At 45.3% G+C, this 125,115-nt stretch overlaps 1 protein-coding gene and 1 pseudogene across 3 annotated transcripts; one reads left to right on the top strand and one right to left on the bottom strand.

Annotated features, from left to right (window-relative positions):
* The first annotated feature begins 4,220 nt into the window (after positions 1–4,220).
* Positions 4,221–103,397, top strand: ARMC3 (armadillo repeat containing 3). 3 transcript variants are annotated; one of them, XM_058297854.1, is made up of 20 exons: positions 4,221–4,303; positions 7,732–7,780; positions 22,445–22,480; positions 22,808–22,925; positions 33,140–33,265; positions 39,327–39,395; positions 39,670–39,845; positions 41,964–42,158; positions 48,223–48,406; positions 56,955–57,107; positions 57,199–57,304; positions 68,843–69,092; positions 70,128–70,264; positions 70,894–71,062; positions 72,123–72,223; positions 72,627–72,728; positions 73,046–73,141; positions 97,334–97,534; positions 99,401–99,563; positions 103,087–103,397. In XM_058297854.1, exons 2-20 carry the CDS (start codon positions 7,733–7,735, stop codon positions 103,294–103,296), a joined length of 2,640 nt encoding a protein of 879 aa, XP_058153837.1. In that variant the 5' UTR covers positions 4,221–4,303; position 7,732; the 3' UTR covers positions 103,297–103,397. The 3 variants fall into 3 exon arrangements, with proteins under 3 accessions (XP_058153837.1, XP_058153838.1, XP_071071596.1); XM_058297855.1 differs by lacking the exon at positions 22,445–22,480; XM_071215495.1 differs by lacking the exon at positions 33,140–33,265.
* LOC111766046 (U6 spliceosomal RNA) lies at positions 38,175–38,287 on the bottom strand (annotated as a pseudogene).
* Positions 103,398–125,115: the final 21,718 nt, after the last annotated feature.

The following is a 125,115-nucleotide window of genomic DNA, read 5'->3' as shown; positions in this document are numbered from 1 at the left end:
TTGTACTATTAATCAAAGTCCATGGTTAAACTTAGTGCTTACCATGCAGTGTAGTTCCATGGATTTAAAAAAAAAATTTTATTGTTACCATATATACACTCTCACATTCCCCCTTTTAATCATATTCAGGTATATATTTCAGAGCTGTTAATTGTGTCCAGTCATTGTGGTTTTAATGTGCACTTTCCTGAAGACTATTGACGTTGGGCAGCTTTTCATGTGCTAATTGACCATTTGTATATCTTCCTTGGAAAAATGTCTATTCAAGTCCTTGGCCCATTTTTTAAATTGGATTGTCTTTATCTTATTGCACTGTAGCAGTACTTTATATATTCAGGGTATCAACCCTATTCAGACGTATTATTTATAATTATTTTCTCATTCTGTAAATTTTTTCACATTCTTGAAAATGTATTTTGATGCTCGAGAAATTTCAAATTTTGATGAAATTCATTTTACCTCTTTTTTCCTTTTGTTGCTCATGCTTTTGGTATATGTAAGGATCCATTGCCTAACAAAAGAGCATGAAGGTTTTCTACTATGTTTTCTTCTGAAAGTTTTAGGGTTTTGGCTCTTCTGTTTAGCTCCTTGATCCATTTAGAGTTGATTTTTGCATATAGCATAAGGAAGGGGTCCAGCTTCGTTCTTTCGCAGGTGGATATACAGTTATCCTATCACTATTTATTGAAGAGACTATTCTTTCCCCATTTAATGTCCTCAGTGCTCTTGTTGACAGTCAGTTGGCCATAGAACATAGTCAATTTAATACAAAGAATTGCTAGATATGTGTAAAGTGTTTACTAGGCGTTTTAGTTTACTAGACTGCTCAAGCAAATACCATGAAATGGTTCAGCTTAAACAATGGGAATTAATTTGCTCATGGTTTTGAGGCTGGGAAAATGTGCAAATCAAGGTATCATCAAGGCAGCACTTTCTCCCAAAGAGTATGGCCTGCTGGGACTGGCTGCCAGTGAGTGGCTCCTCTGTCACAGCAAGGCATGCTGCGGTACCTCCTGGTCTCTTCCTTCCCACCAGGGTTCCATGTCAGCATCTTGCTTCCTGTGAATTTCTCTCTGTGTGTCTGAATTTCACTCCACTTATAAAGGATTCCATTAATAGGATTAAGACTCATCCTGATGGGAAGTGGATGTGGCTCAATGGATAGGGCATCTGCCTACCACATGGGAGGTCCAGTGTTCAAACCCAGGGCCTCCTTGACCTGTGTGGACCTGGCCCACATGCAGTGCTGATGCACACAAGGGGTGCCATGCCACACAGGGGTCTCCCCTGCATAGGGCAGCCCCACGTGCCAGGAGTGTGCCCAGTAAGGAGAGCCACCCAGTGTGAAAGAAAGTGCAGCCTCCCCAGGAATGGTGCCGCACACACGGAGAGCTGACACAACAAGATGACGCAACAAAAAGAGACACAGATTCCTGGTACTGCTGACAAAAAATGCAAGGGGATACAGAAGAACACATAGCGAATGGACACAGAGAGCAGACAATGGGGTGGGGGGAGAGAAATAAATAAAAAATAAATCTTTAAAAAAAAAAAAGGAAGATTCATTGATGGAACTGAAGTAACCTCATAAAAGGCCCTACTTACAATGGGTTAACATGCATAGTAAACAATGTTTTACTTAAAATATGTTTTTCTGGGGTACATATAGTTTCAAAACATCATACCATGTAATTTAAAAGGCAAGAAGAGGAAAAAAATGTAAATGAGGGGAACTAATGTGGCTCAAGCAGTTGAGTGCCTGCTTCCCACACGGGAGTTCCCAGGTTCAGTTCCCGGTGCCTCTTAAAAACAAAAAAACAAGCAAACAAATGAAAAAAAAAGATGAGCGGACACTGCCGTTTGCGCCAAGTGCCTGATGGTCCACAACTGAAGCTCGGAGAGAAGCCATCTTTGATGATGCCTTGATTTGGACACTTTCATGGCCTCAGAACTGTACGCTTTTTTTTTTTTTTAATTTATTTTATTTCTCCCCTTCCCTGCCCTGCTCCCCCCATTGCCTGCTCTCTGTGTCCATTCACTGTGTGTTCGCCTGTGTCTGCTTGTATTCTTATCAGGTGGCTCTGGAACTGATCCTGAGGCCTTCTGGAGTGGAAAGGGGTGATTACTCTCTCGTGCCACCTCAACTCCCTGTTCTGCTACATCTTCTTATTTTCTCTCCTCTGTGTCTCTTGTGTCATCTTGCTGCACCAGCTCTCCATGTCGGCCGGCACTCCTGTGCGGGGCGGCTTTCCCGCAGTGGGTAGCATTCCCATGCAGCGGGGAACTCCCGCATGGGGCAGCATTCCAGTGTGGGCTGGCACTCTGCATGGGCCAGCCTGCCCTCACCAGGAGACCGTTGGCATCAAACCCTGGACCTCCTTTCCTATATGGTAGACGGGAGCCCAGTTGGTGGAGCCACATCTGTTTCCCCAGAACTGTATGCTTTTAACCTCATAAATCCCTGTTGTAAAAGCCAGCCCATTTCTGGTATATTGCTCCCAGCAGCTTTTTAGCAAATTAAAACAGGGAGTTCATGCTTAACTGGTACAGTTTCTGTTTGGGGAAATAGAAAAGTTTTGGTAATGGGTGGTGGTGACAGAAGCACAGCAAAGTAATCACCACCACCGACTTGTACTATGAATGTGGTTTAAAGGGGGAAACTTTAGGTTTTATATATGTTACCAGGATAAAAAAATTTGAAAACATAGAATTGTAAAACCCAACCATGAAACCTAATGTAAACTGTGGACTATAGTTAAAATAATACTGTTTCATCAGTTGTAAATTAGTTACCATGCTAATGCAAAGTGTTAATAAGGAAAACTGCATGTGTGTGTGTGTGTGCAAGATATTGGAACTTTGTACTTTTCTGTATGATTTTTTCTGTAAACCGTCTCTAATAGAGAGAGAGAGGTGTCTATCACTGTTAGGGCTGGGGGAGCAACAGGGCCAGGAAAGAGAGTTCCCAAATGCAGGGGAATTGAAGAGAGAGAAACTGTTTGCTGAAAAGAATCAGAGGTGGGTTTTTGTTTGTTTCTTTGTTGTTTACTGAAGATGGCATTTTATTTGGTTTTAATTAAGTATAGATGAAAGAATATTCTGGGACTTGCATAAGGCCTGGCAAATTGGCTGACATTAAGTATTTAATAAACAGATGAAATGTTGAAGGAACTGAGTGTGCAAAGAACTAGAAGAGAAAAGCCTGAAAACTCTTTAGGGAACAGTAAGTAGTCCACTGTAGCTGGGGCTTGGGTGGTGGAAGTGATGAGTAAAAAGGCTGCAAAGAGAGATTAGGGATGGAACAGGCAGCCTTGAACTTTAGGCTACGTGACTGAGGCTTTATCTTAGGAAGCCACAAAATTTTTTTGAGTAGGGAAGTGACGAGACCTGAGCTGTGACTTCTGGAAAGTTAACTTGTCTGTGGTATGCAGAAAGACGGTTAGGAGAGATAAACTGAATAAACTGAAGTCATCATCAGCTAGAAAGCCAAAAATGGGGACTGGGATTGGGCTGACAGCAAGATACAAGAAAGGCTATAGGTGGGGGCAAAATGTAGAGGCCCAACTGCTGACTAAAGAGAGGATGGGCATTAGGGAGAGTGGGAGAAGTAGGGAAACAGGTTCTTTCTGCATCCAGGCGATTGGGAAGAATGGCAGAGAGGAAAAAAGATGGAAGCAGAGGCTTTGGGGGGGCATGGGTTCTGTGGGGACTGGAGGGCGTTGGCTAAACAGGACCCCCCAGTGCACGCCAAGTGAGGAATGCCGGGCTGCAGCGGGAGGCGTCGGGGCAGGATCCGGCGATGTGGGGTCACTGGCACCGAGATACCGGCGGAGGTTGGAGGGCGGACCAGTGGCCTCTTTAAGGATCTGAATTCATCACGGTTCCTGGTCAGAAGCCGAGGCTGTCCCGTGACCTGGCCCCAACAACTGGGAATTGGAGGACTCCGGGGTCCTAGTCTGTCCCAAACCACCGGACTCAGGCAACTCCGGACGCACGTGGCTCCTCCGACCCTGACCCACCAAGTAGAGCAGGCGCTGAGGGCAGCCGGGCTCGGTCCCCAGGCGCAGGCGCGCGGGCGTCTCCCAGCAACCACGGACAACAGTGGGCAGGGCGGCGGGCTCCCAGGGCGCAGGCGCGCGGGCGTCTCCTAGCAACCAGGGACAACAGTGGGCAGGCCGGCGGGCTCCCAGGGCGCAGGCGCACGGGCGTCTCCTAGTAACCAGAGACAACAGCTGGACGCGGAAGCGCGCGGCCCTGGGTTTGCCAGGGCGGAGGAGCGGTTGTTCCGTGGAGTCCCCGGCAGGTAAAGGTGGGCGGCAGCTGCTCACCTGTCCCCAGGGCAGAGGCCAGAGCAAAGCTTGGGGACGAAGAAGGAGCCGCGCCGGGGGACTGCTGAAGCTACCCAGGGAACCCCTTGTTAGGAGTTATCTGTCCCTGCCCAGTCTCCGTAGTGTTAGACAGGGGTCGGGTGGATTTCGTGAGCATCCCGGCCACCTCCCATCTAACAGGGGGCACAACTGAGATTCCAAGAGGGGATTTGAGCGCCCAAGATTCAGTCCATTGACTGTGAGCAACTCAAGAAGTTGGCCCCGAGTTGCTCGAGCCCACCCCCTCTCCTTAAAGCCGTCTGAAAACAAATCTCTAAGATCATAGGCTGAAAGTTCACAGTAAGAGAAATAGAAATGGCCAATAAACTCATGGAAGAAATGTGGGCTCCTCTCCAATAATCAAGAAAATGCAAATATAATATGGATTTTTTTTCCCCCTCCCAAATCCAATGCCGTAGAGTTTCTCCCAGGGATTTATCCTAATGAAACAGTTGAGGTTGTGGATGAAAATTTTTATATCCAAGGATGTTCATTGCACCTTTGTCCATATTTCCAGAAGCCAACAGGAGACTGGCTAGATAAATAGTGAATTTTAAAGGGTTATTTAAAATGACATGATATGCTGGTATGTTGGGGATGATTGTCTCCACGTAGGATAGACAAGACTACTGCATGAATTTGTGCATTTATTCTTTTAACAACATAGGAAGAAAATGGTCCCAGAAGGAAAGGTTGGAATAGGGGAAAGAAAGTCCAGGTAGGGTGGCAAAATCACCAGACAATGCGCACGCACGCCCATGCCTGCGCACACACAGAGAAATCTATCTCCACACACGAATAGTCCTGATTTCCCCGAGCTTATCTCTGGGTGATTTTTTATTTATTTCCCCCTTTGCTTTCTGATTCTCTATAATGAAATCTAGTGCCTTTAAAAGAAAAAAAAAATCAGTGGGCAGAGTGATGAAATAAACAAGACCATAGGTTTAATTCAAGTACTTCAAAAAGTCAGAGGGATTTTCTTAATTTGACTTCTCTGTCACATTAAAGGAACACAAATCTTTAAAGAATAAAACAGTATAAGGTAATTTAGTTATATCATGTTGGTTTTAAGTGAAATACTGAGTTTAAAAATTTTTAACCAAAAAGTCTTAGGGCCTTCTCTGAGGCTCATTATCACTGAGCCTATGTTAGACTCTTCTCTCTGCCATGAAGTGTTATACCCGGTAAGGCATTAAATGCACAAATTCTTCCTAATTCACAGTATTGCCCAGGACCAGCTTTGTAATATTGTGATGTTAAGGTTAGTCCAGGCTCTGCACTCTTCATTATGAAATTGCTCGAAAGTATTGTCCTGAAATAGGAAAGATAAGTTCCTCAGTGAAAATCAGATGAATTACAATAACTTTATGTAGAAGTAGTTGAACTGCTTCTTGAGTATTTTTCATACAGAATTCTTTTCTAAATCAAAGACTGCTCTGTCTTGGAATTGGTTACAAAGAACCATGAACACTCTTTTCCTTGCCATCTAATTCTGGGATAGATTCTCATTTGTCCAGAGTGGTTGTTGTGTGTCCGTTTGAAGCATTGCAGGCATGGAGCCTAGGGCCTGCAAACTTGTCAAGCACCTATGAAAGATTTGGGAGGAAAATTGTCTCTAAAGTATGAAAAGAAAAATTGAAAAATCAATGTTAAATATTTTTATGAATATTAAAATTCCATTGATTATAAGACAATTTTCTCATTTTGCAAGAATGTCCAGTTATGCACACTGAGTGCTGAGTGATTTCAAATGCAAATTTCAAAACTTTTAATGATGAAAATTGTATTTGATGGGGGGTGTGTGTACATTAACATTTTAATGTATTGGAAGTAATACATCACATAATAAGCCTGCCCAGCCTTCAGAGATCTTCAATAGCTAAGGACCTGGACTAGATGTCCTTCATAAGCCCCTTTGCGTTTCTATGGACGGGTGGCTTCTTAATGTGTGTGATAAATTCTGCTCAGTGTCTCTGAAGTTAAGGGTTGCTTTTGTCCCTTGACAAACCGTTTGAACCAACCTTGGAGCTGTAAATTTTTTTCCAAGGATGTTCTATCTCCCAGCTTCTCTTGAGTGTGAATATATTTTTGGGGGTTCTTCTGGTATAAACATAACCCCATAAACTCTTGTTGGACAAAACTAGAAAGATTTCTAGGGCCATTCTAACTGGAGTCAACATCTTGGGAAGCTCTCTAGCCCTGTGGCTTGTCAACTCTGCGTGCTATGTCTCTGACCCATGTCCCTCACAGCCTTGGGCTTTTGAGGGCAGGGAAAAGGATCTTGCAAAGAGTAACCCCATCTTCCATTCCCCCCACCTATACCTCTCTTTGATTCTGAATTGTTTTTTAATTGAGTCATTGATGATAGAGAAAACTTTTTGTTACCTGGGAAAATGACACAAATGTACATTCAGAGTTTGTAGGATCTTGGAAGCTGTTCACAAAATCATTACTTCCAGGAAAAATGGAGTAACAATTTCTCTAAACATTGAATGACTACTGTGCACCAGAAACCATGTTAGGTGGTGGGGGTACATCGCTGCAACAAAAGAGACAAATCCCTGCCTTTGTTGCCTTTACATTCTTACAGAGTATAGAGGAGCTTAGATTTAGGCTCTCAAGCCCTGCATAGATGAGCTGTCAGCCTGGCAAATGTTATCTTGTTAGATAAATAAAAGTTATGGGACGTGGGCTTGGCCCAATGGATAGAGCATCAGTCTACCACATGAGAGGTCCGCGGTTCAAACCCCGGGCCTCCTTGACCCGTGTGGAGCTGGCCCATGCGCAGTGCTGATGTGCACAGGGAGTGCCCTGCCACGCAGGGGTGCCCCCGCATAGGGAAGCCCCACGCGCAAGGAGTGCGCCCCGTAAGGAGAGCCGCCCAGCGCCAAAGAAAGTGCAGCCTGCCCAGGAATGGCGCTGCACACAGAGAGATGACACAACAAAGAGAGAAACACAGATTCCCGGTGCTGCTGATAAGGATAGAAGTGGTCACAGAAGAACACACAGCGAATGGACACAGAGAGCAGACAACTGGGGGGGAGGAAGGGAAGAGAAATAAATAAAAAATAAATCTTAAAAAAAAAAAGTTATGTCACTAACATGGTCACCTCCTTTCCAAGTGGAAGGCAGGACCACTTTGCAACAATCTTACAGATGTGTTCCCTTAAAACCGCAGAGTTGGAAATAGGGATATAAGTAATATATTTGTACATATGAATAATATCTATGTCTTATTCCATTTTCTTTTAGAATAGTTAAAAAATATAAGGAAGGATTTAAAGCCTTCTCCCAAGGACAGGTAACTGAGAAATTTTTGGACATATGTACAATGAAACTAACCATTGATTGCATCTTTTTCTAGAATGGGTAAAAAGATAAAGAAGGAAGTAGAACCTCCTCCTAAGGATGTGGTAAGTTTCTGATTTGAATACTAGTAGCACTTTAACAACCAGTTTTAAAATAAATTGTTAAGACAGTTTGGCATGTAGCAGTGTAAACGTGAATACATAGTGGCAGAAGTCCAAAGTCTGACTAAGGATAAGATTAGTCAGAGAAATCTAACATTATATAAACAAACATTTACAGCTTGTCATTACATAATTATTATAATTAGAGGGCAATTATTAGCTTTCCCAGTATGTGGATGGCATGTTTGTAAGCCTTGTAAATGAATAAATACCTTTTGTTTGTTCTTTTCAATACTTTACATCTGCCAGTCTCTCATTAAGGTTAATTATCTGGGTGAATTTTCAAAAATAACTAGAGCCTATGCTATAGCTATTAGCTATGTAGATAAGGTTGCCTGGAGATGAGTTTAGCTGGTTGGACATCACATCTAAGGCGAGGGGAGCCTGGGCCCGTCATCTTTTTTATATTCCAGATGCATAAGTGAGGTATCCCCCCTCTGCAGAGGCTTGTCTCGCTCTTTTAAAAGCACAATTTAATCTTCTCTCTTTAATGTTTGTGAATGACCGAGATTGTTAAAAATGGAAGGGGACCTTTGACAATTTTCAGTTTAGACACCTTTTGAAATCAGTGTTCGATGTGATTTGTCTTCAGATAAAATGTGAATAGAAAAGAAATTATAATAGTCCATATAAGCAGGATCTTAAAATTTGGAGAAACCTGGGCTGAATGAGGAAATCAGCCTTGGAGCCTGGGGTTAGGAACGCAACCAAATTTGGCCACGTTGTTTCAGTTTCTCTTTATCTCTTAAACAGGAATTTAATAGCCAACGCATTGTGGTTATTGTCTGAATTTAAGTGAAATGATGCAGGTAGAATACTCAGTGTTGGGCGCAGCGTGGCCACTCAGTAGATAAGGGCTGGTATGGGGCCCTCTGGCCCCACGTCGCTCACAGGCAACCCACATGAGCAGGGAAGTACGTGCCCACGTACAGGGAGCGAAGCAGGCGAGACGCACCGGAGGTCAATGGGCCCTGCCGGGGCCTTGCCAAGCTGGTCTCTGTGGTTTCATGATGTAGTGCTGTCATCTTGGTGGTTCTCCTTTGGACACACTCTTAAAATGTTCCAGATTCTTTTAGTTTTCTCATTGCCCCCTGGTTTGCATCGCCCTCTTTTTTGCTGCCTTATAAATTATTGGCATCTTATTAGCAGGGAGTGGACTCACTGCATACAGACAACAAGCACATTGCATTCAAACTGGAGGACTAGCATACCTTTGTCTGATATATTTCCAAACATTTTCTAATGTCTCGCCACTGGCCTTTGTACGCCAATCCTTGAGGGACAATCAAAGCCTTGAGAGATGATTCCAAACCCAGAGTTAATAAAAATAAGGCTCTTGCTTCTTCAGTTCTCAGTAACCTTGGGGGGAGATGTGTGTGTGTGGTTACCAGTGGTTCCTGCTGCTGGAGATCTTTCCAGAATCAGTGCCTTTCTCCAGGGTTTTCCATCCTTTCCCTACCACTTAACAAAACCGAGTATTACAATATTTAATTCTTTCCATAGCTTGTAAATTCTCATCCCTCCAAACAGTGTAGCACCATTCACATTGTATTAACTTGGAATCTGCTCCAGGGTATACCCCTTCAACATCCATGAAAGATTTGTTGTACAAATTAAAAACGAAGGCAGGATTTAAATGAGGGATATGTAACTACTTGATGGTCATTTGCTTCTTAAAGAATTTCTTGAAAACATCGTTTCCAAAGATTTTAGTTTTTATTCATCTTTCATCCACTGGTTAAAATGGGTGATAAGGACAGCAAAAGTGTTTAGTGGTATGGCTAAAACAAAAAATTCCCTTTGCTTTCTTAGTGTTACTGTTTGTCATAACATACATTAAATATGTGCTTTTATATTTATTGATCTCCATTCTTCCTCATAAGAGAGCGCACTAGCTAAGATGCCTAGATATTGGAAGATATATACAACAAAATTCTGCCTTCCCAAATCATTCCCAGGTCTGACTAAAAGGTTGAGATGCTTCAATAATAGGCAAACTTATTGCGGAATGATTGCATAAAAATTACTGCCGTGGACGACACCATGCGGCAACTCTCAGTAGAAGATGAGATACTCAGTGACGGCAAGGATAGGTTTTGGGAATTCTGGAATTCTGCCGCCTGGGTTTGGACCCGCATTCCTCCAGCCGCTGCCGAGGACCTCGAGCGCATTTCCTTAGCAGCAGTGAGGATGCGAGGTGCCCATTTCGAGGTGCTCCCAGCAAGGCGAGGCGCGTGCCAGAGGCTTCGACCAGCACCTGGCACCAGCTAAGAATGGGGTAGATGCTGCTGGTGATGACGACGTAGCTGAGACAGCTGCTCCTTGTTCTGTGGAGGCGAGGACGTTCACACGGACTGCCCAAGGTGACGGGACGTCAGCTCTGAGTGACTAGCAGCCCCTTAAGTTCCAGAGGCCCAATGAATGGGAGGCCACCGTGATTCGCGGTCCAGTCCTCCAGCTCGTGAGCTTGGACATTTTATTCTCTACATATTTCGAAGATGGATCAAGCTTCACTGGATAAACCCACAGTACCTAAACTCACAAGGGTCTGCGACCTGGCCCCAGAACCCCGAGGCCGCAGCGTCAAGTTCACTGGCTCTGTTTGAGTCGGATGCACCTGGCGGGCTCAGCATGGCACAAACTGAGATAGGGCGAGGCCAAGAGTGGCACGTGCTCCCTCCCCTGGGCAACCAGACCCAAATCCCTGGACGATCGGGAGGGCTCCCGGGGCCCGTGTGTGTCTGCCGGACTTTCTGCATCAGACTCAAGCTTAACCTTTGTCTCATTCTTAGACTTGTTTTAGAAATGAAGAATCATAGGGGCTTATTTCCCCAGCTTTCTCCCTCATCACAGTTAAATAAAACACCATGACTTAATAAAATCCATAAATCCATAAGTAATATATATATATAACAGTATAAACAATTGCTCTCCTTGCTCTAAAAGTTTGCTGTTTCAATTCATGTTGTAAAGTCAACTAAAACCCATTTTAGTGATTTTCATTTTAACCTTTACACTTATCAGGTTTTTACTGATACCTACATCTTCTCCACCAAAAACTCAGAGGAGATGAGCACAGTCTTTGTCCTGCTCTGGTTCGTCTCTCCTTTCCTTGTGCAGTCAGCTCCTCGGACTGGGACCGCTGACCTGGCAGACACATTCCGACAGAAATCAGATGTCAAGATCACTTACCTTCAGCTCAATTCTTTTAGCCCTGTGGTGCCTAATATAGTAGCCACTGGTCACATGTGGCTCTTTAAGTAAAATTACCACCTCCCAAGTAAAATCACATGTCCACAAAAAGTGTTATTGCATTTCTACTCATAATAACAAAAAATTGGAAACTACCTGAATACCTCTCAACAGGAGAGCAGAAAAACAAACTGTAAACTCATAGAATGGAAATACCACTCAGCAATAAAAAGGATCAAAATACAAATTTATAAAATAATATGGATGAATCTCAAAAATGTTTTGTTGCTTGAAAGGAGCCAGACAGTGCATACAGACTGTGTAACTCAATGCATATGAGGTTCAAGAACCTGAACTACAGGGCTGAAATTAGAACGATGGACGTGAGTGGTTTCATATGAGAAGGGGCACAAGACTTTTCTGGGGGGATGGCAACGTTTTATTCCTGATTGGGGTGTTGGTGACGTGGGTGACACACTTTGTATACCTAAGACCTGTACAATTTAAGTGTACATTTGTTTTCCTTGAGATGAAACTGACATAACAAAAAATTAACCATTTTAAAGTGAACATTTCAGTGGCACTTAGTACATTCACAATGTTGTGCAAGCCAAAAAAAAAATTGAATGCAATTGCCCAGTCACATTGGTTTTACTTCACGTGGTCAATGGCCGCACGTGACTTGTGGCTACTGGGCGGGACAGCACAGATTTCAGCCCATTTCCCCTGCTGCAGAAAGTTCTATCAGACAATACCATTTGAGACAGCCTTATTTCCTTAATAGAGATATAAAATATCACTAAGTCTAGGGCTTCACTAACCCTTTGGGCTTAAAAGTAAAAGCTTAGCCAAAATGCTTCCCCTTTCTTTCATTCTTTTTGTAAATAATTTTGGTTCATTATTTATTTGGTACAGAGCGTGAAATTATAATTTCACAGCAAGCTTGCTGGCGACTGTGACTTCCTCATGGGAGAGCAGATGGGATATGTAATTACAACACAGTATTATTTATTTAGTCATGTGGCATTCTGTTATAGCTATCATTTTATTCTCAGTGCCTTTTTAAATAAAAAATTACTATAATGCTGTAGGCTCTGTAGGAGAAACAAATGTGATGCCAAGTTTCTCTAGTCCTTGCCAAATGTTGGTATTTCTCCTCCTTCAACGGCTCTCCTTGTAAGCATCTAGCACCCATATCATTTTTTTCTTAATGATGAAAAAAAGACATGGTGAAATACTGTAGTGTTTTCTAAACCTTTGAAGAAAGATCAAATGGCATTTACCATAGCTGTTTAAATGTACTTTAATGTTCTCTCCTTTGAGAATTGTAATCATTCTGACATATTCATGTTCAAACATGATATATTGATTTACATGGTTCTGCAAGTCAGGTTTAAAAAAAAATTGAAATATCAGAGCACTCAGAGGTTTCCAGGATAAAAATTCTAAGGTGCTATTTTGGTGAGTCGATGGGGGTTAAATTAAGATTGGAGATGTGTGCCAGGGAGTAGGAGTGAGGAAATGGAGAAAAGTAAATTGCTCATAAGATTTTTGACTAAGGAAGAGAGAAGAGTTACCTGGAAGATGATTAATATCAAGGGAATTTGTTTTTGTTTTAATAAGAGAGTTTTAAGAAATCAGAGTTCAGGGAGACTAAGGTGGCTGAAATTTGCAGGGAAGGGGATGAGGGAGGATAGAACTACATCTTCAGAAATCTGCTTAATGGTCCTCCTGATTCGAGTTACTTATTTATGTGGTTGAAATGCCACATGGCCTGGTAAGGAACAATTCTCTGCTAAGCTAATAATTTCCAGAGCTCACACCAGTCTGGGAGACATTCAGATTTTGATCCGAAAGAATAGAGAGAGCTTGTTGAGCACTGGGGGCTGAGTAGAATCTCCAGTTCCTCTGGGACTAGTTTAGCCCTACTGCTACTGAGGCACAAGCCTTCCCTAGACCTGCCCTCACAAAGCTAAATAACACTGTTTAACTTGATCAAGTGGATCCATAAAGCAAGATAACTTCGTGCCAAAGCAATTCTCGAGATCCTTTGAGAGAAGATGACAAAAATCCAGACACTCAACAACGTAATTTTCACAATGTCTAGCATCCCCCAAAACAGTTAGGAATGCAAAGGAGGAAAATATGACGGATAACCAGGAGAAAAACCAGTTGATAAAACAACAGAGGAGATAGAATGGGGTACTACAATATTCAGTTATCCAAAAAATGGTAGGAACAAGGAAGAGAGAGGAACAAGGGAAAACATATAACAAGATGGTGGATAAAAATCCAACCATATCAACAACTACATTAACTGTAAATGATCTAATATTCCAATTAAAGATAGGATTGTCAAACTGAATTGAAAAAGCAGGAATCAACTATAAGCTGTCTGCAAGAAACCTTTAATACAGATAGGTTAAAAGTAAAAATGCGGAAAAAATATACCATGCAAGTACTAATCATAAGAATGCTAGAGTGTGTATGTTAATATCAGACAAATTAAATTTCAAGACAAAGATAATTTCCAGAGGAAAAAAATGTGTATCTTATAATGTTATTTTTTTAAAAAGTCCATTCTTTAAGAGGACAAGTGTTCTTAAATGTTGTTCACTAGGTAATAGAAGTTTGAAATACATGGAGAAAAAACATGGAGTACTTGAAAATACCAGAAACATAATTTTCCATAGTACCTAAAATAATGAAATATTCAAAATATATTAGTTATTAGTGTTCTCTTGGGATATAGAACCAATAGGAGATACCTGTAAGCAGTATGAGAATTTATAAAATTGTCTCATGCATCCATTGGGATGCCCAAGTGCAAACTCTGTAGGGCAGGTTGCAAGCCAGGGCCTCAGATGAAAGTCCTGGTTGAGCTCCCCAGGAGACGCCAGCTGTCTGAAACAGAGATGGGAATTGTCTCTCTGAATGCTGGAATCACTTCTCCTTTTAAGGCCTACACCTGATTGGGTGAGACTTCACTCATCGCTGATAGCAATCTCCTCAGTTGATTAGAGATGTAATCAGTCAAAGATGTAACCTACTCACTCGTGATTAAAGTCCATGAAATGCCCTTGTATTACAATTAGCCCAGTGCTTGCTTGACCAAACAACGGGGCACCATTATCTGGCCAAGTTGACATATTAGCCTAACCATCACACAGAGGTTTAGCAAAATAAATATAATACCTATACGCCAAAAACTGCAAAACATTACTGAGACAAATTAAGGAAAACCTAAATAAATGAAGAGATACTATGCTTAATACAGACACATTGCTGTTGGAAATGTGAAGTGGTAAAAACTACTTTAGGAAAAAAATGTCATTTTCCTGTAAAGTTAAACATATTGGCCAGACAACCCAGAAATTCTGCTTGTAGATATTTACCCAAAAGAAATGAAAACATATGTCTACAAAGAGACTTGTATGAAAATGTTCATAGCAGCTGTATTCATAAGGGTCCCAAACTGAAGTAACCTAAAGGCATCAGTAGTTATTGAATGAAGGAGGGACTTAAAATGAGAGGGTTAAAAACACAGAGCTCACATTAAGGGACTGGCCTTGGTAGGGGAAATATTTTCTCTAATGTAACGGGAAGGAAGAAAACGTGCAGAAATAGGTAGATTTCATTTCTGGAAGTTGGAGTTGATGGCATTTCCATCTCGTAACTTTATTTTATCTGAGAAGTTTGCTGGGGTGGGGCAGAGAAGAGGAACAGTGGGGGAAGGTTGGCATTTCAGGAATTGCGTTTAGTGGAGGTGGTTTGAAATACTCTTTGAGGAGGGGGAGGAATCACGTTTATAAGAGAAACGTGGTAGGTTCAGTAGGCATTACTGAGGGCCCTTTTGGAATTGTTGATCATGAATTTATAGGGAAAATAATTTTCCCTATAGTAGAACATTCTCTAAGAGTGCTTGGATGCTTGGGTGCAAATGCCAAGAAAGCAAATGGTACTGTTCGTTCACATTTGATTGAATTGATGTGATAAATAGACAAGGACATTTAAGTTTTTTGTCAGGAGTGTTATCAAAACAATGGACCATAAAACCTAAGCAGGGGGAAGTGGATGTGGCTCATGTGATAGAGCTTCTGCCTACCATATGGGAGGATCTGGATTCGATTCCTGGGGCCTCCTGGTGAAAAAAAAGGAGAGAAAGCATCCCCACATGATAAGCCAGTGCCTGCACGAGTGCCTGCATGGTGAACCAGTGCCCGCATGCGTGCCCGTGTGGTGAGCCAGTGCCCTGTGCAAATGATTCATGCAGCAAGATGATGATGCCTCAAAAGAGAGACAAAGTGAGTCAGTATGAAGCACAGCAGAAACCAGGAACTGAGGTGGCCCAATTGACAGGGAACCCCTCTCCCCCTTAGAGGTCTCCAGGATCGAATCCCAGTGAATCCTAGAGGAGAGAAAATGAGAAGACAACACAGATAGCAAAAACAGCAGGATGGGAGAGGGGTGGGGGGGAAATAAACAAATAAATAAATCTTTTTTAAAAAATCTAAGCAGGATAAGAAGTGAAGTGACAAAAGGAGAAAGCTGATAGAATGATAGAAAGTAGAGGGTGTAAATGGATTGGAGATCCCATTAAAGCTGAAGAATAGCTGGACAATTGACCTATCTTTCACCACTTGCAGGTTGGCTACTGTCCTGGTTTTTCTTTTGTGGGCTCCAGAAAATTATGTTCTAAAGCTCGCTCAGAATGTGCCTGTAAATGCAGTGTGGATGGGACCTATTGATTAGATTTAGCTGAGACCTTGATTAGGTTATTTGATTAGATCGCTTTAGGACCTTTGATTGGACTACGTCAGTGAGGTGTGACCCAGGTTGGGTCTCCGCCCTCTTGCTCTTGCTGGGTCTTTTTTTTTTTTTTTTTTTAATTAGAGAAAAGTCTTTATTTTATTTTTATTTTTTTTAAGATTTATTTATTTATTTAATTTCCCCCCCCTCCCCTGGTTGTCTGTTCTTGGTGTCTATTTGCTGCGTCTTGTTTCTTTGTCCGCTTCTGTTGTCGTCAGCGGCACGGGAAGTGTGGGCGGCGCCATTCCTCGGCAGGCTGCTCCCTCCTTCGCGCTGGGCGGCTCTCCTTATGGGTGCACTCCTTGCGCGTGGGGCTCCCCTACGCGGGGGACACCACTGTGTGGCAGGGCACTCCTTGCGCGCATCAGCACTGCGCATGGGCCAGCTCCACACGGGTCAAGGAGGCCCGGGGCTTGAACCGCGGACCTCCCATATGGTAGACGGACGCCCTAACCACTGGGCCAAAGTCCGTTTCCCTTGCTGGGTCTTATATAAACTGAGAACACACACAGAATAAGAAAGAGACACAGAGGAAAAAGAGTCACCATTTTGACCCTGCCATGAGAGAAAGGGAGAAACCTCAAGAGTCTGAGAGAGAGGGGCTGGCGGCTGGATCAGCGGAGAAGCCGAAAGAGGCCTGGGGAAGGGTGAGCTGTACTCCTGGTCACCCACAGCTGAGCTTCGGGAGATGGTGGGTCTGGAAGGGAAGGCAAGGGCCTTGGCAGAGATTGCCTGCTATCTTGCCTTGCCATGTGGCAGGACTCCAGGATCTGCCAACAGCCACCTTGGGTAAGAAAGCATCTCTGATGGCACCTTGATTTGGACATTTCACAGCCTCGGAACTGTAAGCTTTTACTGCCAGTAGACTCCCTTTATAAAAGCCAGCCCATTTCTGGTATATTGCATTGGCAGCCCTGTGAAGACAGCTACCAAGAACCCCCTCAAAGCCTGGACACTGTGAGTGCTAAAGGACGCCCTTATAAGAGTAGGCAAAGAAAATTAATGGGATACCTAGAAAAGAAGCGGAAGACAAAGCTGAATGATGGATGCTTTTGCATGACAATTAGTATAAGGGATGGAAGAGAACATAAATTAAAAAGTAATGACATTTCCATGTTTGCTTAGGATGTAGCAGGTGGAAGAGGAGCCAGCAAGGCATTTGTCCTACTACAGGTACTTGGAAACCAGATGGATTTAAACACATCATTGACAGACCAGGGAAAGCCTTGGAGGGCTGATATAAATGGGCACTCCCTCAAGAAGACACATGGAAGAGGAAAGGACTTTGTCATTTTGACCCTGCAGCCCTGGGGAGAGTGAGCCAATTGCCTGATAGCTTACTGAGACTGTTGGGAAGAGAGCCAAGACTTATAGAAAGCCCAGAAAGAAACGAGCCCTATGCCAGGAGAGAGAGGAAGCCCTGAGAGAAAAGCCCTATGCCAGCCTGCAGCTGAGGTACAGGAAGACCTGAGAGATGAGTTCTAATGAGGAGAGAAGGAGGACTGGAAGCCTGAAGGGAAAGGAGAGACCAGGCAGAGATCACCTGCCATCTTCCTTTCACACGTGGCAATGGACTTTTGTGAGAAAGCAACCTAGAACTGGAGTCTTTAGGGCTTTGTAACTGTAAGCTTTTACCCCAAATAAATACCCTTTATAAAAGCTAACAGATTTCTGGTACTTTGCACTGGTATCCTTTTGGCAAACTAACATATAACCTCAAACTAGAAATAAACCAAATTGGTATATTCATACAACAGAATACTGCATAGGCAAAACAATCTGACTTACACAAGCAACAATGAATATGAATCATAAAGACATTATGCCAAGTGAACGAGGCCAGACAGGAAAGAGAATATGTTGTATGACTCCATTTAAATGAAATTCAAGAATGGGCCAAATTAAATAATGATTTCAGAGGTCAGAACAATGGTTATCTTTTTAGGGAATATTTTTTGGGAAGGGGTGTGATGAAAACTTCAGGGGTGCCAGAAATGTCCTATGTCTTGGTCAGGAGGATCTGAATTAATGTTGTGGAAGGTCAAGTGGAACAAATATCTAAAAACACACAGAAAACATAAATTTTTATTTTAAGCTAATCTGACAACCTTAGTTAATGAGATTATTTATTTATATAAGCTATTGAGGTTTATTTTGATCATTGACATATTTGGTTTTATTCCTATAATTTTGCTCGTTTTTTCTTTGCTATTATTTTCATGCTGTATTTCTTTTGTATTTTCTTTCATTTTTCTGAACCAAGCAAATTTCCTTGGTTCCCTTTCCTTCTGGTAATTTGGAACTTTTACCAACTACTTATGGCCTCTTCAACACTGTTCCTAGACTGCTCAAAGCAAACGGATTGGGTTAAACAATGGGAGTTTATTCACTCATGGTTTGAGGCCATGGAAATGTCCACATCAAGGCATCATCAAGGTGACGCTTTCTTCCAGAAGACTGGCTGCTGGTGGCCTTGGCTTCTCTGCCAGATGGTGGTGTCTGCTGGTTTCTTCCTTCTCTTCTGGGTTTCACTGATTTCACCTTCTTGCTTCTGTGGCTTCCTTTCTCTCTGTCTGAATTTCCTTCTCTTATAAAGGACCCCAGCGCGAGGATTAAGACCCATCCTGGCTGAGGTGGGCCACAGCTTAACCGAAGCAGCCTCATCAAAACGTCCTGCTTACAATGGGGTCACACCCACAGAATGGATTAGATTTAAAAACATATTTCTCTGGGTATATACAACTTCAAACCACCACAAATATGCATATTTAAATCTGTATTTTTCTATTAATGTTAAAAAAATAATTATAACTAGGCAACATTCCTGTTCCCTTTGCCAAAACTCTCTTTACTTGGGTTTTGTTGAAAAATCTAGAATATTAATTCCAGGTCATCATTAGCTTTTTTTTTTTTTTCTTACAGTATTGTCACCATTACTTCAGGAATTCTTTTCTTAAGAATTACAGCATACATTCCCTAGTAAGGGACCATGACATTATATTGGGCTTCAAATTTCGGGGAGTTCTGGATCACAGAGTGTTTTAACAATGGCAATGGAGGGATACTGGTATGGGATACCAATGACAGGTGATATATGGCTGACAGGGAGCTGTACAGAACATATGTCCAGGGTGCATGGTAATGTATGGATATACTCATAGTGGCAACAATTAAAAACCACAGTAGGGGGGGTACTGGGTTCCTGGCCAGTGGTGCTCTGTTGTGGTCCCTAGGGGAGCAGCGACAGTCTCCCAGGTACAGTGGCAGGGACCGGGAGGGAGTGAGGGTTCAACAGTGAGCCCCTGATGCCAATGACTATGCTTGTGAGCTGATAAACCTAAAATAAGAACAAGGCCTAGAGCAACATTGTGCCTGGGAATTCCCTCCTGTCAGCCTTCATGTTACTCAAATGTGGCCAGTCTCGAAGCCAAACTCAGCATGTAAATGCAATGCCTTCCCCCCAGCGTGGGACATGACACCCGGGGATGAGCCTCCCTGGCAACGAGGGACCACTATCAACTACCAACTGATGATGCAACTGGAAAATGACCTTATACGGAAGGTTCAATGCGGAGCGGCAGAATATCCATGTCTACATAAAATACCATGACTTTAAAATGCTGTTTGACCTAAAGTAAGGGGGAAATGGAAAGGAGAAATGAGTTTATATGGCTACGAGTTTCTAAAAAAGAGTCTGGAGGCTGGCAGAAGGATTGCCCTCATGCACAACTGAGCAGAGTCAGAGAGACAGATAAAGCAGATACAACCCCCAGATATTGGTTCCTGTGAGGGCTAAAGAGACCCATGGGAGTTATGGTCATGGCCAAGGGGGTTAACTACCAGGGCAGATGGCCCCTCTTTGGAAATGGTGTTTATGTGTGATGAATCTGGACTCAGATGGGATCTCCCTTCATAAGACTTTCATGCTAATGTGCTGGAGGTGCAGTTAATGTTGGGGTTTAAGATATATTTAGGGTATTTGAATCTCTGGACTGACAATGTGATAGCCAGATCCTGAGCCTCAACAGACTCCAGCACCTACAATCTGATCTATTGGACTTACCACACTCAGCTAAGATGGAGTTGAAGAAGGACAACCACCACACCATGGAGCCTAGAGTGATTACAACTGAAAATGGGAGGATTGCATCCAGCATCCATGTGGAATCTGAGCCTCCTCTTGACATAGAGGTGCAATGGACACAACCAATCCAATGTCCACATAGAAGAGGTGGCATTGGATTGGGAAAAGTGGACATAATGGACAAAGGGTATGGGGAAAGGCAGGAAGAGATGAGAGGTGGAGGCGTCTTTGGGACATGGAGCTGCCCTGGATGGTGCTTCAGAGGTAATCACCGGACATTGTAAATCCTCACAGGGCCCACTGGATGGAGGAGGAGAGTATGGGCCATGATGTGGACCATTGACTATGAGGTGCAGAGGTACCCAAAGATGTACTTACCAAATCCAATGGATGTGTCATGATGATGGGAACGAGTGTTGTTGGGGGGGAGAGGGGGGGGGGGGGGGTGGGGCTGAATGGGACCTCACATATATATTTTTAATGTAATATTATTACAAAGTCAATAAAAAAAAAAAAAAGAATTACAGCATAATTACAACAAATGTACCACCCTAATACAATGTGTGACTAATGGGGAGGTATGTGGGAACTCTGTATTTTATGCATGATTTTTTGGGTAAATCTACAATTTCTCTAATAAAAACAGAATTATGGTATGAGTCACATCATTCTCAGCAGTCACTAAGTTTAACTATGTATTTTACTCTTACTTATGGATCACCAATATTGTGTGATATCATGTCCTCCTCAGTTTTGAACTGAAGTATTTGCCTAAGTAAGAGGTTTAAGGTATTTAAGGATTTAAATACCTTAAGGATTTCGGTTTAAGTATATGGTTGATAAACTTTTGAATGTGTGGGTGCTTGAAAATGTCTTTTGCATTTGAATGATAACTTAGCCAGATATAAACATCTAGAACTACAGTCCTTTCTCCCTGACCTTTATCGATGACCCTCAGTAGAGAGTTGGGAGAAAGAGGGCCTAGGCCATTTACTTTTCTAATTATTCAATAGCATTTCTACTTCCTGCTGTACATTTTCTATAGTCAAGTCTCTCCTTTTCAGCCACCATAAACTAAACATTCAGTTGTATATCAAGCCTTCCTTGCTTTATTTCCCCCATTTTAATATCCATCCTCCTCCTCTCTACCCATCCTAAGTTATCCTTTCTTCAGGTCACATCTGGAGTTCTACCATCTCCATGAAGCTTTCTCTTTACTCTGGTTCCAATCAATGTCCCTCCTCACCATCGTACTTATGGTCTCTGCCATATGTTTCTGCACTTCACAGAGCCTAGAATTTTCTGTCTGGAAGAGATCTCAGAGATGGTATGAACTCGAGCCTCACATGCTGCCCAGGGGACCTCAAATCCTCCTGTACTCTGGGCTACCTTTTGACTCCTCAATGAGATGGTTCTGTTTTCAGACCACTAGAAGGCCCTGACTCCAAATACTTGGAGAAGCCCTCCCTTACTGTTTTGGGGGGTTCCCAGGACCTGTGTTCTCCTGACCAGCTGGCTTCCCGGCCACTGCACTGGGCCCTGGCAGAAGCCGCCCTTGCCCCAGGCGTCCTGGACACTGACCAGTACGCCAGCTGTGTGTGGCAGACTTACTGGGGATTGGGCTTCCCCAAAAGGGCCCAGGAGGCGTGAGAGCAAACTGCATGACTTTTGTAACCCTTTTAGCTTCTAATATAGACTTAGGCGTGGGCAAACAGCAGCTTTAATTTGGAAACTGGGCAGTGCTTTCTTGAAATCCAACAGCCATTTCTCCTCAAAGAGGACTTGTTTTCCTGGCCTTGCTTCCAGGTCAGCACCTACCCCCATGCTCTCTCTTCTTTGTTCTTCCAACTGCACGAAATTCTCATCTGTTTGTTTTTGCAGAGCAAGCTGTTTTTCCATGCTCTACCTAAAACTGAACTTCAAGGTTTTTTTAATATCCCCAAACATATTAAGATGTTCATCATATAAAAAGGGCTAACACAAAGAACCAGCTGAAGCTTTGAAATTATGGAGTTTTTTTTCCCCCTTAACATCAGCACAACTATCTCCTCCGAAAGTCACTGGAAATAGAAGAAAAATAGTGTAATAATCTGTTTTCTCCCTGACAAAAGGGAGGCCCTACAGATCAGGAGCTTTGTTAGTTTTTATTTCAGCTACCCAAGAATTCCCAGGACCTCACGGCAGAGCCCAATTTTTAAAAATCTTTGAATCCTATACTTTTTCTTTATACTATATTACCACTTACCCTGTTCCAGATGTTATCCCATTTAGAATTTTGTTATGTGCTGTTTTGTATTGCTTTTAAATTGTTTCACCCACATAATTACTGTCTTTTCATAGTCGAGTAACTGGAAAGTAGCTACTGATTATCAAAACTATCAGGGCATTTAAGATATAATGGTACTCAAAGATTCTTCTGTGTTGAGTAGGAAATATAATATTATGCTATTTAATGGGCATCTATTATGTGCCAAACAATGTGCTAAATACCTTCCATAAATGATTTCTAATTCTCTCCTCAGTATGTTGAAATAAATACTACCATTCCCACGATAAAGGTAAGGAAACTAAAATTCTAGGAGATTAAGTGACCTGTTTAGTTCCACATGATTAAACTGAGAGACTAGCTCTATTAGATTACAAAATCCTTTGCTCTCCTCTCCCTACCCAGGAATTTCCAGCTCACCATGGCTGACCACTGTCTATCAGTGATTTGTTGCTTGTGTTCTGTTCTTTTAAAGCAAAGACATGACAACTTACTTAGTAGGCAGTGCCCACATGCTTTTTGTAGGATGATGTTCTTTCTAGGTTTTAAGACATTATTCATGTTAATGTGAATTTTAAGGCCCGTAAGTGCACCTGATCTTTTTCACTTTGCGTTTCAGTTTGATCCATTAACAATCGAAAGCAAAAACGCGGCAACCGTGGTGTTAATGCTTAATTCTCCAGAAGAAGAAATTTTGGCTAAAGCATGTGAAGCCATTTATAGATTTGCTTTAAAAGGTTTGGATCTTTCACTTTATCTTTCTATTCCATTCATTTTTCAGAGAATTTACTACATAATGGGCACTTTTCCCCCAGTCCTCACTTTCTGTCCAATGACATTTTTCAGACCACTAGAAGGCCATTTAATGCGTTACCTGGGTCAGGTAGCTCCCTAAGTGCCTAACTTGATCTTAAGAAATAATTTAATCACTGGTTAGAAAAGTCACTTTAAAGGCTTTGATGTAGTTTTAAACATTGTACATGTCATCAGAACCAACTGATAGAGCCCCCTATGGTCAAAACTGGAAACAGTTGCACAACAAAATAAATAACAATGTCGGCTTATACTCAAAGTAGAAAATAAATATCCATGAGTTCATACTGATATAAATTATAAATAATGATTGAAAACATTATAAATTGGAGACAAAAGACAAATCTCCCATGCAGAAGAATTTAAAATAATTTGTGCAGATACTTTGCCCTCAAGAAGGTAGAATGTAACTTCCCACTATTTAAGTGTGGCCTGTGTATACTGACTTCTTTCCAAAGAGTACCATGTTGAAATGGGGAACAAAGAGTAACTTTATAGTGGAGTCACCTGACAAACTCAACCTCAGCCAGGTGACCAAGGTCGACATAAACTGCAAGGAGACAGGTGAATAGCATGCAATGAAACTGGCACTATGTTTTTTCTCCAAAACCCCGATTTAATCATGATTTCATAAAAATAAGACAAATCCCAGTGGAGGGGTAGTCTATAAAGTACCTGACCAGTCCTCCTCGAAACTGTTTTAGCCATCAAAAACAAGGAAAGCCTGAGAAACTGTCACAGCCAAGAGGAATCTGAGACATGACGACTAAATGGGGTACCCTGGATGGGATCCTGGAACAGAAAAGGAACATTAGGGTAAACTAAGGAAATCCCACCTCAGTAAAGCAGGGACTTAAATATCTGTTCATTAGTTGTAACAAATGTACCATACTTAGGTGTGATTTAACAACAGAGGGAACTGGGTGTAGGGTGTATGGGGACTCTTTGTACCACCTACGATTTTTCTGTAGAATTAAAACTGTTGCAAAAGTAGTTTATAAAAATTTTAAGTGGCACAAGTCAGATTCTACTGAAAAGTAGATTCTTAAGATTTTTACAAAGAAGACTTTTATATTTTAGTTATAAACATATATTTAGTTAGTGATAAAATTAGACCTTTATATGATATAACATCTTAATTAAGAACTTTTTAAGAGGTTATATAAGCTGAAATTTTTAGCAAAATAATCTAATATAGGAGCAATTTACTTTTAAAGGTATGATACTTTAAACATTGTTTTGAGACTTGGATGAGATAAGACCACATAATTCAATTAGCAAATGGTACAATACTTGTGGTATTATTCTGGTTCTGGAAGGCATGATCCAGGAGTGGCTTGTATAGATCTCTGGGTCAAATTCCAGACAGACTTTGTGCTATGCACTTAGGGCAACATAAGTCCCTTTCAGCTGTAGGGATTTGCCCTTCTCACATCATCTGGCTGTCATAGGTACCTAGCTATATAAATCATCTCTTTTTATGTAACATGAAATAGAAGCTGGTATGCATTTCATGTGAAATCAAAACAAAAATAATGGGAATTGGATTTGGCCCAACGGTTAGGGTGTCCACCTACCAATTGGGAGATCCAAGGTTCAAACCCAGGGCTTCCTGATCCGTGTGACGAGCTGGCCCACACGCAGTGCTGATGCGTGAAAGAAGTGCCATGCCACATAGGGGTGACCCCCATGCAGGGGTGTCCCCCACATAGGGAAACCCCACACACAAGGAGTGCGCCCCATAGGGAGAGCTGCCCAGTGCAAGAAAAGTGCAGCGTGCCCAGGAATGGCGCCGCACACATGGAGAGCTGACGCAGCAAGATGACGCAACAAAATGAGACACAGATTCCAGGTGACACTGACAAGAATGCAAGCAGACACAGAAGATCACACAGCGAATGGACGCAGAGAGCAGACAACTGGGTGGGGGGGGAGGGGAGAGGAAAAAAATCACTGTAAACCTGGTGCTTTAAACTGGCAGTATTTTCTGAAATACTTAAATCAAGGATGGATCTTTGCCATCTTGTCAAAGTGAAGTAAAGGACAAGATTTACCCTCCTGCCTGAAGCATCAAAAAAGCAGACAAAATACATGAAATAACAGTTGGGAAGACACTGGACTTAGGGAAGGAAGGACCATGGCCACTGAGAGACAGGGAACAAAGGCTGTGAGCCCTATGATTGCCCCAGATGGTTGGTGTTAGGGAGTTCCCAGGCCACGGCACAGGAAAGGGAAACCAGGGCAGAGCTGCTGGACTCCCTGAGTTGAGAAGACAGGGAGACAAAGGCAGCTAGAGTTTGCAGGGCAGAGTAAACAGTCAAGGGAGAGCTGCACCCAGAGAGAACTCAGGGGAACTCTAAAGGGTCCTGCTCAAGTATTCAGCTGAGTATGATCAGTATGTACATGTGAGGGAACCACTTAAGGTCAGGCACAGGTCCACCTAGAAGGATTAGTTCCTGATTTTGTGCCAGCCAGACCAAAATCCTTCAAGATTCATAGGGCTTTGGGGAGAATACACATAGGGTCTAGCCTCAGCAGTGGACAATAATTATCCCTAGAACTAGCATTATTTTGGTGCCACTTAGTAAATCTTGAAAGCAAGCCTTGAAAGGATTAAAGTATTTCCAAGTAGCTGAAACATGTTGCAGAGAAAATTTAAAGAATCAAAAATTCCCACTGCACAACTCAGTGAATTTAAAATGTCAGGCACCCAATCAAAAATTACTTGGCATGAAAAGAAGCAGGAGAATTCAATCCATAATGAGGAGATAAATCAACTAATAAATCAAAATGACCCAGAACTGACATATGTTAGAATCAGCAGTCAAGGACATTGAAACAGCTATTCCATATGAGAAAGAAGTAAAGACACAGAAGATAAACAATACCTAAATAAGATTTCTAGAGGTGAAAACTCCAATCTGAGATAAAAATACATGAGCTTGGATTAATGGCAGATATCCAGAGTGAAGTATAATGAGAGAAGGGATTTTAAAAAGATAGAGCTTCTATGAGGTATGGTATAAATTCATGTAGTCCAATATATGTAAAATTGGAGTCCCTGAAAAAGGATAAGAGGGACAGAAAACACATTTGATGAAATAATGGCCAAAAATTTTCCAAATTTGATGAAAAATATAAGCCCACAGATCCAAAAAACTCAATGAAACCCATGCATAAGAAACATGAAGAAAACTTCACCAAGACACACCACAATCAAATTGCCTGAAACAGTGATAGAAAGTCTTAAAAGTAGCCAAAGGGGAAAAAAGACACATTCCTTTCAGAGGAACTTAGATAATGATGATGGATTTACTAACAGAAATGCTGCAAACAAGAAGTCAGTAAAGCAACATCTTTAAAGTACTCAAAGGAGGAAAAAATGTCAACCCTGGATTCTGTACTGTGGAAGATGGGTATGGCCTGCTGCCTTTCTCTGGGACCCAAAATTAAACCCTGTGCTCAGGACCAAATGTGTCAGCCTGGCTGCTAGGTTAGAATGACCAATATGGCTGACCCCTTCCTGGGGCATCTCAGATAGGGGTCTGCCCTTGCATGCCTTTGCCTTCTCCTTTTGCCCTGAGCGCATGTAAACATCCCCAGACTATGAGAGTTTCATGGTACCTGGGTCACCCCCACCGTAATATCTGTTCTTAGCAGGGAGGGAGTGGAGTTCTACTGTGGCACAAGCAGGTGTGCTAGATCATCGGCCTGTGTTGGCCACAGATTGAGGCCTGCTGGCCAAAGGGGACTGGTGCCCTCTAGTGAAGCTGACCTCGCTCTGTCTCTTCTCTAGGTGAGTAAACGTTTCTCCATCTAGTGCCTGTGTGAGTTGTGCTCTGCTGGTGATCCCAACAACAGCAAACCATGGAGTGGGGGGCTCCAGGACTGCTGCTCCTGGTGGCAGGCCTTGTTATACCCTCGCTACCTTCCATATGGCGAGACCCCCTCCCATGGAGGTGGTAATGAGTGTCTCCCTTTCTGAGTGACAGTTTGGCACATCGAGCAGGGTGCTGACAGTCCGATATATACCAAGCAAATTTTTTTGGCATACAAAAGCTAAAAGAGTTGATTACCAGCAGACATGCACTACTAAAACTGGTAAAGAAAGACCTCTCAGTCATAGGAAAATGACATCAGATGGAAATGTGGATATACCCAAAAGAATAAAGATAGAGCATTAGGAATGGTAACTTTAACATAGGTTATTTTTCTTGTTATTTAAACCACTTTATAAAATACTTGATTATTTACATAAAAAATAATCAGGTTTTGAGGTCTGTAACACATGTCTAATAACATGTATGATGTCAGCATCAAGGTGGCAAGGGTTAAAATGGAAGTATACTGTTGTAAGGTTTTTATACCACATGTAAAATGGTATAATACCACTTGAAAGTAGACCCAATAAGTTAAGAATATGTACTTTAACCTAGTGCAACTATCAAAATAACAAAACAAAGGCAATAAAATGAATTCATTTAAAAAATCATTTCTACAAAAAAGACAGTAAAAGAAGAAAAAGGAAACAAAGACTAGATGGGACATATAAAAAACTAAGATGATGGCAGATTTAACCCCAGGTATGCCAGTAACAAAGTTAAGTGCAAATGTTCAAAGAACCTCAGTTAACAGGGAGAAGTTGTTATTGGATAATCAGCAAGATTCAACTATCTGCTGCCTTCAGGAAGTACACTTAAAATATAAAGGCACATGCTTTAAAAGTAAAAGGATGAAAAAAGACAGCTAGTATGGCTACATCAATATCAGGCAAAGTAGACAGAGAAAAGAGGGGTACCAGAGATGAAAAGGGTAATATTATTATGACCAAGAGAGGTGGCTATAAAAATCCTAAACATTTTGTGCCTGATAAAAGAGCTTCCAAATACATGAAGCTAGAAACGCAAGGAGAAATAGACATCCACAATTATAGTTGGAGATTTTAATACCTGTCTCTCAATAAATGAAAGGGGAAAGTAGACAGGAATTCTGTAAGATATAAAAGATTTGAACAGCACTATCAATGAATTTACACTGATTGATATTTATAGAGCACTCCATTCAATAGCAGCAGAGTACACATTCTTTTCAAGTGCATTTTGAACATTTACCAAAATAGACCATATCCTGGGCCATCAAACAAGCTTTAATAAATGTAAAAGGATTCTAATCATGCAAAATATGTTCCCAGACCACAAAGGAATTAAATTAGAAATCAATAACACAACTTTGAACAATCATCAAATAGTTATAAAATAAATAGTATACTTAGGAATAACCCACAAGCCAAAGAGAAAATCAAAAGGAAAAATTAGAAAGTGTTTCGAACTAAACATAGCATAAAAAAATGTGTAGGATGCTATTAAAAGAATACTTACAGAGAGATTTATTGCACTAAATGCCTACATTCTAAAGAAGAAAGGTTTCACCAGCTTCCATATTAAGACATTAGAAAAGGAAGAGCAAATTATACCCAAAGTCATTATAAATAAGGATTTAATAGTTATCCAAGCAGAAATCAATGAAATATAAAACAGAAAAACATTAGAGAAAGCAATGAAACCAAAAGCTCATTTTCTGAAAAGGTCAATACTATTGATAAATCTCTAGTTAGATTAATCAGAAAGAGAGAGAGGAGACAAATTATCAATATGAGGAATGAGAGAAGGACTATGAAGTAGATAGAGTTACGTAACCCCGGAATAAAACTTAATCTTAGCCCTCTTTTAGTGAGTCTGAACCCACTGTAGCTAGGCCCTTTTGAAGATATTATTTTTAGCTAAGGTGTGGCAAACCGAATGAGGGCGAGTCTTAATCCCACTGTTCAAGTCCTCATGGAGAGAACGCCGTGGAGGAGGAACCAAAAGCGGAAAGTCAGCTGGAATCTGGAAGAGAAAGGGGAGGACATCACCATGTGATGGGAAAGCCGAGGAGCCCCAAGGACTGCCAGAATACTCTTGACCCAAGGAAGAAGCAAGCCTACCAGCCTCCAAAACTGCGAGACAGTAAATTCTCATTGTTAAGTCAACCTATTATGTGATACCATTAGAGCAGCTGGGAAACAGGATATCACTACAGATCCTACAGTCATTAAAGGATACTATGACTATTATGAACAATATAATGCCAATAAGCTCAACAACCTAGGTGAAAGGACAAATTCATGGCAAGACACAAACTCCCAAAACTCACTCAAAAAGAAACAGATAGCGCATAGCCCTTATATCTACTACAGAAATTGAAATTTGTAGTTAAAACTTTCTCACAAAGAAAGCGCCAGGTCCAGATGGCTTCACTGGCAAATTCTAGCAAGCCTTTAAGGAGGAAATAATGCCAGTTGTATACAAACTCTTGCAGAAAATTGAAAAGGAAGGAATACTTCCAAGTTCCTTTTATGAAGACATTATTGCCCTGGCACCTGAAAGAGACGAGGACATTATAAGAAACCTACAGCTCAGTCTGCCTCGTGAACGTAGACGTAAACATTGTAAACAAAATATTAGCGACTCAAATCCAACAATTTATAAAAGATTATCAACATATGATGAGTAAATTAGATTTATCCCTGGGTTGCAAGGTTGGTTTAACCTTTGAAAATCAATCAAGGCATTTTACCATGTGTGACAGGCAGAATAATGGCCCCCACGAGGACAACTTCCTGACCCCCAGAACCTGGGAATGTGTTGCATTACATGGCAAGGTGGAGCTAAGGTTGCTCATCAGCTGACCTTGAGCTGGGGAGATTATGCTGGATTAGCTGGGCAGCATTGATGCAACCATGAGCATCCTTCTAGGTGGAAGGAGGCAGGAAAGTGGGAGTCAGGGCAGGAGGTGGGATGACAGAAATAGAGGTCAAGAGATGTGATCACTGGCTTTGAAGGGTACGAGGCTCCAAGAGCCAAAAAATGCTTGCCGACAAAGACAGGGAAATGGGTTCCCCTCTAGAGGTTCTGGAAGCAAGGTGGCCCTTGCTGACACCTTGATTTTAGCCCACTGAGACCTCTTTTGGACTTGTGGCCTCCAAACTGTGGGACAGATACTACAGGGGTGTCGTTTTAAGCAGCCACTACAGTGGTCATTTGTTGTGCCGTCAGTAGATAATTGTATGCAATATTAGAAAAACTAAAAAAAGAAAAACGTACAATCACCTCATTAGGTGCACAACACACATGACAAAATCCAACAGCCTGTCCTCACATAATTTCTCAGCAAAGTAGGAATAGATATCGACTTCCTCCATTTAACAAAGGGCATCTATGTAAAATCCACAGCTAACTTTATGCCTCATGGTAAAAAACTGAATCCTTTCCCCTAAGATCAGGAAGAATGTCCACTCTCAGTACTTCTATTTGACATTGTCTGGGAAGTTCCAGCCAGTACAATCAAGTGAAAAAAGAAAGGAAGAAAGGAAGGGAAATAAAAGGCATCTAGTATTTAGAAAAGTAAAACTGCCTTTATATGATTTATAGAAGATGACATGGTCTTCTATACAGAAATTCCTATTGAATCTACAAAAAACTCCTAGAACAAATAAATGATCCAGATTGTGTGATACAAAATCAATATGCAAAAATTAATTGAATTTCTATATGCTAGCAATCCAAAACTGACATAAAAAGCTGTATCATTTACTGTAGTGTCAAAATGTATGAATTACCTAGGGATAAATCTGACAAAGTAGGTGAAATACCTGAACATTGAAAACTATAAATTGTTGCTGGAAGAAATTAAAGGTGTAATTGAATGGAGGTGTATACTGTGTTCAGGGAGTGGAAGACTAAATATTGTTAAGATGTCAGCTGTCCCCAACTTGACTCTATAGATTCAATGCATTCTTACCAAAATCTCAGCAGGCCTTTGTCGGAATTGACAAACTAATTCCAAAGTTTTTGAATAGACACTTCACCAAAAAAAGATATATGTATGACAAAGAAGAACAGCACATTTTGCTCAACATCTTTAGTCATTAGGGAAATGCAAATCAGGAGCACAGGGAGGCACCACATCACACTGATGAGGATGGTTATAATAAGAAAGATGAGCCATAACAAGTGTTAGCAAGGATGGGGAGAAACCGGAACCCTCATGCATCACTGGTAGGGGTGTAAAATGGCACAATCACTTTGGGAAACAGTTTGGCAGGTTTTTAAAATGTTAAACATATGCCTACCATAGGGTCCAGCCAAATTGAATATGGAATTGAAATCAGCAGTAAAGAAAAATGCACTATTGGTACATGCTATAATATGTATGAATCTCAAAATAATTAGGCAAGTGAACAAAGACAAAAATGAATACATGTGGTATGATTCTATTATAAAAAGTTCTAGGAAATACAAAAAAAAGTATCACGACAAATGCAGACCAGCGGTTCCTGGGCACGGACTGGGGGGTGGGCAGGGAATGCCAAGAGGGAGGATGACCAACTCTGGGGGTGGTTGGATATGCTCTTGGTTGCAGTGATGGCTTCACAGGAGTATACATGTCGGAATTCATCAAATTGTACCATGGGTAGTTGATTGCATGCCCATTATGCTGCAATAAAAGTGCTTGATACAATAAAACGGATATATAAAAGATGATATCCAAGTTACTAGTTTTGCAAATCCTTTTCCCCTATTCAAATTTAGAGTATATACCATCATTTAAAAATTATAAGATAGGGAGCAGATGTGGCTCAGTGGCTGAGTGCTTGTTTCCCACATACGAGGTCCTGGGTTCAGTCCCTGGCCCCAGTACCTAAAATAATAATAATAATAATAATATAAATGTGTTTTAATGAAAAAATTATTTTCTAAAAGCCCCAGAATGCAAATTTAGACGACAAAAAAATAATTGTTATAACAATTTGAGGTGTAAAATATATTTTCATTTCTTTAAACATAAGAATGCCAAAATTTATCTTAAAATACATATGACAAAATATTTGCATCTAAAATGTTATCTTTTAGAATGTCTGCATAATACAAATAACATGGCAGATTTGAGAAGGAAGTTTGTACTCTTCAACAATGCACGTTGAAATGTCTTCCCATCAGGTGATGGAGTTGACATTTGGATGCCAAGCAACTCCATAGGCTATAGTTCTGTGCTTTCCCAATAGGAACCAATCACTTTGTCTTAGTCAGCCAAAGGGGTGCTGATGCAAAATACCAGAAATGGGTTGGTTTTTATAAAGGGTATTTATTTGGGGTAGGAGCTTACAGACACCAGGCCATTTACTTCCCTCACCAGAGTCTGTTGTCTTGCGTTGGAGCATGATGGCTGCTGATGTCTGCCAGGGTTCAGGCTTCCTGGGTTCCTCTCTTCCTGGGGCTTGCTTCTCTCTGGGCTCAGGGTTCCTCTCTTCCCGGGGCTTGCTTCTCTTTCCTCACAGCCAAGCTCCTCTGAGGACTTACTTCCCAGGGCTCCAGTTCAAGACTCCAACATCAAAAACTCCAACTCTGCCCTTTGCCATCCCTTTTATCACCACCAAGGGGTGGGACTCAGCACCCTGCTGACGTGGCCCAATCAAAGCCCTAATCACGACTTAATCACACCCAGGTACAGACCAGATGACGAACATAATCCAATACCTACTTTTGGAATTTTCATAACCACATCAACCTGCCACACACTTACAATTCAAAATCTTTTTCTTGTGAGAAAACTGAGGCATAAAGAGTAAGAGTGAAAGGCTCGGGCCTTCTGTGAACGTGCAGTGTGGGGGCTTCTGGCCTCGGCTAGGGGGTCCCCATAACAGTGCCTACGCCCCCCGTAGAGCCTGCAGAGTGTGTCTCCCAGGACATAATGGGGGCCGCAACCCCACTGGGGGATAAAATGAATCCCCCCCCCCCATACCTGTTAATTCAATTATGCAAACGATTACCTGTCAGTGCTGGTCACCTGGGAGGCACTGGGGTGCCCTGAGGGAGGCCACGGGGGGCCACCCTCCTTAGCTGGTGTGAGGAGAGCAAGGCAGGATGGAGGGAAGGGCTCGGGTGGGCTGGGGGCGACGCCCCTGAGGAGGAGGGCGCCCCCGGGAAGGTTTACTCTGGAGCCTGGGAGCCAAGAGGGGCCGCGGGGGCTCCCGGGGCCCAGGGGGCTTTCCAGGAGGCAAGCCGCGGCCCGTGTGAATTTATTTTACTTGTGCTGTCAGGTGAGGAAAACAAAGCGACGCTCCTTGAGCTCGGAGCTGTGGAGCCCTTAACTAAACTGCTCACCCACGAAGACAAAATCGTGAGAAGAAACGCCACTATGATATTTGGAATCCTGGCTTCTAACAGTAAGTTACCAGCGTTCAGGAATAGTCCGATAATCCCCTGTAGGGCACTGCCCTTCTAAACTGTACCGTAAGGAATTTGTTTTCATTTTATTTAGACTGACTTTAATGTAAAAAAAAAAGTTAAATCCGTATAATTCAACAAATGTATGACTTCATACTGTAAGGGATATTTTTAAAATATAAAATTGTGTGCAAATCAACAGCCCTGCAAGAACTCCGCTCCAAACTGGTGATATAGCACATTCTGGTCTCACGGGTGGACGAACAAGCATCTTCTCTTGTCTTTGCTTTTTAGTTAGTATAATGTAATTTGCCTACCTTGATGTAATTTATGTAATTGGCACTTCCTACATATTTCATACTGAATGACGCCCAAGGTAAAGTTTTCATAAACTGATTTTTTTGTAACTGCAAACTCTATTTTGCCAAAATAAATTTTCGTGTGTATTTATGTCTTAAGCCAGTCCTAGTGCTTGCCTAGGATATGTTTAATCTAGTGCTAGAACAACATTGGTTACAATGTGCTATTTTGTCTCTGAGAACGTCAGGTTGACCACAACCACGCCAGTGAAAGCACGCTGACTTGTGGGCAGGTTGTGTTTTCCTGTCGTAAGGCATTCTCCTGTTAGAACGGAAATCGGCTTTTGAGTGAGTCCACGAAAGCCTGCAGCTCACACGAAGTCTGAAAGCCACTCCGTGGAGGCTGAGTCCTCAGGTGGACTTGGGCTGCTGGGAGCAGTGTGTACCAGGAACAGTGTGTGTGGGGCACAGTGTGTGCCGGGAACAGTGTGTGCCGGGAACAGTGTGTGCCAGGAACAGTGTGTGCCGGGAACAGTGTGTGCTGGGAAAAGTAGAGTGTGTGCTGGGAACAGTGTGTGCCGGGCACAGTGTGTGCCGGGCACAGTGTGTGCCGGGAGCTGTGTGTGCCGGGAGCAGTGTGTGCCGGGAGCAGTGTGTGCCGGGAACAGTGTGTGCCGGGAGCAGTGTGTGCCGGGAGCAGTGTGTGCCGGGAACAGTGTGTGCCGGGCGCAGTGTGTGCCAGGAGCAGTGTGTGCCGGGAGCAGTGTGTGCCGGGCGCAGTGTGTGCCGGGAACAGTGTGTGCCGGGAGCAGTGTGTGCCGGGGACAGTGTGTGCCGGGAGCAGTGTGTGCCGGGAGCAGTGTGTGCCGGGAACAGTACAGTGTGTGCCGGGGACAGTGTGTGCCGGGAGCAGTGTGTGCCGGGAGCAGTGTGTGCCGGGAACAGTGTGTGCCGGGCGCAGTGTGTGCCGGGAGCAGTGTGTGCCGGGGACAGTGTGTGCCGGGAGCAGTGTGTGCTGGGGACAGTGTGTGCCGGGAGCAGTGTGTGCCGGGAGCAGTGTGTGCCGGGAACAGTGTATGCCGGGAACAGTGTGTGCTGGGAACAGTGTGTGCTGAGAAAAGTACAGTGTGTGCTGGGAGCAGTGTGTGCCAGGAACAGTGTGTGCCGAAAGCAGTGTGTGCCGGGAGCAGTGTGTGCCGGGAACAGTGTGTGCCGGGAACAGTGTGTGCCGGGGACAGTGTGTGCCGGGAACAGTGTGTGCCGGGGACAGTGTGTGCTGGGAAAAGTAGAGTGTGTGCTGGGAACTGTGTGCCAGAAGCAGTGTGTGCTGGCAGCAGTGTGTGCCGGGAACAGTGTGTGCGGGGAACAGTGTGCTGGGGACAGTGTGTGCTGGGGACAGTGTGTGCCAGCAGCAGTGTGTGTTGGGAGCAGTGTGTGCCGGGAGCAGTGTGTGCTGGGCACAGTATGTGCGGGGAACAGTGTGCTGGGAACAGTATGTGCCGGGGACAGTGTGTGCCAGGAACAGTGTGTGCCGGGAACAGTGTGTGCCGGGAACAGTGTGTGCTGGGGACAGTGTGTGCCGGGGACAGTGTGTGCCGGGAGCAGTGTGTGCCGGGAGCAGTGTGTGCCGGGAACAGTGTGTGCCGGGAGCATTGTGTGCTGGGGACAGTGTGTGCCGGGAACAGTGTGTGCGGGGAACAGTGTGCTGGGCACAGTGTGTGCTGGGGACAGTGTGTGCCGGGAGCAGTGTGTGCCAGGAACAGTGTGTGCTGGGCACAGTGTGTGCGGGGAACAGTGTGTGCCGGGAGCAGTGTGTGCCGGGAACAGTACAGTGTGTGCTGGGAACAGTACAGTGTGTGCCAGGAGCAGTGTGTGCTAGAAACAGTACAGTGTGTGCCAGGAGCAGTGTGTGCTAGAAACAGTACAGTGTGTGCTGGGAGCAGTGTGTGCCAGGAGCAGTGCTGCAGGGCAGTGGCCCTGGGTACCTGTGGAGAAGGTGGTGGGACCTGAGTGCTGATGACGGATTAATTCATTTCCTCCTGACCAGCTCTGTTTCCCCTTTCTGGGGTACGGAGGTGTGGGGTCAGGGGGGACTCAGCTGCACTCCGTGCCCTGCCTTCATTCTCCTGGGACTGCCTGTCTGACGACACTTAGGGCCTTGTCGAATGTATTGGAAAAGAAAGAGGGAAAGTTGTTAAATTTCCTCATCTCATTTCACACCGTGGAACTGGAGAACTAAAGCCACTTTCCAGCACCTCTTGAGCAATGCCTTCCTTTTAAACATAGGAAAGACGTCCAAGGATGAGGTTCCTTGCCCGAAGCCACACGGTGACTAGTAGCGGAACTGAGATGACAACTAAAATTAGAGCTGAATGAAGCCCTGCTCTCTGCCTCACGTGGGCGGAGGCTCTCTCTCCCCACGGCGTCTGCGCCCCTTGTCGTCAGCGGCTGGCTGACTCGGGCCCTCCTCCAGGCCTCTTCTCTGAACAGCAGAGCTGTAATTTCAGGTTGACACTCAGTTTTTCTAGTTTCAATGCCTCGATCTCCATGCCTTCCCCCGCGCCTTGCCTTCTGCTCTCAATTTCTAGTACGCATTGTATTCAGTACACAGCCTTGTCCCCGGCTGAATTGCATCTCCAAAAAAGACTCGTTGAAGTCCCCACCCCACTACCTCAGGGCGCGGCTTGTTGGGACATAAGGTCTTTGCAGATGGCACCACGTGAGTTACAGTGAGGTCCTGCTGGGGCAGCTGGGCCCTAGACCCAACGTGTCTGGTGTCCCAGGACGGAAGGACAGACCCAGAACAGACCCAGAACGCGCCGGCTCGTCACCACGGAGGCAGAAGCAGAGTGGGGCGGCCGGGAGAGGCGTCGGGCTTGGGCTGGGCTTGTGGCTCCAGGCCCGAGGGCCCGTGGACCCCGGCGCTTTGCTCCAGCTGTTCCGGCGAACTAAAACCTGTGGGGCCATCTCAGCCACGTGCAGACTCCTTTGGAGCAGGTTTCTAAGGAGCCTGTGATGGAAAAAGATGAAGACTTACTGTGCCATTCAGGACCTAAATGCGTGGGGCGCCCGGGCCCCCTGTGGAAGCTCAGCGCTGGGAGGCGGCTCCAGGTGTGCGGCTGCAAAGCTGAGGCGCTGGGGAGGGCACCCCGCCCGCTTCGTGGCCGTCCAGGTCTCCACCGGGCGTGGGGAGCTCCGGAGTGATGAATGAGCTTCAGAAGCTTTGTTTGGTTCCATGAATTGGATGGAAAAAATCCAGCTAAGATGGAACCTGCCTGCTTTTCTATTTGACATACCTGATGACACATAGAAAACCCGTATCCTTAGGCTGCTTGTGAATTTCTTTTGTTCACAGGATGGACGCATTAGCGGCTAATGCTTCACTTTTCTTAGGTGCCTGAGAAAACTTGGAATAAAACAGGAGCCAAATTATTTAGAAAACTAGGCGTTTGCCCTAAGTGGAGTGATGCTTCCAGTGCGACACACACGCATGTGCCTTCCGCAGCCGCATGGTTCAACGGCCGTCGCCGGGCAGTCTTGGAATAACTGATGCTTCTTCAGGATGTGTGTGTTCACATGGTTTCCATGTGGGCAATAGGAAATAAAAGTGGAAAGGAGTTTGGAAGGCCTCGGGTGCAAGTTTAAGACTTTAGACTTGATTCTGTAGACAATGGGGAGTAATCGAAGATTTGGGAGCAGGAGAGGGTGAGTGGAGAAGTGTGAACAGTCAAGTTAGCCCAAGTGTGGGATCTAGGTTGGCTGGAAGGGAGCAAAAGGGGGGTGAGACTTTTTTTAAATGATCATTGCGGGAAGCAGATTTGGCCCAACGGATAGGGCGTCCACCTACCACATGGGAGGTCCAGGGTTCAAACCCCAGGCCTCCTGACCCATGTGGAGCTGGCCCATGCGTGCCATGCAGGGGTGTCCCCTGCGTAGGGGAGCCTCACGCACAAGGAGTGCGCCCCGTAAGGAGAGGCGCCCAGCACGAAAGGAAGTGCAGCCTGCCCAGGAATGGTGCTGCACACACGGAGAGCTGACACAACAGGACGATGCAACAAAAACATGAATACTGGTGCTGCTAACATGGTGCTGCTAACATGAATACAAGCAGACACAGAAGAACACACAGCAAATGGACACAGAAAGCAGACAACTGGGGGGTCGGGGAAGGGGAGAGAAATAAAGTTTTTTAAAACTCTCAAAAAAAAAAAAGATTGTTGACTGATACTGCCCATGGTCCACATATGATCTCATCCTAACAGTCCTGCTATTTTTTTTTAAACTGAGTTTCAAAGATCTTGAGTACCTTGACTAGATCCTATGGTTACTGAATGGCAGAGGCAAGACCTAAACTCAGGTGTGGCGATTTGAAGCTGTACATCCCCCAGAAGGACATGCTGATAAGCTTGACCCAGTCCTGTGGGCGAGGACGGCTGCAGGAGGACCTGTGGGTGAGGTATGCAGTCAGGGTGGGCCCACCTCCACCGGGATGGGCCTCGATCCTCCTACTTTATAAGCAGAATGATATCGGGGGCTGCGCCACGGCCTTCCTTTCTGCATGCATGGAGCAAGGCAATCCTTTCTCGGCGCTGTTGTTGTTTTTGGTTTTTAAAATACGGAACGCATCACGAATTTGCCCGTCGTCCCGGCGCAAGGGCTGTGCTCATCTTATCTTCTCTGTGCAGTTGCAGTGTTAGTATTCTGTGCTGCCGAAGCGAGCGCTCCCCGGGCCTGTTTCTGAGGTGCCGGGGCCAGGGATCGAACCTGGGACCTCGAATGCGGGGAGCTGGCGCTCAACCACTGAGCCACGCCGGCTCTCCTCGGGGGGTTTCTGACCGGAAGGTGATGTCTGCCAGGGCAAGAAGCCTTCCAGAAGCCGGTTCTTCTTCTCTACCTCAAGTCCGCCCACGGGACCAGCCAGGTGAAACTGCCGGGCCCCCGGTGGCCGTCTTAGACAGAGACGAGAGAGCGCGAGTTTTGACACATTGAAGGTCGGTTGAGTCCCTGAATTCCTTGGGAAAAGGCATCTGGTAAGAGCCCATCCATCCGTCAGTCACTGAGGAAGGATTCATCCAGAGCTGCTGCAAAACGGACTTTGCAAAAACTGCTGTTGTGCTCATTTTGGTCTATAGACAAAGATAATGGACCAGGAAGAGCAATTTCAGAACTAAAGGAGAAGCTGCGCCTTATTTCTCAAGGAAAGGGGGTTGAGGATAGAAGCAGAGGGCATTGACCGTCCAGCCTTAAATAGGCAAATAGAAATAAAACAGTGAATTTTTAAAAAGCCAATCTACTTATCTCTAAGCATTTTCTAGCATTTCTTGATCCTCAAAAGGCATGTAAACCAACAAGATGTATTAACTGAAACAGGCTGAGATAATTCTTTTTTGTATTTATTAAAATCAAAATTAAAACATACCCCCTCCAAAAAAACAAAGAAAGAATTTCTGTTACGCAACAAACTTGCGTACGTGTAGGGCACAGCCCCGCAACTTTACAGGTACGTTTCGTAATTTCAGGGTGACCTTTTCTGGTGAAATTGGAAGGCAGTGCCCTCGGTGGCCAGGAACCCCAGAGGCTTTGTGGGGGGCAGACCTTGGAATGCACCTGCCCCCCGCCCTCCACTCACTTCCTGGGTGGTTTTGAACCTCAACGTTCTCAGTGAAGTGGGACAATGGTACCAGTCCCACAAGGGGCCATTCGATAGACGTTGCCGTGGTTACTACTAACAGGCATCACTATTCCGTTTCTTCCTTTGTAGATGAAGTTAAAAAGCTGCTGCGGGAGTTAGACGTCATGAGTTCTGTCATCGCCCAGCTCGCTCCGGAAGGTAACCTTGGATCCTACATCCATTTTAAACATGCAACTCGTTTATTTGTTTAATTTACTTATTACATTTCATTAGACTACTTATTGAAAGTAGCTCATGAAATACGAATTGTGCACCGCCGTTAAAATATCTCAAAGCGCAGCTCAATCTTGAGTTTATGAAAAGGTGGGCTCTCCCCAAGCTCAGGTCGCGGGCCTTTGCTTTTTAAACACGACGTAAGGCAGCGCTGGACTAAGCATTTTGCACGCCCGTGTTATTTATGTCTGACATACAGAAGAAGTGGTCATCCATGAGTTTGCCAGTCTCTGCCTCGCAAACATGTCTGCAGAATACTCCAGTAAAGCGCAAATATTTGCCCAAGGCGGGCTGGAGCCACTCATTCGACTCCTGAGCAGCCCTGACCCCGATGTCAAGAAGAATTCCATTGAATGCATTTACAACCTGGCCCAGGTAAGGGGTTGGACAAAAGCGGATCATAGAATTAATTTTCTGGTTAAAAGTAAAAACACTTTTAAAGAACTCACCCATTTGGATGCATCTGTTCAACTTTGTATCATTTAGTACCTATCACTCAGAGAAAATACTGATGGTTTATTCTAGATACCTTCCAGTTTCACGGTTTTTAGTAGTTGCCTTCCTCCCCGTGAAAGGGGATTTTAGAAGCTCATTTCTATTTGAAAAGAATGGCACGACATGCAAAGTGAAGTGGGACTGTGCTAGATAAACTTAACTTCTGAAACGAAAAATCTCAGGTTGCTGTGATCGGAGGGGAGCTGTCCCCATCGCCCCCCATCCCAGCCTGTCCCCTGCACCCCCAGACGCCCCCACCAGAGGGTCCACTCCCTGGCACCTCCCAGAGCTTCTCTGCCTCATATGCACCCCACACACTGGGCAAGTCTTAGATGAGCTGAAATCCCAAAACCCCATCGTAAATAACCATCAGCACGATGCGAGGGGAAGCGAGACGCCGAAGCCCAGTGGGAGAGGAAGAGGGCGCGCGCTCTCCTGCCCAGAGGGGCCTCGGCGCGGCTGTGCCCTGGCCGTGCAAGCAGAGGCGCCCGAAGAGGGGGTCAGCTCACCCCCTTCCTTGCTGCCTGGGCCTGACCCCACTCGGCACGTCTAGGTATTCCTGTCCCTGTGTTTGTATTTTTAATCCTAAGACTCCAACGTTACCTCCCTATAATTTTTTATCAAGCAGAAAACAGTGACCTCCCCAGGGGGTCACTCCTTAACAGAAGTACAAGTTAATGACTTTCACGTCTAAAGAAACTGCAATTTTATGTTTAAAGGAAGCTGAGTATCAGGGGTCAGTTAAAGAATGGATGGGGGAAATAAGCTGTAAGCAGGGCCCATTATGCACCTTTAATCCAATTTTTTCATGTTCCAATCCCATTTACCATGTCTTGGTTTAAAACATCCCTGCTGACCTAGTTGTCAAAGCTGGAGGGTTGTTGTTTTTTTTAAGATTTTTTATTTCTCCCTCCCACCCCCACCTCATTCTCCCCATTGTCTGCTCTCTGTGTCCATTCGCTGTGTGTTCTTCTGGGTCTGCTTGCCTTCTCATTGGGCGGCTCTTGGGAACCGAAACTGGGACCTTCTGGAGTGGGAGAGAGGCGATGATTCTCTTGCACCACCTCGGCTCCCTGTTCTGCTGCGTCTTCTTATTGTCTCTCCTTCGCGTCTCTTGTTGCGTCATCTTGCTGCACCAGCTCTCAGTGTCGGCCGGCACTCCTGCGCGGGGCGGCTTCCCACGCAGGGCAGGGCGGCACTCCTGTGAGCAGCAGCCTTCCAGCGTGGGCCGGCACTCTGTGCGGGCCAGCCTGCTCTCACCAGGAGGCCCTGGGCATCGAACCCTGGATGTCCTAAAGTAGCCGGGAGCCCAGTTGGTTGAGCCACATCCGTTTCCCAAGCTGGAGGCTTTTCGTGGCTTTTTGCCTTGTCTTCCCCACTGCCTCCCCTCCACGCACACACTGCGTGAACTGACACAAGACTACAGGCGGGGTGCCAAACAACTCGCCTGGACCACAAGGACCCCTTGATGCTGCAACTGTCTTAAACAAAGCCTCCGCATCTGAATGAACCTGCTGTGATTTTGAACGCACAGCTCTACCCAGGGCCGCCTGCAGACACACATTTCAGGAACAAGACGTTTGAATTCAGAGAAGGAGGGGTTGGTGCCATCATTCCATCCTATCAAATGCTGCTTGTGACAGGGTATCCAACGGTGTGAAAAGGATTTCGCTATGCATTGATTGCATTGAAATGATATTTATAGTGACAGGAATTTGCTATATAATAAAGAAATAATAGATGCCGCCAAAGTCAGATCAAGTGCATTTCTCCTCTGTTGACAACGTCTGCACAGTTAAAATGAATGAATACTTGGCGTTGTCAATTGAGGGTTTGCATATTTGTGTTTGTGAGTTATTTTGGAAAGAAATCTTGTAGAATAAAAGATGGGAAAATTATAACTTAACAATGTTATTTGTTAGAAAATAGAAATTCTCTGTTCTCGAGACTGTATTTTGCTTAAAAGTTACTAATTTGATGGTTTGTATTTCATGGCAGGATTTTCAGTGTCGAACTACACTTCAAGAACTGAACGCAATCCCGCCCATCTTAGACCTCCTGAAGTCGGAGTTCCCCGTTATCCAGCTGCTGGCTCTCAAAACCTTAGGTGTGGTTACAAACGACAAGGAGGCCAGAGCGATGCTAAGGGACAATCAAGGCCTGGACCACCTTATTAAGATCCTAGAGACTAAGGTATTTGCAGCATCCATTCAAATCTCAATGGTATTGTTGTAAAATAGGAATTGCAGACTATTTTTTAAAAACGAAATTTCATTACATGTTAGCTTGTACTGTGTATGATGGACTAATGTGCTTATTGCTACATCAAGTTTATTAGTCTGATTAAAGCAGACTGATTGGGAGGCCATTATAAATGACAAAAAAAAGTCTTGTGTTTTTGTAGATTCCCGTAGATGGAGATTTTAAAAGCCCTGTCTAGGATCTTCCTCATGATTTGCAGAGACACCTCGAATTAGTCCTCACACCTCCATCTGCCGTGGTTTTCTCTAGGGTGAAGGAAGAGTAATTTACTTCCTAGAAGCGTTTTGGGAAATAATTGGAGTCAGGGTTCCTGAGTAGCTACTATGTTCCTTAGGAATGGATTAGACAGTTTAAGAATCAGTATGCCTTTTTCTAGGCCCCCAGTCTCAAAAATTCATCTGTTGGTTCACTGAATGCCACTTAGTTGATGACACCATTCAAAGAGGGTCCAACATCTTAATGACAGGAGGAAAAGGGAAGAAGTGGATGCTGGTATCAGACCCACCTGCCCTTAATTTAAAAGTTTTGTAAATTAAATTAATTCTGATAACAGAGATCTTCTCTTAGAGTCTCTTAGGAATTCTGGCATTTGGGGGAGTTTGAAGGCACCACTACCTCCTGAGTAAGCAGCTCTGTACTAAATTTCACTGTACCCAATCCTTACATTTTCGCCTACAAAACAGAACCTCAGATCTTGATAGTGCAGAGCTGGGAAAACAAACACGTGTGCTCTGCAGCTATGTGGACTTGTGGCCCTGGCTTCGTCACCCACCCTGTGCCAGGCCCTGTGCAGGTCTGGAACTCCAGACGTACTGTTTTAAGTGGAAACTGGCTCAGAGAGTTCACTTAATTTCCTTGGTGCCACCCAGGTAAGAAGCGATCCCCTGCAGGATGGGCTTTGCTTTGTCTGTTTGGCGGTGTTGTCACACCTGTCTGAGATCTCACCTGTCTTGTGTGACTCAGAAAAGGGGGCAGGGACATCTACTGTGTGGCAGACATTGTATGGGTGTTCTGCACATGTCATTTTAATAAATTCTCCAAAAAGTTATTTGAAGAACACGATGATAGTAATAATTTTCTCATCTGCTGAATGGGGAAATGATGGTAATATAATTATTACAGTGTTGCAAATTCCGTTTTACTGAAGAGAAGAATGAGGCTCAGAGAGATTAAGTAATTTGCCCATGGTCACAGAACTAGGAAATATAAGAGCCCGATTATTTTTACAGCTAATACACACATTCTAGCTGAAAAAAATTCAATAATAAGGAACTATAGAGCTTGAAAATTATAAGAGCTTCTCCCTATCTCTACTTGCATCTCATCTCCTTTACCCTTCTCAGAGGTACCCGTTATTACTGATTATATTCTTCTTTGCCTTTGCTTACATATATATGCTTTTCCCTCAAATAAATGGGATCATATAATGCATATTGTTCTGTAACTTGCTTTATTTTACTGATTGTCCATTGGAGAACTTTTCCATGTCAGTGTAAATGGAGCCACTTCATTGTCTTCAAAAAATGACTAAAAAGATCTTTATAATGTAAACTATATTTAAGTTAGTTCACTTCTATCCTACTGATGGACATTCACGTTGTTGTATTTTGCAGTAATAATGTTGCGTACGTTTGTACATGTATATGGGCATTTCTCTAGGATAGATACTTAAAGTTCATTTACAGAATTAAAGATTTAAATACATTTAAATGTTGGTAGATAATGCCAAGTAGTACACTAAATTAGATTTTCTAATTGATATACTTACCATAGAATTGGAGAGTGACTTCTTTCTTGCCTGCTTTCCAACAATGAATCTCATTAGAAAAACTTTTTTATAATAAAAAAAAAAGTTATAAAAAGTTTTGCCAATTCTAGGGAGAAGAGACATGATTCCTCATTTTTGTTGATATCCATTTCCCTGATAACAGTTATATTGATAGCTTTTCCTATTTTTTTGTTCATTAGGATTTTCTCTTCTATGATAAGTTTGGATATAACTATTTTCCCCATCCTTTAAAGTCATAGCATGAATTAAAATTTTTGACACTGTTATATTTGCTTACTTCTATATCTTTTAGCTCATTAATCTATTTCGGATTCTCTTTTCGTTTTGCAAATTATCTTTATTTTTGCATCTCATTTGAATGACAATTTGTCTGGATACAGTCATTTTCCCTCTGAAAATGCAAAACTTTGCTGCAATGTCTTCTTCCATGTAGTAGTGCAGTGAGAAGTCTCGTGTTAAATAGTTTCATACTTTCATTGGTTATCTGTTTTATCTTTTCTGGAAACCATGATATTTAGCTTTGACGTTCTCTGATTGTAGTCAATTTCACCTTTTATTTCAATTGTCTGAAACTATGTTGTTAGAAGCATAAGAACTCAAGACTGTTAGAACTTCCTGTTGGGTTGTAACCATTGTCATTATTAAATGTTTTTTTCTTCCCTCACACTGCCATTTTCCTTGTTGAAATCATCTGGAGTTTTAGTTCCAAGTTATTATTTATTTTTCTTACATTAAGCATAAATAATTTTTTTAGACCAATGCTTTCTTTATTCATCATTGCTTCTCACATCTTATGTTTTTCCCTTCTTTTAATTAAATTTTTTTTTTCTGAGGCTTATGCTCTGATGTTTCTTTTAGAGAGAGTCTGTGGCTCAATCACTGAGCACCTACATGTTCAAAAATAACTTCATTTTGCTTTCCTACTTGAAAACTAATTTGGCCAAGGATATAATTTCTTTCCTATTTTTCATTGGAATTATGAAAACATAGCTCTCTAGCATGTTCCCATTAGGAATTCTGATGCCAATCTGATCCTAGTTCTTTCATAAATCAATGATTTATTCCTCTCTGGGAACTTTCAAGGTTTTCTTTATATCCTTGTTGTTTTGAAATTTCATCATAATATATCAAATTGTAGATCCTATTTTTTATTCATCCTGCTTGCCTCATGCTGGGCCCTTTCAAACCAAAGGCTTTCTTCTGTTGGGGCAATATTTTGAATTATTTCTTTGATTATTCCTCTTCCTTCTTTCTAGAGTTCCTTTTAGAAGGATGCTGGGTCTTCGAAATTCATCATCCTTGGTTTTACACTTTCTCTCATACTCTCCTTTGTCCTTCGGCTTGTTCTCTTGATGAATCCTTGGACTGTGCCTCCACCTCACTATTTTATATGAAAGCTTTGTTCATTCTGCTACTCATTATTTCAATAAATTTTAATTCCTAAAATCTCTAGTTGATTCTTGGGATGGAATAGCCTCTTGAATCTCTCTAGGATGTCAGTTACACTTATTAAAGTTTGCTCTCTTTGATTTGTTAACTTTATTGGATTTACACAAATTTTTGTTGATTGTTGTCTACAGTCTTTGTGCTTGATCAGCCCTATCTGTCTACAGATATAAACTACAGGGGCAGATCTCCAGTTACTGCTGTCCCAACACAGGAGGTGCTGCGGAGGGTGGGGGTGCCAATAACTTGCCTTCTAGGATCGGGGTTCCCCTGCCTCCCGATATCACGGTGCTGAGGCCTCACTGCTCCCTTTCAGCGTGGCAGCCACCTCACTGGTTCAACCTGTGGCTAACGTCTCTGCCGTCCACTGCGGAGGGAAGGAGGAGGCAGGAAAGGCCAAGCTGCCATCTGCTCCCAGAGTGGTTCTCCAGTAACCAGTCTATGTTGGCCAGAGGGCCCCGTCCTTCTCCCTGTATCCATGGACTCTGACCTTGGAGCAGCCTCTGTCACTGCGCCTGTGTCACACTGTGTTCTCCTACACACATGGATCAGGCTGAAGCTCTTCACTTCCTGCATCTCACAAATTCTTCCAAATTCATGATTTATTGGTGGACCTTCTCCTTGTTTTCCAGGACATTTATGAATAGATTAGGGCAACACTGATATATTACCATAGAGTGGTCCAATCCACAGCCATGTTCTATCCCTCCATTTATTTAGACCTTCCTTATTTAATTTCTTTGAAAAATGCTTGGTATTTTTCAGTGTTCAGATTCTGCATGAATTTTGTAGAATTTATCTTCACATACTTCATGTTTTGGGATGGTATTGTGAATTGAATTCTATCTTTAATGCTTGTTTCAATTGTTCCTTGCTAATACATAGAAATATAATAATTTTGTATATTAAATTTTATTTTAATAGCTTTTTGGAGCTAAATCCTTAGGATTTTGGGATACATGGACATGTCATCTGCAAATAAATGCAGTTTCACTTCTTCCTTTGCGGTCTGTGTCTCTTTTCTCTCTCCCCTTGCCTTATCTGCCTGACAAGATCCTCCACTACAATGCTGAGAAAACGTGGTGAGAGCAGACATCCGTGTTTCTCCCCCATTCTTAGGAGGAAAGAATTTAGTTTTTCCATACAAAGAGTGATTGTAGCTGTAGATTTTTCTGATTGCTGAAATTTCCTTTTATTTTTAATTTGATGAAAGTTTTTATTCTGTGTAGGTGCTGATTATTTTCAAATGCTTTTTTTGAACCAATGAGGTCATCGTTTAATTTTCCTTTTATTCTATTAATGTAGTGAAATAAACTTATTTTCAAGTGTTAAACCAACTTGCATTCCTGAGATAGTCCCCACTTGCTCATGATGTATTGTCCATTTTATATATTGTTGGATTCAATTTGCTGAGATTTTATTAAGGATTTTTGTCTTTCTGTTTGTGAAGGATGTTACTCTTTAGTTTCCCATTTTTGCCATGTCTTTGTTGGTTTTAGTATCAGAGTAAAACTAGCCTCATAAAATAACTTGGGAAGTATTTGTTCTTCTATTTCCTGAAAGAGATTGTGTGAGAGTGATTTCTGGTGCATTTTAAGATTTCTTCCTTAAAATGTTTGATGGAATTCACCAGAAGCAGTCAAGATCAGGGATTTAATTTAAAGAAGGTTTTTTTTTAAGATTTATTTTTATTTATTTAATTCCACCCTCTCCCCCGGTTGTCTGTTCTCGGTGTCTATTTGCTGCGTCTTGTTTCTTTGTCCGCTTCTGTTGTCGTCAGCGGCACGGGAAGTGTGTGTGGCACCATTCCTGGGTAGGCTGCACTTTCTTTTGCGCTGGGCAGCTCTCCTTACGGGCGCACTCCTTGCGCGTGGGGCTCCCCTACGCGGGGGACACCCCTGCATGGCAGGGCACTCCTTGCGCGCATCAGCACTGCGCATGGCCAGCTCCACACGGGTCAAGGAGGCCCGGGGTTTGAACCTCGGACCTCCCATGTGGTAGACGGATGCCCTAACCACTGGGCCAAGTCCGTTTCCCTAGAGAAGGTTTTTACGTTACAAATTCTAATTTTAAAATAAGATCTAAAGATAGTCAGGTATTGTATTTCTTCTTGTGTCAGTTTTGGTTATTTGTGTCTTTCAAAGCATTTGTCCATTCCATTTGAGTTGTCTAATTCACTGGGTTACAAAGGGTCATGGCCAGCTAGTTTATACTCAGATTTTAGATTACATCTGTAGTTGGTCCTCTCACTTTTAGAATTTCCCCTTTAGATTCCTAGGTGTCCAGAAAAGGCTGCAGTTTTCCACTGCTGAGATTCCTCAGACAAGAAAGCCACAAACTCACAATCCTGTCCCTTTCCATTTGCAGAGGATAAAGAATATATTTTCCATCAGCTTCTGTCTGCATTTGCATGTTTTCCAGTACGTTCAAGTGGTTTTTTAAAAAAGTATTTTGTCCAGATTTAAAAATAAGCAGTGATAGGTTGTATGAGCAACTTCACTCCACTACCCTTGCTAGAAGTTTCCTCCCTAGCATGGTCTTTTTTTATCCACAAGGCCTCTTGGAGCAGGGAAGGTGAGGAAAGATGAGGTACATCTATGGAGCATGCTCGGACTTCGGGAAACAGAGCTCCCATTTAGCCAGGCCTCTGCCGTGCAGGCATAAACCGCATTGTGACCTGACCGATCTTAGTCCCTCTCGTTGTAAAATTTGGAAAGTACAAGTCAGCCTTTCTAAAGCTGTGTTTGCTTTTATGATTAGGAATTGAATGACCTTCACGTGGAAGCTCTTTCAGTGATAGCCAACTGCCTGGAAGATATGGATACCATGGTGTTGATTCAGCAGATGGGGGGTCTTAAGAAGCTCCTATCATTTGCAGAAAACTCTACAATTCCTGAAATCCAGAAGAATGCAGCAAAAGCAATTACTAAAGCTGCTTATGATCGTACGTCTCGTTTTGTATGAACTAAGCATATTTCTTTTAGTAGCCTTGGTTTTGATTAATATTAACCAATGAGTATTTTTGAGTTTTTAGATAACCATCTGAGAATAGTATTATAATTATTACTTAAGGCCAAAACTCATCTCAGTGCCAATGAACTGAAATAGAGATTTGTCAGGGGTATAATAAACTCAATGTATTTTAATTATTATCTCTTTTTTTGAATGACAGTCCATTCCTAAATTAAATGTTAAGTCTTTATTTCTCACGATTTTAGAATTATACAGAACATATGCATGATTTGTGATCCAGAAACCCTTGTTTAAATAAATCTACACGTGGAATATATCTCTAGTTATTTTCAAGTTTTAGTTGGAGTCCTCGTAGTGCTATGTTATATAGCTCTGAGAAGCAATATACTCACATGTATACATAATAAGATTTTCATTGTGCTGACAAGCTATGTTGACATAAATCTGCAAAATATGAGAGATTATTTACATCCCAAGCACTGAAGATGAAATTAGACTTTTAATTTATGTATATTTGGAGTATTTTATTTAATAAAAGACGTGATTTTATTTCCCCTCTTCTGCATCACTCCCCTTACAAATGACAGCTTTGACTATTTTAAGTGACTTATTTTCTAAACATACATACGCACATCTTTATATACGTCTATGTGCATATTATGGAAAACATTTCCTTTTCAACCTGTGCTGGGTTTTTTGAAGCAAATCAGGAAACAGAATTTCACTGTGACTTACACGGTGAACCTGGTGACATTCAAAATGTGAAATCTAAAGGCAGCCTGGCCCAAGTTGGTTTTTCAGGACTCTGTCAAATGGCAGAGCTGCTTTCCATTTCTCCCCATTCGTAGCTGAGACCAGGGAGCGGTCCTGGGAGGCAGGGACAGTGTCAAGCCCGAGTTCTCGCAGGCCCAGCATCCCGTAGTCCAGTGGGACTCCGTCACGCTCCGTCTGTTCCAGCCCCTCTTGGGGTCACAAGGTTCAAGTGTTCACGAGCCATCGCGTGGTGCCATGATGGGAAGGGCCCTGGACAGAGACCCCTGGTGCTGGCGCTGGTGCCAGGTCCACTTCCAGCCCAGCAGTGGTCTAGTTATGTGCCCGGAAGCGGCAGCCTCTGTAGACCCATTTGCAAAGTCATTTAATCAAGATCTGTGGAGCCTCCACTTTGTGTCTGTCAGCTCAAACAGACCAGTGGCCTGGCAAGGAGTGAGCGGTGAGGCTGTAGGAGTAAGTAAGCAGGGTTCAGGCCCTCATGGGCATGCCAAGCCCCGTTAAGGATTCTGGACTCTGTCTTGATGTCAACCAAGAGTCAGTGGAGTGACTGAGAGCGAGAAGAGGACCGTCAAGAGTGTCACTTCTGGAAAGAAAGCAGGCCCTGGGCGCAAAGTGGACGCAGGAAGGGTGCAGGCAGGGGAGGGGCAGTGCCAGCCAGAGGCCCCTGCCAGGACGACCACCTCGCACAGCCAGAGTACCTGTGGAGGGAGTTCAAGGGCGGGAGGGGACGCCCAGGGCCAGGCGGGGTTTGGGTGTGGATAGCACAGCTCTCCCAGGAGAGCCTTGGGTCAGCTGTCTGTATCAGGAAGGAATTTGACCGCTAGTCTTGAGTCCCATCTGGCATTGTGTGATTCCGTGACCCGTCCTTAGGGCAGCTATAAACCGGCTTCACTCCCATTCCAGACCCCGCCTCCCCAAAGGCTAAATCCCGGCAGGTGCCTCCACCCTCCCCGCCTGGCTGACGAAGCCTCACCTTGCTCAGTTTCCCCTGTGGCCTTGACCCCAGCGCCCGGGAAGCTCCTCTAACCTTTCCTGGGTTTTCTCCTCATACCCCCCTTGAGCTGTGGTACGATGAACAGCATTTTAGAAGCATGCACCATCATTTTAGAGAACAAAGATGAGTTATTTTATGATTGTTTCCAATTTAAGTCTCAGGAAGCAGGTCCAGCACTCAGCCCTTTGACTAGATGCGCATACTGGGCCAACCCTTTGTGGGAGAAACCTACAGTGACTCAGAGCCCCTTTCTCAGGCATGCCCCAGGGCTCAAAGTCCTTTAAATTCTAACATTTTTTTACTTGTAGTTTTAATAAAAAGCATATTTTGCTTTGGAGATATTCCTGTATTTTCTTTGAGGCCTAGCATATAATCAAGGTAGGCAAGTGTTCTATGGGATGTTGGAAAGCTTTTTCTTTAATTCTTTTCTCGAAAAGAAACCTTGCTACTTAACAAATATTTATCATTTGTATGTTATGTGCAAGGAATGTTCTAGAAGATAAGGATAAACAGGGTGAGATAACTGAATAAATATTTGCTAAATAAACAAAAGGATGCATTTCCTGTAGAATGCAGAGTCTGATATTCATCTCTTAGTTCAACTTTATAAGCGATATTGCCCAGTTCTTGCTGTCCTTCTTTATGTCTTCTTGATCGATCACAGAATTGTGGCATGTTAGAAGGTCCCCCCCATGTTATTTCTGTCAATTTTCTCTTGTGATTTTATGTTGACTAGCTTGGCTTTATTTTGATGCTCTTTTATAAACTATATGAGACTTAATATTGTTTTGTATTCACCACCAATTGCATTTTTTATCCCACTGGATGATTTATAGCCTTAAATTCTATCTTGCTATTAAGATCACCGTGTGTTATCAATCAAGAAAACAAGAGTTCTGGAAACTCCAGATGGTTTAAATAAAGTGAACTAAATGAAGGGACTAATTTCAGAGGTAGAGTTAAGGTTAAGGGAACAAATAAGGGAACAGATAGCAACTTTGGGAACCTTTCCCACCCCTGGCTCTAAAGGGCACGGAAGAACTATGGATAGATTTATTTCTACAACTATGGTATTTGACCTTATTTCTTGGACCATTTTTCATGCTTTCTGCTTCTTATTTTTCCTTGCTGTTTCCTTTGTTCCCTTTTTTTCTTTGTTATATAGATTTTACAAACTTGTTATTTATTTCACCCTTCCCCTCCTCCCACCCTGCTGTTTTCCCTGTCTGTGTTTTCTTCTCATTTTCTCTCCTCTAAGATTCACCGGGATTCGATCCTGGAGACCTCTGATAGGGAGAGAGGTTCCCTGTCAATTGCACCACCTCAGTTCCTGGTTTCTACTGTGTATTTCCTTGACTTTCCCCTTGTCTCTCTTTTGCTGTGTCATCATCTTGCTGCATGACTCACTCGCGTGGGCACTGGCTCACCGTGTGGGCACTCGTGCGGGTACTGGCTTGCCGCACGGGCATGCTTTCTCTTCTTTTTCACCAGGAGGCCCAAGGTAGACGGAAGCCTTATCATTTGAGCCACATGTGCTTCCCTTTAAAGATAAAGTTACCCTAGCTATTTAAGATATGGTATTTAGCGCTTCTGTTTTCACAGCTCTTCTTCCCCTTCCTGACATTTGTGAATTTAATGTGAGGCTATAGATTCTCTTCTCTGAAATCTATATAAACCTTTGAAGAATCGTTTTTGCCATTCGATTTTATGCATAGCTGTCATTTATTTAGTTATGTACATATTGAATGTTTCCATGTCATTGTTGATTCTCAAACATTAAGGTTTTATTTTTTCCTAATTTAAAATACTTTTTTCAGACTTTTATCTTCCTCAGGAATAGTCAGGGGTGGCATACTTTTTGAGACCTTTCAGATGAAGTCATGGTACTTTCAATCATATAAGGCAGTTATCTGGGTTTGGAATCTGGGGGCCAAAATACTTTCTCCCAAAAACTCTGTGAACCTTGCCCTTGTGGCGTGAGGCCAGCCTGACTTTCACTCTTTTGTGTATACTTTGTTTTCTCCTTACCTTTGGGAGCATCCTTTATCCCAGAAGTTCAAAAATCTCAATCGCTTGTGCGCTTTCATGTACTGTTTTCTAACTCAGGAAACTTTGTTTTTCTATTATACTTTTGATTATTATTTTTGTTTTCCTCCCCAGGAATACTTGTAACTTAAAGCCCATCTCTGCTCTCTTTCATCCATATCCTCTATGCACTCTTTGGAAAAATTTTGGCTTTTAATACTTGCTTCACCGTGGACGGAGGAGCGGCCAGCCCGGGCCTGGGTTGAGGAGCAGACGGCCTGCCGGGGGCGGGCACCACCTTCCCCGGCCCAGAGGGTGGAGGAGACGCGACGCACGTCGCTGCAGGGCTGGCGCCGTCTCCTCCCCAGCAGGTTTGCCCCACCCTAGGCTCGCTCCTTCCTTCTCCACCAGCCTTTCTGAAAGCCCTGGCGTTTCAAAGCTCTGCACCTCCTCCTCCCGCCCTTCTACCCTCCCCGGCCTGGCGAGGCGCGCCTGGTGGCCTCTGCCGCTGCCCTCCCCGAGGCTGAGGCCTTCCTTCAGGCGCGTCTTCTGTTCCGTTTTGCTTTTTCACCTGATCTCTCGGCGGCTTTCACGCTGCCCATTGACCCTTCCTCCTTGTCACCCTTTTGTCCCCTCACTGCCATCCCTCCCTGCCCCCCTGGTTATTCTCCTGACTCTCTACCTGGTGGCTTCTGAGCATATCCAACCACACTGCCCAAGGTCAACCCTCGAGGAGGCTTGAAGCTGAGAAGAGGAAGGAAATGCACAGATGCACAACCCTTTGCAGACAGTTCCTGGGAGTTTGTGGGCTGCCTGCAGCCATCTGGGCCCCTTGGGTCCGGGGACCCCTGGTGAAGAATGTGGACAAGGTGGGATAAGCTGCAGATGTCCCAGCTTGCCCCGCGACACTCTCCCGTGCCACACGATTTGAACCCATGCAGACACAGACCTTGTGCTCTGGCGCACATGACTTATACTAGACCACAATTCTGTGCATATGTGCCCTGTCTTAGGCCGTCCGTTTGAAGGTTTTGGAAATTCTGTTGTGAACCATGGGCTAGAGGGGAAAAAAATTCCAAACTGCTTGGCTTTTTGAGGAGTCAATAAAAGAACTGCTTTCTCTTCCTGCCCCTTAAGACATTTTAAAAAATGCACTTTCTCCGGCTTTCGTCCTCTCTGCTTTGGACATGCTCCCAGGTTCCTCGGGTTCCACGCGCAAGCAGCCTTCACCTCCTACCCCTCAGCTGGTAGATTAAAGCTACACCCCTCCTGGGAAGTGTGGGCATCTGCCCCGCGCTTTGGGAAGACCAGGCTGGCAGAGCACAGCACAAAAGGCAGCCTCGGCCTGCGCGGCAGGAGGCCCCGTCGCCCTGTGCCCTGCCCCACCGTCACTGGAAACACACGAGCCCCCTGGCAGCAGCCCCTCTCCCTCCTCCCTGGCATATCCTGCTTCTCAAATTGCTCCCACCACTGGGGGCTGTGCAGACACTGCTGAAGCCCTTCAGGTGACTCCTCACACCCAGCGACGCTGAGGTGGGTTGGCTTTCTTACAGCCCAGTTGGTATCCGGTCTGGTAGATTCTTGGGGCCTCTAGAAAGGTATAACTGTAAGATTCCACGAAGGCTCAGGCGTCCCTTCTGCCCACATACCCCAGCAAGCCCTCAAAGGCGAACCCCTCCTGCCTGCCAGGGCCGGGCCCTGAGGACTCCCTAGCCCGGGCTCGTCCCGAGGTGGGATTCCCCAGCAGGACCCAGCACCGGGGTGCAAGCCCTCAGCCCAGCACTGGGGCCGCCTGGCTCCCTCCTCTCTCCCCGAAGAGTCCCTCCTAGTTTTGTGGATTATTCACCTCTTGACTGCTTACCTGGCCCGGTTCACAGGGCCACCTCTCCTCCCTGCCTGGGTGCGAGGGTCAGCCTGCCCAGCAGGCCCCCCTGGGTGTCTGGCTCGGCTCCCTTCGATCTCAGCGGTGGCCGCGAGGACGTGCACCTGCCAGCCCCAGCCCCTTAGCTGGACATACATTTGACTTTAGGTTAGTCATGACGATAAACTCGAACCTCTTCTCAAGGCTTAGCCGAGTTGTTATCTGCTAATGTTTCTGGGTTGAAGGCCAACGGCCGCGAAGTTTTAAGCTAGTTTTCCACAGCTGGAAACCATTCCTCCAGCGGCTTCGTCGCACGCTGCTTGGCGGCCTGCTCCCCAGAGCGCTGTTGTCGCGACATCCCCTCCTTACTTTTTATCACCCTCAACTTCATTTCCAGAAGGTGGGCGGCGCACGTCGGCGTCCATCAGGAACACACTGCACCTCCAGGACACGTAGCCGTCACCCTTAGGGAGCATGCCCGTGTGGCCGGGGCACCAGGAGGGGGGGACTGCCCACAGGTGGACACGACGTGGCCGCAGCACCCCAGCAGGTGCGAAGATGGCACAACAGCTCCCTCCCGGAATGGGCGAAAGAAAGCGTCGTTAGATGAAGATTTATTTTCAGTTACAAGAGCTCATGCTTTTTAGTTTAGTGATGTCGAACAAATGTTACTACTAAAGGACATGACTCTCTTAGAGGCATGGCCAGCTCACAATCCTTGTTGTCTGTGTAATTTAAAACGTAAACACCGCTCGGTATAGCAGTTCAGTGGAGGTATTTGGTTACCAGGTTAACTCATCCTTCACATCTGTTTTAATGGGGCTGCAGTCAGCATTTTGGGGGTTTGGTGGACACAGCTGGATCCTGAGGCCTTTCCCAGCGTGTTTGAGAAACTAATTGCCCACAGTATTTATTTAAATGATTTTAAAAATTCTTCCCAACAGTCGAATGTATTCTGTTTTCTGAATGTGACAGTTACATCCTGTAAAGTTAGCCTTTCAGATTAATTCTTTTGGCTGATTTTCCTGGTAGAATCTATGCCAAGGGCGATCTGTTGAGGAAGGTCATTTTATAGGCATCGTGGAACTCTTAATTATTATAAATCAAAGTATTTTAGATCAGAGACTCCAGAAAAGTTTCAGGTAGTATTTATTCAGTGGACACTAATAAGCACTGCATATATTTTAAAACATTTTGGGGGCCCCATAGTTGAGATTTGTACATTAACTGCAGCTTTTTTGTGAAACACAGTTACAGGCTGCCTGAGTTCTAATTTTAAATGAAAGGTTCAAGGGATTACAGCGACAGGATTACAGGACATGGTTCGTGATTGGTTTAAGATGCATAAGCAGAAGCGTCATGATTTAGCCTGTGCCAGTCAGGTCCGATCGCTGGCGTGTATGGGCGTATCGGAGGAAAAAGGCCCAAAGTGTGTGCAAACACGGTGACATCGGTGACACTGCTTCTGTGAGAGCGGATGATATTTTGCATCAGTGGGAGAAATCATATATTGATTATTATTACTAGTATAATTAACTAGAATTATATTCACTGTAATTATTAAATATTAAATGTAAGCCTAGTTGCTCTTAAGTACTGGAAATATTTCTGGGAAAAAGCCAAGCTAATTAAAATATGTATGAGTAATGAATTGGTCCCACACATAGATATCATAATCTAAATTATTATCAGCATTTTAGATAGAGATGTTTATTCTAACAAACTAGTCTTCTCTCATATATTAACATCCTAAGAGAGCACAGGAAACTTTATTCTATTTTAATCATGTAAATTGACTTTATAAAGATTAATGAATGAATGATCAAATCTATGATATAAGTTTTTGAAGTAAATAAATTGGCAAGGAATTATTTTGTAATTTATTTCTTTAGAAACTCATCTCTGGTACTACTTTAGAGCACTAAACCTGAGTTTGCTTTAATGTATTTTTTCTAGGACATGCTTTTAAAAGATAGTAACTGATTTATTTCGAATTAAGTACAGAACACGAAACTATGGAAACCTAATTTTCTAATTTCATTTAGTACAATATTTGCTTTTGTGTAACAAGATAAAGTATGAGAAATCAAGCTAAAATGAGAAAAAAAAAACAGTGCTTAGGGGGGAAAAAAACATTAAAAGATACTTTGGTTTCCAGTTTAGTGTTTTGGAACTAGGTGAATATTATGGCATATGATAGAATCATAACCTTGTTTTCAAATAAAGAAAGCTCTGCTAATGTACTTTTAGATTATGTTTATGATAATTTATCAATGAAGACAAATATTTTAATTTCTGCTAATTTAGCATGTATTGGAACTTAGGAGAAAAGATAACTATGCTATTTTGGGAAAGAGTTATAAATTTCTTAAGACTTGAGGTCAGAGCATTCCGCTTTTAAAAATTTTCTCCTCCACCAGTCTGCTCGTGTCAGGCGTTCTTCAAATGTTGGGTTTGGGTTTAGAGTAATCATCAGATAAACAGGCTTTTTCTCCTTAGTGAGAAGACGGCAAATGTGAACACTCAATACCCTGGCAGGCGTCTTATTGGAATTAGATCAGCACCTGCGAAATTTGAGATGGTGCCTGATTCTTTTTACAGAATTTTTGTCGCCATAGTATTGACATATAAGGGAGTAGGAAAAAGAGCAATAACCATGATTCATTTTGTATAATCGTTTTGCTCTAGAGGTTACGCAGGTGTGTATTTTGCTCAGTGTAGACTCTGTGACGAAAGCTAGCAAGTTGATTGAATCCATATCGTCCTTTGGGTGTGTTAAGTAGCAATACTTGCTCATTAGTAGCTTGCTCATTGCTCCTTTTTTGCAGCAAAAGTCTGACTTTTCACTTTCTTTTCTTTTATGGAAAGCCGAAAACAGAAAACTTTTCCACGAACAAGAGGTTGAAAAATGCCTCGTCACCCTTTTGGGTTCCGAGAACGACGGAACTAAAATTGCCGCTTCCCAAGCCATTTCTGCAATGTGCGAGAATTCAGGCAGCAAAGATTTCTTCAATACTCAGGGTGAGCACGCTGGAAAGCAGCATTCTGAACCTTTAGAAACGGCTGTCCCCTCTTCCCCGAAAGCGTCTCACGCGTCTCGCCGCCCCTGCAGGCATCCCCCAGCTAATCCAGCTGCTGAAGAGCGACAACGAGGAGCTGCGGGAGGCGGCGGCGCTCGCCCTGGCCAACCTGACCACCTGCAACCCCGCCAACGCCAGGTGAGGGCGCCGCCCGCGGCGCTGCGTGCTGCTCTCATTTTCATATTTTGGCTTTCCAGGCAGTGGACCTAGTCTCTCCGATGGTCTTTCTGGGGTTATTCCTCCGAATCTCTTACTAAAGCCTGTTTTCTAGAGATTTTACCAAATCTTTGTAGGGAAGACATTCTGGCCTTTTGAATTAGACAACAGGGTCCTCAGGTGGAAGGTGCAGGATAAAGAAATGCAGATAAGGATGGACACAGAAAAGGCAACATTATATAAAATCTAGAAAAGTTTTTTGGAAGATCCATTCTTCAATGAACATACTTGTTAGATAAATCTGGAAACATTTTTAAAAGTCCATTTAAAAGAGTCACATATGGGAGAATACTATGAAGACAGGAAAGGAAGGCTTCTGTCTTCCGAGCAGTGTGATGGAGGCTCGGGCAGTTCCCCTTATTTCCTGGGCGCACACTTAAGGGAATAAATGAACTGGAAGGGAAACACAGGTCTGTGGGACTCCAAAGCTATTTTCTTTCCTCTACAGAGGATTGGATTGCTTTATAAAGCAGTAAGAATTTCTTGAAGGCAACTTTCATAAATAAAATAATGGTTTTTCCTCCCTTTATCTACTATGGTACTTTAGTTGGCAACTTTCAAATATTATTATTTTGTGGCATTGTGGCTAAATTATGCTTTTCTAGGTTGAAATAAATCCCCCCATCACATACACAGTCTATTTCCTAACCTTTCTTTCCTTTTTTTCTGCTCCCATACAAATATTTTATAAAAGCTTAATGGGAAGACAAAAAATCTACCAATGACCAGTAAAAACACAACATATAAAACACAATAAAATCTACAACAAAGCGACTAGAGCTAATGAGTTGTTCAGCAACGTAGCAGGTTTTTGAAAGACTAGCACCCCCAAATGAATAATGTTTCTGTATACATTCTTAAAGTATCTCAAAAGGAATTAGAGAAAATAATTCTACTTTCACTAGCAACTAAAATAATCAAATATAACCAAGGATGGAAAGGACTTGAACACAGAAAACTAAAAGCATTGCTAAGAGAAATCAAAGAAGACCTAAACAGAAGGCATTCTGTGTTCTTCTAAGTATTAAAATGTCACTTCCACCCAGAGTGATGGGCAGATTCAACACAATCCCAATCGAAATTTCAACAACTTTCTTTGCAGAAACAGAAAAGCCAATCATCGAATTCATATGGAAGGGTACGGGGCCCCAAATAGCTAACTCCATCTTGAAGAAGGAAGTCGGAGGACTCACACTTCCCAGATCTTAAAACTTATTACAAAGCCACAGCTCGCAAAACTGCATGGTACTGGCATAAGGACAGACTTATAGAACAATAACCTTGAACTGAGAGTTCAGAAATTAACCTGCTTTCAGTTCTTTTGGGTATATTCCTAAAAGTGGAATGGCCAGGTCATATGGTAATTCTATATCTAACTTTCTGAGGAATCACCAGTCTTTCATGGTGGCTGCACCATTTCACATTCCACCAACAACAAATGAGTCTTATTTCCCTACATCCTCTCCAACTCTTGTGATTTTCCATATTTTTTAATAATAGCCATTCTAGGGAGTATGAAATGGTACTCATTGTGGATTTGATTTCCACTTCTTTAATAGGTAATGATGTTGAGCATCTTTTCTTGTGCTTTTTGGCCATTTATATATCTCCTTTGGAGAAATGTCTATTCAAGTCTTTTGCTCATTAAAAAAAAATGGGTTGTCTTTTTGTTGTTGAGTTGCAGGATTTCTTTATATATTCTGAATATTAAACCCTTATTGGATGTACGGCTTTCAGATATTTTTTTCCATTGTGTAAAACTGTCTTTTTACTTTTATGATAAAGTCCTTTGATGTGCTCCCATTTATCTATTTTTTCTTTTGTTGCTTGTGCTTTAGGTATAAATTCTAACTAAACCTTTGCCTAACACAAGGTCTTGTAGCTGCTTCCTTATGCTTTCTCCTAGGAGTTTTATAGTTCTGGTTCTTGTATTTAGGTCTTTGAACCATTCTGAATTGATTTTTATATATGGTATGAGGTAGGGTCCACCTTCATTCTTTTGTGTGGACATCCAGTGTTCCCAGCACCATTTTTGAAGAGACTATTCTTGCCCAGCTGAGTGGATTTGGCAACCTTGTCAAAAATCAGTAGGTAAAACTATGAAAAGATGATGAATATGAATAAAAGTAACTATTTGAAGGTATAGTAAAAGAAGACAAGAACAGATTCACTTATTAGGAGTGGTAGAAGGAGAAAGAAAAGCAAAATTCTTTTAAAATTAATAAATAAGAAGTGAGAAGGCTAAAACAACCCCTGTAAAAAGAAATAAGATGAAAATGGGAACCAAGCAGTAATAATAAGTTTTACATAAAAGTATAATCAATTTAGTTGATTTGGACACTCATCTTTGCTTGGTGTTCTGTTAATGTCTTTGACAGTTCTCAACTTGTAATACTTTTTGGAAAAGAGAAAATTTCTAAGTTTTCAGATAGGAAATAAATCTTTTTCTGTTAAATTTCATGTTATATTTACCCTTGTACTCATTCCTCCAATTACTCCTATCAAAGATTTACATTATGTATGCAAATGCCAAGAAAAGTATTCTTCTATCCTGTTTTCTGAGGGGAAGATTCTACATATCATAAGAATATCTTAAAATATTAATTTATAACATCACTGCCATCTGTTGGATCTGATTAGAATTAGAGTTTTTAAGTTATCTCTTGAGGTAAAGGGACTCATTTCCCTTTTCTGGTGCTAATTTTGGCCATTGGTAAACTAGGGAAGGATCAGAAAACTAATATAGGATATTGGCTAGATATTTTTCCAGAGATAAAATTATTTTTAGGAAATAAAACTCATTGAATAAAATAATGTAAAAATTAATAATCGCAACTATTTTAATACAGATGGGCTAGTAAGAAAAAACCGGTTTGCGCTAAGTGGCAGATGAAACAATGCTATTTTCTTTTTTCTAAAGATCTATGCATTTTTCTGTAGAAAATACATAGCCAGGTCTAAGTCATACTAACTCTGATTTTTCATACTTATTTAATTTTATCTCCACGAAGAATAGTATGTTTCCCCTAAAACTCAGAGACCCTTTCATCTCCATTTCCTTGTTGGGTTTTTGTTGGGTTTTGTTTTGTTTTTGTACCCCTTCTGGACTCCTCACAGCAATAGTGACCCAAGAAACTTCTAAATGGTAGCACAGATTGTGGTTCCTTAAAAACAAACATCGCAACAATAAACAAGACACAGATTCTGTGTGCTGCTGACAAGAAAAACAAACAAAACCCCTAGCTGACTGATTTCTGGGCCACCGGTGCCCCCGCAGTGCTGGAGACAAAGTGCCCTTCTCTGGGGTGTCCTGCTCTGGGGAGGGGGACAGTGGCAGGATCACACGTGGGAGACGATGAGCCGGGAAAGGCTCTGCCCCGAAAGGTTTCTAGAAAGAGACAGAAGGCCCGCCGGGATCTGCGGGCCTTGTCCTGGTGCTCCGGGCCCCCCGTGGGACCTGCCGTTTGGCCTGACTGGTGAGAACATTTCCCTTCACTGACGTAGAAACAAAACACGGAATAATTTTAACACCTACTGCAGCTATGCACGAAGAAAGCCACGTGACTGGTAGAGAAAAGCCAGCGGCACCTGCCCCGCGCCTCCCAGGCCCTGCCCGGGGCGCAGCCCCGCCGGCCTCTGTGGATAACCCCCCCCGCGCGGCGGGAGGGCAGGGGCCGGCCCGCCCCCCGGGCCCCCCGGCAGCCAGAGCGAGGGAAGCGGAGGGCGCTGGCAGTTACCGCCGCCGGGCCCGCCCCCTGCCTTTATTCCGGAGGTTTCCACAGGGACGCGTGCCCCCGCCTTGGACCTGCCTCTGTCTGCCGAGCAGGCGCGCGGGCGGGCGGCGGGAGAGGTGTGCCGTCTGAATTTCGACCTCGCTCCCCGGGCATCCTCGAGGACTGCACCCACGGGGCCACTGACAGGAAGGACGAAGGACACTCTCTTCAAGAAGCTGGCCGCAGACCCCGCCCCCGCGCGCGGCAGGCTCCGGGCGGCTGGAAGGCTGCGCTGACCCGGCCGTGTCGCCTTTGTCGCCCACGCGGCAGGAAGGGAAGGGCGTCTTCATACTGACCCCTAGTGGCGGCCGCGGGGGGCGCGGGGGGAGGGCGCGGGGGGGGGGCCGCGGTGGGGGGGAGGCCGCGGGGGGAGGCCGCGGGGGGGGGGCGCGGGGGGGAGGCCGCGGGGGGGCCGCGGGGGGGAGGGGCGGCCAAGGTCCCCCAGGATCGCCGTTCGGGAGTGGAACGCGCACTGTGGCTAAAATAAGAAGCGAAAGATCGGCAAGTCCTGCGATCTGGAAAGCGTTTCACTGTGATGCTTTCAAAGAGGTAGTTCTCCTGCTGAGTGCGTGTTTAACGGACACCTGTGTTTGTTTTTGTTCCATTTTAAGGTGGTCTTTTTAAAAAGTGTTGACACATTCATTACACTGGTAGTTGAGTAGCTGTTGAGCTATGTAACCACAGAGGACCGAGACACTATGCTTGGAAAACATAAACTCATAAATCTTATTTTATTGTAGTTCCTCTAGAGTAGATTTTTTTTTTTTTTGCTGTTGACTTGTTTTATTAAAAAATTCACATTGTTTGGCTAGATCCTCTGAATTGCAACCCTAAAGATGAGTGTCTTGTAAGATCATTTGAGCTAGTTTTGGAGGTTTCGTTTTGTATTAAGGATGATTCAAGCCTTTGTATTAAGGATGGCATCTCAAAGAATGTCGAGTATTATGTAATACTTTAAAGGACTTCTGGAATTGATAGGTAATGGGAGGAGTCTTTGTGGAAAACTTAAGAATTATTCCTGCACTTCTGCTTTTTCTTGCAAGTTTACTGAGTAGAGGGGCTTTTTCTTTTCTAACTCTTATAGCCCATATTCCTTCCCGGCTTCATGGAATCTTATTGTAATGTTAATTGTACTGGATTGGGGAAAAATCATATTTGATTGGGAAAAATAGGATAAAGAGCTGAGTTTTGCGTTAAATGCACCAATTCCACATCTCCATTTTGGGTCAGCTCATGCCTACCCCCTTTCTTGAAAAAGAGTTTGAATTTTATTAGCTTGTAATTTTCTGATGCTAGGTGAATCCCAGGAAATGTTGGATTAGAAAATTACCCAAGCCTCTTTTATTACCCGGAGAGCAGAGGATGACGATTGCAGAACCCCATTTTAAAGCCGCTGGTCCATTTTTTTCAGGTTTAATTTCCAATGTTACCGATTGTCAGAGGAAACGGTCAGTTTGGGTCTCTTTATCCTGAACGATGTATTCTTTTCTCTCATTCCATTTGAAGCAATCCTTAAAACTTGTGCAGATTCTTCTTCACTCACCCTTGTCTTTATATAGTCACCCTTTCCAGTGATTTTTCTTCCCTCTGGAAAGGGTGTGATCTGCATTGCTCCTTGATTGCACAGAGATGGGCAGACTGGCCTGAGATTCTAGAGGAAACCGCTCCCCCCGGAGCCCTGAAGGGGTTGGAGATTTGGCCGCCCAGTTGAAGAGTTGTCTGTCGATCAAAGTTCCATACACCCACAAATCTGGAAATAAGATCCTGTTGTCCTGTGAGCCAAGGAATTGAGACAGGTTATGGCCCTCGGGGCTGCCTGAGTCATAGAGGAGGGGGCACTTGGCCTTCCTGGGGGGCTGTCAGCTAGCCCCGCAGGCCCGGCAGCAGCCCGGGAGGTGGGCTGGGCATTGTCACGCCTGCCTTGCAGGTCCAGAGGCCAGGGAGGGGCTGCCCCCCCCCCCCCCCCCGCCCCCAGCAGCCTCTGAAGGACCTCCTAGGGCTCTTGTGGGAGTTGAGGCTCTTCCTGCCCGCCCTGGGAACCTGACTCTGACCTTCTTCAGACCCCCACCCGCCCGCATCCCCCTTTGCCTCCACGGTCTCCTCCAGGTCCTCCACGCCTGCGCTCCAGCTAGCACCTTCACCTGTCTCCGCGGCTCCCTCCCCGTTATCCTCCTCTCCCCCTCCTCCTCTGCCTCCCCCCCCCCATTATTTATTATTTGAGGCAGACAATAAAAGAGACATCCCAGGCAGGTACTCTCAGAAGCGGCAACAGCACAAATGGTCCAAAATGAAGTGGCATGATGATGCCAGAGGGAGGGGAACGGCGCCGCGAGGGCGTCGGGCCTGTGCGAAACCAGGCCAGGCCTGGGAACCGCTGGGTCCTTTCCTCTGCCCCGCGGAGCCTTCAGCGGCCCAGCAGGGCACCAGCACGCCAGCTCCGATTCCATCGCGCTTGCCCCTTGTTGCGTGCAGGCATGTGAATACGACACGGTTTCCAGGCTGAACGGAAACCACGGGAGACTGCAGAGGTCACGCCGCACGACTGTGCTGACACCTTGACCGGGACTCCGATTTTCTTAGGAGACCAGCCTGCCGCCTGGAACAAAGACAGTTGTTCCCTCCCGCTGGCAGGGCCTTCCGGCTCCTGAAACAGAAGGTGGCGTGTATGGGAATGAAGTATCGTGATTGAATAGATAGGCTAATAAAGATTCCATGTCACTTGTAAGAAAATTACATTTGAATTCCCCCGACTTTGATTCACTGTCTCATAATCGGTCACAAAAATACACATGCTGTCTGTGGAAGCCCTAGCTCCTTGCCATGACGCTCTTCTCTCTTGAGAAGCCAGGATGTCGCGGCAGCTGTAGCCGAAACATATCCCAAAGACTCAAAATCATACCTACTGCATCAATATGACAGTTTGGTGTCACGTCATCTTTCTCTTTATTTCCCTGCATTTTTCTTATTTTTCACACTTTCGCTTCCATGATTGGGTTTTACTTTAATAAGTATTACTTGAAAACCCTTCATTTTAGTTATTTACCTGCAATTAATACTAATTCTTCCCCCTCACGCCAGTGAGCCTCTCTGAGTGACTTTTCTCTAGGAGGAGAGGCCCTTCGCCTTCCGGCCAGCCCTGCCCGCCCTGGACTCCCCCCGCCTGGCCGCGCGCAGGCCGGCGCCCCGCCGCTGGGGCTGCCTCAGGGCCGTGGCCATCTGGGACTCGGAGCCAACGATTTAGCGCACACGTTCCACGTCTTGGTTCTTTACGTTCTGCGACGGATGCCGGGATGCCTGCAGCCTCCTGAGCCGGGCTCTGCGCGCCCCGACCCAGGGGCATCTCGCCTGGCACCTGCCCCGCCTCACCCGCGCCTGGCCCCCACGCGTCTTCCCTGCAGCGACAGAAGCTCGCCAAGACGCAGAAACGCCCTGCGGGTGCGAGTGGCCGCGAGGGCTGTTAGGAAGAGGGTCCCGTTGCTGCCGGGGGCTCGCCCGGCCGGCGCGGGGCTCTGTCTGTGGAACGGGCTTCCGGGCCGCCCGAGGCCGCCCGCGACTGCTGAAACCAGCCTCTGCAGATCGGCGGGTGGGACCCTCCCAGTGGCAGCGCAGACCAAGTCCCGGGCTGTGGCAGGGCCGTGGAGGATGGCTGCAAAGACGCAACGGGGACCCCTGGCCAGATTCCCAAGCCGTGATCTAAAGCGCAAGCTTCATTTCTTCAACTCCACCTGACAGTCGCGTCCCTGTGCAATCGGGGACACACGGGGGGGGGGGTGGGGGGGGGGGAGGCAGGACAGGAACTGATTGCAAGAGCGGCTGTGAGTGACAAAGCTGAGGCCCATTTGGCCGAGTGCCCCCTGCCTGCTCCTTCCCCCACTCTTCAACAACCACAGAGGCCTTCCTCCTCGTGCCCCTGCACTTGATTCAGCTCAGTTTCAACTTGATGTTCTCAGCACTGGGGACAGAGATGAACCCTCGGATCCTGCCTCTGAGCAGTGGGTGCGGGTCACTGTGACGGCCGAGGAGGCAGGGATGGCCGAGGAGGGCCCAGAGAGGAAGGGGCTCCGGGCAGTGGAAGAGGGCGCTGGAGTCCCTTAGGCCAAAGAGGCCGAGTGCCCAGGAAGGGCATTTGGACAAAGGGATGCAGGTCGTGGAATCGCACACACTCTTCTAGGAGCCCGGGGAGGCCCTGCCGGATGTTTCCGTCGCAGTGTCCCCAGTGTCCCTGCCGTGGACTCCCGCCCAGGGCGGGGCTTGCACGCCCTTCCATGCTGACTTCCATTGCCCTGCACTGCTGCAGAGGAGCATTGCAAGATCGTTGCACTTCTCCTCTGCTGAATGCTATCTTTTTAACAAAGCACTGCACAGGGTCAGCCAAGGAGTGCCCCCTGGGAAGGATGCTGACCTTGTGTGGAGGTCAAGGTGTGCTTGCCTGAGGAGCACTCATGCTGGACTTTGAAAGTCGCTTGGGAGCTATGGGGGAGGACTCAGAAGTGGGGACGGCGGGACTGCCCAGCAGAAAGAGCCGGCACGTGGAAGGCTGCGTGGCAGCAGAGCCGAGGAGGGGCGCTGGGGTCCTGCGGGTGAGGAGGGGGCCCCCCAGGGGCCGCACAGGCTGCCGGGTCTGGGGGCTCGGGCTCGGTTCTGAGCAATGGGAAGCGCCGACTTTTGTGGAGGGGAGTAGTTGGATGAGAGTTCTAATTCTAGAAGGTCATGAGCTGTCAGTTGGAGGACTCAGGGGGGAGAGGACAGAGCTGTTTGGGGGGTGTTTTGTATCAATCCACGGGGGGGGGTGTAGGGAAGGGAGGGGGCAGGGGAAGAGGGTGGCGGGGAAGGGGGCCTGCCCACCGCGGGGCTGCGCATGGCCCGCCACGTGACACCTGTGCCTGCACGGATCAAACCAGGGGAACAGATGCTTTTTTACACATTCCCATATTTGTTTTTTAGTTGGTTTCCCTTAAATCTCCATTTTCAACTCTTCCTTGACTAAATTCCAACTGGATGGAGACTAATGAAAGAAAATATCAGAAAATATTTTCAAATGATTGTGATGACATATGGCCTTATAATTCTGGATTTATAACAAAGCAGTTTGACTTCTGTCCCATTCATTTGGATAACACTATTCTATCTAGGAAACTGAAATGTGTTTTAAAAATATGATAGGCTTCAGCTTGTGTGCCCGCTGGAGACGGGGGAAATAAAACAGAGTGCCTCGGATTTGAAAGAAACACATTTTAATGTAATTCTCCACTCTGTTTCTATAAATGAAATTTGTATTTTTAGTAGGTAAGTGCAGGGACTCAGTATGTCCTCATCATAACGTCTTCCCAGCTACGCCGTCTACGCGTCCCGGAGCTGCACGTCTCAGCCGTGCGCGCCAGGCAGGGCGCTCCTCCGACCTGTGTCCCTCCTTCTGGGCTGGTAGTCACGTTCGGTTTAGGAAAGCGGACTCCACCGTGCTCTAGAACCTTTGTTTTTTAAAAACAGCTAGAATTTTGTAGACATCCCTTTATTGTCTCCACAAAGAGCAAAGAAAAGAGCAGAAGGGAGCGCCCCAGAAGAATCAGGCAAAAGTGCCTCTTATGGGGAAAGGTGGAAGCAGAGCGCAAGCAGGAGCTGCGCTGGGGCGCATGTGACGGGACTTGGTGCTGGTTTTCTTTTTTTACATTTATTTATTTCTCTCTCTCTTCCCACCCACCCCCAGTTGTCTGATCTCTGTGTCCATTTGCTGTGTGTTCTTCTGTGTCCACTTGTATTCTTGTTGGCATCACCAGGAATCTGTGTTTCTTTTTGTTGCATCATCTTGCTGCGTCAGCTCTCCATGTGCAGCACCATTCCTGGGCAGGCTGCTCGCTCTTTCGCGCTGGGCAGCTCTCCTTACGGGGCGCACTCCTTGTGCGTGGGGCTCCCCTACACGGAGGACACCCCTGCGTGGCACGGCACTCCTTGCGCGCATCAGCACTGCGCATGGGCCAGCTCCACATGGGTCAGGAGGCCCGGGGTTTGAACCCTGGACCTCCCCTGTGGTAGGTGGATGCTCTATCCATTGGGCCAAATCCGTTTCCCATTAGTGGTTTTCTTAAAAAGCGGAGAGGCTCAAATGGATGAGCGTGATCCTGAAGTTTTCAAAAACCCCCGATGCAAACCCAGGTCAGACATCTGAGGACCTATTAGTGCGCGCTGATCTCTATCACGGATGCGGGGAAACATGTGGTCTTTCTTGACTTCAGAAGTTAAATATTTCCAAAGGAAAAGCCACCTGGGGACAACCGAACTGCAAATACAATGTAAATATATATTATACTAAGTATACATTTAAACAGAGCAGCAAAGCCTTTGGTTTAAGGGACTGATTGCATTATCTAAAAATTACACCCAAGGGAAAAATGATTTTTAAAGAAGATTTAGGTATACATTAACTAATTAGAAAATATCCATATTTTACAATCCTTGCTGGCTGGCTTTTTTTTTTTTTTTTTGAAAGTTCCATGTTTAAGTAAAATATGAGAAGATCCTGGTACAATAATCTATTAGAGTCTTCAAATTTTCCTTTATTCATAAAACAAAATGGCCACTGTGTCAATTAATAATAGGTATTGCTGTAATGGAAAGAGAATTAAGTGAAATGAGCATCAGAGTGGCTGTTTTTCTCCCCCAGGAAAGGAAGTTCAGGCAGGCCCTGTGCTGGCTCGCCACGTCTTTACATAAGTGAATGTTGGTTACATGCCACCTAACTGAACTTTAATCTTAAGGGACACCTTCCCAGAGATTTAAATGGATTTTTTAATGTATAATTTTGGGTCTTCCTTTCATATTAAGAGGCTCAGTTTATCATATTGCTTGGACTATCTTTTATTCAAAGCAATATCCGACATTAAAGGACATAGTTTGCCTCCCATTCCTTAAACTGATCTCTTTTATTTTTACTGTTTGATGAGCTTTTGTGATTATAAAGCAAGGATTATAGACAGTACCACGTTCTTAGAAGGAGATTCGGCTTGCCAATGGTGAAAAAAATGTTATATTAATGTATCACTGTAATCTTACATTAGAAATAGGAAATTTAACAACTAAATATGCCTACATTACTAAAATCATCTATATAAAAAATCATGACTGTGATCTTTGATGTTTGATTTGTAAAAAAAACACATTCACATGCAGATTAACTTGCTGGTTTCAAAGGCATTAACCTCTACTTACAATTAACTTAATTTGAAAAGGGGGAAGATGGGCTAAAGAATTTTCATTTAAATCAAGAGTTCCCCCGTTCTCGCACTCATTCTTCCCATTTAAGACATTTTCCTACAGGTTAGGGATTTTTAAATAGAATTCCTTAGAATAGAATTTCCTGGCCTTATAAGTATCTGAATTTAAAAAAAAAAAACAATAACAACAAAAAACAGCTGAGAGCAGCTGTAGAGCTGCTTGGACTTCCGAGTAGACCTACATTTTTCTGTAACCGGAAGCTGTAGCTGGAGGAAAAGGCGTCCCTAGATTCATCCAGCCCTGGAACTGCCCCCAGACTGTTTAAATCCCGGACACCTCGATTCCGGGGTCATCCGCGGCAGCTGAATTCGTTCCTAAAATGTCACTTAGTCCCCGTGGGTTCTGTAAGCCTGGCGGCTTGCCCCAGAGGAGAGTCCCTGCCCCGAGACTGACGCCGTGGTCGCCCCCGTGTCCCCAGGGCCACCGCCGAGGCGGACGGCATCGGCCCGCTCATCAGCGCCCTGTCCAGCAAGCGCGACGGAGCGGTGGCCAACGCGGCCACGGTGCTGACCAACATGGCCACGCAGGAGCCGCTGCGCGGGAGCGTCCAGGGCCACGAGCTCCCGCGCGCCCTGCTGGCGCCGCTGCGCTCGGCCGACGCCGTGGTGCAGAGCCGCGCCGCGCTCGCCGTGGCCGCCACCGCCTGCGACGTGGGCGCCCGCGCCGAGGTGAGCCCCGGCCGCCCCGGCGGGTCCCCCCCCAGCGGGCCTCGCCCGCACAGGTGCGGACACGCCGCCAGCTGCTTTCTGGGCTGACCCTGCGGCTGGCTGGCCTCTGAGCCCAGGGGCCTCGTGACAGCAGGCCAGGAAGGCAGACACAAACCACTGTCCAACTGGTAAGAGAGCGGGGGCGGCCGTCGGGGCCTGTTTATAAAATGGGGTCTCCCGTCGGTGAAAGGCCATCAGCTGCAGCCACAGGCGTTAACACAGGTGAGCTTCGTGGGGGGACACACAGGCTACGGCTTCCACGTTCGGGACGTGCAGGGAAGGGCAGCGGTCCCAGCCAGCTGCTTGGCAGCACAGCCATGCGAGCCAAAACCATAAGGAAAAGGGCGCGCGTGGGGAGCCCCGAATTCAGGGAAGGGTTGCCTCTGGTGGGGTAGAAGGAGGGTGATCGCAAACAGCCTGCTCTTTCTTCAGCGGGGTGGTGGTAGCAGGTATATCTGAGTAGGAATCTTTACATTATACACGCGGGTTATATACACATTCATGTTGCTTATATTTTATCTTGCATTCTTTAACGTCCATCATATAAAAGCGTTTTTAGCACTTGTGCACGATCCCGTTAAATCTTCATAAACACTTACACAAACCTTTCCTCTCCCAGCTTTCTCATAGTTACTTGTCCCATGGCTCCCACCCAAATGCCCGTGGACTTGGTTTCTCTCTCCCCAGTGCAAATCATACCCGCAGCTCCCGACCATCGAGCTCTCCCTGCAGGCCGGGAGCGGTGCTAAGCCCTTTCCGGACTCCCCAGCACGTAGTCAGGCTCCTTTATCCAAGGGTTAGCGATAGATGTGGTTTTTGTCCCCTGAATTTAGTGAACAGAAATAGAGACGTGTTCTAGAGTGTCATTACTACGTAGTTAAGACCTTTCACAGTCCAAGAAGGAGATGTCCTCCAGCCCATGCCCTTGCACTCTGGATTCTCGGTGAATGGTGCGCTCTGGGCGCTCGGTGCATGCCGCGCTCTTCTCTGCCGTAGCTCAGAGCTGCGGGTGCTCTGGAGCCACTCGTGGACCTCCTGCGCTCCAGGAACGATGAAGTCAGGAGGCACGCCAGCTGGGCTGTGACCGTCTGCGCCAGTGACGAGCTGATGGCCACCGACCTCTGCAGGCTCGGGTGAGCAGGCGCCACTCCTGGTTTCCGGCACGGCGTGCCAGCTGCGCTCCTTTCTCTCCAAGGCGGCCCTCCCCCTGCCTCCGAGAGCCCCCTCCTGCCCCTGGCAAAGACCGTCTTCCACACTGCTTCCTCTTCCTCCGCTGCAGACGTGCTTCCGTTCACTCTCCTCTGCCACTGCCAAGCACAACCCTATCTGTCTCTGCACTTTCCAAGCTAAAACGGGCTCGCCATGGCGTCCATCTATTTTTCTTCCCCGCCCACGCCAAACCCTTGCACCAGAATTCTGTATTGAGCCACCCTCATCATATGAATCTGTGTCCATTTTTATTGTTCATGTGTAGTGCCTGCACTGCCGACAACAGTGGGGTCATGCTTTACATGAACAAAGTTTTATTTTTCTGAAGGTCTCTTTTATCTTTCCAACTGTTGGCATATGAATTAATCCATGACACATTATTTTCAAAATTTGTCCTCATAATTCTGCTAGGAGTAAGTTGTTGGAGAGGGTGGGGAAGGTTTTAAGCTTTCCCTCTCCACTCCCCATTCAGGCTCTCAGGTAGGCTGTAAGTGTGAGCGAGGCGTGGGGGTGCTTGTACAATGCCAATCGGCCTTTCTGGTCTTGTCAACAGGGCTTTAGATATCCTTGAAGAAATTAATCTATCAGTAAGTCGAAAAAATAAATACAGCGAGGCAGCTTACAACAAATTGCTCAACAACAATCTTTCCCTGAAATACAGCCAGACTGGCTATTTGTCATCAAGTAACATAATTACTGATGGATTCTATGACTATGGCCGGGTAAGTGGCAGCATGTATTTGTGTTTTAGTATGTATGATGGTATGTTTTTCTTTAATCATAATCCCATCCCAATTGCAATTTCATAACCACTTGACAATTTATATATTTATGGATGGAAATTTGGGAATCAGCACTTCATCCTCAACTTTGTCTATCTATACATTTTTCATTTTTCTACAGTTTTAACTAGAATCTGATTAATTGTAGTTAAATCTGCTTGCTAATGCTAACCTCCAATTTCAGATAAGATAGAAAAGAAGGACAGTTTTGGCTTTGGAGTCTATGACTTCTAAGCCTCAGTGTTAGTGATAAGGATAAAAATAGAAGTGGTTTCCATTTTATTAATTATAGTCTAATTGAATTTAGTCCACTCGTAATACTAGATTTGAAAGTTTAATGGAGAAGAATATTATTTTACTTTACTGCATTTATGATTATGATTGTTTAAACAACACAGAGTGAAATGGAGGGGTAATGTTGAAAGAAATGGGAAGATAAAAATTAAAATCTAGAGGACTCTTTGAACATAGCTGCTTAAGGCAGTATGTCCACTCCTGGAAATCATCCAAAAGCAATGAGGAATGGGGGTGAAGAGAAGAAACCCACAGATCCTATTTTAGGCAAAACTAGGAAACAGATATGATCCTCAGGCTTCAAAGAAGTCAAGGTTGTCAAGAGCCCTGGAGGGTGCAAGAGGTGCAAGAGGAAGACAAGAAAGGAAAAGCACAGGAAACGGTTTCAGTGTTACTTCCTCTTAGAGACAGTGAATTCTCTTGTGTGTCTAGATGGGTTTGCAAATTCAAACGCCCTCAGGAGCCAGGCTGAGCACCGTGGTCTGAAATGACCCTGTAGAAGCAACAGAGCCTCTGCCGGCACGTGTGGACCTTCAGCCTCCTGTTTCCAGCCTTCCCTCTGGAGTCTACATTCTCTTCTCCGTGTGTGTGTGTGTGTGTCTGTGTGTTAGACATCTCAAACGGTTGAGAGCATATTCCATTAGGGTTCGTGGGGGAAAAATGACCCATGAAGATAGTATTTTCAGTCCCTCAAATTATCTTTCAGATTAATCCTGGCACCAAACTTTTGCCTTTGAAAGAGCTCTCCTTCCAAGAACCAAGTGACCTCCGTGCAATTCTCTTAATTAACAGTAAATCTTCTGATGTGTGAGTCTTTGGGGGGAGCATGTATTTTTTTAGCTTGCCCGTCAATGTGTGAGTATGTCAATATTCCCAGTATGGTCCCTCTTCTTTCCGTTGGATGTTGTCCCGCCATGAAAATAAACATTAATCTGTAAGCTTTACTAACCTGGACATAGTGAAGACAACAGAACAACTTGTATTATGTGGTACGTTTTATACAGATATTTCCTGTTCTAGGTCATGAAAATCTTTATAGAATTCTGTCTTCTATTTACCTCTCCCTTATGCCTTTAAAGTAATATAGGACTTAAATGATAGCTTCAACAATATGACTTTCAGAAACAAAAATGGGCTTTGTGAGACAAAGCCAAGATGGAAAAATACACCGTGTTAACGTGTCCCTTTCTCGAAATGTGTACCATTTCAGTTCTCCGCCATCATCTACGGAAGATAAACCATCAGATACTACTTACGGACGAAGTATTTCTTCTTCTTCTTCCTTAAGAAGATCGAGTAAAGAAAAGACCACGTGAGAAAATTCTGATTTATCTATGCTCGAATCGTTCTCCCCTTGATTGGGGAGTGTCAGGGTTTTAGGTCTTAGAGTTGGGCCGGCTCAGCTGCCTCTTGGCTGGAGCAGGAGGCGGGGAGCCTGGCCTCGCCCTGCCTGTGGGAGTCGTGGGGTCCCCCAAGGGCGGCTCTGCTCCTTTGCTGTCAGGGCGGTGAGGTCCCTTGTCCCTGCGGCCGGCGGTGGAAGGGGTCGCGGCGACGGGGGAAGCAGAGTGCCCGAGGAGCGTGGCTGGCTGCGCTTCGTTTCGAAACGAGGCAACGTGGCTGTCGTTTCAGCACCGGCTTCGTCTCTCCCACCGAAGAGAAATCAGAGCCCACTTCCGGACGGAACACTGTTTTTGGAAAAAGTGCCGTGAAAGAAAAAGGACTGAGGTAGGGAAGCGGGTCCGGCGCGCCCCTCCTCACCCTGGCCTGTCTGCAGGGACCCAGGAGGGCAGGCGGCAGGGAGGGGCGGCCCTCAGACACGAAGGACGCGCTTCCTGCGGACTCCGGGTGCTGGACCGAGCCAGGCCCCGAGACGGCTGGCAAGGGGGCCTGCGGCCTCGCCTCTCCCTCCAGTTTCTCTGGAGGGACTTCTCCTGCCCCGGTCCTGCAGGACAGCGGCGCCAGGAGGCCAGGGAGCCGGGGCTGGGCGCCTTGAGGCCGCCCGTGTCACACCTGCGGCCCGGGTCCCACCAGCTTCCGCAGACTTCTATTCTCTCGTGAGCACACTCACCGGGCCTCAGGGACCCTCTGGCCTCTGTCCCTGACCCTGGACCACGGACGGCTGTAGTGCCTGACAGGCGCTGCCGTGTCCGACACCCCCTCTCCAGACTGGGCCAGGCCCCCAGGCTGCGAAGGCCGCCCCAGGTCAGCCGGCTGCCCCTCGGGCTGCTCGCTGTCCCTTTGTCCACCTCCGCCTTTGGCACCGCCCCTGCTGCTCGTTTACTCTCATCTCAGCGTCAATCTGTTCCTGAATTTCCTAGACTACCACCTTGTGTCCTGCCCTGTCCTCCCCTACATTGCCCTCCCCTGTCCTGCCCTCCCCTGCCTTCCCCTCTCCTGGCCACCCCTACATTGCCCTGCCCTCCCCTGCGTTCCCTTTCTTTTCCTTCCTCATTTTTCCTCTCTACTTCTCCCTACTGGACTGAGAGCTCCTTGAGGACAGAACACATTCTTATTTAAATAAATTCTCTCCTTACACACAGGGTTAGCACAGTGCTGGGCTGGCATCTGTAAGCATTTGGTGTTTCTTCAGGAGCCGAGCATTCTGAACTTTTGCAGAAAAGGTTTATTTTCTGCACACTGATAAACTGCGGGTCTTGAGCAAGTCACTTTCCCTTCTCTGCCCCGCAAGCACCTCAAGTTCACCTCCTCGTCTTCCTGGTTGTCTGTGCTGGTCAATGTCACCGTCATCCCATACGGTTGTCCAAGCCTGGGGACCATCCTAAAGCTCTCCTTCTCCCTTCTCCCAACACCGACATGGTCTCTTGGTCCTGTCCACTGTCTTAAATGTCTCTTAAATCTTTCCTTCTCTTCATCCCGCTACTTTCCCGGTTCAGCCCTTTGTACTGTATCGCAGTCACAATGACCTCTTCCCTGTAAGAGCCTCCTGCGGTTGGCAGCGTCCCCATCAGACCCCAGAGCTGCCTTTTTGGAGTGAAGAATCAGGTCATATTACCCTGCCTAAAACAAGGGCTGCTTATCTTACAGATGAAGACCAAAAGTGGACCCCACGTACCTGGCCCTTCGTGAGCTCGCCCCTCTAGCCCTTCAGCTTTTCTGCTACGTGTGCATGGAGCACACGTGCCCCCTGGGCTCCAGCCACATTTCCCAGGCATTCCAGAATGTTCTTACTCCACACCTTCACACATGCTGTTGACTCTGCCTGGAACGGCCTCCCTGTCTCGTGTGCACAGAATTGCTCTTCTCTCTTTGTTCTCTTTATATTATTGTTTTTGTGAAGCCTTCCCTGGCTGCTCCAGGTGAAACACTCTCCCTCAGTGCCCACTCCTTTGTGAATCTGATTCTATCTGTTATGTATGAACTGCCCTGATCAGCACTGATTTATTTATCTTTCTTACTAAGCATGAGCTGCTTGAGAATCTAGACTATGCCTGTTACATCTTTATAGTCATAAAACTGAGAATAGTTTCAGGCACATCAGAGACAGTAAAGAAATGTGTCTAAACATCGAGTCCTAATTGTGATGAGGCACCGATACTTTACCCCCTTACCCGTGTGCCCGGGGACCCTGTAGACTCAGGAAATTACTCCACACCATCTCCACCCTCCCTCTTGTCTCCGCATATTCCCATGTGCTGCCCACCTCCAAAGGATTGTTTCCATAGAGGAGAAACACTGTCTTTGGCTGCAGACAGAGCTCGTCCTTGGTTTCCTTCTCTGTGAGCTGGAAGTGCTGTAGGAGCAAAAGGGGAAAGACGTCTGTAGAGGGCCTTCACCGTTGCCTGCTGTGTTTAGATGCATGATGCGTGTCCATTCTCTTTTCCTTTTTCAGCCCTTGGTCCAGTGGGGATAGACTGGTCATTATTTGTTGTCCTGTGGTCTCTTGTTCTAGTATGCTAGGCTGTGGAAAGCAGATACCATAAAATGGTTGGCTTTTAACAGTGGGAATTTTTTAGTATATAAACCTGCAGTTTGAGGCTCAGAAAAATGTTCAAATCGAGGCATCATCAAGACAATGCTTTCTCCTAGACTGGCTGCTGGTGATCCTAGATGCCTCTGTCATATGGCAAGGCACATGGCAGAGTCTGGTCTCTTCCTTCTCTGCTGGGTTTCATTGCTTTCAGTTTCTTGTTTTCATGCCTTTCTCTCTCTTTGTCTAAATTTCGTTCTCCCATAAATGAATCCAGTAAGAGGATTAAGACCTTCCCTGAAGGAGGGGGTCATAGCTTAAGTTAAGATCCTACTCACCCAAAGATCCTGCTTACTAATGGGTCTACACCCACAGACTGGATTAACTTTTAAGAACATACTTCTCTGGGGTATATCCAGCTTCAAACCATTTTATCTATCTTTTGGTCAATTCTTCTTGTCTTGTGACCACCAAGATTTTGGACCCCTGGATATAGAGTTAAAAAATCTTTTTTACTCTACCTATCAGTTAATATCACAGAGAATGTTTTATGTTAACCAAAAGACAGAGAGAGAGGTACTGGAAGTGAAGGAATAATGATATATCTAGAATCATAAAGTCAGTGAATTTTGAAAGAGAGCAAAAAAGAGACAGGAAACAAACAAAAATCAATTATGCAAGTTGGGTGACCCAGTAAGGACAAGAGAAAGAGAAAGGATGGATTCTCTCCTTTATCCCGCTGAGTATTATTATCACATATGATGGAAATAAAAACCCCTGTCTCCTTAATCAAGAGGCTTCCTTTGAGCAATGAGCCATTGCCTTATTCTGGTTTTTGAAGATTTTGGTTACACTCTCCTTCCTGGCAAATCGCTCATAGGAGAGGCAATTAATTTCTTTCCTGTTTATCCAGTTACCTTCTTGGTACTTTCTTGGGCTTCCCTGACAGCAACATGCCCAACTATTCCCTCTACAGTGTCATTCTCCTTAAATAAACATTGACACACACATTATATTTGTGCATTTGAGCTCATTTTCATAAATATTTCGTTGATTGCACACAGGTTTATTATGCACACTTCAAAGTTCATTGCTTTTCTCTCTTCTATTTCACATTCCCTTTCCTGTCTCATCATCCCTGACCCTTTTTGATATTTTCAATGCATGCTTGAACATTACTGCTACAAAATTTTGAGCCCCTCACAGTGATTTCCTTCCGACATTTTTGTTTTTAAAATAATTTCCTACAAACACTAGATGTTTTTTCTCCTACCTCCAAATTTTAACTAACTAATTTCAAGTCTTACAGAAACAGGTATAGCTTTTTAACTTTTTTCCTCCCCACAAATCTTGACTAAAAAGTTTCAAAAGACTTTCTGAAATAGGTATGGTCTCTTAGTCACACTGAAATATCTATGCACCTTCTTTTTCTTGAATTTCTCCTTTCATTCAACAGATGACTATTCAACACTTTCTATGTGTCAGGAATTGTCCCAATGTTGGTGATAGAGTATTGAACAAAATTCTCTGTCCTCATAGAACTTACATTCTTGTTGGGAGACAAAGTAACTAAGCCACAAACATATATACACACATATGCACATCCACACATTCATATGCATATATATACCTGCACATATACACACATACCCTCACATACAAATGCATATATACATATGCATAGATGCACATGTATAACCACATATATGCATACACACATGCATACATGCCATCTACCCTCTGAGGTCCAGAATAAATTCTTTCTCCACTTTAACACACCGCCTTCTTACCTGTTGCCCAGCTATGCAGCTGGAATAGATTTCTCACAACAACAAACTCCTTGAGTGCCTTATCTTTATCACGCATCTGGAATTTTTCACGTGATGCTTAGTATTTTGGCTCCCCGCCCCCTCCCCCCCCTACCCATATCTCCCCATCTAAATTGTAAACCCCCAGGAGGCTGGGTTTGTGCCTTGCATATCTCTATATATGCCACCAACCTTGCCCAATAATTATATATTCCAATAGTTGGTGGTATCAAAAGGGAGAAACTGATTAGACATTGAGAATGGCAATATATACTATATTTTTGAGTGAGACCTTTATCTCTGCCTAATTAACCCACCTATGAACATAGGAAAACATACTTAGGGTTTTAGATTCACACAGTAATTCCCTGACTTCTGAGGTCATTTTGCATGAAAAGAAAAGTTGGGCTGTCTTTAATGGAAATTCCCAAGTGTTTGTTTCCATATTCATTTAGAAATGAAATGCATTTAAGAACTGAAGTCCTTATTAATGCAACTTGGCAACCTTCCTGGGAAGAAGTCCAAACGAAGCCCTTGTATTTATAGCAGCAGGAAACTACAGCTCAGGAGTTCCAGGCAGTTATTTCCTTTTACCCATTAAGGTAGCTCTCCCCTCAGGTGTTAGCCCAGAGCACTAGAAAGCATCTTTGACAGGCCAGGTGGTTTCTTCTTTGTTCAGGCTCAACACGTGATGCGAGATGGCTCTGCTCCTTCCAGGCTCTGAGAAATCCTGGGACTCAAGCACCCTGGTCTTTCAAAAGCCACCTCATAATTTTAGAAAACAGGCAAACCTATCCATGCTTCCTGCAGTTCTGATAGAACTTCCTGATGTTGGTCCCTCATTTATAAAACATTTCTGTATGTATCGATGTTAAATTTATTTTGCAAAAACAGTATGTAGGAAATAATAATTTTTGATTATAGATTTTATGATATATGACTGGGGCATTTAATGAGACATGGTCAGGCTCTCTAGCTTCATTGAATTTAATTAGAAAATAGAAAATTTCTAGTATTAGTTATGATTCATCAGGTTTTGTGCAATTCACAAACAGCAGTTGAGAGATTTCTTTTTCCATTTTTTCTCAAAACAAAGTTTTAAAACGTTCATATAGACTTTAGTCAATCCCCCCTCCCCCCAGCCTGTGCATCAAGTAAGATTTAAAGATAAATAATTTCTGCCCCTACTTTACTGCTAGAGGAATAGAATGTTCAAACCTGAATGCATGATTTAGGAGACTCCCTGCCAGGCTGGCCCAGCCCTCTTTGCTTGGCTTTCATGACCTGGTGACAAATGTGTTGTTTTAAGTTTTTTGGGCCCAATGAGTAGCAAAAGAAAAGCTTCTGTTTAGTCTTCATGTTGTAAGAATCTATTATAATAAAAAGGCATATAGGAAATCTGGCCTCTAAAAAGCCAGTGAGTGTCACCAGGGACACCATATTTAAAGAAGTACGTAGGTAAAGTAACAATTCTTTTTCATCTTAAAATGAAGTGTTTATTTACATATCACTGGCTAAACTGGAGAAACTCAAGTGCAACACTCAGGTCGTCTTGAGTGCTGGGTGAGCCGGAGTCCTTGTCGCTCCCCTTGGGGGGCCTGTCTCTGGCCATGGGTGAGCCCGGAGCCTCCACTTCAAAATGAGAGATGCATCTTCATTCTGTTTCCATTTGCTACTTAGATCCTTCAATTAAAGCTTTACTTATTAGGCTGCACCGTGATAATTATTAAGGAAAAAAGCTAATGCTGGGGGAAAAAAAAAGGTGAAATGCTCAGGCTGAGCCCTGGCCCAGCTGGCAAGTGGAAAGGCTTTGAGTCTCCAGATCCTGCATCTTCCCTTGGAAAGGATTTTCGAATCCTTGAAGAGCTGCTCTGGCAGAGGATTCATGGGTCCCGACTTCTTCTTAGAGGTGTGTTCCTAAGCTCTTCCGCCATTCCTCCTCTCAGCTAACAGTGATCGCTTGGAAGCGTCTGATACAGTGAGCCTTAGTGAGGACAGTACGGCAGAGAAGACATTACATTGACTCAGAGGCATTTTTAACAAAATAACAAGTGTTTCCTTTGGCATTTAAAATGTTCGAGTTTATGGTCAGCTGGTTAAGTTACGTGTACAGAGAAGGAAGTGGAATCTTTCTATCATCAAACCGTATGTGCACTGTGGCTTGGTTTAGCCAGAGGAAGTGGATAAAGAGCAAACCTTTTCTATCTAGAGTGGGGAAGCCTAATTTGTGTCAAAGTAAAATTGTAACTCTCATGCAAATGTAAAATGCATACAGGGGAAAGCTTATTTTATTTTTCACTACTCTACTCTTGAATTGACTTTTGGGGGCAGTTCTATGAATTTTAAAGATTTACAGATATGTGTAACTTTCATCACTACCAGAACACAGAACTGTCCCATACCTTGAGAAACCCTAATTCCTGTGTCCACCAGTCTGTCTCCATTCCTGTAGTTTAGTCTTGCTGAGAATGCCATGAAAAAGAAATCATACGTGTACAACCCGTTGAGACCAGCCCTTTTCACTCAACACAATGCCTTTGCGATTCATCCAAGTCTCCGTGTGTATCAATAGTTCATTCCTCTTTATTCCTGAGTAATATTTCACCATATGGAGGTGCCATGGTACAGCCATTCACCTGCTGAAGAACATTTGAGTTGTTTCCAGATTGGGGCATTTATGAATGGAGGGCTATAAGCATTCGTGTATAGATTTTTGTGTGAATGTAAATTTTAATTTCTCTAAGGAATGGGATTTCTGGGTCATATAGTAACTATGAGACACTGCCAAACTTGTCTGTTTTGCAGTCTCACTAGTAAATGTGAGAGTTTCAGATGCTCCTCCAGGTCCTTGCCAGCCCTTAACTTCACCTATAGTATTTTAACGTTAACCATTCTAATACATGGGTTAATTTGCATTGCAATAATGGCCAAAGATGTTGATCGTTTTTCTTGTGTTTATTTGTCATTTCTATATTGTCTTTGGTGGTGCCTGTTCAAGTCTTTTGCCCATTAAATTTTTTTCTTTAAAGAAGTTGTGTGTTTACAAAGCAATCCTGCTTAAAACACAGGATTCCCATACAGCACCCCACCACCAACACCTTGCTTTGGTGTGGGTCATTTATTGCAATTGTTGAATTGTACTGTTTTTTCCCTAACGGTAGTTAACGTTTGTTACAACTGATGAAAGATTATTAAAACAGTACTGTTAATTGTCATCCGTAGGTTACATCAGGTGTATTTTCTCCATCTACTACCCTATTATTAATGTAATGAATAAGTGTCATACATTTGTTATAATTCATAAAAGAACATTCTTATACTATTACTATTAACTACAGTTCATTGTCTACAATGGGGTTCCCTATGTTATATAGTCCTATGTTTTATCTTTTAATTTTTAGGCTAGTAACACATACAACTTAAGGATTCCCCTTTTAACCACATTCACCTATGTAAAACAGTGCTGTTTATTACACTCACAATATGGTGCCACCACCATCACCATCCATTTCCAAACCTTTACAATCAACCTAAATAGAAATTCTGTACCAATTAAGCATCAGCTCCCCATTATCTAACTCCAGTCTATCCCCTGGTAATTTATATGTTAGCTTCTACTCTATCTGAGTTTACTTATTCTAAGTATTCCCCATCAGTGAGCTCATACAATATTTATCCTTTTGAGTCTGGCTTTATTTTCCTTAGCATAGTGTCCTCACGACTTATCCATGTTGTCACATGTGTCAGCATCTCATTCCTTTTTATTGCTGAATAATATTCCACTTTATATATATAACACATTTTGTTTATCCATTCACTGGTTGATGGACACTTGGGTTGCTTCCCTCTCTTGGCAATTGTGAACAGTGCCTCTGTGAATATTGGTGTGCGAATATGTTCGAGTGCCTGCTTTCAATTCTTCTGTGTATACCCCTAATATTGGGATTGCTGGGTCATATGATAATTCTATACTTAGCTTCCTGATGAACTATAAAACTCTGCTCCACAGCAGCTGCGCCATTTTCCATTCCCACCAGCAATGCATAAGTGTCCCTATTTCTCCATATCCTCTCCAACACTTGTAGCTTTCTGTTTTGTTTTTAATAGTAGCTATTCTAGTGAGTATGAAATAGCTCATTGTGGTTTTGGTTTGCATTTCCCTAATAGCTAGTGATGCTGAGCATCTTTTCATGTGCTTTTTATCAATTTGATATTCTCTTTGGAAAAATGTCAATTCAATTATTTTGCCCATTTTTTAACTGGGTTGTTTTTATTGTTCAGTTATAGAATTTCTCTATGTATTCTGGATATTAAATCCTTATCAGATATATAGTTTCCAAAGATTTCCTCCCATTGAGTAGATTGTCTTTTCACTTTTTTAATAAAGTCCTTTGTTACACAAAAGTTTTTAATTCCAAGGAGGTCCTAATTATCTATTTTTTTCTTTTATTTCTTGTGCTTTAGTTGTAAATTCTAAGAAACCCTCGCCCAACACAAGACCCTGAAGATGTTTCCCTACATTTTCTTCTGGGAGTTTTATAGTCCTAGTTCATATATTTAGGTCATTTTAAGTTAATTTTTATATTTGGTGTGAGATAGGGGGTCCTCTTTCGTTCTTTTGCATATGAATAACCAATTCTCCCAGCAGTTGAGTGGACTTGAGAGTCTTGTCAAAAATCAATTGGTCATTGATGTGAGGGTCTATTTCTGAACTTTCAGTCCAATTCCATTGGTCAATATATCTGTCCTTGTACCAATCGATGTACCAAACAGTACATTCTGTTTTAACCAATGTGCTTTTTTAATACAATTTAAAGTCAGAAAGTATGAGTTGTCCCACTTTGTTCTTCTTTTTCAAGATGTTTGTGGCTACTTAGGGCCCCTTACCTCCAAATATTTGATAATTTCCATTTCTGAAATGTAGGCTGTTTGACTTTTTACAGGGATTGCACTGACTCTGTAAATAAATATTTATTTATTTTTAAAGATTTATTTATTTTCCCCACCCCTTGCTTCTTGCTTGCTGTCTGCTCTCTGGGTCCAGTAGCTGTGTGTTCTTCTGTGTCTGCTTGTCTCCCTTTGTTGCATCATCTTGCTGCTCCAGCTTTCCATGGCTGTGGTCCATCAGCTCTTCGTGGGCATGGGCCATCAGCTCTCTGCAGGTGCAGGCTAGCCTGTCTTCACAAGGAGACCCTGGAAAGCGAATCCAGGGCCTCCCATATGGTAAATGGGAGCCCGATCAGTTGAACCACATCTAATTCCTTTAATAATATTTAGTCTTCCAATTCATGAACACGGAATGCCCTTCAATTTATTTGTATTTGATTTCTTTTAGCAATGTTTTATAATTTTCTGTGAACAAGTCCTTTACATTCTTGGTTAAATTTAGTCCTAGATATTTGATTATTTTACAAGCTATTGTAAATGGAATTTTTTTTCTTGACTTCCTCTTCAGATTGCTCATTAGTAGTGTATAGAAACACAATTGATTTTTGCATGCTGATCTTATTTTATAGCCTTACACTTTGCTGAATTCATTTATTAGTTCTAATAGTTGTATTGTAGATTTTTTGGTGCTTTCCATATATAGGATCTTGTCATCTGCAAATAGTGCAAGTTTAGTGTCTTCCTTTACAATTTGGGTGCATTTTATTTCTTTTTCTTGCCTCGCTGCTTTAGCTGGAAATTCAAGCACAATGCTGAATAACAGTGGTGACATTGGGTATCCTTATCACGTTCCAGATCTTAGAGGGAAAGCTGTCAATCTTTCACCATTGATATTAGCTGTAGGTTTTTTCAACTTGATCATGTAGAAGAAGTTTCCTTCTATTCCTATTTTTCTAAGCATTTTTATCAAGAGAGGAACTGGTGGATTGTGGACTCAAGACTTCAGCATCACTCTTACTGGAATTTCTAGCCTCTGACCTATTGTAGGGAATTTGTATTAGCCAGCCCCCACAATCACGTGAGACAATTCCTTAAAATAAATATTTTAATATATCTAATAAGAAAGGATGTCGAATGTTGTCAATGCCTTTTCTCTATCAATGGTGATGGTCATGTTTTTTCCCTTCAGTTTGTTAATGTGGTATTTTCATAAATTTATTTTCTCATGCTGAACCATCCTCACATACCTGGGATGAAACCCACTTGATTATGGTGTATAATTCTTTTAATGTCCATTGGATCAGTTGGATAGGATGTTTGCATCTATAGCCAAGAGAGAAATTGGTCTTCAGTTTTCCTTTCTTGTAACATCTTTATCTGGCTTTGGTATTAGGGTGATGTTGGCTTCATAAAATGAATTAGATAGTTTTCCCTCTTTTTAAATTTTGTGGAAGAGTTTGAGCAGTGTTGGTACTAATTCTTCTTGGAATGATTGGTAGAATTCACCTATGAAGCCGTCTGGTCCTGGGCTTTCTTCGTTCAGAGGTTTTTGATGACTGATTCCATCTCTTTGTAATTGGTCTGTTGAGGTCTTCTGTTTCATCTAGGATCAGTGTAGGCTGTTCACATGTTTCCAGGAATTTGTCCCTTTTACCTAGACTTTCTAATTTGTTGGCATGCTGTTATCCTCTTATGATCTCTTTTATTTCTGTGGGGTCAGTAGTAATGTTCCCCACCCCCATTTCTGATTTTGTTTGTGTTTTCTCCCTTTTTTCTTTGTCAATCCATCTAAGGGTTTGTCAATTTTATTGCTCTTTTCAAAGGACCAACTTTTTGTTTCGTTAATCCTCTCTATTGTTTTTTAGTCTCTATTTCATTTATTTCTGCTCTAATTTTTGTTACTTCTTTCCTTCTGCTTGCTTTGGGATTAGTTTGCTGTTCTTTTTCTAGTTCTTCCAGGTGTGCAGTTAGGTCTTTGATTTTATCTCTCTCTTCTTTTTTAATGTAAGCATTCAGGGCTATAAATTTCCTTCTCAGCTTTCCATAAATTTTGATATGCTGTGTTCTCATTTTCATTCACCTCAAGATATTTACTGATTTCCCTGGCAATTTCTTCTTTAACCTACTGATTGTTTAAGAGTGTGTTGCTTTACTTCCATATATTTGTGGATTTCCCAGTTCTCTACCTATTATTGATCCATCTTCATACATTTATGGTCAGAAAAGATGCTTTGTATACTTTCAATCTTTTAAAATTTATTGAGACTTGGTTTTGTGATCCAGTGTGTGGTCTGTCCTGGAGAATGACCCATGTGCACTTGAGAAGAATGTATTTCCTGTGTTTTGGTGTGCAGCATTCTGTTTATGTCTGTGAGGTCTAGTTAATTTATCATATTATTCACGTTCTCTTGTTTCCTTGTTGCTTTTCTGCCTAGATGTTCTCTCTATTGTTAAGAGTGGTGCATTGAAGTCTCCAACTATAATTGTAGCAGTGTCTCTTTCTCCCTCAGTTTTGACAGTGTTTGCCTCATGTGTTTTTGGGGCACTGATGTAAGTTGCAAAAATAATTATAATTGTTATTTCTTGTTGGTGGATTGTTCTTTATATTAATATATAGTGTCCTTCTTTGTCTCTTATAACTTCTTTTGACTTAAAGTCTATTTTGTCTAATATAATTATAGCTACCTCAGCTCTTTTTTGGTTGCTATTTGCATGTAATATCTTTTCCAGCCTTTCGCTTTCAACCTATTTGTGTCTTTAGGTCTAGGGGAGTCTCTTATAAGCAACTTATAGTTGAACAATGCTTTTTATCCTTTCTTCCGTCTGTTCAGATTTACTGTGGTATACCTCTAGTGTATTTTAGATCTCTGCTATTGTGCTTTACATGCCCATGATTTCTGTTAGGTTTCTTTTTATATTTTCAAATACTTCTTTATGCTCACACAATGTCTTAATATCCTTTATCCTTTTAATGCATATTTTCCTTCATCTGCTTGAATTGATTTAAGGATGTGTTTAATCCACTATGATTAGTTCCAAATTGTGTCTCCTCTGAGATTTTAATTTGTGCCTTTGACTGAGCCATATCTTCCTGTTTCTTTGTATGGCTTATAATTTTTTGCTGATGTCTAGGCATCTGATTATCTTGATAAGTTAACTCAGAAGGTTGGTTTCTCCCTCTTGTCCAGGATTTCATTGTCGATTGGCTTTATGTTAAGGCTCTTCTTTGATGCTTGGTCTAAGTTACTCTAGACCATCAGAGTAGACTTGATTTAACCGATCAGAGTTTCTTAGCTCTTCATCATCTGATTCTTGCCCTGGATACGCAGTACAGTTTTTAAGATTGCACTCTTTGTGCAACTGTTTCACCTCCAGGAGAAAGTTTCCTTTCCTCAGTTCCTTCTCTGGAATCTTGATCCTTTCTGTTTGCTTTGTGCAGAATTTTCTCCCCAGCTCTTATGACTTGTTTAAATTCTCTCCCTCACTCAAGTCTCCATTTTCCTTATGCTTTTTGATCTGGGACCCTCCCGTCTTACAGCAGGGCAGTCTATCTCCCTCCCCCAGCCAGACCCCGCCCCTCCCCCCCCCCCCCCCCCCACATTTCTTTCTGTGTGAGGCTTTCCTGCCACTGGTTGCTTCCCTTCTTTCCATTAGTGTATCTCACCCCAGAGAGCCAGACCAGGTTGATAGAGAAAGCTGTGCCACTCCAGAAAAGTCAGTCTTGCATTTCTTTGGTCCAGCCAATAGCAATTGGATCGAGTGAGCGCACTTCTTGCCAGTTGCAGTTCTACCAGGATCGCTCTATTTCCTTTTTCCCACTGGGAGCCCTTTTGTATTCATCGCTCTTCATCGGTGTGTGTTCTGCCCTGGGGCTTCGGGGTTTGGCTTCCAGTGTGTGGACACAGGCAGGTTCTGACTTGCTTCTGAGAGAGCCTCTGCAGTCACTTTGCCCAGTGGGAGGTGGGGGGATCTGGCTGCTGCTTCTGATGACCCTCCAGCCCCTCAGGTCAAGGGGGAGGTGAGCGGACAGGCACCCCGGGATGGAAGTTTCCTACATAATATTTTTCTTTTTCTTTTTCTTTGATTCAGCCTTTGTGGAGTTCTCCACTCTCTGCCATCCTCCAGAGTTCTCAGCAATTGGCATTTGTCCTTTTATTTGAATCTCTGGGGAGGTTTTCTCAGGTGGTGTCTTATGTTGCCATGTTGATGTCACTCCGGTCCATTTTTAAATTGGATTGTTTGTTCTTAGTGTTCAGTTTTGGTAGTTCTTTCTATGTCCTGGATGTAAGTCTTTTGCTGGGTATAAGACGTGTAAACATTTTCTCTCAGTCTGTCCTTTGTCTTTTCATTATCTTAGCAGTATTTTTTGCAAAATGTTGATAAAGAACCATTTATCAATCTTTTCTTTTATGGATTCTGTTTTTGGTGTCATTTATAAGCACTCTTTGTCCAACCCCAGATCAAGATTTTCTTCCATGTTTTTCTTCTATAAATTGTATATTTTTAGGTTTTGTACTTAGGTCTGTGATCAATTTTGAGCTAACATTTGTATAAGGTGTGAGATTTAGGTTAACATTCATTTTTGCATATGGATGTGCAATTTTTCCATTAATGTTTGTTGAAAACTGTATTTTCTCCTTTGGATTATCTTTACACCCGTCAAAAACCAATTGGCAACATCTAGTCTGGACAAGACCTCATAAACCCTTTTCTCCCTGCTCCTCTCCTAAATGCAACTGTAATTCCTGGAAACGACGCAAGAGGTGACCCAGGAGGGCTCTGAAATGTGGCTCAGAAGGCAGACGGGCCTGGGACCCAGGACTGGAGGAAAGCTCCATGGCACCCCAACCTGGCAACACAAGGCAGCCCAGGTACTCCCCCTGACAGAAGGTGCGCCCCGTGCCACCAGCGAGGGGGCGTGGCCGGTAGCCCCACTGTCAGGAGGCCAGGGTTAGTGCCTTCCTCCCCCACGAGGCCGGAGGCTCCTGCCACCCTCATTCCCTCCAAGAGGCGCCAAGGCAGAGGGCAGCACTAGGAAGAGGGACCTGAGCACATGTATCCCCGTGGACCTGAGACTCCGCTCCCCCAACAGAGACCCTGGGGCAGCCAGGAGACCAGCACACCCAGCAGTCCAGCCAAGGAAGCCTCTTTGTCCCTCAAGTCTCAGCCTCCCCTGCCCTGGCCAGGGACACTGGGGCAGCTGCAAGATGCTGGCTGAGATCCCACCACGGGCACCTGGCCAGGGCCTAGAGACTCCCCTTCCCATGGGACACACCAAGGCAGATGGCAGTGATAGGGGCATCCTGCTCAACAAACACCTGGCCAGGGAAGCCTTGTCATTCCTGCAAGCCTGAGACACCCACCCCCACTGAGAAAAACTCCTTTTTCCCATCGGGCAGCACCAGCAGGATTTGTTGGAGTCCCTGCACCACCAGATAAACGAAGCAGTAAAAACAAAGTCTCTGAAAATTAATCTGTCATTGGAAACAGCCCACAAAAGTAGGCAGTATACCTGCTTGCTGAAAATAAACAGAATGGGTGCTCGTTAAAATAAGTAGGATCCAGATTCTCCTAATATTAGACAGCATGTCCAGGACATGCTCAAAAATGACCCATGATACCAAGAACCAAATATATTACAACCTGAATGAGAAAACATAATCACCTGATGCCAACATTGAAATGAATCAGATGTTGAAATTGTCTAACAAGGGTTTTTAATGCAAACAAGTACAAACTTTCTTGAAAAATCAGAAAATCAAAGCCAAAAAAAGTTAGGAAAAAAAGAACTAAGTGGGGATTATAGAAATAATTCCATAATAGAAATTAAATCTTGCTTGATGGACTGAGTAGTAGAATGAAGATGATAGAAAATAAAATCTGTGAACTTCAGCAAATAACAATAGAATTCACCCATTTTTAACAACAGAGGGAAAAATCAGCTGAAAAAATATGAACAGAGCTTTATGGACCTGTGAGACAATAATAAAAGATCCAACAATGGATGACGGAGGTCTATGTGGATAGACATTTCTGAATGGATGAAAAACATGGAGATATTTGTGTTCCATGTGGATGCTCACCAGAGGGTGACTTCAGTAGAGGGCTTTAATAATCAAGTGGATATAATGACCTCTTCTGTGGACACCAGTTGGCCTCTTTCCAAGCCATTCCTTTCATTGCCCAATAGGTGTATGAACAAAGTGGTCATGGAGATAGGGATGGAGGTTATGCATGGGCTCAGCAACATGGACTTCCCTTCTGCCAGCAGAAGAGACCCACACTCACACCCTGATATGACACCATTCCTCAAGGTGATCAGCCTGCCACCTTTGTGGCAGGTTGATTACATTGGATCACTTCATCATGGAAGGGTCAAATTGTTTTGTTCTAACTGGACTAGATACATACACTGGATATGGGTTTGCCTCCCCTTCGTGCAGTGCTTCTGCCAAAACTACCATCCGTAAATGTATAGAATGTCTTATCCACCATTATGGTATTCCAACAGCATGGTTTCTGATCAGGGAACTCACTTCACAACAAATGATGTGTGGGAATGGGCACATGCTCATGGAATCCACTCTTCCCTATCATCCTGAAATAGCTGGATTAATAGAAATGTTGAATGGCCTTTTGAAGACTCATTTACAGCATCACCTAAGGGGCAATACCTTGCAGGGCTGAGGCAATGTTCTCCAGAAAGCTGTGTATGCTAAATCAACATCCACTCTATGGTGCTGTTTCTCCCATAACTAGGACATGGGTCCAGGAATCAAGGGGTAGAGATGGGAGTAGCACCACTCACTATTACCCTAGTGATCCACTAGGAAAATTTTTGCTTCCTGTCCCTGCTGCCTTAAGCTCTGCTGATCTACAGGTCTTAGTTCCAAAAGGAGCAGTGCTTCCACCAGGAAACATAACAAAGATTCCACAGAATTAGAAGTTGTTAGGACTGCCACCCAGCCACTGGGGGTTCCTCATGCCTTTGAATCAACAGGCAAAAAAGGGGATTACTTTACTAGCTGGGGTGATTGACTCTGACTGTCTAGGAGAAACAGAACTGCTGCTATGCAATGGAGGTAAAGAAGAGTTTTCCTGGAATACAGGAGATCCCTTAAGGCATGTAAGTACTACCATGCCCTGTAATTAAAGTCAAGGAAAACTGCAATAACCCAATCCAGTCAGGCTAGGGTATATGGAATGGGTAGTGGAAGAAGGTAATTGTAAATAGGAGCTATGATCATATAACCAGTTGCAGAAATGGGGAGTAAAATGGTTATGAGTATTTATTCTTTGTTTTGTTATGAATATGTTTGCATATATACGTAAAGCAAATATCTTTGTTTTCTTCCCTTTCTTATCCCTGTAGCATATAAACTGTATTAACTTTATATCATAGTATTTAGGTTATAGTATCAAGTTTAAGAGTGAAAATTACCCAAGGACTTGCATGCTCTTCTCAGGAAAGAGTTAGTATTAATACAATTCTGGTTGTATGCATGACAATTTAATTATATTAAGTAAAAGTATGACTGCTATTGTTTTTATTTAGAGATTAAGTATGATTTAAGGATGTATGTATGGGTGCCAAGTTGACAAGGGATGGGACTGTGATGGTTAAGTTTATCTGTCACCTTGGCCAGGTTGTAGTGCCCACCTGTTTGGCCATGTAAGCCGTGGCCTGATTATTGCTTTGAGAGTATTTCAAGGACTTAAATACCCTTCAAATTTATCAGTCGGTTGATTGCATATATGGCTGATTACATCCAAAACCAACAAAAGAAACTGCCTTCAACAATGAGAGAGGTGTCATCCAATCAGTTGAAGGCTTTAAAGGGAGAACTGATGATTTTCACAGTCAGAAGAATTTCTACTGCTACTTCAACCAGCCACCTTCTACTGGGTAATTCATCAAAATCTTCATTGGAGCTCCCACCTTGTGACTGGGCCTATTGAATTTGGACTTGCTAATCCCCATGGTAACATGAGCCAATTCCTATAATAAAACTCTTAATATTTATATATATATTTACGTGTGTGGCAGAGTTGCGTATGTGTCTCCTATTGAATACATTTCCCTGGAGAACTCTGACTAATAACAATTAAAGGCTCCCAGAAGAAGAGGAGAAAGAGTGGTGCTGAACAAGAATTCAAAGAAATAATGGCTGAAAGTTTCCCAAAATTGGCAAAAAACATAAACCTTTGGATCAAGAAGTGAAGCAAACATCAAACAGGATAAATCCAAAGAAATCTATACTAAGGCACATTATAATTAAACTTCTGAAATCTAAAGGCAAATGAAAGTCTTGAGAGCATCCACAAAAAAATGATAGGATAATACCCACTCAAGTGACAGAGGATTTTTCATCTACAACCATGGAAGCCAGAAGGCAGTGGTATAGCATTTTTCAAGTGGTGAAAGAAAACTGTCAACCTCACATTCTCTGACAAAATTAGCCTTCAAGACTAAATGGGAAAATAAAGACATTCTGTACACCCAATATGCATGCCCTGGTGAACTCCCTCCCACCCATGCATCCCCCATCAATGATACTCCACACCAATGCTCCTCCCCTGCCATAGTTGAACCCCTCTGTGATCCAAAACTTCTTCAAAAATGAAACCTAATATATTGCCAAATTCAACTAATAGGAAAATGAAATAGTAATGATAGGTTTAAAGATTAGAAATAAAATACATAATAATTTAGAAAAACTAAAAGAATAAATTGGGATATTTTAAAAAATCATTAAAATTTTTTTTGTGACCTTTTGCTTTTCATCACTGTAATAGGTGTTGTCCTGTGCGCTGAGTTCCCATCCTGGGGAGCTCTGTTGCATTCCCCAATGGAACAGCAACAATCCCCCAACTGCAAGGGCAAAGACCAGTGAAGAAGGATGGTCCAATGATGGGCCCTTGATACTGATGACTATGCTTATGAGCCTGTGCACTTGAAATTTCAACTTGGCCTAGAGCTGCAGGGTGTGTAAGAGTTACCTGCTGAGAGTCTCCATGTTGCTCAAATGTGACCACTCTCTTAGCCAAATTCAGCATATAAATGCATTACCTTCCCCCCAGCATGGGACATGACTCCCAGGGATAAGCCTCCCTGGCACCAATGGATTACTACCAAGCTCCAGCTGGTGATGCAACTAGAAAAAGACCTTGAATAAAAGGGGGAAATTGTAAAGACAAATGAATTTATATAGCTAAGAGACTTCAAAATGAGTTGGGAAGTCATCAGAGGGGTTACACTTATGCACGGTCTCAGCAGGATCTCAGAGACAGCCAAAGTAGATACAACCCCAGGTAGTGGTGCTCATGAGGGCTATGGAGATGCCCAGGTTCTACAGTCATGGCAGTTGGCTCCTGAGTTCAGTGCCTTGCCAGTGAACCCTACTTTGAATCTGTGCTCCTGACTGTGATGAAATTGGACTCAGATGTGACTTCTCTACACATGCCTATTCTATTCCTTCTACTGAACCTGTGGTTGGAGCTAGGGTTAATATATGCCCATGAGACTTGAATCTCTGGGCTGTCCATGTGCCAGCTGGGTCCTGAGTCTCAGTGGTGTTGCAGCACCTACTCTCCCATTTGTTGGACTTACCCAGGCCAGATGACAGGGATGTGAGGATGGACAACCTCCACACCAAGGAACCAAGAGAGTCTACAGCTACAGGCATGAGAGTCCCATCCACCAGCCATGTGGGATCGAAGCCCCCTCTCAACTGAGAGGTGGGGTGGGCATTGCCACCCCAGGGTCCTCAGGATGGAGGAATAAAATATGGATTGAAGTGGACTTACTGGTATTCTACTATAGAATTATTGTGACTCTAGCACTGGAAGAAATATTATCATCAATGTGGAGACAGTGGCCACAAGAGTGGCTGAAGGCAGGGAGAGGGAAAAGGTGGTGTGGTATCGGGTCATTTTCGGGACTTGGAGTTGTCCTGAATGATATTGCATTGACAGATGCAGGACATTATATATCCTGCCATAACTCACTGAATGGACTGGGGGAGAGTGTAAACTACAATGTAAATTGTAGTCCATGCTGTGTAGCAGTGCTCCAAAATGTATTCATCAATTGCAATGAATATTCCACACTAAATGAAAGAAGTTGATGTGGGAAAAGTGGGGAGTGGGGCATATGGGAACCTCATATTTTTTAATGTAAAATTTTGTGTGATCTATTTATCTTCTAAAAATAAAAAAATAAATAAATAAAGACATTCTCTGATAAGAATTATTGCTAGCAGACCTACCCTTACAGACTGGTTGAAAAAATTCTTGAAACAAATGATTAAAGGAAAGAATCTGGTACCATTCAGAAGAAAAGAAGGAACAGAAAAAAAGAGTCAGGAATTCGGGTATAAAAACCATCCCTTTCCTTATAAGTTTTATAATTCATACTTGATTAAAATAAAAGTTTATAAACAACATCTGATACTCAAGATAATGATATTTTAAAGCAGGAAGGTAAAGGGACCTGAATAGAACTGAAATTTCCATACTTGAAGTAGTAAACTGTGATAAGCCACACACACACACACTGTAATGCCTACCATGATGATGCAAAACCTGTATGTAGAGATATACTCAAATATACTATAAATAAATTGAGGTCAAGTCCTAAAAAATGTTCAAATAACCCACAGGAAGTCAAGCAAAGATAAAGCAACAAGAGCCTGAAGAAAGAAACAGAACACAAACAATAAAGTGACAAAATTAAGCATTAGCATATCAAAAATTAAAATAAATGGCCTAATTATACCAATCAAAAGACAGATATGACATAATAGATGAAACAACAACAGCAAAAAAAATCCAACATGATCCAACTATATACTGTTTAAGGAAACTCACTTCAAATTCATGGACATAGGTAAATTGAAAGTAAAAGAATGGAAAAAATATACAAATACTAATCCAAAAAAAGCAGGATAGGCTATCTTAATATCTGATAAAGTAGATTTTGGAGCAAAAAGTTACTAGAGACAAAGAGGGACATTACATAATGATAAAGTGATCAATTCACATGGAAGACACATGATCTAGTGTATATACATGAAACAATAGTGCATTGAATTGCATGAAGCAGAAACTGATGGAGCTGAAAGGAGAAATGGATAATCTACAATATAGTTGAGGACTTCAACACTCCACTGTCAGCAAATGGTGGAACTACAGGCAGAAAACTAGCAAAGATATAGATATGGACAACCCTATCAACTAACAGCATGTAAATGACATAATATATAGGATGCTTCAGCCCAACAGCAGAATGTACAGTTTTTTCAAGCGCCCCATGGAACATTCACCAAGATAAACCATAAACCAAACCTCAACAAATTTAAAGTAGTTGAAATCGTACAGAATATGTTCTCTGACAATAATAGAGTCAAACTAAAAACAAATAACCAAAAGGCATGAAAGTCTCTAAAGACATGGAAATTCAGTGACATGCTTCTAAATAATCCATGGGTCAAAGAGGAAATCTCAAAGGGGATTAAAATTGAATAGAGATAAATGTGCAACAGATCAAAATATATGAGATGCAGCTCAAGCTGTGCTGAAAGGGAAATTTATAGCTCTAGATGCTTACGTTGGAAATAAGGTTCCTGATCAATAATAAGTCCCTACCTCAGGACATTAGAAAAGGAAAAGAAAAAATAAACCCAACACAAGCAGCAGAAAGAAATAACAAAGAGCAGAAATTAATGAAATTGAAAAAAAAAAAGTAACAGAAAATTCAATGAAATAAAAACTGGTTCTTTAAAAAGGTCAATAAAATCAATAAATCTAAAATAAGACTGACAAAGAGTAAAAAGAGAAGAAACAAATTGCTAATATCAAGAATTAAAGAGGCGACTATCACTAAAGACTTCATACACATCAAAGGTTAATAAGGGAATGCTATGAACACCTTAGTTCTGCAATCTAGGTGGAATGGAGCAATTCATCAAAATCCACAAACTACAAGAATTCACTGAAGATGAACATTTAACATGAATAGTCCTATAAGTGTTAAAGAAATTGAATTCATAGTTAAAATCTTCCAAAAATGAAAACCCTTGACCCAGATGATTTCAAATTCTACCAAATATTTAAACTATTAACATTGATTTTACATAATTTTTTCTAGAAAATACAAGAAAAGGGAATACTTTTCAACACATGAAGCCAGCATTAACCTAATGTCAAAATCAGACAAAGATACTACAGGAATAAAATTTACTGAGTAGAGTGATTCCTCCCACTTTATTCTTCTTTGTCAATATTGTTTCCTAAACATTTTAGAATAAGCATTTTCTACATCTACAAAAATACTCTTTCGAGGAAGAATTGCAATCTTTTATTATTATATCAAGTCTTCAGATCCATGAACACAGTATATATCTTGTTATTTTTTGTCTTTATTTATTTTAATGTTACTTTAAAAAAATATGAGGTCCCCATATACTCCCCACCCTCCTCACCCCACTCCTCCCATAACCACAACTTCCTCCATCATCATGGGACATTCATTACACTTGGTGAATACACTTCTGAGCACTGCTGCACCACATGGTCAATGGTCCACATTATAGTTTACACTCTCCCCCTAGGCCTTCTTTCATTTCTTTCATCAGGATTTCATAATATTCACACAAATCCTATACATGTTTTTAAAAGTGTTTACCAACATATTTAATTTTCTTTGGAGTTGGAGCAATTGTAAAGGATACTCTGTTTTTTATTTTTTTTTAATGTTTCTATGGGAAGTGGATGTGGCTCAGCTACATAGATATTGATTTTTGCATGTTGATCTTGTATCCTGAGACCTTGATGAACTTATTTATTAGTTCTAGGAGTTTTTGGTAAAAACTTTGGGATTCTCTATAGACAGTCAAGTCTTCTACTTTGTCTTTGGTTTTAAATAGCTTTATTTTGGTGTGTGTGGGCAAGGTATTTGGTAGATACCTGACTGGCATTCATTAAAATTCTTGAATACATAAGTTTGTATCTGTAACCACGTTGGAGAAGTCATTTCAGTCCATTTATTCTTGTATTTTCTCTGTGCTACACTCCTTTTCCATCTCTTTTCCACCTCTTCCAAGATTTTGATTATACAAATATTATACCTTTTGTTATTGTACCGCAGTCCCTTAGACTCAGCCATATTTTTTTCAATCTAGTTTTTTTTTCTGTATTGTTATGGTTGGATAGTTTTTACAAATCTATCTTCATGTTCACTGGTTCTTTCCTTCGTTATCTCCATTCTGCTATTAATCCCATCTAGGGAGGTTTGTTTGTTATTATAGTGTTTTTCTATTTTTTCTTCTTTGTATCTTCTGTTTATTGCCAAGACATTCTAACTCTCCATTGATTTCAAGATGTTTGACCTTAGTAGTTGGAGTATCTTCCTCTTAGCTACTTAAAATCTTTGTCAGATAATTACAACATCTGTGTCACCTTGGTATTTATTCTGCCAATTATCTTATTCTGTGTGAATTGAGATTTTCCTCGTCATTCAATTGCAGAGTAATTTTGGATCAAAATAAAATATTATGTTATGAGATTCTGAGTCTGAGTTTTATTTACATCAGAAGAATAGTGCAGTTTTTGCATGTATTTCATCAGCAAATCCACCCATTTGGGTTCAGCTCCAAATTCCAACCTGGTTTCCCTGGGTTGTCATTCCAATGTCAGTTCAGTTTTTGAAGTCTCTCTTCTGCTATTTGGGTCAGTCCTGCATGTGCCCCAGTCGGCACCCAGCTTGGGTCTTGTATGGTGGCATGTCCTGTAGTTTAATTCTCAAAGTCAATGTAAACTCTTTGCATGTGCACAATGCATGTGCAGCTTGCGGCTAAGCCCAGAGTTCATCAACAACATCGAGGGGTTGCTTTCCTGAACTCCTCCCTCTCCGTGGTCTCCCTGGTCTTTTCTGGTTCCTCTTTTGTCTTTTGTCCTCTTTTGGTCTTCCCACCAGAGAAACTATTACCCTGCCCTGCCTCACATTGGTATGACTGCATCCACATCTACAGCCAAATGTTGGGAGGACTGGTCAAGGAAAAAGCATTCTTAGGCTTCTGCAGACCCCTGGTGTCTTCAAATAGCTGTTACATGCATTTAAGTTTTGTAACTGCATCTAGGCGGGAAGACAGGGACACATGTGTTTATTCTGTGCTACCTGGGGTGAGCAACTATGCCACTGTTTTCACTTAACTTGTTAATTAGTGAGGGAACCAGTAAGAACTTATGACTGATTCAAAGAACACTTGAAGAAATAGGTATTAATATTTATTTGCAATTTAATTAAGGAATATTTTAGGTAAAGATTTTAAGAGTTACATACAAAGCTGGTTAACATTCTATAGGACAATAAACTGTAATCTTTGAGAGTATCTTTTTCATTGGACAGAAATTATTTGCATCTCTGACAAAAATCTACATATCAACTAATAATTTCTCTAAGTCTGGAACTTTTCACTAACAGTAAGCAGTATTTAAAAAATATTGAAGTGTATCACTCATACATAAACCCACATAAACAATAAGTGTATAGTAGTAGTTGTGAACTTACAAAACAAACATACATAACATCATACAAGGACTCTTGTGTCTCACCCACCACCAATCCTTGCATTATTGTTATATCTTTTAAACTAATGATTAAAGAGCATTGTAAAAAATATTACTACTAACCAAAGTATTTTCCCCCAACCCACCCTATTATTGTCTTTATATCATTTATATATGAACATACATAAACAAGAAGTGTGTAGAAAAAGTTGTGAACTTACAAAGCAAACATGCATAACATCATACAGGGGTCCCATACATCAATCCTCCATAAACACTTTTCATTGTCATGAGACGTTTTATTACAAATTATGAAAGAATATTGTCAAAATCTTACTACTAATTGTAGTCCTTATCCTATATTTGGTGTGTTCCCCCCCCCCAAACCACCCCATTATTATTTTTTAAATATATTTTTTATTCCAATTCGATAAGTAGCTGTTGTAAATCTACCATGTGCCAGACACAGTGTTCAGCAACTGTGCAGAAGTCTCATGTATGATTTTAATAATCTGTCTCCATCATGTAGTATTCTCTTGCAAATAAGTTTCTTCTGCATAATTTAGATGCTCTCCAATGAAACTCCACGATGGTCATGGTGAGCCTGTATCCCTGTTGAGGCATGAGATACCTTATTTCTGTGATGTTCTTCAGATTAACTCAGAGCTCAGGTGGCGCTTCTTCATTTTTTAGTAGATGTGACTTTGTTGATCTTTACTCTCAAAGAAAAGGCAGAGGAAAAAAAGAAGAGGAAAAAGTGAAAGAGGAGGAAGAAGTTGCGTTGGCACCAAAAATAACTGGAGAAGGAGTCCCTGAAAAGGAGTGGTATCCTCCCCCGGACTCTCAATTCTCCCTTTATGTGTATGAAGTCACCAAAGCAATTCTGCCATTAACCAACATCAAGGAACAGATTGTGGCTCTTGCAAAGTAAGTTGGCTATATACGCGTATACGTTTATTTTCTGAATTAAATAATATTTATTTCATTTTAGTGGTTTCATCTTTTACCCAATTTTCAGATAAGTTCACCCTAATAACGTGGAACTTCCACAGCACTGCAGCTCTGATTCCAAAGCTGTGAGTTGAAAAAGTGCTGAAATTCTTTTTTAGGTAATATTTTCATCAAGAATCAGAGCTAGGAATTGCCAGTTGTTTAGAGAAAAGTACTGACATCTTTATTCTTGTTAAACTATTCAAAGCATGCTTCAGTGTGCCCCTGAAGAAGTTAATGAATGACACAAAAATTTGGAAATTAAATTATGCCTTAGGTATACGGGGTGCTGGCAATTTAAAGAATTCCTTCTCTGAAGTATTTGTAAACTCCCAAATTATTTTCAAAGATAAATAACCATCCCATATTACTCTGTGTCTGGATCTTTGCGTTTTAAACTTTCTTAAAGTGGGCTGCAAGTCCCAGAGGTGGCTGCCTCTGAGGAAGTTGCCTTCTTTATAATATTTAATCTAATTCCACCGAGAGAAGGCTGAGTGAGCGTTTGGCTGGGTGGCTAAGGGATTAGGACAAACGGTGCAAGCCGAGGCCCGCCTCTGTGATGGGTACACCCCGGTAGGTGAGCTGCTGGCTGTGCAACAGCTGCGGGCTCCGCGGGAGCTTGTACCTACTCCAAATAGAAGTGCGTCGCAGCCATCAAATCTGGACGTGACAAGCGCAAGCCGCACAGCTGCCAGATCGTTGGCTTCCTATCTGCCCGGACTGGGAGAGAACATTTTTGGCTACTGCCGTTTTCCCGGTGCCCTTGAGAAGTGATGACTCAAGCAAAACTCCGATGCAGCTCATTTAAACATGAGTCAAATCTTCTCCTGCCTTGTTGCTCTCCGAAATACTTTGCATCATCCCCAAATAACCTTTTTAGCCTGGGCCCCCACCAGGCTGGAGTGGTAGAGGGGGTTCCTCGGACCTCAAGACCTCGGCACCCCTTGGCAGCCACCTGCCGGGGGTTCCCACCCCTTACTCCTCTGTTTCCTCTTTGTTCCTCAGCCCCTGGCTGCATGCACATCAGGAGGGGACAGTCTTAACTGTGGCCCTTCGGCCTGCACTCCAAAGGGGCGGTGGCCTTAGTTGACCAAGGACTTTTGCTGGCGTGTGTTGACAGACTCCTTTAGGGACACCCAATTATCAGAAGAAACAAAACCACGGCAGAGCGGCGGCCGGTCATCGGGCCGCCCACCCTCCCTGCCTAACAGGTGCTTTCTTCCCCGTTCGTTTCTTCCTCCTCTTCCTCTCTCCTCTAACGCCAGTGCTGCATCAATGCCTCATCTTCCTCTATGTGCAGAAAAGTAGAACTTTAAAAGAAAAAAGCTAAAATTATAAAATGGAAAATATTTGTGACTGTAGCAGGAAAATTCTCTATGTGCTAGTCTTGTCTTTGTGTTTAAATGCCTCGAAGGAAGCACCATGTGGTAGCCTGATGCCTAGGGCTTCAGAGTAAAACATTTGAAAATACCTTTCGACAGGAAGATAAGTTTTAAGACTGCACCGATACAAGTTGAAGGTGATAATGAACTGTATCTCATTATAAACATGAGAAGAATTAGCATTCTCCTCCTTTTTAGTTTTAAATGAAACTGCAGATCTTGCCGTTAACATGTGGAGTTTGAATGCTGTATGCCTAACGTGAACGTAGAACTTACAGTAAGTGAAATGGAAAAAGTAAAGCAAGCCATACAAGTCAAAAGGGATGTAGTTTGTATTCATTATTATTCATATAGTTACCCTCCGAGCATCCACCGTAAGGTCTTAAACTTGACTGCTGTAACCTCAATGTCATCAACACAGGTATGTGGCAGAAAAAATGGGCGGCCCAATTGCCAAAGATAAACTACAGGAATTCAGCTGGGAGCTTCACATAAGTGAGCTGAAATTTCAGCTTAAATCCAACGTTGTACCGATTGGACAGATTAAAAAAGGAATCTTCTATCACCGAGCTCTGCTTTTCAAGGTATTTAAGATGCTTATACCTTATTTGCTGCTAGGTAAAACTGTTGTACCTTTGTCCGATTGGAGTGAGCCAGTTACTGACATGTAAATGCATAATTTCATTTGAACTTGACGGCCAGGCTACCTGCAGTGCATTCACCCACACGGGCCACGCTTACCGTGCATGTCCTGTAGGCCAGGCCGAACCAAGGCAGACCTGCAGGGGCAGAGGCGACAGGCGAGTGGGGAGCCCCGGGCAGGGCGTGGCGCACAGCTGGAGCCTGGGTGCTCGCACAGGCCCTCGCTGGTGGAGGGAGGGGGGCCCTTGTCGACACTGCCTGCGACTTGTGCAGAATAACGCAGGAGAGTCTGAAACGAGCGCGGAGCCGCGTGGGGCTGTGGGAAGGGGGTGAGGGGCACCCTAAAACCTCAAGCTGTTCAGGGCACAGGGCTGGCTTGGTTTTGAAAAGACCATTCAGGCAGCAGCATGGGGACCAGGCGGGCGACGGCAAGGGCAGGTGGAGGTCAGTGGAGCTGCACGTGTGGATGGCCTGACTCGGACCCCAGAGGGAGGCTGGGGGGAGGAGGGGGTGAGAGGGAGAGGCAGGAGACAGAGCCAGGGGTGCGGGCTGCCGGGGCCTGAGGCCAGGGGTCTCCGCAGAAGAATGAAATGGCCCCCAGGTGAGGCACTGAGCACTGAGACGCTGCGGAGGGGGCAGGTGGCAGAGGGACCGCTCTCAGCTGCGACGCATCCAGGGTGTCCGGCCCCTGGTGGGAGCGGGACTGCCCGCTGAGTGGACACAGCTCCTGCCTGGAAACCCCGCTGCCTCCCGGTCCAGCCGATGCCGTTTGGAGTCCAGGTGGCGGGCTTGCCTGCCTCCGTGGGCCCCTTGCTCCCTGAGTTCTTCCTTCTTTCCTGTCCTAAATCTCTTTCTACCAGCCGTTTCCTCTCTGACATCTGAACATGCTTAGGTCTGCGTTCTTGAACAGGAAACGATAAATCTTTCCGCAGAGGGACCTGTGGCAGCTCCCCTAGAGCTCCCGTCATTGAGCTGTGCACCAGGCACTTGGAAAATACCGTGGCGGGCAGGCTCCAACGCGCCCAAGGTCGAAATTACCACCCTTGTTTAAAGACAAGAAATGTACCAAGGTCAGCCCGAGGCAGAGCTGGGATTTGAACCCCTGGCTGGCTGAAATGAAACGCTCCCCTGCTGCTCCTCTCCTTAGATAAAGCTCACCCCCGGCCACCTTCCCAGCGCCCTCTCCACCCCCTGCCCGTCCTTGGCATGTCTCTCCCTTCCCTCCCTGCTGTCGTCCGTCTGTCTTGATAGTTCTGAAGAATTCCTCATTGACTGTTCTCTCTCTGGCACCACTCCCATAGTTCCTTTCTCCTCTTGTCATGTCATCCCAGTCTTATTTGCAGACCTCTTCTCCTCTGCCCCTTTCTTAAATGCTGGGGTTCCTCAGGGCCCTCTTCTTTTTACCTTCCAGGAGCTTTGCAGGGGCGCCATCATCCTCTCATTAAAAGTATACCTTATTGCCCTAGGTTTCCAGAATTTTCCCCTTCCCGCAGTCCTCTCCTGATTGCACATCTGCAGAGCTGATTACCCTGGGCTGCTCCACCTGAGTGTCTCACAGCCTCCTCGAACTCATGACACCAAACCAAACTCATCACCTGCCCTCATGCCCCCGCACCGCACCTGAGCCATGCTGGGGGCCAGGACGCCCACCTCTGAACCCTCAGCCAAACCCACTGGGAAAAGCTCACCCTCTGCCCCCACACACTCTGTCTCCTGCATCTCTCCACCTTGTTGGTCCCTCCTTGCTTAACCCCCCCCCCAAGCTGCCTCCATAAATGAGCCACAGCCTTCATAATGTGCTCAGTAGCTCCCCCCCCCCCCGTCCTGCTCCCATCCTTGTACCCCTTCAGTAGTTTCCCCCTCTTCCTGCCCCCCATCCTTGCACCCCTCTGCCTTGCCGGCCTACCCCAGAGCCATCCAGTCGCCTGCCCTGTCCACTCCTGCCCCTGGGCTGCTGGACACAGTGCAGAGCCCTGGTGACCCCGTGCAGTGGCCAGGCGCGTGTCCAGGCCGCCCCTTCCAACTCCTCATCACAGGCCTTCCCTGGTGCCTCTGCAGCTGTGTCCACGCCTGCCCTCCTCCCAAGTCCTCCCTTCATCTGCCCCTCTTCCCTGTGCTAATGACCCTGTGGCCCCCCAACACACACACTTCACAAGGAAAGCGGAGGCCTGAGGAGGGGGCCCGACTCGCCCTCCACGCACGTGGTGTCCGTGTGAGGTGACGAGCTCGGGCTCTGCAGAAGGTTCTCTGGCTCCCCCTTTGTATCCCCACTTCCTGAGACCTTGGGAAAAGGGTTTCACCTCAGTTTTACCACCTATAAAATGGGGAATCCAGCAGTATCCATTTCAAAGGATTGTTTTGGTGGCTTGAAGTGTTTTGTCTGGAGTAAGAGATGAGTGAAAGTTCCTTTGGCAGGAACCTTGCAGTCGTACTCTTCTTCTTGCCTCTCGCCGTTAGACGGCACGTGCCCTCTGTCCAGGCACTGGCCTTGTGCTCTGGCGACAGCTTCCCGAGCAGCCTCACACTGACAGTGGAAGGCCTGAAAATGGTCGCCTACCTGGAGCCGCCACAGCCTCTCAGGAGCCGGCAAGGCAAATAGCGTTGACGTGTGTGGACGGTCCACACAGCCAGTTCCTGCCTCCCAGCCCTACCCAGCGCCTCCCAAGCTCTTCCTCTGTGCCAGCAGCTCTTCTCTGCCCCTCGCCTGTTCTGACTTACCTCAGCCTGATCGCTGCCCTACGAGGTGCTGGTGTCGCAGATGAAGCGTGTCTGAGGTGATCCCACCAGGAAGTGGCTGGGTTAGAATCCAAACCCCAGAAGTCTGACAGCAGAGCCAGCTCTCTTACCCACTGTCATGTGGCTAAGAAGTTTCCAGATTATTTTAAACTATCTTTTCAGTCATCTCAAAACCAGGGATACTCTGAGGTCCAATGGCAGGAGCACAGCAACCCCTGATGAGGCGGCAGCCGGCCACCCGAGGAGGCGTGCTGGCTCCCAGTTCCACAGAGCCCTCGTCTACACCGCACAGAAGAAGAGGGCTAGGAATAGGTCCTCCCCAGTCTGCTCCCCCCACTAACCCCATGCATATCACACCCGAAGAGCTTCCTAGAAGCATAGAAAGTGTGATAAATGCACTAGTGACGGAAAGCCCACAGAACAGCTTTTCTCCGGCGACCTTGCCCATTTGGGCGCTTAGAACCCTGCAGGGTAATGGCCTGAAAATGTCACTTGCCAGCCGCACCTGTACAGACATTTTCAGTCCGCAGTGTCTCGAGGCACGAGGAAACTTGCCGGTCCGTTTTTCTGGTTCGGGTCACGGTAGTCTGTGTTTTTCAGCCCCCTGTCTAAGGGTATCTTTGCCCGAGGTGCCCACTTCGCCCTGGCCAGCGTGGGTTTCGCAACGAGGGCTCTCGCTCCGCGCCCCTGCCCCGCCCGCCCGGGCCCACTGCGTGTCTTCTCCCGCAGGCCCTGGCCGACAGGATCGGCGTCGGCTGCTCCCTAGTCCGGGGGGAGTACGGCCGAGCCTGGAACGAAGTGAAGCTGATGGACAAATCCCGCAAGGGCACGATCGGGTGCCTGCCGCCCCCGGACACCTACATCGTGGACCTCATGTTCCACCCCGGCGACCTGCTGAGGCTGAGGAGCAGGGAGGCTGATCTGTACAGGTTCCTGTGAGCTGCCAGGGGGCCCGAGAGGAGGCGACGAGTCATCACGGACGCTGCACGTGTCGTTCACCTGTTGTTCTGTTTCTCTAAATAAAGGCGTTTGAAATGCTCTGTCTGTGTAGAAATGAGGAATCTTGCATTGAACTTGGCTGGGGTCTGATTTCCGGCTTGCTGGAGCCCACTGCCTCAGGTGCACAGCTTGTTGTCAGAGCCCTCCACCCCACTCTGCTAGGCGCATCGGGGACCCTTGGGAAGGGGGAGTCAAAGCTCTGAGCTCTTGTTTCCAGGGCAGTGCTGCGGCCTGAGGCCTGCCCTTCTTTATGGGCAGAATGCTTCTGCAACACCTGCTTAAGTAGACCTGTGGTTTGCAAAGTCTTCACTCACCTTGTCTCACATCCATCAAATAAGATTATTGAAAGCCTGAATATTTAGAGACCTATTTTAGTATTGCAAACTCCTTTCTAAAAAGGTTTTGTGCATATTTTTTAAAAAGCCAAGTATTTCTTTCATAATATATAACAAATGTTCTCCAACAGTGGAAAGTGTTGCTGGAGGGAGGATGGATGGGAACTCTGTACATTATGCGTGATTGTTTTGTAAGCTCACAACTTTTCTAATTTAAAGAACTGCCAAGTATTTCAGAAAATTATTCCCATAAAATGTTTTCTTTTGTCTGCGTTAACTTGGAAATACACTTTCAGTTAGAAATGGTTCTAATTTGCATTGGGATATTTTAATGCTGGGCCACCGAAATACTATTTTTAAATTTTACATAATTTAAAAATACTTTTTCTAAGAAAACTTTGAAATACAGAAATAAAGCTTTGCCGAGGCACTGCCTCTTCGGCGTTGCTTGGATTGACCCGTGTGCCGCAGGAAGGCGTGTTCAAGCCCTCGCCCCGGTCGCGGGTGTGAGCCCGTTTGTACAGCCCTTCCAGGAGGTGATTAGCTAAGGTGAGCCCCCCCGCCCCGAGCGAGGGTCCAGTGAGCCTGGAGTCCTCAGGAGGGGAGGTTTGGACACAGAGGAGGACACGGGAGAGAGACGGCTCGTGACGGAGGCAGAGCCTGAGTGATGGGTCACCAGCGGCGCCTCCAGAACACTGTGGATTTCAGAGAAAGCACCGCCTGCTCACTCCTCAATTTAGAACTTCCAGCATCCCCAACCGTGAGAAAGTGAATTCCTGTTCACGACAGCCAGCCTGCGGCGCTTTGTTAGAGCAGCCCTGGCCAACGAAGACAAGCACTGAACCCCAAGCAGGGTGCGAGCACCCATTTCCAATGCCAAAGCCAATAAAAACGAACTCTATGATAATTCTCATGAGATAGATATTTCCTAGTCATGCCTTAAGTCTAAAGTTTACCTGTTTAATCGTTTGCCAAGAAGGTGTTTTAAAGTGAGTTTGATTTTAGCAATTAAGGCTAACATTACTCTGTGTGAACTGATGACTAATTTTAAAGGACGTAATTTTGCTTGCTTTATTTTTTTTTTTAAAGATTTATTTATTTATTTATTTCTCTCCCCTTCCCACCCGGTTGTCTGTTCTCTGTGTTTATTTGCTGCATCTTCTTTGTCCGCTTCTGTTGTTGTCAGCAGCACGGGAATCTGTGTTTCTTTTTGTTGTGTCATCTTGCTGTGTCAGCTCTCCGTGTGTGCGGCACCATTCCTGGGCAGGCTGCACTTTCTCTCGTGCTGGGCAGCTCTCCTTACGGGGCGCACTCCTTGCGCATGGGGCTCCCCTACGCAGGGGACACCCCTGCATGGCAGGGCACTCCTTGCGCGCATCAGCACTGCGCATGGGCCAGCTCCACACGGGTCAAGGAGGCCCGGGGTTTAAACCGTGGACCTCCCATGTGTTAGATGGACGCCCTAACCACTTGGCCAAATCCGCCACCTAAGTTTGCTTACTTTAGAATGAAGTTATAATATTTGAAATAATGTGGTAATTACGTTGGTCACGCATGCCCCTGAAATCAGAGCAAATGGACTGTAGGATACAATTCAGTCTAGTCATTTTCAAGTCTGCTTTGATCCAGAAAGCATTGAAAGCTGATTGCACAGATATAGAAGGGATAACAAGGTAAGAGTCATGAAAATCTGGATAAGTGTGGGAAAGAAGGTTAACCAAGGCCAAGAATAAGCTTAGACTTCACAGTGCTTGTAAGAAAATCTGATGCATTTGCTGGAGGGGAGGGAAAATTTGACTCGGAGCTGTCAGCAGACCAGGTGGGAGGCTGGTGCTGGGGCCACCATGCTTTAGGGGTCCACTAGGTAAAAGCTCAGAGCTGTCTCCGCGAGGGTCAAATGCCAGGGACTTGCTCCTAGAGTATCCCCAGAGAGTCCTAGAGATGGCACAATGTAATGTAGACGATAATAGCCTCAAAAACAACTTCCTGGTGAGTTCTGGGAAGAGGTTTCCTAGGCGAGGGCCCAGCACTGGAGTGGGGTTCGGTATAAGTTTTGTGCAGAGCTGCTACGATGGGTCCAGAGAGAAAACACATGATTTCCTCTGGCGCATGCCTAAGACCTTTTGTATCTTTGAGATAATTCTCTATAGATAATGTCTCTCTCAGCCAGAATTACCAAGTCTCGTTGTCTAGTCTCAACCATACTAGGTAACAGTCATGAGTTTAAGATTACATTCTCAGGTCCTTGAAGTTTACCCCGTTCTGTGTTGCCAGTTAAATGTAAGGCCATAAAATTAAATAGTCTGCCCACCTGTTATGAAAAGAAAACCCATTCACAATAGCAACAAAAATTATAAAATACCTCGAAAGGAATTTGATAAGAAATTTGCAAGAAACTGCAAAATTGTCATTAGACCTGAATAAATGGATATATGCACCATATTCCTTGATGGTAAACCCAACAATATAAATATCTCAGTGCGCCCCATATCAGTGTATACATTAAATGCAATTCTAGTCAGAATCCCAACACATTGTTTTCTGGAATTTGATGCATTGACAGTAAAATTTATCCAGAAGAAGGAATGCATTTGAGTACCAAGAACATTTTGATATAGATGAATATGGAAGAATTCACTCTATCCATTATCAGAAAAATTGTGTGTGTGTGTGTGTGTATATAGATATATATATATATGCAAAAATGAGTATGGTACAGGGATAAAAATATAAACATTGAGACCCAGAAACAAATTGGATAGATGATAGATAGGTCAGTAGACCAATAGATCGCTACATTGATAGATTGATCGACAGATAGATGAAACCCTTCTATAAATGAGAGAAAAACTAGAAACCATAAAAGAACATATCTAATAAGTTTAAATCCATGAGACATTGTTTCGAGTACATGACCTAAATCCTCTCCATGGTGGCAGTGGCAGGCGGGGAGCACGGCGCTTCTGAGTTTTGAGCCGCACTTGCCACAAAGCAAGAGGAGCCTTTATACCACACGTCTATGTGCAGACAGGGAGGGCACAGGACGGGGAGCCTGATTAAAAAGGGCAGAGCTCAGGACAGATGATCAAGGACTGGCCAGTTGCAGTGCTTCCCTGCAGGGCACAAGTCACACTTTCACAGTAACTATGGAAAACGAGCATTTCCGATGCTTTGCCGGTAAGGCTGAAGTTACATCTTTCTATTACTGTGAAGGGGATCAAACAGTTTACAGAATAGATTATTCTTGGAATTTTCTGGGAGAGACGTCTAAGCATACTTTATCAGGCATGAGCTCACAAAGTCATTTCTCCAAGCTTGCTGTGCAGCTAAGAAATGAAATGCTGACTAAAGAGGAAAGAACTGGAAAAGTTGTGGGGAAAATTGTATCACTACAAGCAAAATGTAATGCCAGATTATGGACCAGGAGAAAAGTTAGCAGCTTAGGTAACAGGCAAACGTTAGTATCATTCACAAGCACCCAGTTTCTAGAAATCAATTTTTTTTATTGCATTTTTTTGAAGATACATAGATCACAGAAAATGTTACATTAAAAAATATAAGAGGTTCCCATATACCCCACACCCCACCCCACCCCACTCCTCCCACATCAACAACCTCCTTCATCATTGCGGCACATCCATTGCATTTGGTGCATACATCTTGGAGCACTGCTGCAGTGCATGGATTATAGTTCACATTGTAGTTTACACTCTCCCCTAGTCCATTCAGTGGGTTATGGAAGGATATAGAATGTCCAGCACCTGACCCTGCAATATCATTTAGGACAACTCCAAGTCCCGAAAATACCCCCCTATCACAGCTCTTCTTCCCTCTCCCTGCCCTCAGCAGCCACCATGGCCACTTTCTCCATGTCAATGCTACAATTTCTTCCATTACTAGTCACAATAGTTCTATAGTAGACTATCGGTCCACTCCACCTCTATATCAAGAGGGGGCTTAGATCCCACGTGGTTGATGGATGCGAAAATTGGCAAAGGTAACTGTACTTGAATAGAAGGTCTATGCAGTGGTAACAAATAACCCCCGTGCGTGAGCAGCTTAACAGACAAAGGTCTTTCCCAGGCACAGCCCAAGTTAATGAAAGAGGGGGCTGTGTCCCGGGGGCCACCCAGGGACCCTGGCTGACGGAGGCGCCTCCATTTTGTAGGGGCCCTCGCTGGAACACAGGACATTCTTAGCCACAACAGTGGCAGGAGCACGTGCTAAGGGTCCCCTGGAGGAATCAAACGTTTGGCCTCGAACGACAAGTCACTTGACTGGAAAGAGACCCAGTGACGTGGGGCAGGGTCTGCGGTGGCAGACTCCAGGTGTGCATCCGCAGACGCCCTGGCACCTGCCGGGGTTGTAAGGTTTCAAAACAATTTAGGCAAAGTGATTTATAGTTGTTATTCTGTCAGAATCAAAAGCTACAGTTTTTCTTCTGGAGATCAAAACATTTCATTAAAGTGAGTGTCTAACTTCAATAAAATGGCTATTAATTATGTGGAGGCAGTGTTCACAGGCTCTGTGGCCTCTGGGCAGGCGGCGTACACGGAGATTTGTGTTTGCACTGCCCTTGTAGCCAGGGCACATCAGGTTTCAAATATATTATCTCCTTGTCAAAGAATCTGCTAGAAGCTCAAAATGATATGTAGAATCAAGTGGAGACAGACCTTTTCTCTTTCCTGAGATGAAATTCTTATAAACAGTAACTTGTTTCTCAGCAAGATGTCACCATGGTACTCCCCTGCCAAAGACACTAATCTGGAGATAAGAGGTAGGGGGTAGCAGGAGATGGTACATTTTCCCTCAGAAAATTCAGAGAAAGGCAGTAATTCAAATGCTATTTGTTCTTAACTGAATAGCAGGAAAATGTCACTGTTGGTTTATTCTTAGAGCAGTACAATAGTATCAAATCACCTGTCTAAAATTTTAGTATTTAAAAGCACTGTTCTTTTTCTTTTTAAAATGTTGCCCAAGTGTGAGAACCATAACCTCAATTTATTAACTTTAGGTAACATAAGATTGAAAAGTCCCATTTACAGGAATAAAAAGATCGACCAGGCTATTTATACAATAAATGTTGAGGAAAATGGCAACAGAACAGGCCAGTGATCAAACGGCCGCCATGTCCAGGTGACAAATGCCACCCAAGGGTCAATGTGTGTCATGGATCACTCTTCCTGCAATCACGTCCTGGCTTTTTTGTTTAGAACACAAGGGCAGATTGACAACGAAAGCTCTTAGCTAAGGATATGTTAGTCTTTACTTCCTTCTGAAACTGAAAATCAGAATGGCACAACATGAATGGCTCCTGCAATGCGAGTAATCTGTTGACATTTAGGAAATCAGGTTGGCATCAGATTCAGATAAATGTCAGAAGAGATCGTCCTGGGCACAGTCTGATCACTCAGTCATGACTAAAACGGCCCTGGGTGATTCTTTTCAAGTATGAACTACAGGTGTAACCGAAAAGGCAACATGTGGAAGAAGTTCCTAATTTTTTATAAACACACACACACTTAACTTTCAGGACAACCAGTTCTAGACCGGGCTTTGCCACTGAAGAACAGCAAGATCGTGTGTGGGTCATTCCGTACAAGGATGATTGGAAAAATCAATTTACAGCGCTATCCTAGATGCCCCCTAAGACTCTCTGAGGGTCACTTCTTTCCAGCTGAAAGGTTGGGGAAATACGACTTAAGACGTTAACTGTTACTGCCCCTCGCAAGGATTGAGATCAAGCTCGCCAGCAGGCAGCCAAGACGACTCAGTTCTTAATGCCTTATATCAGAAGCTTTACCCTTTGAAAACCAAAAACCTTCTTTTCTCTTATCTCAGCATCCTCCACCTCAAGATGCACAGCTGGAAAGCACCGTTCTTTATTTTAAAATACCTGAATATTAATAAAGAGATCGCTAGCAAAGCTTTGCCTGGGCTTATCATTTTAAAGCCACAAACATAATTAGTTCAGTAAAAAGGTAGGCTTGATTTTAAAGGCATGACTGTATTATCAGAGTAAATTCAAATAAGAACCTTGAGGGACTCACACACTGTAGAATCTGCCAGTAAACAAACCACAAATTAAAGTCATCATCAGAAAAAGATAGTGAACTGTGGCGATCTTACTTTTAAGGGCAATAAAAGCCTTTATTATGGATGGGGCAACATAACGATAGAACGCTGAGACGGGGGTTCTTAGCTCTGCCAACTTCTTACCAACTAGCTGTATGGCCTTGAGAAAATGTCTTAACCTCTCTGGTCCTTACTTTTCTCTCTAGAAAATGGGGATAAATAATACTAGCAAATATTTACATACTGCTTACTATGCTATGCAGTTTTAACCCTTCCAGGAACTGTTAAGAGGCATAGAACTTAACAACTGAGAAAACTGAGGCACAGAGAGTTTAAGTAACTAACCCAAGATCACACAGCTAGTAAGTGGCAGAACTCCCAACCTATACAACTCGTAAAGATGCTGTGAGGGTCAAATAGGATCGTGTGTAAATGGCAAGTGTGCGTGAGTGTTGCGTGTATGTGTGTGTGAGTGTATGGATAAATGTGTGTGAGTGAGCGTATATAAATATGGGTGTGTGTGTGCTGTGTGTGATGTACTTGTGTGTGTTATGTGGATTATGTGCAAGTGAACATGTGTGTAAGTGTGAGTATGAGTGTGTGTGCGTGTGCATGTATGTGTGTATGTGAGTGTATGAGAGTGAGTGCATGTGTGTGTGTTGAGTGTATGTGAGTGTGTTAGTGGGCGTGAGTGGGTATAGTGGGGGTGTGTACGTGTGTTGAGTGTGAGTGTTATGGGCGTGAGTGGGTATAGTGGGTGTGTGTACGTGTGTGATTGTGTGTGTGCAATTGCAGCTCCCCATTTGTGCTCACAGCTCGCTCTGCCCCCTGTGCCTTTAGTTTTGCAGGGCTGCTTCCTCCTTCGTGTGTCCGGCCCTTCCTCCAGACAAGGGGTCAGCAAGGGTCTGTGAAGGGGCAGATGGTGCCTCCGCTCCAGGCCATTCCTTCCCTGTTGCGGTCAGCGGAGTGGACGAGACGTGAACGAGGAAGCTCTGCTGGCCCCGGCAGGGGTGTTGGGAGGGGGGGCCGTGCACAGGGCTAGGCTCGGCCACCCGGCCGTCCTGGTCCTCTCCGGGCTCCGCCAAGGGCTGTGCTGGGAGGGATGAGCTCAGGCCCCTGCCTGGCCCGGGAAGGTCACCCCCAAGCCCCGGGGCCACCCTGCCTCCCAGGGGTGTCTGTTTCCTGGGGCCCTTGGGCCACGCCAGGTAGGCCGTGCTCACCCTGTGGTGTCTGGGGGGAGACTTGGGCTGCATGGTGTCGACTTGACCTCGGAGGGGCTGCAGATAAGGTCAGCCGTGAAGGGGGCCAGCGATGCCGAGGTGACAGACCTCGGTAAAGTACCTGTACCCCGCGGCTCGGGGAGCCACCACAGCTGCAGACTCTGGTTGTCACAGCTGCTGAGAGGATTGGGTGTCGTCCACACAGCTCCCTGGAGAAGACACCTGCAAGCCTCCCCAGGCTCTCCTGGACTTGGACGTGCCTTTCTCTGCTGCTGATTGTCATCTCTGTCCTTCTCTGTACTAAGCCATAATCCTGCGTAGACCAGCTCTGCTGAGCTCTGAGTCCTCCTGCCATTGGACCAGGGGGTCATCTTGGGGACTGGATTCGCCAGCTAAAGGGGTGCTGATGCAAAGTACCAGAAACCTGTTTATTTCTACAAGGGGTATTTATTTGGGGTAGAAGCTTACAGTCACAAGACCCAAAAGAGTCCAACTCAAGGTACCATAAGAGGTACTTTCTCACCAAATGTCTGTGGCCAAGTGTTGAAGCAAGATGGCGGCCGATACCGGTGAGGGCTCAGCCTGCCTCCTTCCTCTCAAGGCCGGGCCCAGCTTCTTCCAATCTCAGCTGTAGGCTGGAGGGCTCGTTTCTTTCTGGGCTCGGCTGCTCTGTTTTCTTCATAAACTGTAAGCTTAGTTTGATATAAGCATTCAGCTGTAAACTATCAGGTGAATGGCTCACCTCTCTCTCCAGGGCCACATGGTCAAAGCTGACAAGTTCTCTTCTTTTCCGTGCCTATGGAGTGCTCTCTATTCCTCTGTGTTCTTCTCTTGTGTATCTACTTTTCTGTGTCCTTGACTGAGTGTCCGTTTATACAGCCCGCCAAGGGGGCAGGGACTCTACCCTGCACGCCCTAATGACGTGGTCCAATCAAAGCCCTCGTCTTGATTTCATCAAGCAAAGGTAAAGCCTTTGGATTTAAACCAATCATGCCCAGAGGAAAACAGAACAATTTACAAACCTACTATCTCTTTTTGGCATTCATAAATAATATCAAACTGCCACAGGGACCCTCAAATACAGAATCAACTTGTTATTAATCTAATGGATGCCAAGGTAGACACCTTATTTTTCAACAAGAATGAGGGCAAAAGTCACCTCTCTAAAAAAGAAGGTGAATATTCCCACCTTCTGTGCTTCTGTCAACTGTGAAGGGGCTGAGACTTTCCTTGCAGGCTAACTGCCACCATTTCATGGTCACTGGCTTAAGACACGAGGCACCCAGGTCAGACGCAGAGGATGCCACTACTCACAGCCCAGTGGGCAGCATGGGGCAGTGCATTTGTGCCAGCATCTTTGCTCCCCCGAATGATGGGGGCAACATGGATGGCTCAGGTGGATACCTGCACACATGAGTGGGTTGTGTTACAGGAGAGGAGCCTGGATCTTAGGAGAGAATCCTTCATCACGAGAGTAAGCGTGTCTACCCCTTCCTGGGAAAGAGACTCAAGGCTGTTCGCTAGCATCCTTGGAAAGACAGTCCAGACAAAGGGCAGTTGGGAAGCCTCTGTTAGTAAGCCTGCAGAAACAAGAGAGGCCCACAGAGAACTGTCTCCCAGCAGCTTCATCAGTCTGGATAGTGGACAAGGCTTCATGGGATTTATCATCTATAAAATGGAGATGACTGATCCAGGCAGGGTCAGTGTGAACTCACCCCAGCCAGTAGCCCTGATATATAAAGGAAACGTCGCAGTGGATGCGCTCAGTGGTCCAAGGCCAATTTTCTTTCTCTGGCAGCTCTATAGGAGTATTTGAGAGGAAGCATGGTAGCTATCCTCAATATTAAACTGCCTGTCTTTTGTCTACAAGTTCAAGTCCACATACAGATCAATACTCACCCTCACCCTCTGTGCCAAGCTTCCCCGATGCATCTTCCTCTACGGCTGGCCTTCTATAATTCTGTCTTTTGGCACCCCTTCTGGCATTTCCTCAAGTGCTTTCTGCCTTGGCTTGCTATTTTCCTGATGCACATGCGTAACGGGGTAGTGGCTAAGCACACTCATCATCTCTGGAATAAGATACACTGGGGTTTGAGTCTAGCTTCTGCCCTTCTCAGCTGGGGCGTCTTGGGCAAATGCACTAATTTCCTTGTCTGTAAAATGGGGGTGTCATAAGAGTAGCCACCCCATAAGGTTGCTGCGAGAAGTAAACAAGATGGCACGTATAGCGTGCTAGAACAGCGCCAAGCATAGTAAGCTTTTGATGACCATCTGCTGTTATTCTTTGATCTCCCCCAACGGGACGGAAAGCTATCTCAGGCCCGTTCAGCTTGCTAGGAAGGATACTAGCACAAGATCTGAACTTGAGCGACTCTTGAACGGTATTTGTCCACCATCTTTACAGCTCATACTGGCTGGCCTATTTGGTTACTTTTGAAAGTGGGCACGTGGTAGAGAAGATCATCCCCTTGGCTGATTAGGTGCAGATTTTCCTCCGGCTTTCAGGGAAGAAGAGAGTATGCATGTGCAGCCAGCTGCCGTTGGACTCGTGCAACAGGAAGCAGAAACGCAGAGGCTCGCGCTGTCCCTTGAGTTTAAGTCTGAAATCCTCCCTCACTCCGCAAACGCTCTTTCATTCCTCACCAACACCTCGTCCACCACGGACCAACCTGTGTGCTGCTGCTCAATTCAGAAGAGAGCCCGCCTCACGTCCTGCGGCTTTATGGCTTTGTGTACTGCTCGGCTGCGCTCTCAAGTGACTCCTGCTTGCTGGCCTTTACGGATGCTGTTAGTCTGTGTAGTTAGGCAACTTGGGTTCTTGTTGACCTGCTCACAACGTGTACACGGCCGACAGCTTTCCACTAACCAGAGCCTGGACGGGAACCGGCCCTTTTGTGGATGAGTCCCCGGGAATCAGCATTCTGCCTCAGATACATCTCAGCTGGGAGGTCGGGTCTTGCCTCAGAGCACAGAGCTCGCAGCCACCAGTGCCCGTTCCCAGCTCCTGGGGACCAGCCCAGCGCTGCAGGCAGACGCTGGCGATCTTGAGAAGGCCCCCGGTCGTGTGACACAGGAACAGCTGGCACACAAATGGCAGCCAGCGCGTTTAAGCCGTCGTTAATCTTACGGAGGAGAACAGCTGAAACGAGCAGCCTTCTCTCTGAGCACGCACAGATCCCACGCACAGATCGACCCATGTCCACTTAGCTAATTTACACATTTCCCCCCTTGAAAGATCTTAGCAAGTAGCTTTCTTTTTGAGTCCATAGTCTTTCTTGTTAGAAATACTTGGAAAAACCCAGAAAAATGCATTTTATCTGTTAAGCCCTTTAATTGCTCAGTTGTTGGTGGTCGTGATCCTGCACACAGTTTTCTAGCTGTGTGAGTTCATTCATTCAGCCTCCCAGAAAATTGTCTTTTCATCTCATTTTATTACTACAAATAAGAGAGAAAGTGACAGAGAGGAAGCGATGGAAACGCTGGCTCCTCGTCTCCCACGGAACAGAGCCCTGCTCGCCATTACTCACTGCTCTGGGATTGGAATGAGGGGGCAACAATCATCTGTTGAACGAGCTGGGGAGACTTTCCTTAGGCAGTTATTATTTCCCCTGCCGAAATATGACAATAATAAAATAGGATACTGAAAAGGGAGCTGAGAAGGGCGGGAGTCCCCTCAGAAAGCACGATGCGAAGCCCTCCTGGCCGGAGGAGGGGAGCGGCCGGAAACCAGCACGCCTGGGGGCCGTGGCAGGGGCCGCGTCAGCGCCCCTGGAGGCTGAAACACCGGAGGGACACGGAGACGCCCGCCCGCCCCTCGGGCTTCGCCAGGTGAGCGTCGCGGGGCTCGGGAGCCTCGGGTGCCGACGGGGCCCAGGTGGCGGCTCCTGAGAGGCACCTGCGCGCAGGAAGGCCCGTGCCTCTCACGCCTGCGCCCGGTTTCCTGAGTTTTAGCCTGGCCGCCGCTTCGCTGGCCTGGTGGTAAAATGCCAAGTTTCCACCCTCTTCCACGGCCCGCCTCGGCTGGGCAAGGCCGCGAGCCCGTTCCGCCAGAGCCCCAGCGCAAGCCCCCCTGCGCCGGGCACGGCTTCCTGCAGAGGCCTGGCGGAGCGCGTGGGGAGAGGCTCCCCCCGGGCCACTTGCCGGCACCCTGGGCACAGCCATTGAAGCCCCAGATAGAGCTCCAACGGGAGCCGGCGACGGGCTCAGGGGTCCGGCAGGCTCTGCGGGGGCTCCAGATGCCCGCGTCCACGGCACGTGGAAACCTTAGGACATCGGGCCATGTGGAGGTCCGTCAGTGATCGCTCTTGCTTCCTGTAAAAGATGCGAGCCAAACTTTAAAAATGAGTGTGTTTATTTCTGTGACAAGTCTGCAGAGCAGCAGCTAAGAAATGGGTGGTCTAGGAAGTCCCGGGTCTGCTGGGAGACGACACGTCCCCCGAGCGCTCAGGTGCAGAGGTGCCGCCCCATAGAGTGCTTCTGTTTCTTTGTTTTTTATTTTTTTGATTCTGTCTTTTTTTCTCTTTCTTTTATTTTATTTTTTAATGTTACATTCAAAAAATATAAGAGGTCCTCATGTATCCCCCATCCCCCCACCCCACTCCTCCCACATCAACAACCTCTTTCGTCATCATGGCACATTCAGTGCATTTGGTGAATACATTTTGGAGCACTGCTGCACCACATGGATAATAGTTTACATTGTTGTTTACACTCTCCCCCAGTCCACCCAGTGGGCCATGGCAGGACATACAGTGTCCAGCATCTGTCCCTGCAGTATCACCCAGGACAACTCCAAGTCCTGAAAATGCCCCCACATCACATCTCTTTCTCCCTCTCCCTACCCTCAGCAGCCACCGTGGCCACTTTCTCCACATCAATGCTACAATTTCTTCCCCTACTAATCACAATAGTTCCCCAGCAGAACATCAGTAAGTCCACTCTAATCCATATTCTATTGCTCTATCCTGTGGACCCTGGGATGGTGACGTCCACTCCACCTCTATATCAAGAGGGGGCTTGGGTTCCACATGGCTGATGGGTGCAAGTCTCCTGCTTGCAGTTGTAGGCACTCTTGGCTCCCTGGTGGCATGGTTGACCTTCTTCGCTTCCCTGTTAGCTCGCTGGGGTAAGTCCAATAAAACAGATGTTATGCGGGTTTCGCTGTTTGCTGAATGAGGGGCAGAACTGAGTGGGCTGTCCCACCTCTTCTTTACATCCTCTTGCCATTGGGATATTTCATTACCAAAACGCTTGTCCTTAAAAGCACCAGGGTGATGTTTAGGCACGTGGAGTGACGGCATGCTCTTCTCGTTCTTGGAACTTGTGTGTGTGGTCTTCACACACAGAACCCCAGCCCCTGACGACAGGTGCCACTGGTCAGCACGTTGTAACTAACGCCATGCCTGGAAAGGTGTTCCATTGTAGCTACTTTTAAAAAGGCTTCTATGCACAGATGAAGCAACCTTTAACAAGACCACGCGAGTGAGCCCCGTCACCAGAGGCCACATGTATGGTGGCCCAGCTGACCGCCCGGTCACATCCCAGCTCCTCTACCTCGGTGGTGAATGGACTTGGGTCAGTCGCTCCCTGACCCTCTGTCTCGTTGTCTGGAGAATAGCAATGATAATACCCTTCTCATAAGGCTGTTGTGGGCATTAAACAGATGAAAGGCATAAGGTGGTTGAAGCAGCCCCTGGCAGAGGAAGCACCCAGGAAGGATTTGCTCATCTTGGCCCATTCAGCTGTACTGTGGGTCCCAGATTTTCAGAGAGAATAAAAATGGGCAGGGGTGTGCGGTTAGAAGCAATTCAGAGACGGCTCCATTCAGCCAGGACTGGATGCCCAGAGAGCAGTCAGCCGAGCCACCTTGCTGGCCCACTGGGAAACCCTCCTCTCTCACTGCCCTGGGGGTCTGTAGGTTGGGGGCTAGGGGCTGAGGTCTAGCTCCCATGCCACCATCTGAAAACAGGAGTAGGAAAACCTGCCCACACGGTTTCTGACAAGTCTAGGAGTACAATAAAAGACTTCTTTTTTCTTAAACAGAAAAATCACTTTTAAAAAAAAATCCCAACATTGACAGAATTTATCGTGAGGGTGCTCCCACCTGGGACCTCACCCTCTTAAATAAAAAGTGCATAGAAAAGAAGGGATTTAGAGAAGACTTTTGTACCCTACAAAAAAAGTCACTTTTAACGCCTCCGTGTCAGGAGCTGCGATGTGCTGTCGTGAGGCCCCGGGGACCGCTGCCTCTCCCTCCTGAGAGGTGGGCCGTGGGTGGGTGGACGCTGAGTCTTCCAGCCACAAGCCTTGACCCTCCACAGAGGGCAGGGCAGGGCTCCAAGGGCCAAGGGCTCTGTGATCTCCAGGGTCCCAGACAGCAGCTGTGCTTTCCAGGAATTCCTGGAGTTTGTCCCTTAGGAGGGGGCTGAGTCACCAGGCTGTGCCCCGGCCAGCCCTGCGCAGGGCCGGGCTTTCCAGTCGCCCCCCGTGCCTGCTCCTTCCTCCCAGGCACGCCAGCGCCTGGTCTGCCCGGTGACCAGTTCCAAAGGCTTTTCTGCAAAGGCCACCTCCTAAGAAACCCCGTCTTTTAAGAGTAAAAAAATGTGAAGCCGAATAAACGACTTTCTAATTGTGCAAGTTCAAGTACCAGTGAATACATATCAAATGCATTCCTTTGGGTGTTTCCCCTATTTTACTCCTTCTTAAAAGTGTCACATGCTCATCGTAGACAACATGGAAAATATAGCGAGAGGGGGAGGGGAGAGGTTTTCTATCAACCAGAGTCCTTGTGTTTTGATATGTTTCTTTCCAGTCTATTAATCTGCACAGGTCTATTTTTAACTCGAGGGCCTACTGAATATGCAGATTTTGTTCCTTCCTCCAACGTAGAGCACAGCCATTTGGAAGGGCCATTACGGGAGCAGAATCGGGACAAGAAGGGCCCTCCGTGTGTCCAAGAGACCATCCTCCCGTCGGCGGCCACCTGCCCTGGGCTGACACCGCTGTGGCCCCTCCCGGGCAAAGGAGGGCTGAGCAGTGAGACTCCTGCTGCGGAGAAAAGAGCCGGACACGCTAACTTCCGGGCAGTCCTGTGCTGTGAGTCTCTGGCCCTTTCTCGAAAGCCTTGGCATTGTGGAACAGCAGTCGCCGCCCGTGACAAGCTGGGTGATAAATAGGATATTGATGGGCAATTACCTGACACCAAATAGCTCCATAAATCACCGTGCTAGAAGCTGGTACCGCAGTCAAGGGCAGCTCTGAGCCAGCTCAGGCCCTGCAGCCTGCAAGGCAGGCACAGGGTGGGGGGCTGGGGCATCTTGCAGAATGGGCAGTTCCCCCCCCCCCGCCCCCAGAGGAGCAGACGTTGCCCCGCGCTGCTGGGGGCTCGGCCTGCAGGTGCTGGGGCTCCAGGAGCTGGGGACGGCTCCTGGGACAGCAGCGCTGCGCCCCCTCTTGACAGAACGGGGAGCTTTAAAAGGACCAGCGTTCTCCGGCTCTACAAGGAATGCCCTCTCGCTGTGGAGCGCTTCATCAATGGATGTAGACAAGCAAGAAGCAACTCACCTTCACCCCGGGCCAGGAAAGCAGCGCCAGCCATGGTTGCCACGTTAGTGCCTTCCAGCCTCACACTGACGTGCCCACAGTGCTCAGCGGTGCACGGCAGCCTCTGCGCCCCTCACCGCCCTCCGGGGGCCCCAGGACAAAGCCCCCCCCCCCTCCCGCCCCGGGCCAGGCCGCTGCTGCCTCCCAAGGGCACAGAAGTGCAAAAGCGTCCAGCTTCCCTGACCCCTGGGAGGCTAAATCCTCCCGCGGAGTGTCGTTCAGGGTCAAGATGCATCATCCCAACCCTGAAACATCAGCCCGGACAGAACAAAGATTTTGCCACCCAAAAACTGCTGAAATCCAGAGAAAGCTGGTCTTCAGGATAAATGAGTCGGCGGGCACTGGGGTGCAGGAGAGGACGGCGAGCTCGCTCCCTGGGGCCCAGGCCCCGACGCCCACCTAAGGGAGCCATTCCTGGGAATGGAAAATGAGTTGGTCGACGGGATCAGCTCCTCCAGTATACACTCCTTTCCCAGATGATCAGGGAAGCTCTTTGGGGCTGCTTCAGGACACGGTTTTACGTGCCCGGCGCAGGAAGCCCCCAGGGCCGGGCCCCCAGGGCCGGGCCCCCAGGGGCCTCGTGCAGCCCCGGGCGGGGCGCCGAGGTTTTCCGGGGCTGCAGCGGTGTGCCCCGTCTCCCGTGTGGCTTCTTATCAATCACCGGCCAGATGGAAGCCACCCTGTGTTCGGAGGCACGCAAGCGTGACTAAAAGGAAAATGCACCTTCTCGGGGCCCTCCACAAATCCCCTCTCAGCGGGAGAGTGAAAGGCGGCTGGGATGGGGCCTTGAGATGCCCATTTGCATGCTAATTACCCAGGAAGCGCCTCCAGTTTGCCGGGGTGTGATGGAAATGCTAGGTCAGAATTCCAGGAGCCCACTGGAGGGCCAGGAAACCAGAACGGTTGAAGGCGCTTCGGGATACGATTTGGGATTTTTTTGTTTGTTTTTTGACACTTTTTAAAATTAAAGTTAATCGATCGCAAAGAACATTACATTAAAAAACATTAAAAAAAAACAACCATATACCCTGCTCTCCACCCCCCCATGCCATCATTTTTGTAAATTGTATTTTTTTGAAGAATTACGTCACACACAAAAAAAGTTACATTAAAAAATATAAGAGGTTCCCATATACCCCCTAACCCCCCCATCCCACTCCTCCCACACAAACCACCTCCTTCATCATTGCGGCACACTCATCATGCTCGGTGAACACATTTTGGGGCACTGCTGCACCACATGGATAGTAGTTTACCCTGCAGTTCGCACTCTCCCCCAGTGCATTCAGTGGGTTATGGCAGGATATATAAAGTCCAGCATCTGTCCCTGCAGTACCACCCAGGACAACTCCAAGTCCTGAAAATGCCCCCACATCATATGTCTTCTTCCCTCTCACTACCCTCAGCAGCTACCGTGGCCACTTTCTCCACATCAATGCTATAATTTCTTCCCTTACTAATCACAATAGTTCCATAGTAGAATATCAGTAAGTCCACTCTAATCCATACTCTATTCCTCCATCCTGTGGACCCTGGGATGGTTGTGTCCACTCCATCTCTATATCGCCAGGGGGCTTAGATTCCACGTGGATGATGGATGCGATTCTCCTGCTTGCAGTTGCAGGCACTCTCAGTGTCCTGGTGTGGTGGTTGATCATCTTCACCTCCCTGTTAGCTGACCTGGGTAAGTCCAACGAACCAGAGAGTAGGAGTCACAACTGTCTTTTTTCAAACCCACTGTAGCTGAGCAAGGGATGTTCAGACTAACCGGAGACCGCCCCCTGGGAGCTGCCCTGACTGTGGACGACTGTGTTCAAAGCAGTGCTGCAATTTTTACATTGATGTAAAGATAGAGTGGTCCCCAGGGGTTCAGAGGGAAGGGGGAGGGGACACCGGGGGAGCACCGGGCATTTCAGCACATTGGAATTAAGTGTAAACCACAGGGTGAACTACAGGTCTTGGTTGGTAGCAGTGCTCCAGCATTTGTCCATCGATTGTGACAAATGAACCCGACGAGTGTAAGCTGTTACTAATAGGGGACCACGTGGGAGGGGAGGGGGCGGGGTGTATGGGAATCCCTTGAACTTTCAAGATAACTTTTCTGTAATCTAAAACCTCTTTAAAAATAAAATTTATTGTATGGAGGAGGGGGGGAAGCAAAGCTGCAGGAACGGCGTGCTGTTTCTGTCCCTTACGAAGCCTTCCTCGCAGGTCCCCAAGTCACCGTGCTTGAAGACAAGAAAACACAAGCATCGAAGCCCATGGAGATGGCTAAAATGTTTCCAGATTGGGTTTTTAATGTTTTCCGATTGGGTTATACTTGGAAAGAATGATTTTCCAATTAAATAAAAAGCAGCTACATCTAGTCCACAAAGTCAAGGCATCTATACAAATTGAAAATCTTCCTCTGAAAACTACCAGGAAAAAATGAGGGTTTCACACCTAAGTGAAGAAAACAACTCTCCTTTGGTTTCCTTAATTTCCTTCAGTCTCTGTATTTGAGGGTGAGCGGTGGCGTGCCCCCCTTTCCCCCATTTTAGAAAAAGGCCCCGTTTCCTCTGTTTCGCCGGCTTTCTCCTTGGCTTTGGAGGGGCTGGGGCACGGGTCTCTGTCCTCCGGCTTCGCGTGTCCTTGGGGCCCCGGCCCCTCCGCGCAGCCGCCCCCGGCTCTGCAGGTCCTCTAACGCCCGGCGGCTCCGTGGGTCCCCCGGCTCATGTCCACCCAGATCCTGCAGGCGGAACCAACGCTGGAATCGGGGTCTTGGCAGATGACATCACCCAGGGGTAGCGTGGGCCCGACAGCCCACAACTGCTGTCCGGAGGAGAGGCAGGGACACACGGACGTGCCGGGCAGGACGGCCGTGCGAAGGCAGCTGGAGGTCTGATGCGGCCACAGGCAGGGACGCTGAGGCCCGCGCAGCCCGGGAGGGGGCATGGGCCGCCTCCTGGGAGCCCCCAAAAAGTGACAAGCCCCCGACACCCCCGTTTCGGCCTCCGCCACCTGAGCCGGGAGGGCATGCATCTCTGTTGCAGCAGCCGCAGTAGACAAGGGCACAGCCCCCCGGGGCCTGTGGGACAGAGGGTCCTGCCCTCGGTGCCCAGTCCTACAAGCGCCAGGCCCCCAGGCAGCGGGCTGGCCTCCCGTCCAGGTCCCACGCCCGCTCAGGCCCCCGCTCTGCACCTGGAGGGGGGATCGGGCCCCGGGACCCCTGATCTCCACTTCACACCGCTCCAAAGCCGGTGTCAAGAGCCCTGGAACTAAAGGGCAGAGTAAACGACGCCTGCTGTGTAGACAAGCCTACATGTGGTGTTTACTCAGACAGCACCGAGCACCGATGAATGGGACACAGGGCTATGGGTCCTTTTCTCCTGTGCATAACAGTGGCCGAGGGCGGTGCGAGAACCCTTCCTGCGGTTATCTTTACATGGTGAACCTTCTGGAACGGCAGCTCCTTTTCAGAGCAGAAGCCTAGGGTTCAGTATCGTCCAGGGCCCCACATCACGTACCTAACCCAGGGCCTGGTCAAGCCCCCTGGGAACCCAGGAGCCCCCCAGCTGGCTTCCCCGAGGGCCCCCAACCCCTCCCGGCCCTCCCATCACTTGACTCACCGCCAGGCCCCTCCAGGGCATGGAGAGTCTCTCCCCTGGTGACTTTCCACCAGGCCCTCCCCCAGCGGGCAGCCGGGCGCTGGGCCCAGGAGAGTGTTTACACCCGCTGGGTGTGGGGGGAAGGCTGGCCTGTGCGAGTGCGAGGCCAGAGGCCGGTCACCTCTTGCTCGTCCCGCCCACTCAACGGCGACGGTGGCCCGGGAGCCACGCGGGAGAAGGGGCCTGGTGACCCAGCGGCTGAACTCCAGCTCCGCCCCCTCTCTGCTGCCCCTTTGGATTCCCAGGTCTTCAGCAGCTGACCTGGAGGAGGAGGCCTCGAGGCAGAGGAGGGGCGAGGAGAGGAAGAAAAGGGTCTCCCGAAACCCCTCACTGCTTCTTGACTGGCCCAGTTGAAAAGAAAACGACTTATGCTGCAATGAGAGGGGACTCCTCGTGCTCTGCACATTTTATTTTCCCGAGGAGGTCAAATAATCCAGCAATCAGCGTGGAGTGTGGCCTCGAGAGATAGCCACCGCGTCTAGCCTTTCCCCGGGCAGAAGCAGGTGGCAGTGTCCCATCGCCCGCACGGGCCCAACTCCTCCTCTGCAGCTTTACAGGAATTCTCGCGCAGTCCAGCCAGAAACTGGCTGCTCCCAGGGACATCGCTCCACCCGCGAGAGCAATTTCTCTCTGGAGTGTGTAAAACACGAGCAGCACAACAGAGATCCCCTCTTAAATCACTTAGATTTCCCTGTTTTATGATGCCATTGCAAATTAGCTATTTTTTGCATTTGTAATTAGAGGCTAGAACAGATGGGGAGGCCGTAGTTCAGGGACATAAATTTGTAGAAGCAATGCAGCCGCAGGCATGCAGGGGCTGCTCCGCATCCCGGCCTGTAACTCATCCAAACGCCCCCAGAAAGCCGAGGCCCCGGCCCCCAGCCCCTGGCCCCGTGTCCCCTTCGTCCAGCGCATTTGGTGAGACTCTGCCAGCCCCTGAGAACACTTTCCAGTCACCAAGGCAAAGCATCCCGGGTGGGATCTCCAGGCTCACAAAGCCCTTCATGGCTTCACGTTACTGGCAGCAAATTGCAAGAATTGTGCGCATTATAAATAAAAATGGGGCATCAGTTTAAAGACCCAACACACGTGTTCAAAACAGGAGCTGCTCCTGAGTTGAGAAGCTCTGTACAGAGAGGGAGGCATCACTGCTGTCAAGGCCACATTTTGGCTGGAAACCTGGTTCTCAGGAAACGCAGCAAATGCCGCGCCCCCCCACTCCAGCACTTGGCCATGTGGCAGGTGCTCGGCAAACACCTGGGAGTGCAGGCCTGGATGGGGGAGAAAACGTGTAGGAGCCCGTGGTGCACTGCACAAATGCATGTTCAGGTCTCAGTCTGCGCTCCTGTGGGTGTGAACCCATTATCAAAGAGGCCCTTTGGTGGGTGTCCTTGTCCGCCCAGGTGTGGACTGTCTGTGGACAGGCTCTGCGGGGATCCTGCTCAGAGGAGACCAACTGTTAAGCAAAGGAAATTTGAACGCAGTCAGTAGAAGCCAGGAGCCAGCGGAAACCAGAGAAGAAGACTCAAGGGAGGGGGGAGAAGGGGAGAGAGAGAGAGAGAGAGAGAGAGAGAGAGAGAGAGAGACAGCGGGCCACCTAACGAGGCTTGCCGGAACGCTGCAGGCTCTGCAAGGAAGCCAGTCTGGCCAATGCCCGGATGTTGGATGCTCACCTGCAAAACCATGAGAAATAAACTCCTGCTTTTTTTAAAGTCAATCCACTCTGTGTGCGTGTGTGTCATAGCAGGCCTGGCAAACAGACGGGGCTGAAAGGGAGGTTCCCGGTCTGAGGCTATTCCCCAAGAACCCCATCAGCCCAGGGATTCTCCATGTCTGGCTAAGCGCCTGGAGTCTGAGCTGCCCCCAGAGCCAGAGGGCAGCCGGTCCCAGGGGCCCCCAGCGGGCACGGCCCTCGCCCCGGCTCGAGTGCGTACAGGGCCGCCCTCTTCTAGTCCAGGATGTCTCATCCGCTCTAAGAGCACATCCAGCTGTCACCAGGAAACGCCGGGCCTCCCAAAGGAGAGGAAACCTTTCCGGAAGGCTCGGCTCCCTCTCCCACCCACGGGGGGAGGGTATTGGATAGCAGTTGGGGCCGGTGGACACTCTCTCCCACCGCAAATCACCCCGCTGCATTCTCAGACGCCACCGGCTGGATCAGGCACAGCTCTTCACTGAAACGTGAGGCGAGGGTGGGAAATTGGGTATGGGACTTGGGTGTGAGAATCAGGAGCTGATCCGAAATCCACTTGGGAGCCTGCTTCCGTTCTTCCTGCTGTGAAAACACCGTTTGAGCTCCGTGGCTTACGGATACTGCCCCGCAGCCTTCCTCAACGTCGCCCCTGCCCGGCCTCAGCAGGCTGCGGGGTTGCCGGGAGCCAGCGGCCCGGGGGCCGTTCTCCCAGCCGAGGGCAGGTGCGTGCGTGCGGAGGGCTCACACGGGGCACGGGACAGCATCCCTGACTCTCGTAAACCGAGACCTGATGCTCGCTACCACTTGGAGAAAGTAGAGAAAGCGTATTGTAAAGGATGGGCTCTAAGAAAGGATAAACCACTCCTGCGAACTGGGTTAATCTTCTGAGGAACACCTACCCAGGGTAGAAAGGAAAATATTTAAGTTTGCCACCTGTCACCTGACACCTTTCTGGATGACTCAGTCTCTTTCAGAAAAATGCTGGATGTCCCAGATTTCTTCCCCATCCCCCTCCTCCGCAAGGCACATCTGGGGGGTGCTGGGTCACATGAGGGGACCACTGAGAAGGTCACATTGGCCATTTTTAAGGAGGGCAGGAATGCCACGCTGACCCCACAGTCCCAGCCGCTGGCTCTGGCCACAAAGCCCAGGTGTTCTCCGGCTTCTCTGCTCTACACCCAGGATTGTGC

This window comes from Dasypus novemcinctus, chromosome 5 (assembly GCF_030445035.2).
Source record: "Dasypus novemcinctus isolate mDasNov1 chromosome 5, mDasNov1.1.hap2, whole genome shotgun sequence".
In the NCBI taxonomy this organism is placed as follows: domain Eukaryota; kingdom Metazoa; phylum Chordata; class Mammalia; order Cingulata; family Dasypodidae; genus Dasypus; species Dasypus novemcinctus.
This window is presented reverse-complemented; position numbering and strand designations above follow the sequence as displayed.

Bases quoted from the DNA above. Each gene is read 5' to 3' on its own strand.
- ARMC3 (XM_058297854.1), top strand. From the start codon at position 7,733: ATGGGTAAAAAGATAAAGAAGGAAGTAGAACCTCCTCCTAAGGATGTG. The intron at 57,305-68,842 runs GTGAGGGCGCCG...CCGTGTCCCCAG, and splicing joins TGCAACCCCGCCAACGCCAG to GGCCACCGCCGAGGCGGACG. The intron at 71,063-72,122 runs GTAAGTGGCAGC...ATTATCTTTCAG, and splicing joins GATTCTATGACTATGGCCGG to ATTAATCCTGGCACCAAACT.